Source organism: Anomalospiza imberbis, chromosome 8, assembly GCF_031753505.1.
Source record: "Anomalospiza imberbis isolate Cuckoo-Finch-1a 21T00152 chromosome 8, ASM3175350v1, whole genome shotgun sequence".
Lineage (NCBI taxonomy): Eukaryota > Metazoa > Chordata > Aves > Passeriformes > Viduidae > Anomalospiza > Anomalospiza imberbis.
Window position 1 is genome coordinate 24,676,134 of NC_089688.1, and position 133,645 is coordinate 24,809,778.

At 39.2% G+C, this 133,645-nt stretch overlaps 2 long non-coding RNA genes across 3 annotated transcripts; one reads left to right on the top strand and one right to left on the bottom strand.

The window, feature by feature from the left end:
* The first annotated feature begins 1,347 nt into the window (after positions 1 to 1,347).
* LOC137478274 (uncharacterized) lies at positions 1,348 to 79,086 on the top strand. 2 transcript variants are annotated; one of them, XR_011001483.1, is made up of 3 exons: positions 1,348 to 1,385; positions 37,260 to 37,323; positions 78,462 to 79,086. It is a non-coding gene; the product is annotated as an uncharacterized lncRNA (long non-coding RNA). The 2 variants fall into 2 exon arrangements; XR_011001484.1 differs by lacking the exon at positions 1,348 to 1,385 and adding an exon at positions 26,765 to 26,825.
* A 7,427-nt stretch (positions 79,087 to 86,513) lies between these two features.
* Positions 86,514 to 91,265, bottom strand: LOC137478273 (uncharacterized). The gene is made up of 3 exons (XR_011001482.1): positions 91,228 to 91,265; positions 90,373 to 90,500; positions 86,514 to 86,926 (listed from the first exon to the last, which is right to left on the bottom strand). It is a non-coding gene; the product is annotated as an uncharacterized lncRNA (long non-coding RNA).
* Between the last annotated feature and the right edge of the window lie 42,380 nt (positions 91,266 to 133,645).

Below are 133,645 nucleotides of genomic sequence, written 5' to 3' on the forward strand. Positions count from 1 at the left end.
AATTCTCCAAAGACCACAGAAAATTCCTGTCCCCAAAGAGTGTTTGCTAATGATGTTTAGAGTTATTGCTTAGCAAGATAAAAGTATAGTTTATCCTTCTGTCTGTACAGTCACTTCAGTTACTGTACAGACAGAAGTTGTGTCTGTATAGCTGTGGATCCACAGTTGTGGATTTCTGTTTGTTGGTCTACCCTCCTATTCCTCTAAATATTCCTCCAACCTGGTCATAAGTGATCCATCCCTACTAAGTGGCACATATGTGACAAAAATTATGGTTGCTTGGCTCATTATTTCTGTCCCACATTAAGGTTTTTGCTGTGAAGTAGTCATGAAAATGGAGAATTATGTGGACATCTACCAAACCTAAACACACAAGATGAGCTGCAGAAACTCTTGAGCTCAAACCCAGAGAAAATGGGTATTATCCAGTCTCTCTCTTCCAGCATATGCTCTCATGTCCTTGAAGCTACATAATACAGGAAATACCATGAAGATTCCCAGGGTTCTGTCAGGTTCAGCCAGACACTAGCAAGAGTAAAAGGCAGAGCATTTTGTCTCATGTACCTGCTAGGCTTGAAAACCAGACCTCAACCCCTCCACAGGGAGCAATATTCCTGACAAAGATTGTGGGACTCCTTTTGCAAATAGAAACTGCAAGAAGAGAAAAACCTAATAAGAAGCACCAGTAGAAATAAGCTGTGATGAACATTTTAATTCCCTAAACATAGAGACTCTTTTCTAAATTATAAATACCAGTTCTTGAACAACCACAGGTGCACCTTCACTATGAATATTGACATTCTCCTTATAGGAAACTGTGAGAAGCCCAGCCCACCCTCTCTCTTGTAGCAATATATTAGGACCTTAGAGGAGAGTAGGCAGCAGAGGGAATCTCTAAAGACTCTAGATTACTCTGCTGCTAGGAAAGACCTCCCTGTAGTAACCAGTATATAGGTAGGTTCTAGCCTAAACCACAAGATTCTCAAAATTAATTGAGACTTATTTATAAAACCACTTGTTACCCTAAAATCAAGGTTGAGCTTTTCATCTCTTAACATCTTACAGCTGAGCTAAAAAGCAACTTGTACTGTTGCTTTCCACCATCCCTTAGCTCACTCCCTTCTCACTAGTCTGAAGTATTGAATTTTAAAAGAACCCACAAGACTTGCTGATATCTTAACTCCAAACTAGCATATACCCTTCCCTTACAAAACAACTTTGTCACTAAAAATGATAAAGCACTTAAGAAAGCAGACTTATATAGGTTTCATGCTTGGTGTTCCAGCGTGTTATGGGAATTGAGAGGCTGTAAGTTTCAGTTAGTTAAGGCTTTTTGTGCTTGGTTACAGCTGTGGGAGGAAAGGAAGAAAGGAGAAAGTGAGTAAGTAAGCATGATAGGTACCAAGATAATTGCTTGTAAATTTATATTGCAAGAAAGATTTATGTCTGTTAGAAATCTGAGGTTCTAAAGAAGATAGGTAAGGGTAAGCAAGTGGGTTTGATAGGAAAGAATTATTCCTGAAAAGGAACATTTGTAGTTTTGTGCAGCGTCAAGGGACTGTCTGATCACTTATTGTTGTTTGTAAGCTTGAGTTTCAATTTATTCTGAGATTCATAAACAGTCTTACCAATACTATTGAGTACCACTAAATCTTCAAAAAATGATAAATTATCTCGAGAATTAGGGCTGTGAAAGAAATGCACAGAGATGCCACTTACACATTCACAGTCATAGCTCAAAGAAGCTAGAATAATTTCCCCCTCAAAAGAGATTTTATTGCAATGAATGATGAGGAAGCAATCTTAAGGAGTGTTATTTCTACTTGCCTTACTCTCTGCTATAGGTAGAGATTGAGTTTGGTCCTTCACTTTCTCCTCTGTACATTTTTCATCTTAACCTCCCTGAATATACCCCCTGTGGGAAATGATACATTTCTCTCTGAGGATTGGCTCACCGGTGCCTGGTATTGCTGCACCCAAAACATGTGTTTTGAGGTGCTGTATTTTAAGCAGGAAGAAAAGATCAATGTGCTGTTGCCTGGACTGTTGGTTTCTGTGCAGTAGTGGTTGTGTACAGCTGTTTAAGACATGGACATGCTTTCCACAACTCAGCTTGAAACGGGAGCCTTTCTTTCCTGTGTGGAAGTGGTCACTGCTATTGTAATGAGATGTTTTTCATGTGAGGTGTACCTGGAAAGCTGATTCAATCAGGCTCTCTGTAAATTCACCTTTGATAACCTTTTCATCAGGTAAGCGTACAAAATATTTGGGAAAGATGAGTTAAAAGGAAAAAGGCAAATTCTCCACTTGAAGGCTCAGAGAAACAAAGTTCACTCTATTCCTGGATAGCAATGGATGATGTGGGTGAGTTAAAAGGCAGAAAGAGAAGACTTCTAGAAAATGGTTTTAATATACAATCCTCCATATTTTCTCCAAGAAAATTGCACTTGATATTACATCCATTGCACTTAAAGCAAGATTTCCTGTTCCACAGCTCTTGATCAGTACCTTTTTCCAATGCAAGAATCAACACACCATAAAATCCTCCTTTATGCTGTCATGCAAGTTTCTGTAATTTCCGCCCTGGCTTAATGAGCCATCCTGAACCTAAACATCCCTTGCCCACTCCCTGCTTAGCCTTGTGATAGGAGCTGGGCTTGGAGGGAGCAGCAGGATGGGGGGTGAGACTGGAAGGGGAGCCTGACACGATGGCAAGAACCTGCCAATTTTTAAGTAGAGGTGGGCATTTCTAGCCCTGAAATGTAGTCATTTCTGCCTTCCTGCAGCAGTTTATTACTACCTGTATGTACACAACCGTTCCATTATCACTGGCCCAGGTGGTTATCCTCAGGAAAGGTGAACAATGGTTTTGCAGGAGAGAGCCACCTCCTTGTGTCTTGAGAAGGAGTGATCTAATTTTGTTCCATGCTGCTCAGAAAATGATTAGCAGACATGTTTTCTGTGCCTTAAGGAAGCCTTTCTGTGGTGCACATGTACTTTCCACTGTATTTCCCAGCTGCTGTCTCCTGTCTGACATTTAGTTTGCAGACCCTTGGGGACAAGAACACACTCTGGTTTTGGGTGTTTGCACCAGCTAGTGCAAGGGAGGGGTCTAGTTTTTGATTATTAGTCACAGGTGCTGCAGTAACATAGGTACATAAATACTGAAATACTGACCTGTTTTCTTTTTGTGTATGTGACTGAATTCTGAGTGAGCAGTTCTAAGTGGTTATTTTGATTGGAAAAAATAATTGTGTGTAAATATATCAAATTTCAGAGAGGAAAAGAGGTGAATAAGCTGTAGTGTTAATGAAAGAACTGAGCTGCTCTTCCTGGAAGCACAATGACAGGGAAGGATGGATGTGTCCCAGACTCACTCTCTTAGTAAGCAAAAAATCGGGGACACTAAAGCTCTCTTCAAACAGATTTTTCTCTTTTTTTTTTTTTTTTTTTTTTTTTTTTGGTTTGATTTGGGTTTTTTTTTTATGGTGTGAGGGATCTAGTTCCTCTTTTCTCATCCAATCCTGCTAAAACAAGGACGTATGCTTTGGCTATTGTTTTTAGACTACTTTTAGAATGAAAAAAAATTATTATAGAAGCTCTAAATTTAGGAGCTATTTCTTTAAGAGTTTAACATGCTGTATATTCCCCTTTCTTTGAAAATCAAGTTTCAGTTATTGAGTTAGGATGTGTAGAGTTTATTGTGGGTGGGGAAATGAAATTTTAAGGCATTTAGGCCATAGAAAAGAATCAGTTTGTCTTTGGAAATCTGATTTGGTTTTAGATCAGACAGTGTGGGGGAAAAGTGAAAATAACACCCCCCCCGAAAAAAAAATCTGACTTTATTTTGAGGATAAAAAGGTTATCTAAGAGACTGACTGAAGAGATGCATTTTATGATTCCATCTGCCCTGATCTGAAGCAAAATCATGACTTCCTCTAGAAGCTCTTGCATTTAGACATTTGTCTCTAAGCTCTGTTTCTCTGGACATCAGTTCCAGAATGCAGAGCTTCCTGGGGTCACTTGGTGGAAGAGCAAGATGGGTTTGTAGTGTAGATTTCCATATCTACAGTTAATTTTTTTTTTTTTAAATCTTGGAATGCTAATATTTACTCTTCTAGTTTGAAAGAAAAAGTCAAAAGCTCTTAGCCAGAAACATAAGTTCAACATTAAAAGGCTTAACAGGAATGTTAGTGCAGGAGATCAGAAAAGCAGGACAATACTGGAGGGCTGTGCTGCAGACACAGGTCTGAGAGCAGCCCTCAGGAGTAATTTCTGCAGCATCAAATAATTGTTGTGAAGTATTTTCCTGTAGCATCCCCAGGGTATATCTGCAATAGCAATCCATTTGTACTGCTTTGTTTTAGAGCAAAGCAGTACAGTTCAAGGTCCTGTCATCCCTAGTGATCATTTGTGCTACCTAGAGCTAGGCTGGTAATCTTATTTCAAAGCCTGATTTTGCAAACTGGGATATGGGATATTGCAGTCATGGTCTTTGCCTGACTGTTAGGTTTGCTGGTGTGTAGCTTCCATGGGGGTTTCTCTGAGGAAGATCCAGCTGGGGTCAGGCAAAGCACAAACTAAAGCACTTCAGAAGTAGACAGGAAGGAGATTTGTGTCAGAAAAGTATTGACGCTACAAAAGTAATGGCTAAGGAAGATGTACCCTCACTCTGATAGTTGTTTCAGCTCTTTTCCTGGCATTCTGTAAGAAAAATGTTTTATTTCATGTGGTTTAGGGCTGTGTAGGGGGCTATTCAGTTGATGTGGTAGCTGAAACTGCAGCTATTTCTCAAAATCCTTTTAAATGTTGCTGCATGCAGTATGCTGCCTGCTTTGACTGAGCCTCTGGAGCTGTCTCAGCTTCTTTTATGCTGCTGCTTGTTCTCCCACTCAAGCTTTCCTCAGTTTCAGGAAAAACCTGTCCCTTGCTCCCATGTGTGTGAAAGGGTAAAGCCCTTGCCAGCTCTTGAGAGCCTCGCAGCTCGTGGCACATGGATTGAACAGCCTGTGAAGGCTTACAGGTACAATTCTGCACTGGAGGCTGAGGTGCAATTACAGGATGAGTGGAAGTGATAACCTAAAGACTCTGGTCATAAATTGCTCTGGGAACATGGTCATACCACTATGATGGAAAAAGATTCTTTGGAGAAAGCCTACAATATTTATTAATACTTCTTTCAGGAACTGCACACTCGGTAGTCATGCAGTTGGCTATAACATGTTGCTGAATTTGGACATTATTTAGCATTTTCAGTGGATATTTCATTACTTTGATGTTTAATTCACTCATCAGTGTTGTTTAGAAAATAGCATGGACTGAGCAGAAAAGACTGATTTTTGTTTCCAAACGGTGATCTGTGCAGTGATGAGCTGTGTCTCCTTAGTTATTCAGATGTTTGCTGGGTGAGACTGATATGCCAACCTCCTGCTCTGCTTAGGGGTGCAGATCTGAAGTGTCATGTTATGCTCAAATGAGCAAATGCTGTCATCGTATCACAGGATTAGTCAAAGGAAATATTCACAACTACTTTATACGTTGTAGATTTGCAAGCTGCTTTTAATGCAGGGTTCCCTGTTTCTGCCAGGGTAGGGACATGGCTGCCCTTAGAAACTTTTCCTAATTGCCTGCTTGGTCTGATTCCTGACTGGATTTGTTAACTCTCAAGCAAGACGTTCACTGGTCTGATATTTTGTCATGGTGTTTGCAAAAGCTGTAGCTCTGAACCTTGTACAGCTGACTGCAATACAAGGAGAGCAAAAGACATTGCCCATGCCTCAAACAATTTATTGACTACATGTGAAACAGAATGTCCCTTGAGTCTCCATATATGAAAATGCAATTGCAAGTTTAGAGTTGGAGATTAAAAAGAATAGATTGTCTTGTACAACAATTCCATGTGTAACATTTCCATAAAAAGAACTGATGGAATTTGAAAGTGCGCTTTATTCTATCAATACAAGTTTTTGTCTAGGTGTTGTTCCAAAAGCACCAATTACTTTCATATCCTGTGCTTGGCACTGGAAAATCTTAATCTGTAAAGTTAATAATTGTTCCACAAGGCTTAACTGAATTCTGATTGTAGAAGCTAAAGGAAATAGGAGGGATGAGAAGAGACAAATATACAGCATTTCACAAGGAATTACATCTTAGATTTATTCACTTGTTCTCTCTCTGGTCCTTCTTTCTCTCCCTCTACCCCATATCACCTATGCTCCACTGCGATTGCCTGGAAAATGCATGTGATCAAAAGGCAGGTTTTGCAGAGGAATAGGGAGATGATCAGAGGGAGTTCTTGCTGAATGGGCTTGGAAACATTCAAGAGTGCTATGAAGCTGAAACACAAAACATTTGCTTTGGGCTACCTGTGCTTCACCTTGGCTTGGCTGCTGCAAAATCCCCCAGCTGGACTGAGTGCAGTGACCCTGCTGCTGTGGACTAAAGCCATTGCAGTAATGAAGTCAGAGAGGCTCTGATGGGCTGTCTTCACTCCAGCACTTCCCTCATATCTGCCTGTACAAAAGGATGCAGCAGTTACTTTCTGGTATTTTTGGGGAAGAAGGATCAGTCTGTATTTAGCATTGCTTACTGTGGTACTTTGCATTTGCATTTCACAAGTGGTTTGAAACTTGTTTAAATGAAACTATCCCACAGATTTTTCTTGCATAGCTGCAAGTTTTGTTAAGAAACCAGACTTTGGAGTGTGACAGGGCTGGTTCTTGTCTGATTGGGCAGGGAGTAAAAGAGGGAGATGGTGATCACTCAAAAAAAAAAGGTATATATTGTTTTGAATTCCAAAACAGGATGTTTATAACAGCGTTCCTTGCCAGGACTAAGCAGACTTCAAGATCAAAGTTATCTACCCAGCCATGTCTTTTTAAGAGCAAACTATAACCATTTTAATTCTTGTCTGAGCATCGATTAGATGTGGTATAAAGTGAAGTGACAGCCTCCTGCCTCCTAAACACTGGCAGAATGTGCAGCCACAACATTCACATAGGATTTGTTTTTAGAACCCTTCCAGATGAACTGGAAAGAGTGGCTTTCCACATACTCAACAGTATGCAAATGCTGGCTTTGTAAGCTGACGCAGCTGTTTTTAAGCAGAAATACACAACAAACTTCAAAAACATTTTAATATCCACATCTCAGTATCCCAAGTGACTCCCAATTAGGCCTGGAAATAGGTGACCAGATGTGGCATTTGCAAATGCTGCAAGCTGATGTTTGCTGGGCACTTTGAAAATCTGCTCTGATACAATCTGAGAACTTTTCTTCACTCTCTTCTACCTGCCAAGGATTGTGGGTTTTTTTGCTTTTCACAGGCTCTTTTTATCACTTACCTTAATGATAGTGGAGTCTTAAAAGTAGTGCAGAAAACACAGAAATAAACATTACTGAGAAAATAATGAAAATGAATTACTTACTGTACAAATCAACTCGAGGACTGAGACCAAGCTAAAAAGGTGTAGATTTTAGTATTTGAAATAGATTAGCCATTTAAATTAATGGGGTTTCTGACTAAATTCTTAAGCTTTGGAAATAGTTGTTTGGATTTTTATTTGCTTTTAATATTCTGTGATTATGACATCTGGAAAACTGGTTTCTCAGGTGGGATGCAGAAATGCAAAAGTTAATATATCCTCTTTGGCACTAATGAAATCTGCCAGCAGTGGGGATGCTCTTAGTGAACATGTTTTCAAGGAGTGGAGAGAGAGCTATATTCTTTTTTTGTCATGTTACTAAGACCATTTCCTTGCCCGCATTTGCAGAGTACACATAAGGTCAGGCAGATTACTATTCACTAAGCAGAATAAAATGTGCAGTTAAAGAAATAAAATCTGTAAGTGAATTTTTATACTGACTGGATAAACAGCATGAAGTTGATTTATGCAACAAAGGACTCGTGCTTAGCCAGATCAGCATTTGTCATTTGCAGTTTCCTTCTCAGGTGCCTGCGTCAGGCAAAAGCCATCCATGGTGATTCCTCTTTATCCACAGGTTCAGCAATGTGCCCTGAAAGCTCTTACACCAAAGACCTAAGGAGAGAGAGCACAGGTAGATTTTTTAAATTGCAGTAGAATGCCAATAAAATAGCCAGCTAAGTATTCCTGACATTTGAGATCACAAGCTTCTCCTGGCCTCTGAGATGGGGAGGGGTGGTGAGGAACACAGAGGCAGAGGAGGATGATTCTCCCTGGGGCTGCTCCTCCTTCCAGCACTGACTGTGACTCGGGAGCCCGGGTTATGGGCCTGGCAGGGCTTTGCTGGTGGGAGCTCAGTGTTTGGGCCAGGCTCAGCCTGGGGCTGTGGGGGCTGTGGGGGCTGTGCTGTGCTCTGGGCTCCGAGGTGACTCCTGGACAGGCGCAGTGTCCCTGGGAAAATGGGCACAGAAACAAGGGAGAGCAGGACCGAACCCCAACCTCAGCCTTTATGTGTCTTCTTTAGATTCCTCTTGTGTTTGATAGTTGGCTTGTAATCTTTTAAACACTGTTCTTTAAGTAAAAGTCAATTTTATTGAAGAGGGAAGAAACACAGACTTTTTAAAAAAGTATTCTCTTGTGATCCCAAATCTTCTAGAAGATCAATTTCTGAAGGCAGAAGTTTGCCTGCAATTTTTGTGCTACATGGCAATTTCACATAAAGACATTTATATGGACTTTTCCTTCAAATACAAAGAAATAAATTATGCAAGTAAATTACTTGGATCACTAAAACATACCAGTTAAGATTATTCACAAAGATTAATCTATTGCTCTAAAACACCAAGCAGCCAATTAAAATTTGCATTCAGCTATAAGCTGCTGAGAAATTAAAATTTAGCAATCCCAATTCTGTGGCTTTTTCAACCAGAAAATAATCAAACAATAAAGAGTTTGTCACAACCGTCATTATGTTAAAACAAATAAACAAGAACTTTTCTTTAGCATTTTTTTCACCAGCATCCCTGAAAGTAGGGAAAAAAATACAGGACTTTAAGCTTAAGCAGTAATTAGCTTAACAGATGCCTGAAGGAAATGCACTGGGACAATTTTCAGCAGTTTCCTTCCAGTGGAAAGAATACTCCTTTAATGTTAAAGCAAAATTGACCATGTCTATTTACTGGAAAGACAAAAATGCTCCATATTTTAGCAGAATAGAGATGAGTATTTTGTCTACTGATGTAAATAACTTCTACTTGTCTGGTCTAATAAAGGTGAAAAAAGAAATTATAATGTTATGTTGGATGTAAATGAAATTCAGAACTGGATTAGAAGTAGACTGAAAATACAGACTGCACGGAAAATACAGAGGTTTTGGATATTCCCATTGGACTTGGAATGAAAATGAATGACAGTCTTAGAAAAAATAATTAAAGAGTAAGCTCTGCCTCAGTCTGAAAGGTTGCCAGATAATTAGGTCACTCTTCATACAAATTTTAGAGTCTAGACATGAAGAAGTTCTTTAAAAATCACCAAGGTTGCATGTACCTAAAATCTGAAAGAACAACTCCCTCAGACAGGTTTGGTGACCAGTGAATGGCCTGAAATTTTGTCAGGGGAGGTTTGGCTTGGATGTTAGAAAAAGATTCTTCACCAGAGGGTGGCTGGGCAATGGAACAGGCCTGGGGAAGTGGGTACAGCACCAAGACTGACAGAATTCAAGAAGCATTTGGGCAAAACTCTCACTTTATGGTTCTTGGGGATGGTGCTGAGCAGGGCCCTGAGCTGGACTGGACGATCCTTGCAGCTCAGGATATTCCATGATTCTGTGGTTTGGAAAAGTCTGTATAAATGTGCAACTTGCTGCACTGTTTGTTAAGCATCGACCCCCATCAAGTTGTGGGAACAAAAGCTCTTTTATGGGATCAGTGCTTTTTGCTTTGAACATAAAGGCTTCTGCTCTTTAAGTAACAGCAGGAGTCCATTATTTTGCAGCAGTATTTTTATCCTACTCATCAGTGTATGTTTCTGATCATGCTTGAAATGTCGGTGTAGCTGCCTTTGGTGGTGTGTCCTGTGTGTGATGCGAAGTGACAAGGCTGTGGCCGTGATTCGGTTCCCGTGTCAGACACCTGGGGCATCCACGGGCTCTGCAGGTTGAGGAGGTGTGGGAAGGGAAGCCAGTGCTTGTGTAACCTGCCGAAGGGGCTGCTCCAAAGTGGTCAGGAGCTCCGTGGATTTTGCCAGGACTTCACACTTCATGCCATGGAGGCTTCTGAAGTTTTCCTGTATGGAGCAAGCTGCAGCACTTAACCCATTTCTCCGATACCATCAATATTTTCTGATGCTTAAACACACTCTACAGCAATGGTGCATTCCTGCCCTTGTGCATTAGTGGGGACTGCTCTTGTCACCTCAAGCTCTCAGATTTGAGCAGGTGGTAGTTTACACTCAAGATTACAATTGCAATTTTTTGCAAATTAATGTTGTGCTTTGGGTTGGGGTTTCTTTTTTGCCAGTTCATAGCAACTAAGTGTTCCCATTTTATGAGGGCTGTCTTTATAATAAATGGCCTTTTCTTTCTTTCCTTATATGATAGTCTCTTAAATCTCAGTAGTGCTCCCCTCTGCCCACAAAAAAACTTAATACAGAATTTTCTGTTTAGATCCCCAACAGATTAAGAAATCATGGGAGTTGCCACCATCTACAAGTTTGTGTTCTGCAGTGGTGCAGTGTCAATTGTTATAGACAGATTGGATAGTTTCTACAGCTTAAAGAGAAGGTATCTGAATCTGTTCTATTAGTGGGTGTCTCTGAAGGAGAACATCGTCTCCTTGAACTAAGTTTGCAATGAAATTTTTTTTTCCTAACATTTAATTGTCAAACTAAGCTATGCTGGATTTTCCTACATCAATAATTTCCAGTCACATTTAACTGGCAAAAGAACGTTTTGTTGGATCACTGACTCAGTTGAGTTTCTGTTGTTACTTGTATATTTTGGGAATGTGTGTATAATATTCTTAAATTTGTGTACATCTGGAAGTCTTTACCAAAGGTCATTCCTATGTTTATCAAAATCCACTGTGTATTTTTTATTTCACTGAGATATCAGGGATTTATCTCCTTCATTGAAAAAAAAAATAATTCTGGCTTGGAAAACTCACTGCACAAATCAAAATCAATTCCAGCTTCTGTAACAGTTGGGCAATGTAGGCATAAAATGGCATATGAAGTGGGAGAATACTGACTAAAGAAAACTAATGATGTTACCCCCTTCTAAAATACTCTGATGTGTTTTTCAAAGTGGGGCGATATTGGCTGAGGTGAAAACAAATTTTCAAAATATTTTTTCTCTCACTTTTCTTTATTTCCTGCTTAAAAAGAAAAACACTAAGGAAGCCGAGAAAAAAGGGATGATTTTCAAGGAAAATACTGTCTTTTTATTTCAAAACATTATTTTCTTTCCAAAGCCTGAGAATTACACATGCTTTAGAAGCATATTGCACTTCCCAGAATTTTTGACCAACACTGACAATATGTTTTCATTGCCTTGTTTGGCAGAGGAACTAAAAATGTCTTCCTCAAGTGCTCTGATGCAAAGAGCAGTGTGAGGAACCAAGCCAGGAATCACTTGCTTCTCTTTTCCAAAAAATGGTGGGGTTTGATGTTTTTTTCTTTTTTTTTTTTCCTTCTTTTTCTCCTTCTTTTTCTTCTGAACAGGGGGTTGAAGTGGGCTAACCCCACTTCTGTTGTTAGCAAAGGTTTCTAGATTATTTCTCTGCATTTCCATCCTGCTGAGTATGACCTTACTGATCTTCTATGGATCTGTGAGTAGGGACTCTCTCCTGTCACTGTTTCCCTTGTTTTTAAGGTATTCATATCAATCTGAACCACTGTAAAGGATTCAATGTTGATTATGGAAAAATGCTGTATGAGCAGGGTGAATACATTTTTTATTTTGGCCAAAGCTCCTTGTTTTCCTTCTGTACAGAAGGCACTTTCAAATCCAGTACATCCTTCCATGCAGATACATTTGTATTTGACAGTTCCACCCTCACCTGTTCACAGCAGACTTCACCCTCTGATTCTTATTTATTTGGGTTGCAGAGATGAAGAAAAGGAAGGGGCTGTGTCATCCTATCTATGGCTGAGTGATAGATGAAGAGGGGTTATTCTTTCTGCTTTGACTGTTTTGGATATAAAGGAGACAATTCACTTTGAATTGGCTTCCCCTTGAGACAAGGTAAAGAGCTGTACCATCTTCCTGCAGTCCCAGGAGCCGGTGAGGTCTGCAAGAGTGAGAAGGTCTGTTTCAAGACCAGGTAATAAATTCAGTATTACAAGACTGGATGCATTTAGGGAATCACTTTGACAATTCATTCCTTGCTCTTTTCCTGGGGTGATGCAGAGACTTGTATTCTCCTTAGTCATGGTGGATTTCAGTTCAGTTCATCACCAAGTCAAATAATAAAAAAAGTGACAGCTTGCAGAAATCTTTAGCATCCAAATCACTTTTTTGAGACTAAATCCTGTTGATGTCTCTTCAAGAAAAAAAAAGATTTGAAGCAGATTAAATGTCCTGGGAAATTTTTGCAAAATACTCTTTGATCCTCCAACCAATTCTCCAAAGACTTCTGAGTTAGACTGGGGTGGTTAGAAAACGTGTGTTGTGCCAAGGATTGTTTTCCTTCCTCAGAACTGTGGCTGTCATTTCACAGTGGGTAGGAAACTTGCAACTTGTATGATTTAGATATCACTTATTATCAAGTGAAAGGATTTTGTTTTGACTTTTTGGTGTTTCTTGGATTCATGCTGCTACAGAAGCTCACATATTCTTACCAAAAGTACTGTTGTGATCAAAGCACTTTTTTGGCCTTCAAATGTAGCAGGAAGATGTTATCCAGGCATTTAAAAGAAAAAAACTATTTCAAATTGTATCTATATATGTGTGTATAAATATTATTATTTTTGCTCTGAAAGTACATGGATTGACAGTAAATATTTATTGTTTTGTTCTTCCACTTTGTGTACATACACATAATTCGCATTATTATCAATTGATATATGCCTATATTCAAAAGAGAGGAGATTTCCAAGGAAAGTAATATAATTTCTCTGGTTTTCATTGAACTTCAAGGTGGGTTTTTTAAATAAGATAGGTACATTTGCTTAGCATGTGTTCCCTAAGAGGTCTGAGTAATTGAGTCATTTCTCACTGCTGTAGTCTCAGATCACTCTTTCTGAAATTGCTGAAAATAGGACTTTCTGTCTTGAATGTCTGAGAAGGAATAAGCTGTGAGAGTACTGAAGTCATTATCAGCCCAGAGGAGGTCCACAGCTCTGCTCAGAAAAGGGCAGCAGGTATTAAAAGCAACCTTTTCATATTCAGCAAATAATGAAAGAACACATTCCATAAGAGGAACTATTGTTTCTGCTATACACTTTCCCTCCACTGCCTGGGGTGCCTGGAGGGCCCTAGGCACTCACTGTACCTATACCCTTTATGTGCCTGAAGTGAAAAATCACTTAGAGACAACCCACTGGAGAGGTACAGATCAATCTTTGGTCTTTTTCAACAGCTTTGTTTTGCTTTTACCAGTAAAACTTTCCATGCTGGTGTAATGAAGACCTGAATGCATGGATAGTTTATGAAGCCATACCTAATTCTGACTTGACTGATCAAATGTAGGATAAAGAGTTTTTGAGAATCTGGATCAGCCTTTCTCTGCTTCACTTACAGATCCATGCCATTTACAGCTGGGAAATATTAATATTGTGATATCAATGAGTATGTCTTAAATCAATAGGATTTTGGAAAGTCTTTTTAGGTCTGAAATATGACTGTTGGATATAATTTAGCTGTGCCACATTTTTTTTAATTGCTAGTCAAAGAAACAAAATCATGCTGTATTAGTATTCATGTCTTTGTGTATTTTGAGGGAAGAACTCATAAAATGAGATGATCTGCATGACACATTTGGTAAGTCCTTGTGAATGTCACTCCTGTTTTGGTTCTCTAGCACAGAAAAAAAAATTTTCCCATACTTGCAAAATGTTGACAATTATGTTCTTTGTAGTGGAAAGAGACAACAGGCATGATATTGGAATGTGCTCTGGAGAGTTTGTAGAATTGCCTGAAGATATCTTCTAGCGTATCTGGAAAAGAGGTGGTTATTCCTGCTCTGCCTCACTTGTTACCTCTGTGACAAGGAAGGAGAGAATAGCAGGCACAGGACAAATCCTGTGTCCTCTCTATAGTGTTTGGTGTGTTTATTTGCCTTTGCTCTGCATCCCTCTTTTTTAAGGCAACTACAGAGAGGCAGTGCAACATGGCTCTCAGCATCCTTCTTCAACTCCTGTTTGGCTCAAAGTTGAAAGCAACCCTCCACAAGCTGGAATTGCTCAGAAGGTGATGAGCAGGGCACAGCACCACTGACCACTTTCCAGCTCCCCTGGAAATGCCCGTACCCAGCTTTCCTCAGAAAGTATGTCAATGATCCTCCTTACTCTAATACCTGGTTCCTGTTCAACTTGCTTCTCGTTTTGTTTTCAGTCTAATCTTCTGGAATGAAGTGTTTTCAGGAGGTTAGTATTCAAGCTTAGCAAATTCCAATTTATCAATTAATATAAAAGGAGTCAACTGGGGGAAAATATTGCTTTCTAAAAAATTAGTGTCCCTCTCCACCCAGGATTCTGCCTGTAAAACTAAAATCATATTGCAGCTTTGCTTCTGACTGCTCAGGTGAGGTAAGGCTTAGATATGTCCTTCAGTCCTTGCTTAAACACTTTGCCATTAAAAATGACTTTTGCATGTTGGGAAAGTGCATTATCCATTGGCAGGCCAGCATCCCTGCCTCAGAGAGCAAGAGAGCAACCAAGCATCTTGTTCAAGTGATGCAGCACTTTGCTGTCCTACTGTTCCCTCTGCACCTCCAGAAATTCCTTTTTGGGTAGAAGAAGAGCTGCATACATTACTTTTCTTGTAATGTTTTAGATCTTCCAACATAAATAAGGCTCATGAAAATATCTGAAAGAGTGTTTGAAAGACAAATGTTCCAGTGTGGGACAAGAGCAAACTGACATCCCGAAACTGCCATAATTTGGGCTGGAGCTTTTTATTAACTTCTCCTAAACATTTTGGCTTTTCTGATTATAGTTTCATAGTATTTTTCACAGACCTACACTTGGTAAGTTGATGAAGTCTCAAAGCAGTAATCAAAGGCAATAAAGCTGAGTGAAAAACAGGCTGTCTTAAATGCAGTAGGCTTTGTTTATTAATTAAGGAACACCACAAAAAGAACTACAAAACAACCTGTGAAAGGTAAATGGATTTGTGCTTGAGTCAGAAATATCTGAAAGACAGCTTACCCCAGTAAAAAAAGTCTCCCTTTTAATATATAACTAAACCTTCGAAACAAGCTGGAAGGACTTTTCATGAAAAGAGATGAAAATTGCTGAGATTTGAATTGCAAATATTTGCAGCAGCCACTGTTTTCCCAAAATATGTGTTAAGGTGGTTTCAAATTTTGTCTGTTCCTATTTATTTCCACGTATGATAGATCAGCCTACCCCCTCCCCCTACTAAGTCTAAACCATGCAAAATGTGTTTTTTCACAAAACTTGTATATTTTACTGTCCTAAACCATTGAGATTAGAGCCCCCAAGGGGTGGGGTTGCCAAAACTCAGACAATTAGAAATTAGCTCATGGTAGCCAGGGAGAAAAGACATCTGTAAAACATTTTGCAGACCTAATGATACTTTATTTGTTCTCACATAATCCCCTTTTGTCGCAATTCACATTTATTATACCTATTCCATTTATCTACAAATAAAACTTGACAGGCTGCTGTTCTGCTGCTGGATTTTTTTTTTTTTTTTTTTTGCCAGTGGGCTAGAGATGTTTGATTTTACTTCTATCTGAATCCAGCAATTTCAGTCATGTTATATTCAAGGGATCACATCTTTATTTTTGTGATAAATGAATAAGATTTTCTGCTTGCCTTGATTAAATTATCTACGTGACACGGGAGCTGAAGTGAGCTTGATACATCCAGTTTTATTTTCTCAAAGTCAATGGGCAGTACTGGAACAACAGGGAGATATTAATTTAATTAATAGCTTGTTTGGGGACAGGTAATTGATTATCTGTGTTATTTTGGCTACTGCTATTTACAGCCCAGTGGTATTAAATAACCAGGAATACAGGTTAAAAGGGCTGTAACCCTCAAGAACAAGGCTCAGTGGGGTAGGAACTGGTATTCCAGAGGGGGAACAGGAGTGTGGACAGACAGCCCAGTGCCAAGTGTCTTTATGAGCATTTTGGTTCAGAGCAGAAAGGTGTTTTGGTGAAGTGACTGCTCCACCTTGGAGGCAATATTGAACCAGGAAGCCAGCAGGGAACAACAGCAGCTTCTAGTCCACCTCTAGGCCAGTAGCCACTACATTTTACCAAACTTGAATCCTTAGGGAGAAGGGGAGGTATCTAAGGATAAATGGGTCTTGTGAAGAAAAAGGTTAGAAGAGTGGTCTGCAAGGTGGAGAGCAGCTGTGATCTCAGTGCAGGCTGGTTTTGCTCCACAGGCTGGATTTATGTGGTGAGCAGGCTGCTAATGGCTTCCCATTACCTGGCCATTTATGGCTCTTGTGACATGAAATCTTCATTTTCCATACTGAAGAAAATGTCCACAACCATTCATATAATGACCAAAGGAACAAGCAAAAATTTGTCAGCAATTTAAGTGTTTGCTCAGTGTTAATATCAGGAGCAGTAAAGTCTCTTTTATTTATGTTGCAATGCTAATCCAGCTTCCCAGCCTGTGTAGTAATTATATGTTTCTTACAACTAAGTCTATTACATGATTGCATTTAAATCATAAAGTTAAATCCAAAGCAACTGTATTTAACCTATAACAAGATGCAATTAACAATATAAATAGTCCTGCAATAAATGGGCAATTACTTCTCTGAATGAACAGATTTTTTGGGTACTGAGAAAATGTAATTTCAAATGCATTATCATTTTATTGTTATGCCCTTAATTTTTTGTGAAATTTGAAAAGTCAAGTCTGGCAGAAATGGATGTGAATATTAAATAAAGTCCTGTTCTCATTGACAATGCAGAAGCTGTTGGACTCCTGCTCCAAATTTTCTCTGCTCCTTTCAGCTTACCTACACTATGCTTGAATCAGCTGAGCCCTCATCTAGTGAAAACAGAAAATGTCCTCAGCTCTTTCACAGATCTTCTAGCCCACTGCTAATTTTCCATTAAAGGTAGCAATACAGTTACCCCTCAGCATGAAGTGATTTTCAGACCTACTTGACTTAAATTGGTATTTATTTAAGGAAGATGAAACCTACTGGTAATTCATCTTCTGAGTGTAATTGGTAGTCTGCTGCTGTATCCCAGCTATGGAGTTAAAATAGCTTTAGTTGTTATTTTTTATCTACTACCCTCAGGAACCAAATTAGATGGCTAATAGACTGGTCAAAATAACAGAAAATTTGTTCATAATTGCTTAATCAGATTTAAGTCAGCATGTTTGTACCCAAATAAGCAATTGAGAAGTTATTTAAATGTTATATTATTATCTAATTATATCAAGAAGCATAGCCTCCTTGCTTTTTAGAGAGAGGAGGTATATAATAGATTCATTGTACAAATACTTGTTTATGAAACTATCTGACTGCACAATTGTAATTTCTCTGGTACAAGACCACTGATATTTAGGGACACATTCACTGCCATTAGAAACAGATTAGAGCAATTAAAGTCTGGTGGGGTTTTTTTATTGTTTCTTGGCAAATGCAAGAATGTTGTTAATGTGTGGAGTGGTATAGACTTAATTCTGTTAAATTTGTGTTATAAAAAAAAATTAGTTTCTCTCTAATTGCCTTATTTTCAACTCAATATCTGCTTGCCAGGGTTAATACTTTTCCTTATTCAAATCAGCTACCAAGAATATTTTCTCCCTAAGCTTTTTTAATCCTTTAGTCGTCAAATATAAATGCAGTCACTGATAATGGAAAATTTAGATTTCTACCATGCATAATGGCCAGACTGAAGCTGCTTGCTTGGCAAAGGAACATTGAGTTAAGGGAATTGGTGTTAACAGTCAAATATCAACAGTTAAAAGCATTCTCATTAGGGGCTAAAAATGATTGACAGAGAGGTGGAGCTACTAAGTGTTTACTGGAATGTGTGAAGGTTTATTAATATTGGCACGGGGATGGTCCTATTTGTCTAGACAGCTAGAAAATCTAGTGTGTCTAGACTGTGATTTGTGGGAACTTTTCCCCTTTGTAAACAGTATTTTGTTCTCAGTGATAGACATGGCCCTGGGTTCAGTGCAATATTGGCCTGGAGCTTCAATTGTCTTTGATTGAAACTTGCTAGTGTCAAATAATGGTGTAAAACCATTGCCTTTTTTAAATTCCCTTTGAGCTGGGGATCTGGGGTTTGGTTTCAGAAATCTACAGAAAAAAAAAAAAACACATTACTTTTCTGATAGTATCATTTCAGAGCCTTTAAATTTATTTTTCTTTTTTTACAAAGGATGGCTGGGATTGCAGTGTCTGGAAGAAAGGGACATAATACCTGAAGGAAGAGCATTTCCTAAATTACTGCATAACTCTTTGTGTCCTGGGCACAGTTATTTCTTTTCTACAATGTCATAACGTGGTTAATAAATAGAGAATGCAGAAAAAGGCCAAAGCCCCTGGTTCTTTGCCATTCTTACTTTCTTTCAATTCTGCAGGCATCCTCTTGATAGTCTTTACCAGCTAATTTCTGCTTTCAAAACTTCTTTACACCAAAAGACTACAAACATATACTCTCACTTGCTACGTAGGTATTTAAAGTTTTTCCTCTTTTCTAAGCCACACAAGTGTTTGTTAAATATAGTATCCATGATTGCATTGCCAGTGCCTATTAAAGCCATAATGTCACAGCAATTTTGTCATGAACCGGTATGGCTCATCTGACAGCAAACTTTTGGCTGTGGAAAACTGTAGCGTAGGTTTAAGCCTGGCTTGCAGACAGCTCAAGGGGGATGGTTCAGTTATGAAGCAATGCAGCCATCTTTCTGGGATGTGTGCCCCAAAACAACTCACAGCCTCAAGTAATGGGGCTGTGCCTGTTGCTGTCCCCTTTGTAATCCACGTGGAGATTGGAAGCAACACTGGCATTACTGTATTTAAATATACCTGGAGCATAAAAACAAGAGGTGATTTTTCATGTGATAAATGGGACATTTTCAGAGCTGTGGAATACACCTTGCCTGTCTGCCTTACCTTTGCTGTACTCAGGTGGGACAAAGAATAAGATTTTACCAGGTACTGTATTGTATTGATTTGAAACCAATCAAAAAACCCTGATAACATACACAGAAACAACCCAACCTTCAGATGATTTAACACATGCATTTTTTAAATAGTAAAAGGAGCTAATCTTCAGGGGTTTTTTTTGGTTTGGTGGTTTTTTTTTTTGTGTTTTTTTTTTTTTTTATTTTTTTTTTTTGGTTGGTTGGTTGGTTGGTTGGTTGGCTGGCTTTTAATTCCCAGACCCCAGCTCTGGGGTCTGCACCACAGGATGGACATGGATCTGGTGGAGCGAGTCCAGGGGAAAGCCACAGAGGTGATTAGAGGAATGGAACACCTCTCCTGTGAGGAAAGGCTGAGAGTTGGGGTTGTTCAGCCTGGAAAAGAGAAGGCTCAAAGGAAATCATTGTGGCCTTTCAGTATCTGGAGGAAGCTTACAATAAAGCTGGAGAGGGACTTTTGGCAAGGGTATGTAATTCATAGCACAAGGGGTAATGGCTTTAAGCTGAAGGAGAACAGGCTTAGATTGCATATAAGGGGGAAATTCTTTACTGTGGGGATAGTGAGGAACTGAAAAAAGTGGTCCAGAGAAGCTGTGGATGCCTGATCCCTGGAAGTGTTCAAAGCCAGGTTGGATGGGTCTTTGAGTACCTGGTTTAGTGAGAAGTGTCCCTGCCTATGGCAGGTATTTGAAACTACATAAATTTTATGGTTCCTTCCAACCCAAACTGTTCTATGACTCTATAAAACGCATGTGAAAAACTGAGCATTTGGGCTGGTTTCTTGGTTTCCTTTTGTTTCCAGAATGTTTTTAAGTGCAAATAAATAGAATTGTCTCTTAAACACAAAATCAGGTTTCAGAAAAATGGCTGTTTTCTGGCAGATTCTCTGTCCCCACAGAACTGGACCCCTTTACTCACGGGAAACATTTTCAGTTGCTATATTTCAGTCAGCCCTACTCACCAGTTTTCCCAGCATGCACAGACAGGAGAGGGCTTTCGTGCCCTTGAGAGGCTTCAGCTTTGGAGAGACCTTGCATCACGATGAGTTTCCTTTGCTGTAACAAAAGCTGCAAGTGTTAAGGATCAGGGAGATTTTTCAAATGGCCCCCTCATTACAGCCTCCATTCTTTGAATGACACCTGGTAACACATTGTGCTTTTGCAATTTTGCTGTCAAAATGGATGGTGTTTTATGGCTGGTACATCTCATAGAAATAGATTGCACAGCTCACTGAAGAAGCAGTTAGTCAACAAAATGCACTCTGGCACTTGGTGTAGTGACTGCAATTATTTGACTGGTGGCCAGCCTAGGTAGCTCTTGGGAGCCATAAATAGTATTTAGAGGTTGCTGTAAAAGCTTTTTAATTTGTTACACCAGAGTTCATTTACATTGTACACCATATGTCATGGCAAAAGCACCCTCTCTTTGTAGAACATTATGCACAAAACAATATGTTATAAACACAACTTTTTAATGGCCTCCAGAGTAGCTGTAGATAGCTCCTCCAGGAGGCTGCCTAAAGATGGATCTGTTACGTGGCTGGAAATCTGAGGTCACTTCGTTTTAGCTAATGAAATGAGGCAAGATTCACTCTGCATTTCAGATGAGAACATGGCCCACTAGCAGTTTAATCTCAATAATGTGAAGTCATTCATTACAGATTAATGCAGGAGTTGTTACTATAATTGGAGGATGCCTCCTCTGGAAGCAGAGAAGGACCTTGGTTTTGAAGGGAGGGGGTCTCTGGCTGCACCTGAACCCACTGCTGTGCAGCTGATGTGAAAGGAGACTCAGAGCCCCAGCAGTGCACTGGAGAGAGCTTACAGCACATGCAGGGTAGTCAGCTGCTGTGCAAGGCTACGTCAATGTACTCTGATTTTGTCACTTCGGTTCATGAAACTGAAATGGGGAGAAGGGCAAAAAGAGACTACCAAGGAACAGAGCATGTGTTTGCAGGAGAAGATGAAAAAAGCTTTGCTGGCTTAGTAGTTGAAGGCTGTAAATTGAAGGCTGAGAGAAGATAGGATTAGTCTAAATAAATGCATTGGAGAGGATTAAGCATGAAGGAGGAAGAACTTTATAAACTGAAGGACAATTATGGTAGATAAAAGAAAGGGTTAGGCACTGTACATTAGCAAACTAATTCCAGAAATTGAATGATGATTCACACCCTTTAAAGGAATAATTTCCTCCAAGATGCTGATTACGTGAATGAGATGGCAAATGGAAAATATACACTAACCTGATAAACACAGGTAGCATAGTAATGTTCAATATCTAAAACAACCAGGGATCAGAAATCAGAAACAGACCTTTTCCTTATGGTCTAAACAGAGTTTTTTTTTTTTGTTTTGTTTTTGTTTTGTTTTTTTTTTTTTTTTTTTAGTTCTCTGTCAAAGGAAATATTAGTTCACCAAGAAATTCTGGACTAATTAGGATCTATTTCACCTGTCAGCATCATCTGAAGCCAATGGAGGAAAGAAAGTATTAGAGATTTTACTCTGAAAATTTAATATCGATCAGTTTTCTCTTTTAGGAAGTTACATTGCTTTGAACTTTTTTTTTCTCTCTCTTTTTCTCTTCTAGTAATTTCTAGCTTTTACTGGCTGAAAATAATCTATTTTTATGTATTGGTGAAGGGCCCATGCTTGTTTGGGGTTTACTGTAATATTAAGAAACACCCTTCTTATGTTAATAAGCATCTCTCAGTAAGTTTCTGTATATTTATATTTGGCCCCATCTCTACTAAAAATCTCTTATTCTCAAGTCAACTTGATTTTCAGAAGATTGGTAACTTTCTGAAGCACTTATGATAGAAAGAAATATTTTTCTTTTAAGTAAATCTTTCTTTCTTAGTGTAATTCTGCTCTGGTCTTGGTTGCTGGCAGAATTATCCTGTTTGGTCCTGCCAAATAAGATATCAGAGGGCTAAAAAAGGAAAATTATATTCCGTTTACATGGAACCACATCCCTCCATGAGTTTCAGTGGTTTTTAGGTTTTTGCACACTAATTGCAATCAGACTCATAAAACTTTTAAACACAGTATGTGTCTCAGAGAAACCAAAAAGCTGCTTCTGAAGTCATCTCACTGTGTCAGGGGGGGTATTCTGGTCTCAATGACTTTCTTTGTGGGTTAGCCTTCCTGTTACCTGCATTCTTCTAAGAAATTAAGAGAATATAATTATTTGCCATTTGTGGCACTGGGCAGTATCTCCATAGGAATGGAACTGGACAACATCACTGGAGAAGCTGTTTCCTTGCCACCTTATATGGTTTCATGCTTGTATGTCTTGCCACCAAACCTCTTGCTACCTCCTGAAGTGAGGAGATGCCCCAAGGACTTCTTCCTACCAGGGCAGTGCAACAGGGCTCAGAGAAGTGTGGTACCTACAGGAACAGAGGCACTGCTCCAGGAAACAGAGGAGGAATGTGCAGATTTGAGAGAGTAAACATCCTAAAGGACCCATGTTTGCTACAGTACAGTCTCCTACATTCCCTGAATTTTCCTGTTAGATGGTCAGCCTTTCCAGAGATCAGCAGGAGGCAGCAAAGCAAAGGCTGCTTCTATCAACCTCAGTGTCTTGCATGGCTTGAGGTGGCCCTGCACGTGACCTCTCCTTTATCAAAGACTGCATTTTACATCTATCGTATCTTTAGGTTTGGATATTTCTAAAAAAAAACTTTTACCAGGTAGTAGAATGAGGATTTGTACCATAATGCCTTGCAAGAACTGACTGTACCTTCAAAGGCAGCAGCAGCTCTGATCATCCTGGTACACAAACCAACTTCTGCTTGTAAAACTTCCCTCCCTGGAGGAAAGGCTTTTGTTGAAATGCAAGGACTCCCTCCAGGGATGTGTGGCTCTCTTCTTCCAAGGCAGGGAATTAATTAACTGCCATGATCTCTCAACCGTGCTGTGCTTCTCACAACACTCCGAAGGAGCTTGTTAGAGGCACATAACTTACTGTGCTCGCTCCATGTTAAACCCTTCTGTTGCTAAATCCAACTTTCCAAGCTGGAGACAGAGCCAGAGCTGCGAGTCAGTCACGTGGAGTAAGTGTGGCTTCCTGATTTCATTATTTAGTTAATTGCAGCACTTCTTCAACAGCATCAATCTTTTCTCTGTCTTACCAAGTAAGTCTCTGGTTTATAAATTCGATTGCTGGGGCTGCTTAATGATCAGTTTTGAAAATTCTATTCTTTCCCTCACAAATGTTGACTCTGTCGTAATGCCCACTCAGCTAATCAAGCCCAATTTCTATTATAATGAACTTTTGGAGATGTGATGAAGTTTGAATGCCAAGGGCTGGAAAAGAATTACGGTATTTCCCAACTTTACTCTGTGATTCTCTCCTTCTCCAAAGCCCTCATTACTGCAGCCCTAAATAGATTTTGAATGTATAAGGAGGGAAGATGCAATTAGTAAAAGTAAATAAATTAGTAAGTAAAAAAAAAAAAAAAAGTAAGTACTGAGGGAAATGGATGTTAGGCTGGTTAACAATGGTAAAAAGAGAATGTTGTGGTCTGATTTGGAAGAAGGAGATTTGTTATATCCAAAGACTTCAGATAAAGTTTCTGAGTTATCAATAACTACCTCTGCTTTCATACAGGGCTCAGGAACACATGTACACTGTGGCTCCTTTAACAGCTTCATCAGTCCTCAGAGTTCACTGGCATGCAGAGTATTGACAGATTTTTTTTTCTTTTTTCCCCCAATATTGATGAAGTCCTGAAATACTACACTTAACCAAAGTTTTCAGATGTGTAAATTAGAATTCTGAAAGGTAAATCCCAGAGAATCAACAGTTAAATTATAGCTGTTGAAGTCAAAGGATTTGTGCAAGCATAATCCAAAAGTGCGTGTGCTTGTGTAAGTAACATCAAACAATTTAAAAGGAAAGTATGATCTTATATGAAGTTTCTTTGATTTGTTTGTGCCTTGAAACTCCAGATCTCTGCACAAACATGTTCATTCTAACAAGTTTATAATTTTTCACTGCCAGTATTAATTTTTGAATTATTTTCCTTAGTCTTTTTGTATAGCTTGCAAATCTCTTTTTTGTCTTTTAGCACATTTTCAGAGATATGCCTACATTATCTGTGTGTTATAATCAGGCAGATCTGTTGCATAAATATAATTCCTAAACTTATTCTGAGAGATTTAAAAATAGTATTACTACTGTTACTACTACTACTATTAAAGCCAATAGATGTATGGAGCATTGGAACTTAGTGAACCATATCTTCCAGTCCACATTATTGTTTTACCTTTTTTAGGGTTATTATGCCATGCTATATCAGTGACACAGCCATTTGAGAATTCAGCCTTTATTTTTGTTCTGTTTAAAGGTGAATCTTGCTATATCTCTGAAAACACACAGATGTAATCAGAGGAGCATTACTCTGGTAAACCAAGTAACAGACCTAGGAATAATTGATTGATACGATTAGCTCTTCCCAGAATGAATAAATGAGAAGGATTTAGCTATCAGCTGTCTTTGTTGAATGTCTAATTTCCAAGCAGGTAGTTTGTTGACCTGATTTTTAAAAGTGTTAAGTTTTCTTTTATTGTTCTTTTGAAAGTTTTAAAGTTCTTATAAAACTTCCTTAGCCTTCCAATAATGTTTACGTATATCTACTGGAGTTCTCACACACTGTTCATGTAAATAATGATTGTTTTGCCTTCTTCTTTGTGGGAGGAGAGAATTGATGCACTGTTGGTTTGACCACTGTGGTTGGAGAGGTGGCAATTTCATCCTCCAATCCACTGTCACTTTTGGAATTCTATATATTGCGAGGTCAGAAATAAAATTGGCTCTTTTTCTCTCTGGAACTCACCAAACTTCTGTGTACTCATTTTGTGTCCAGTAGCGACAGCAGTTTTAGAGATAAGCACAATGTTCAGAGCTCTGTAGACCTGCTTCCCAGAACTCCTTCTCCACTGCCACGGGTCCTATTCTACACACCCTGAAACCACCTGCAGCAGTCCCACTGCAGCACGGCGGTTTGTGCCTCCCGAGGCCACGGAGAGCTGCGCTGACCGGGGTGGCTCAGTGTGTGACAGGGCTGGCCCGGCTGCGATGGCACCGCCAGGCCCTGAACCGCAGCGCGCTCGACAGGAGCGACAAACCAACAAATCCCCTCAGGTGCTCCAGCAGCTAATGCTCAGGACAGGGGTGGCTGCACAAAGGGAGGCCAAGGCCCCTTGCAGGCAGTGTGACAGGAAAGCAGGATAATGTAGTGTGGCAGATGCTGCATGGAGGGGAATTGGGGTCATCTTGCGTGCCTGTGTATAATGCAACGTTATGCCATAATTAAGACACTGGATAGAAGCAGTTGAGAAGGATTAGCTACTGATCCATACATTTTATGTTCCTGTTTATTTAAGATAAAGTGTCATGCCAGAGTGATTTTTTTTTTAATATTAAGCCTCTTTAAAGCTTTAATTTCCTTTATTTTCTTTGTAGATGTATATTTTTTAATGTGTTTATCTCTGGTTTAGTAAAAATATGGATTTCTAGAGCATGGCCTGGCTTTAGAAGTTGGCCTATAAAGCAGGACAGAGATGTGTAGAATTAAACCATAAGCCCCATGATTCATGGCAGCACTATAACCAAGGGGAAATATATTTCCCATTTTCAGGGAAGGGTGGAATAGTCTCACTTTTCAAGTATAGGCAGGTGATTTTGTGTGCCTCCTTTTTAAATAATGAAATTCCCCATGAAAACTGGGCAGTCCTCTTTAAGTATTCTCTCCTCAAAAATCACAATTTCCTATCAGTAGATAGCTAAGACGGGAAAATATCACCTGCTCAAAATCTGGAGAATTAAATGGGGAGATGTGAAACTTTTCTCTAGAAGGAAGTTGTATATTGAAGGCCAGAGTGGACATGAACTTTTTGGCCCTCTGTTAGAAGTCAGCTTTGATAGAGGAGAGAGGGGACAGGCAGAACCAGGTTGTGTTCAATTATTCAATTAATTTCTATCACTGGCTATTTCAAATCTTCAAGAGGGTGCTCAGGAATAAAAGGTTGGGGCAACCATCTGTTTGAAAAGTGTGTCAGTGAAAATGAAACAATCAATTAGTATGAAAGGCAGACTTTTTATCTGACATGGTAAGTAGAAAAAAATGCAAAATTACGAAACCCTGTGAGCAGATCTCTTAGAGTTTAAAGTATGTTTGAACCCAGAGTAATTTTTTCTAGCTAAGGAAAAATAATCCTGTTTCTCTCTCTTTGCACTTCTTCTCCTTCTCTCTCTTTGCTTTTCTTTGCTATTTTCTTGCTTTCAGCAATTCTCCCAGTGTATTTCCAAGTTAGATAGCGCAGTTTTATCAATTTTGTACTTATTTGGTCCTTTGCAATTCCCATGGTATTTCAGTGGAGCTGAAGATCTTTGAAGACCATTTCTGTAGAGTTCTGATGAGTTTTTAAAGCACACTTAGCCTGGAGATTATCTTCTTCCCTTTTTTGGAAAAATATAGGAGAAAAAACAAACCCCAGAGACTGTGTTAATTCTTGAGAGCTACATCATATCAGTGCCAAGTTCGCAGAGGATCTGTCAATTTCTACTTCCCTATGGTGGGTAGAACCAGAGGCCATTCTGCTGAGAGCAAAACATAATAACCCCTTGTTCAGGGATGATTTGCCTGTGAGGGAGTTAAAGGTTTGTCTATATTATTGTATCTGTTTCAGAGCTTACATAGCTGTAGTAAGGCAAATTCACCATCTGGGAAAGAGTGCTTCTTGTTACTCAGCTGAAACAAGGCTTAGAAATACAAACACACCACAAGGCTCTTCCACTGGGAAAACCACTCTCAGAACCAAAGATCTGACATGCCATATCAATTTCACCAAGAGCAAGCAACATTCATTTGAGGCACATTTGTAAACACAAAATGCGACACTTCTTAAATTTAAAAAAATAAATTTAAACCCCATGTCTTTTGAATGTCTTTGTATCTTTCAGCGCCTCCAGTTCAGAAAACAGATCATCACTCATAATTATGAGGAGTAATTTGTATCAATTCATAATTATCTTGTGTAAAATTAATTCTCTCTGTGCATAAGTAAAATATTCACAAGGCAAAATGGAAGGGCCATAATAAAATAATTTGTTCCTCATCCCACACTGCAGGACCTTGTTTAACCTGGAGTCTTGAGTTATCAAACCAGTGACTGATATTCCTGGAGGTAAAAGTTCAGGGTTAATTTGTTTCCAATGCAAGCATTTTTCCAGTCGTGGATCCTTTCAAAATTAATTTGGAGTACAGACATCTCTGTGTGCTCTTGAGACTGCCTTTTCTAGGATATGTGGACTGTGAGCTTTGGGGACCTGAGGAAAGGCCAGTTTTAGGAATAGCCAAGCAGCAGGTACACTTCATCTTTGGCAGCTGCTCCTCACTTCCTCCCCTATCCCACCTGCGTGCTGCCATGATATCTGTTTCCAAGCACTACTGCTATTAATAGTGTTTAATACTGCTATTAATAGTGTTTTCCAACAGACTGACTCATTTCCCTACCCTGGTCATTATGGGCAGTCAGTGACCTTTAGCAGATGAAAGCTTGAGGCAGTGCTGAATGAACCTGTTCCCTGCAATCAAAGCAAACTCAGATTATTAATTGCATTAAGCTTTAACCATTGCTTTTAAATGCAAATTTACTTTTCTGTTTGGTTGGTTGGTTGGGTTTGTGTTTTGCTTTTTTCATTATTATACCCAATGGCACCCAGTGAGAGGAATGTGACATCTTGAGCTGTCAGCAGTTCTTTTCTTCTCTTTATCTCCTTACCTGATTCCTAGGGAATGCAGGAGAAGGTTTATTAAATTTGTTGGATTTTTTATTGGTTTTGTCTCACCTTTGGCCCTGAAGAGAGGGGTACTCATATCAGACCCTCTATAGCTTGGTAATTTGGGCATCTGCATGACATGGAGATGGATGTGCCCAGGTGTGGGTGACTGGACAATAAGGTGTGCAAGTATGGGCACTTATTAACACAATCCAGCTGGGAAAAATGGCAATCACAAAGTGTGCCAAGGCATCTTTCTCTGGAGATTGTCTCTGGAGTTGTGGTTTAATCACATTCTTTAGATGCAGAAATGAAATACAATTCTGTTCCAACACTCTTGGCATTCTTTGTTTGAATGACTAATTACCTCCATTTTTAGATATTTTTTTGCATACACCTCAAATCATCTCAGGATGTGAAAGTACACTTTCAGACAACTTGAGGCAGACAGCCCCAGAAGGAAAGTCCTTGAAAATCAATATGGACCAGGGGAAAACTCAGGCCACTTGATTGCTTCTAGTTGAATTAGTGGCTAAGTGAGAATGGAAGAGGATATTCCTAATTTCCAGTAAAACGACACTAAGTGGAAGTCTATCTGGCACTGTGGTTCTACAGCCAGAACAGAAGAAACATTTGCAGAGGCCTCTGTATTTTTTGAAATTCAGTGTAATGCACTGAGGTGGCCATAGCCGAGTCCTTCAAGGTTTTTCCCAATATTTAAAACTTCTTTATTTTAAAACTGTCCCAACTATAGATTTAAGGCACTATATTTCAGGCACTCTCTTCCTAGCTCATTGCATGCCAAGGTAACCTGCTTAGTATTTTTCTTCTGAGATCTGCCTTTCCTCTCAGATGACCAAACAAAGTGTCTGTCCTTTGTCAGAATAGTGAGTGTCCCGAGAGTATGACTGTCTGTCTGGGTATTTGATTCTGGTTTGGAGAGCTTCATGTTTACTTATCCCTCCTTTGATGGAGTAAGGTGTAGCAATATGACATCTGCAAATCATGTTTAGCACCAAGAAATTTAAGGGGAAAAAAAAATTCATCTTAATGCAATGACTATTTAAACAGTTACTAAATTCAGTAGTGCAAAATGAGAGACAAATGTTTTATAAGTACCTAAATAGTAATTTAGCTCCAAAAGGTTCACTGTGTAGTTCAGCCATTCAAAAAATTAACAGGATATTTATATCACTGTCTGTTTTCCTCTGCACTGTCTCCAAAGAACAGGCTCCTGATATGGAGACAAACCAATTTTCCATATATACCTATTTTTTTTCTGAGATTCCATTCAAATCAAAGTTGCCTTTCTCTGCTCAAGGATATGCATAATAGAAAACATGATTTTGTGGATTAAAAATACCAATTGTCTGATTTCCCTAACAGGATAATGGTTACCAGTATGTAGATGCTACTGCTGTCCTTAGTGTGTTGACAGATAGTAAAGAAAAGCTTTTACTCAATGCAAATGAAAGCCTGAGGACTGATGCTGTAGTTAAGTGGACTATAAATGGATAACTATCCTCAGTAAATGAAGTGCTGTATATATACTCCCTTGGTGGAACTTAGAGCTGGGCAGGAAGTTTTCAGAAAATGTTTATTAATTAAATTTATCAGTAAATCTGGGTATGTTTTGACAGCTTTTGTCTGGAAATGTTTGTCTCAGGTCCAGGATGGGAAGAGTATTTTGAAAAGGGATACAGCTCAGTAGAAATACATGAGTTATTTTTCTCACAGCTTTGTAGGAGCATCAGGTTTTACTTCCTGCGATGCCACCATGCCACATTTCTCATACTTTTGGCCATTCCAGGCCTATTCTACTGCAGATGTTCTCACTCACTGAATAAAAAGGTATTCAATGGAGGAGAGAAAAAAGCTGCAGTGGCTGGGCATGCCCTCTATGTCTTCATATGAAAGGCAAAACCAACAACAATAAAATCTCTTTGAAGGAGGAGGCATTTAGAAACCCCAGCTTTAGTCATGTGATGAAAATGGATTTTTGAAAGGTTTGAGATTGAAAGATACCTCCAGAACCATATTCAGAGTAGGAGCCTGAGTTTGCTGAATCCCCTGGCTGCTGTGGTGCCTCTATGCCCAGGGATTAAAGGCAGATTTGATTAACCTGCTCATTTCCATACAGCAAGGCTGTATGGATTCCATCTTCTTTTTACACAGCACCTACTCTGGCAGAGCACCAGGCTCAGAATTACAGACAGAATTCAATACTAACATTCTGTTTTAATGAGATAAACACATTGATGTCAGTGGGAGCAGGGCTCATAGATATTGCTGCATCTTCAAATTTGCTGGGTAGCACTAACAATAAAGCAAATTATAATCTCTTTAGATTTTTATTAATCTATGAACTGTCTTTATCATGTGAATATAAATTCATTGTGGAGATATGTGTTCCTCATTATTCCTTTTTCTCATTTAGGTTGCCCATTTTGTCTGCCAGGTATCTGTTAGGTGCTGCTGTAGTCTGCTAACCCTCATCTGAATCAGCATTCTGATTGTGTTTAGTCTGGTCCTCTTCATGGCTCTTCTCATTGGCTAATGACAGTTTGGGAATCCACAAGCCAGCAGGACTCTTCCTGCCTCACAGAGTCTGGTGCACGTCTGTCTGCTGCCAGTGCACCTGCAACTACCCATTGTTGATGCACAAACAGAGAAAAAATGTTTGGGATTATTAGCTCAGGCATTGCTCCCCCTCCTATATTGATTTAAATGTTGGTGTGTTGAAGGCCCTGAAGCTGTGCTGACAATCACTTAATGAAAAAATTAATTTGAATGCTTGGTGTTGTTTTTCAGGGATGGTGGTGATGTCATTTATCAAGTTATGTAGGCCTTCTCTCCAGAAATACTGAATTCTGAAGTAAATTGGGCCAAGCAGAAAGGGAAGAGTGGAGACTCCAATTATCTTACATTTGTCAGCAGTGAGCATCTCAATGGAGAAAGAGAAGATTTCCCTACCAGATACATCTGTTGCTAATGCAAGGTGAGAAATGGATTTTGTATTTTGTATGGTATGGTAACACAAGAAAAGACTTGTACTTTTAAAATAATATTTTGATCTTGAGTGAATAGAGATTTTAGGAAAAAATTACCCTGTGAAATAAAAATTTCACCCAAGAATTTCCTTTCACCTGAAGTACAGGAGCATGGCCTGAAGCTTGCCAAAATTGATCCTCATTGAAATAGTAGGATTTCTTTCCTTTCCTGAAATCAAATTCTTCCTTTCAGGAAAGGGAATGAAATCTTGAAATCAGAAGACCTAGTTGAAAAAACACTCCAGAAAAGAGATATGGTCAATCAAGAATGAAATTGAAAAATCCTGGGAATTTGAAATGGAGTGACTACAACCAGTTGTACTGAGATTAAATGTGGTGCAGGGAAAAGGACCAAAGCTTGCCCAAATTATTCCCTTTTAAATCCTTAAAATCAGGAAAGAAAGGGAAGCAAAGAGTCAGAAGAGAAACAGAAGAACTGAAACTTCAAAAGAAAAACACCCAAAAACCTGATAGAACATAGACACAAGAAAAGCCAGTGGGATGACCTGAAGTGCAGGAATATGGCCCGAAGCTTGACTAAATTGATCCTCATTGAAATCACAAGATTTCATTCTCTTTCCCAAAAGGGAATAAATCACTGGGACAAAATCAGACTGCATCAGCATCTATCATTAATTTTACTACATTAGAGAATTAGCAAACTCCCCTCCCTCAGGCAGATCACATTATTACCAGGTTCCCATGGTACCATCCTACAGCAACCAGTCTATACCCATTATATCCTGCAAAAAATATCACCAACCCTTCCCTGATCTCCATACTACTGTCCAAATGTTTAGCACACCAAAATCTCTGGAACAATGTCTGCAGAACACAGAGGGACACCACCAGCACCTGGGCTGCTTTGCAATTATCCAGGCCATCATCACTCGCTCCTTTCCCCGAGTGTGAATGAGCTTGGAAAAAGAGGGAGCCTCTCTTCCTCCTGGGCAATCAGCACTGCTACAGGCATCATGGGCAAAGTGCAAGTGAATCTGAGGCTGTCCTAACCATTCCCATTCTCAAAACATTTATGAGATTGTGGCCATATCACAGCTGGCCATTTAGGGAATAGGCAATAAATGAAAACATTTCCCATGTAGATGACAGATGGGATTGGGTGATAGGGACGGATGAATATCACTAAGGCCTTCCCGTGAATATCCATACGTCTTATTGATGTTACAGCTAAAGCTGATGCACCTTGAAACAGAGGAAAGACTGTTTCTGATAACATTAGGGGAGCAATACGGAAGGAGCAAGATATCTTCTCAATAAACAAAAAACCAAAAAAGAATGAATACGTTTTCTAAACTTCAAAAATAGTGAGAGTTGATCAGTCTGTTAACAAAGTTCAAGGATGATAGAAAATGCTCAGATACCTGTGGGGAGCCATCAAGACAGAGACACAGAAGGGAGGATTTAATGGATGGCATATCCATTTGATCAACAAGAAGAGAGGCTTTCCAAAGTCCTGCATCCTCAGCCTGTATGGGGTGTTGATGGGAGGAAGAGAATAATTAAAAGCAATTGCCTTGTGCAGCATCAAGGTGTCAATGCATGTTTACATGGCATGAAAGTACATTTCTATCAGCTGGGGCTTGGACTCTGTGACTGTCACAGCAGCGCCCACAGAGCTTACCCCATGGAGGCAGTGCCTTTGGACCCTCTGTTTTGACATGTCTGCACCATCAAACTGATTCACAGCTTAAGGTGACAAAGCAGTGCAGTTGTCCTTCTGTCTTGTTGGGTTTTGCTCCCCTTTGTCTTCTGTCTGACCATCTGGGATGCAACCTCTCTCCAAGAACTGTCATTGCACAACTGTGCTGCAGCTGCCACCTTTGCAGCCACAAGGACTTCTGCAACCTGATTGAGGCCTTGGGATCAAATTGGCAAAGTAAGATATTAAGTTACTTCTCTATTTTCACTGGAAGCCAAAGTGCAACACTTCACCCCACTGCAAGGTGGAAAATCACTGCAGACTCAGTCAAATAAACATTCATGTCCATGAGCTGAATATCACCTGAGGTTACTCAGGGCTGGTGGTGAGTGGTTGAGTGGTTTGCTTGGCCTTTGCATGAAAGGATGAAAGGCATGAACTCTGCTCCTCCAGAGAAAGAAAATATGATTTTTTCATAGGCCTGGAAGCAATTTTTGTTTTACTTTCACATTGAACCCAGCTGAGTTCTGCAGAAGCAATTCCTGCTTGCCTCCTATCCAAAGGCTGGAGCTCAGGGCTGATGGCTGCTTTACCTGCAACTTGCAGCTTTGCCTTCAGCAAATACAGCTCAAGTTCAAAATGTATTTGCTCCTCTGTAGTCTGCTGGAATGGCAGTACTCCAACTCAGAAAGTTGCCTGTAGCTTTAGAGAAAGTATAATGCTGAATGAAATGAGTTTTAAATGGGAGAAAGGTGGTGTTGGAGTATCTCCTATTGTACACCCACTATGGGATTGGTATCTCCATGACTTGGAGATTAAGATTGTCTGGACATGCTGTGCTGAAGGTATATAAAACTAGATTTGAAATTGAAGAAATTTTGTGCATGTATATATTTTCTCCTAGCAGTTGTATGCTTTTTCCAGAACAAATTGTATGAAGTTCGGAGGAAAGTTTGACATGGAAGGAAGTGGGTACATGTCTTACTTTCATAGTCCAGATGTCTTGTCATTGCTGCAATTAAATTCACAGCAAATGGACCTTGGGTCTTAGAAAATGCAACAGTTCTTGAAGTTTTGGCACTTCAGTTAAATCTGAGAAAATTGAGGCTCAAACCATGGGAATCGTCCCCGGGGTTTTTAAAAAGTACCTTTATTTTAAAAAATTAAAGGTAAACTGCTTCAGATGGCAAACTACATTAGGTGAGCTAAATAAGGAAAAAATATTGTTACAGTGACAGTAATATTAGCTGCCACGAATAAAAATCAGTCAATAAAGCACTTTGGAAAGTTAAAAAGCCAAATGAATTGAAAAGCCTCTTCCCAAATTCAATATTTTGTTGTATAAAATATTAGCACTCTGACTGAAATCAACACCTGAGTATAGTATTTTTTCTGTTTTATCAGCAATCTCTCTCTTCCCCCAGTAAATGTGTTCATTTTCCAAAACTGCAGTGTGTTGCCAGCACTTTCCAACATATGTATGTAAGATAATGCACTTTTCATCTGCCCTGAGCCTCTCATTCCACAGACTATTGATTTAACCATGCTGCTGTAAAGACAAACCGGTGTTCTCTTTCTGTTGTTAAAGTGACCAAAATTTCTCTTGCTGGATGAAATCTACCTCATAAGAGAGTGTTGAGGACTGTGTTTGCACATGGCCAAGCATGGACCTTGTGTGGAGAATCACTTTCCCAACACCCTGCTCACTCACAATAAAGACTGTGCTCTGACACAGACTCAGCCTGATCTCTGGAGTCTGTCTGAAGGAAATGCCAGTCCTTATCTGTAGACCCAAGAAGTTCAACGCTAAGAACAAGGAGACAAGTGGAACCAGCACATCCCAACTGGCTCTTCACCAGCACATCTATCCCAACTTTCATCTCTAAGCAGCTGAAGTAGTGAACAAAAGTGTCTTGGCTGAAAGTCAGCAATTTGGGTAATGAAAACCACCCCAGGAACTGGAATGCTTCCATTTGCTTTGGGTCCTGTGTTTCTCTTAGAAATAGAGAAATCCCCCTCTCCCTGCAATCCATCAGCACTGTGTGGAGTTAATGCTGTCTACATGAAGATGCAGATTTTGTCCTATAACAATGTGGAGTGATGTGTGGGAGCCCTTATGCTGCCAGTGACACTGCCAGCCAGCTCATCTGCTTTCTTGAAGGCTCATATGTTTCATTACCCTTAACTCCTGGTCTGCAGGAGATTCTGAGGTCTGTATTTTCATGCACTTTGGGATGTACTTGGATCAACAAGGCTTAACTTACCCTTTCTGTCTGCAAGAAAAAGTTGAATTTTAAGCTAAGTTTGACCAAAACAACTGGGAAATTTTAACCCTGCCTTCTAGGTAAGAAGCCAGGTCAGTTATCCAGGCTTCCTCCACCTCCATGGAGAGTTTCTGTGACTCTGTCTCAGCAGGTAAATTCAGAAAGTATGCCCAAATCTCAATAACAGGTATTCTGGCATCTTCCTTTTTGTAAGCCCAAACCCCTGCCTGTGTCACCCAGCCAACCTCTGCTCTTATATACAGATTTCTGTGCTAAGCCTGTGATTTACAAGGTGTGATAGTCAACTAAAATTATCACAAGTGAGCAGCAAGAAGTAAGAGCAGAACAGTTCCTAGCTGGCAGCCATGGTTGGAGATTTTCTCTTCCAAACATGTAGCCTAAATATTTAAGAAATACTTGCAAATGTCATGGGATCAGGAGGGAAAGCTGGGAAGAGGCCATGGCACTTTGGACATACCAAATGCCTTGGTGCTCAGGTCCTTCACAGCCAAGGAGACACGACAGAATCACGCAGGAACACAGAATAGGCTGAGTTGGAAGGGACCCACAAGGATCACAGAGTCCCTGGTACTGTTCCTGTATTTATGGCTATGTCTCCACTCCTGTATCCAGTGCCACATTAGCCCATTTCTGCAGCAGCCCAGCAAAGAAGAACAGTTTGCAGTTTACTTCCAGCTACCAGACAGTACCAAATTTGATGGTTTTTAGTTTGTTTATTTTCCCTGACAAGGACATCTGTTTACTAGAACTCATCTCCAGCGTTAGTGAACATCAAAAGGGAAGTCTGTGAGACTGCAGCTGGATTTAGATGGTACAAAGCCCTTCAAGTGACTGTTTAAATCTCTTTTTCTTTTCTGCATCCCCAGTCTCCAAACAGAAATGGGCTAATTTTAAATGCGTCTCCTGCTTTTTCCATTTTATTTAATGTGTCTGTCCTAACTTGTGCTTCAGGATCACCTTTGGGGTGAAGTATTTATGTAGTGTAGTGTAGCATTTATTGATTCAAAAGACGAAATAGAATCAGAAAATAATAGCTATCCTAAAACACATATATGTATCTTTTTCTTCAATAAAAGTAAGTAAGTGGGGAGGTGGGGAGAAGTGAGCAAACTGAAGAGGATCCTTCTTTGTTATTTGTCTCCTGATATTAACCACCATACACTTAATCTCAGGGAGATCTGATTGAGGAGTGTTGTGAATTCATGTTGTATGCCTATATGACTGTTTATTTAGTTGTGAATTGATTGATTAGGAAATAAGTGCTTTTCAAGTTGACAGTATAAATAATGAAACTTTATTAGTGATATATGTGACACATTTAACAATGCTAATTTTCTGTACAGCTCTGTATAATTCACTTGCCTTTTTCAGTAGGCTATAAACAATAGGTTTGAGGAAAATCACTAATTTGTTGGCTTTCTAAAAGGTAATGGAAAGCAATCCAGAATTTAGGAATACTTCTAGAGTGCCATCTAGTGTGAAAAGAAACGAAGCCACAAGAAAATGGAACTCAAAACACAGCTTTGGAAAGCATGTCTTAATACACAGAACTATCTCTTCATTTTCCTCTACTGATAAACACAGTCAGCCTCTAATGGATTTTTATGTAATTTAATAATAACTAGGAAACTTTATTTGTTAAATTTTTATTAAGTAAACATGTATATATAGATATATATATATATATAATATACATATATATATGGTAGAAATAATTAAAATTAATGCCCTCCCTGCTTTTAGTTTTTGAAAAATAACAAACATCTGGCCTAAGCCCAGATTTAAGATTTGGTTTAATCACCTCATGTTCTCATACTTCAAAGGCTTTGTCATTAAGTCTTGATTTCATTTTCACTCTTTTAATTATGTTACAGACCTTTGCATATGAAATGGTGATATATAGAAGTTGATGACCACTGTTATGAAACAAGCTTTAAGACAAAAAAGATTTAAAAAAAATGTGTTATTGCCTCATTGCTTCCAGGTGTGGTTTTAGCAGAGGTGGTGCTTGATCCTCATTGATCCTAGAAAAAGCACACTTCCTGTGGTTATTGCAGACTTATTGCTACCTTTAAAGCAGATTTCTATAACCACTTATTTCAAATTACATAGGTAATTTTAGGGGCGTCCAAAAAAATCCAATTTGTCGGTCTTTGCAGATGTCAATTTTGCAAGTGTGGCCCCAAGATTTAACAAGGAAAATACCAGGTAATTACCAAGTTTTTCTTGTTTGCAGGGCTTGTTATGGGCAGTCTGGCAGAGCCAGAGGGAAAGGAAAGAGGGCAGAGCAGTCTGTGCAGGTGAGTACTTTTGTATTTGTCCACCTGTCCACTGGAGTTAGATTGAATGTAGCATTTTGCAACCCAGATGCCTGTCTGAGGAGGGATCCCATCCAGGCAGGTGTTCTGTTACAGCTGCCTCCTGGAAGGGGACTTTGGTGATTTTAAAATAGCAATTTATGTTCCTACAGTTTTTTTTTTTTTATGTGCAATACCTGTCAAAGAATGCTGGTGCTGTGTTGGCAGTGTCCCCAAGGTTCATAAGTTTGGTAAAGACTTACAGCAATATCAGCTCTGAGAACTGTACCAACCAGGTATCTCTGTGGTAGATGTGTTTGTCTTTTCAATCAAGAACAAGAAAATTAAATCTCTTCACTTTCTTTATACCTGTGTTTTAATTAATGCTCTTTAAATTTTTCTTCAAAATATGGCCTACTGCAGGGAACTGTTTATGTCAGAGAAGAGCCTTGGTTATATTCACAATGACTGGCTTTGGGATTTAGAAATGTTTTCAGCAGGCATGTCATTTGTCTGAGCTGTGGGTCTTTGAAAGGCAGAGATTTTATCTATGGTGAAAGAAATATTTGCATTAGGGAGCCTGAATACAGTGTATTGTTATGTCCATTTGGTATACAACACTGGTAAGTTTATTGATCTCAAGATGAGATAAAAGAGGGGAATGACAAGAAAAATGATGAGAAAAGAAACGTGGAACTGAGGAAGGAAGATTTTTTTTATTCCTTCTGAATATTGCATAAGCTGCAAAGGAGGGGACTTACAACAGTATCAGTGAGCAATTAGCAGGGAAAAGGAGTAGGGAGGATGTGGTGCGCAAAGAACTGCTTCCTGCTGAGTTTAACCCAAGCTCTGCTTTTGCCTTTCTTCAGTGAAAAAAAAATTTAAATTATGTAGAGATCACCCTTGCAAACTGTGTGTTTAAAAAGCCATAGGGTGAAGAATTTGTCAAAGAAAAATGTTCATGGCAGCATGGAGAGTCCTCTTTCCAAATATGCTGCTAAGCTCCTGACAGCAATAGTGAGAAAGAAACAGGAGTGGGAAAGGAAGGGAAGAGAGGAGAGGAGGTACTTTGGTACTAGGGAAGGTGTGTTTCCTAATGAGGTCAAAAAGTAAATGGAGTGTTTGCTGTAGAGCACTTTATCAGCTTTACAGGTTGATGTCTCCCTATATCTAAAGACTTAAATCCTTCTGGAAGAACACAGTATTTCTCCCTTTGGAGGTGCCATGTAGAACACCTCTGGTGATATTCATTTCTGTTCTAGTATAATTACTCTGTATTTTTACTGTGCTGTGTAGAGTGGTTTGAGATGTGTGCATGACTGAAGTCTGGAACAAAAGAAAGGGATTGGAACTGCAGCTGTGGACAGTGCAGACCTGTATCCGCGAGATACAGCAAAGGGGTTCAAATAGGCAATAAGGATCACACTCTCCTGGGAGCCCAAGGTTGGATCCTTCTGTGATGGATGTGCCTGCAAGCAGGCAACTGCAGATGGGCTCCATAAATAACTCCCATGTCACAGGAACAGCTCCTGGAGGCAGCGATAGCGGGAAAGTTGCGCTTTTCCTGCTTTTCTATTTCACTTCTTCTTTCCCTGCTGAGTTTGATTCATTCTGCTGCAGTTTCAAACAGATGCATTAGATCCTTTTAGGTTGAGTTTTGAAAGCTTGTTAGAGAAATGTTTCCAGTTTTCACCCTTATTGCCAAATCACTCCTACTTGGATCTTGGTGTGTTCCTGAAGGAGTTGTGAAGGCTGACAGTCAGCGGTCTTGTAGAATTAGGAACTAAAACTTTATGCCCCTGAAGAAAAAAGAGAAATCTGTAATTTAGCTTAGCAATAAACTCAAACTCTTGAAGTTCCTCTGCTGTTTGACTCAAAGTATTTGATGTTTTTTTCCTATGGAAAGAAAATATCCTAATTCATATTTGGAGACATCTCCAGCTGATTAGTTGTGGGTATTTTTACTCCCTCTGAGCCTAGTTATATTTCACTCATGGGAACCTGTATGCAAGCAGAAGAGCATGTATGCTTTTGAATTATTTTTGTTTAGCTAGTATTTCTAAAATATTTGTGCAACTGCTTAAAATATGTGACTTGCACCAAATACATGTGTGAATACAGCATGAAAAAAGATATTTTTGTGCCATAATCTTAAACCAACTGAGGAGGACCAAAGGCACTTTTTACTGCATTAGGTATCATTTCTGTCTGCCTTCAACTTGTAGGTCACTGTCAGTGCAATGAGTGTTGAGACTGGAAGTTTACTTGCATCTCTCAATAGGTTGCTTGTGGTATTTTCTAACATTCTATTCTCATCAGCCTTTAAGAGTATTTATTTTTCATACTGAGATGGTCAACATTGCATTTAGGAGTCTGCTCCTGATGGCAATTCTTTGTAGCTGTCATTAATGAGTGATGAGTTCAGGCCCAAATACTGTGAAGTTAATGAAAGTCTTTGCATTGATTTTCATACTCTCCGGTATTTGTGCTGCATATTCATTTCAGTGGATGTTGGATCAATCCCCTCAGAATGATCTGGAAGATTAACCAGGAGTGGAAGTTAGGTGCCATGGAAACAAAAGGCTCGAGTGTAATCCATAGATGAGGATCTTGTTGTCACAGATTAATTTGCTTAGTTGGCTTTCATATAAACACGAATATAAGAAAAAGCACGTCAGCCTAGGTGTTAGTGTAAGGACTGTATCTTTTTAATTAGTCTGGTAAATATTTAATTAGCAACTGTAATAAAATATTGATTTCAGTGTCTCCATTAATCCATATTACTTTGATTCTGTACTTTTTCACTTTTAATAATTTAGCAAAATCTTTTTTACTGGACAATTTCTCATCTAACTACCCCAGGATGGAAAACAAAATTACTGTGGAAATATACTTTTTTTTTCCTGTGCTCTCTTAATTCAATTAATTACACATCATGTCATAGTGTCTGGTTTTATTTTATATCTTATATATTAATATAAGCAAAACAGTTAATATTTTCTTGAAGAAAACATTACCCTCCCACTCCTAAGACTCTAAAATGATTGTTCATAACATTAGCACAGGGCAATATTTCTGAATGGATGCTATAGAAAAGAATCCATTGCCCTTTCCATGAGCAAGATCAAAGCATTCTTATTTCAGAGAGTATGGCCCATTTTGGAGAAACTAGAAGCTTAAAGAAAAAGCCAAAGTAATTGCTAGATACAAAGGAGGAAACAGAAGAAGTAAAATATCAAGTCTCGCTGCTTTGCCTGTTTACCTTGCACATATTCAGAAGCATTAAGGTTAATAGTCAGGTCACCTAATTATGCTTATACAAATCCTTCCAATAATAGATGATTATCATTTTCTTTAGAGCAGTTGAAATTAAAGCAGTGCTTTGACTAAATACACTGACCACTTACCACTATTTGTAATTGTAAAGTGTGTGTTTAATCTCCTAATATTTTCAGTAGCACATTAGCACAGAATCCGCTCAAGGTTTCCTATTTCTTTTCTTCTAGGAAGTCAAAATACAGTGTGGCTCTACCAGATCCTCAGTGTCAACTGTATAGTTGCATGTTAACATATAATGGCTAAATGCATGTAAAATACTAAGTAAATGCCTGGAAAATACATATTCAGCTTGATCTTCTAAAATCTGGTGTAAAGGGCAAGTGGTATTTCCTTTACATTTAATTTCCATGGAAGTATTGAGCTTGTTGTTTAATTCCTCTTAGTTAATTTCTTAATTAATAATAATAATAAATAAAAATAATAACTAATTTCTTAGAAGAAATCTACTGGCATTGGAGCTATTTACAGTGACAGCATAATAAATAAGGAAACAAAGACATTAAGTGCACCAAAGCCTTACTGGCAGACTTTTGGCATAGTGTTTATGGTATGCTCTTGGTCATCAAACCAGTGAAAGCAGTGGTTAATGCCCAGTGTAGCACCTAATTTCTGTCACACGGATATTTGTCTGGGAAATTAGCCTGGGTCTGAGCCAGATGGAATTGCACAGTTTCACTAACTTTGCAGCTCTATTAGTTTGAAGTCAGAAGAGCAGACATGGCCTTGACAAGCATATGAGTCTGTGCTGCATTGCCTGTCCTGGGAAGCTGTTCAGCTTTTCTATATTTAACAGATGAAAATGTCTCCAGAGTTCATCAAACACATACTCAAGATATCACAAGCTGCAGCTGGCAGCTGGGAGCTCTGCAGTTCAAGGTTAATGGGACACTAATTAGTAAGTATATAGGGATATCAGCACGTAACACCCACTTTTTGAGCAAGTAGGAAAAGGAATTAATAGTCAAGAGAAGGAGGGCCCTTCTCCAGCTGCCTCCAGCTCCTGCAGCTCTCATTTCATCTTCCCACAAGCTTCCAGAGCAAGTGCTACAGCAAGCTCCTGCAGGCACAGCTGGGAGCACCAGGGAGCCTTGCAGGGTTGGCTGGCATGGGGAGAAAGCCAGGTTACCCCTGGAGAGGGTCAAAGTCAGCCTCTGCACTGCTTTGCCCTTTCCAACCACTTCAGACACTGTGAAAGCCTGGTAATGTGGCAAAAGACTGCACAGCCCCGGGTTATGGGAATCATCCTAATGCCAGAGAAAACCAGCAGAACCAACACCCAGCTGACAAGCAGCCTCTCTTCTGGTGTCAGCAAAAATTGACTGTAGGAGAGAAGATAGGATTGAAAATTGCTGGAACACTGAGTTGAATAATAACTAGGGAATGATCCTTCTTAAAGTGGAAAAGAGCAAGATTAACGTGCATTTTACCAAGAGATAACACTTTCACAATTAATATTAAGTATCTAGAAGTCCCTAATTCAAAATATGGATACTTTACTGTAAATCTTGCCCTGACTGCCATATTTTCTGGCTATAAATTTAATAGCTGCAGGAAAAATTTGGTTCAATGTATGTAGCATCACACCCTTCTCAAATTTTTTCTTCTTTATAACAGCCATTCTTTCAGGACTCAAAAGCACATTCATTGGTTAGAAATCCCATCTGTATAATTTTGAATTATCCAAGATAAGCCTGGGGGATAAAATTAAAAGCCAAATTTGATGAGGTTGGTTCTTAACTTCCTTGTCATTTGGCTATCTGGGACATTGATTCTTTAGATGGCTTTATGTCTGACAGCCCATATTCCTGGTAAATTCAAAATTAGTGACTTTGTGTTCACAGAGATCTCAAGCTAATTTTTGTCAGAGACTTTTGAAAATGTAGGTTACACAAACTCATCGGTGGTTCAATAGTTTTGCTGTCTCCTCCCATAACTCAGCTTTTCATTTTTACCCAGATCATTCTCCATTGCACTCCTCCTATTACAATATATTCTCCTTAGTTTGCAGTCAGGCATTGGCAATGAATGGGAGGGAAGGTGAAAGCTTCATGCATCACAGAAGTAGCATAAGCAGGAATAAGTTGCTCAGATGTCAAAGCAGTATTAAGTCTAACCAAAAGGATATTATAATTACCTGGGAACATTCAGGGACATGCATTGAAAATGACAGGCTGAAGTTCTGTGGATATGAAGAAAAGTGAAGCTGCCTTGCAGTGGGGAAAAAGACAGTAATGAGTGAACAGTGCAGGTATAATACTGCTTTAGGAATTATTTCATATTGTACTGTTAATTAAGGAGACAGCTCTGCACTTGGCTTCTTTCTTAAGTCAGGAGTAGAATTTCTACTTTCCACGGGATTGTTCTAGAGATGAGACCAAAAAGTCTTAGAGGTATCAGCTGAGATTCCTACATGTGATGTTGAATCTTTGGGCCTTGGAGAAAGAGTGCCCTGAAGAGAATTACACTGAGTCCAACTCACAAAAAAGTATCTCTGGAAAGGTCTGCACTGACATTTTCAGGGTGCTACAGAACATACACACACCTGAGTTGTGGAGCAGCTGACACCAGACAGAGCCACACCACTCTCTGGAGGGTCAATGTGGCTTTCAGCTTGAGGGGAAGATGACTTTTAGTCCAGTTGCTGCAGTTCCAGTTTTGTGCTACTGAGATTTAATTAGCTCAAAGAAATGCAAGCAGTGAAACTGTAAGCCTGAGGTGGTTTCTTGATAAACCTTTGGGGTGCTGGGATTTGATAACTGGAATGACCCAGTGACATTAAAGCAATTTTCTTTGTTTAAAAAACACAGCCATGGTATTCTCAACTTATAACTCTGGGTTGTTCCTCAGAATGTCTCTCTAGTTAATAGTAAAGTACAAAAGTGATGTTAATGGAGATAATAAGATAGCAAATACTGATGGAAATTTGATTGCAAATGAGCGATTTACGTAGCAAATAAGAATTAGATACCCTAATGTGTTAACCAAATAAGAATCAGGAAACACTTGGGAAATTAATGTGTAAAGTAGACAAAATAAAGCATTCAAGGCATGGTCCCTGGGTGTTGTTTTTTTCTTTCCCAATTGTCAAGCCATAGGATGAAGGCTTTAAGTAAGGGAAGAGGTAGCCCACTTCTTTTGCATCAACTTTGTTCACAGGAAACTTTAGTTTTAGAAGTAAACGGGGCCTGAATTTCCAGATTGAGTCTGTAGTTCTTGTAACCATCTCAGACAGATGTACGCATTCAGGAATTAGCAAACATCAACCCCACAGATAAAGCTGTTTCTGAAATGTTTCCAGCTGTGTTGCCCAATCTAGTTTAGAATACACAGTCTCATCTGGATGCCTGAGACACTGCACAAACAGAGTGTTCTTGGTTAGAGATTTCATTACCTGAATATTTTCTTTGATAACCATCATTTTCATCAGCTTTGTCCTCTTTGTGCTCTGGCTATTTTGAACCTTCTGAGGTGTCTTTTCTCATGTTGCTATTTGTGTCTTCAAACAGCAGAATCATGTCATCTTAGTAGCTAAGCAAAACCAATGTCCTACTGCTGTAAGCATTGAATGGATGCTCAGAATGAGACTGACCTCCCAAAACAGGCTGCAAATTGAAGGGACCAGGCAGAAGGAAAATTCAGCTTTGTTGAGCTGAATACAGGATAAATTGCATGGACACATAGGCTAACTGCCCTACTGCACATGGGAACCTCTGTCTAGATGGATACTGCATGTAAACCTCCTGAGTCCCTGTCCAACACTTCCTTACTTTTCCATTGTGCACCTCGTGTTATCCTTTGTCAGGGGTCTTTGTTCCTGGACAAAAACTGGGATGACCTTACTTGACAGAGAAAGCAAGTCATAATGTTTATAGTTTTCCATTTTTATTCTTTTTCCTTTTACTTAATTGTATATAAAAATTGTTTTAGAGCCTCTTAATGAATCCAATACTTTATATAATGCTGTAATTACTTTGATGCAAGTGTCTAAAACCACACCAAATCAGTCCTTTACACCATTTAAATGCAAGTGAAGCACTTATTTTCCTAGTAAATCTTCTGCTTTTCTAACAGAAACTGATTTTAAAATAGGGAAGGAAAGGGAAAAAAATAAGGTCATTGATAGTCTTACAAGCTGTCTGCAAAGCATTATTATAAAAATAATTGCATTTTCAGCTAATCAAAGATGTTTTTAGGAGTACTTGTTCTGCAGGAATTATATATTCAGAACTTAGAGGGAGCTTTCAAAAGCTGCATGCCTGAATCTTCCAAAGAGGCCAGGATATGCTATTCAGTACAATAGATTCTTATTTTCCAAGCATGCTGAGGGTTGTTTTTTGAGGTAGCCCAGTCTCTCCCACACATCTCAGTGCTGGTGCTCAGAGTGCCAGGGGAAGTCAGTGATGGAGTAATGTAATTTCATTAATTGGATAAAATTATTTGAATCCCATTCTTGGGATTGATCAGATGCTGATCAGCAGGTAGACAACCCAAATTTCCTATGCAGTGACTCTTTCATTGGCTTTTTTGTTTTTTTCCCAAAATGTTTCTGTGTTTAGCTTCCTCAACACTTGCACACCAATATCAGGGCAGTCCAACAAGAGAAACTCTATGCTGTTTTCTGGGTACACCTAGCCTTCAGAATAATGCTGTTACAGGATTTTGCATGGCAGTACCTCTGCGGTTACTTGTTCATTAATATTAATCAGAGATAAAACAGTAATATATGCTGATCAGAAGTTCATTTCCCTGTTGTTTGCTCTCTGACAGTCTAACAGCAATGATAATCTGAGCTTAACAGGCATTACAATGGAAATCCTCCAAATGAAACACAGAGATTAGTGACTTCTCAACAGTACAGCCATTTCCTGTGCTTGTTAAAGTGACACTTCTATAGCAAGGGGAGTATAAATTGAAGTTCTGTGCTGCTACTTCTTTCCCTCAAGAGTAGGCTTTGCTGACAGTCCACTCAGTCCAAAATTTTAAGCTGTAAATCTGTTTGGACAATAAGATTTAATTTTATCTTTCTCATCATAAACATCGTCTTCAAATTAGCTTCTTCAAACAGGATCCCAAGATTTGAGTTTTGCTTGTCTAAAGGGCCATGGCAGTAGTCTCCTTTGCCATGCTACTTGAGATTTCTTGCTATGCTGAGCAACTCCCAGTGTTTCAAAGGGCCAGAAATATCTAATAACTGAATTGGAAAATCCCTTTCATGTGATGTTGGAGTATGAAGCAGATTATTTTTCAGAGACAAGGTAGTTTAGCAGAACTACTGCTCTCTGAGCTTTTACCTCCTCCTTGTACAAAAGCATAACAGTCACATTTTGTCCTCTTTCATATGAGGCAAACTAGGAGAGCACTGAAAAATGGTGACCATTCCCTAGTGCTCTGCTCACAGAATTGTGAGTACTGTAGAAACCCTCCTGCTGGTTTAAAAAAAAAAAAACATTGAGCCTCTGGAGTAACTCCCGATGAGATTTGTGCCTTATGGAGCCACACTTTTCCATGACCAAACAAGCCTGAAAGAACGATCCTTCCTTCTCTTCAGGAATAAGGCAAAAGTTATCTGTGGAATCAGAGAACTGAAAGCTGAAGACATCAGGAAGGGTTAGAAGACAGCTCCTCTGCAGTGTCTCCAGGGGGCTGGCCTCACAGGCTGTGTGTTGCTGGAGTTGTGTGAGCAGGAAGGGACACACAGGGCTCTGCTCTGGTCCATGTGCAGCCCCCTCAGCACAAGCCCGCGCTGCAGCCCTGCCCTGTGCTGCTCCAGTTCTTTGATGTTTGGTGGATTTGCTGGTCCTCTGGAAAGTGAAGCCATTGACCCCAGGAAAGGAAATAGAAACAAGCAGAAATTCTGGTAGTCATATGAGAAATCAGCTGGAAACCTCTTCTTTTATGTATTAGATCCTCCAGGTCTGGTTCTGGGCTTTTTTGTTCTTGTTAGCTTGGTTGGTTGGGGTTTTGGTTTTGTTTTTTTATCATACAGCTCCTTTTGTTGCAGAGGGACATCAGAACTCAAAGACCTACTTCATGTCACTAAGCTTAGGAAAGCAGCTCCACAAGGGTAGATCTGTCTCCTCACTGGTTTTCAAGACAGTTTTCAAAGTTCAGCTCTCAGACTGGTTTTCAAAGTGGGTGGCAAGAAATCAGAAGATTGCCTGTCCCAGCTTTAATCTTCCAGTTCATCTCCTATGGAATAAAGTATTTTATAATGAATGTTCGTGGCTTGCCTTATTCACATTTTACTTGTACTTCCTTATAAAAATACAGGGCATATTTATTGCTAATTAATTAACAATGACTTTATTATATAGATTTAGCTTAAAATTACTAGCAGCCCAAGAATGTATTTTGCAGATAATTATGTAATTATTTTATTTAGTAAAATGTACCTAGAAATCAATTTCAAGTCCCTTTACTGAGGGCTGTGGGGGGTAGAAATGGAAAGACACAGTGTTCCCTTTGAGTGTTCTGGTCTGAAGATTGCTTTTTCCATGCCAGGGAATAGTAAAAAAAATTAAACCTATTAAAAAGCCATATTCTCTTTTATTGTATGAACTGACCCACAGATGTTTTATAAGGTTAGAGCAGGAATGATGAATGATCTTTCTTTTTATTTCTATATAATTATTTTTCTAAAAAATTGGATTATTTCCCTTTGTTACAAGTTGTCCCATATTTAGGGCTTGTAAGGCTATTTCTCTTAAGTGATTTGAATCAAAGAGCCCTGAGATATTTCTTTTTTTAATTGACATGTGTGCAGTATATGTGGAGAAAAAACAGTGGTAGGAAATTTCTTTGAGAGATCCCCACCTGTGTGACTCATGAGCTCTGTGCCAGATGAAGCATCCTTCCTTCTTCCTGTAAGGTTCTTCTTCACAGCTCTTTCTTCATCATCCAACTGTTGCTGCCTCCAAGAGGTTACCTGAACTGCATATTTTTGTCCCCCACCATAATTAATCATTCATGCCTTGAGCAAAGATCTCTTTGTCTGTAGATTTTTCTACAGATTTTGAGCCTTAAAAGCAGAGCTTACTCATTTGTTTAAGGAGGTAATAGGAATTTTGACTCTCCAAATGCTATTTATTTGCATAGAGGTAAAGGGCTCTTATTACTGGTTAAAAAACAGTTGTTGCATTCAGCAATTTCCACCACAACAAGTTTGTTTTTTTTTAATGTATTGGCTATGCTACCTGTTACGTAAGGCAGGATTATAGATCTGAAAATATGATAAAGTTGGCTTGAAGGGTTCCAGGGTATGACAAATGTTTATGGGACAGTTTTGGGATTTTTAAATATTTGTGCTGACAAATACAACTGAATGAATAAATAAAATAACAGTCCTTTTTGTAATGTTTTTCTAGGATTTGGACCTCTTTGACCAAAGACTAATGGTAAACATTAAGGGATATGACTGTGCTGCATGTAGGACTGGTTTCCTATGGCTAAAGAATGTCTGCTCTGATTTCTCCTTAAAAATCTTTTTGTTGGTGGTGCTGCTGTTTTTGTTTTTTTTTTTTTTTCTTTTTTTTGCTCTTGTATATTGCAGTTACTGCATCTCTAATTTTGCTGATTTTATATATAGTTTTGGAGCAAAGCTGCAAATTTGCAGTTCTCACAGAAAGCAATGCATTTCCTGGTGGAGAAAAAAGATAGCACAGCAGCTCTTATAACAAACACAAAAATTTCAAACCCAAGAAGAGATTTCTTTGACCTGCATGTTCTTAGTGTTCTTAAGAGCCTTGGAAGCAAGATAAGAGGCCTTTTCTAAAAACTAAGTCCCTGATTTAGCTGAAATACCTTGAGTTCTGACATTCTGAAGTACAGGTTCACTGCAATACTTTTCTCAAATCTCAGTCAAAGGAACATCACAGCACACCACTTATTCTTCTCTGTTACCCAGTAAAAAAGAATCTCTATCTCTTTATGTGTGAAAAGGATATTTTTAGATTTAAATTATCTGTCCCTTATATCCCCTTCCTTGTATATGAATCAATAAGTAATTTCAAAACTAAAACACCAGGTCTGGTAGAACGGTTTGTACACAACAGCTGTGACACAAGACAGAGATAATATGGCTTGGAGACAATCAGCTTGGAAAGTTGTAACAGCAGTTGCACCTAATTGATTTGATTTGGTCTCTATTTGATGTAGGTTAGCACTCAGATGATCCCAGGAAATTTTTCGCCTTTCATAGCGTGTATTTAACCTCACACACACGAGTAGGTTGCAAAAAGACAGGTTGGTGTGCAGAGACTGAACAGCAGGACAATGAGGAGTTCCCTTCCACAGGCACAGTTTCATCCATTACCTGCTCCCCAATGCACGTTGCATTTTTTACTGGCAACTGTGGGTCAGGAGCCTCCTAAAAGGGGCAGGGATATGGATTAGTTCTGGGACTGCAGCTGCAACACTCTGGTATTGCAAATCCCACACCCTCCAGATAATGGAGGAGCTCCTACCTTAAAGTGGCTTAAAGATCACGAGTTTTAAATTGTAACAATGGATTCAAAGTCTCTTTTAATTTGTCTCTGCCTGGTACAAAGTGGATCAGCCTTCTGCTGACACTGTTTCTTTTTAAATTTTCCTACAGGTCAGGCAAATTCAGAACAATTCAGTGGATTATTTTTTTAAAAGAGGACAAAGTTAATGTATTTAACCATACAACTTGGAGAACTATTGCTTTGGGGGGGAAAAACACAATTGAAGACAAAAAATACTCTGTTTCACACAGGTGGTAAAAGGAGCTGATTACATTGTGGCCAATTCAGGACAATTTGTCTCAGTCATAAAATGCAAAAATTTTTTGCAAATAACAAAGTAGGAAACTACACTGCAAATATTTCACTAACACAGAGAAGGAAGAGAATAAGCTCAACAGAAGAGATTGCAGTGGTATGTCTGTATTTAACCTGACAAATTTTCAGAATATCACTGAAGTCTCCTGTACCAAAATTGATTTGAATTAGCATAATCCCATTTTATCCATGAATTTACTATTCTTATTACTATCTTTCAGCCTGTCATTCATTAGTTCTGCTTAGGAAGAACTAGGCTTGGGACTCCTGATTCTGGATGGTATTGGACTTTGCCTCTTTTACTTATTTTGGTCTGTCCACATTTTATGAAACAGAGCATGAGGATGACAGAAAATAGCTGTGATCCCTGCATGGCCCCAGAGCTCTCCTAGAGAGGGTTGGTGGTCAGCCTTGCTTCAAAGGCAGGGTGTAGGTGTTCATGTTTATGGATTGCCTTGAGAGGTTTCAGATAAAAAACTGAATAGAGGAAACCACATCTCATTTGTACCCTTTGTACTGGTCCTACAATATCCTATTACAGGAATACACAATCTTGAGTGGAATCTACTGGCAATTTATCTGTAAATGGAGTACTCCAGATGGATAAGATGGATACCCTACATTCAGAGCACACCTGTGCCCTGGAGCAGCGGTGAGCACTTTTTTTTCTAACCTTCTGTGGAATTCTTTGAGAGGCTTGTGGCTGTTTTTGGTTTTGCTTTTTTAAACCAAAATACAGCCTGAGCTGCATTAAAACATTGCCCAGAAGAGAATGGATGTGAAGTGCAGGCTGTGGGCTGCTTTCAGGTCTCTCTGCTCTTTGTGAGGAGTCCACAGGGTAACTTGTAGAATTTAGTACTGGAGCTTTATTCTTGCTTTGACCAAAATGATGACAGTACACATGAGGCTGGAGAGCAAAGGAGTGAATGCACCAGCTTGATGTTGTCTTTGAAGAGGTTATACATAATGAGAAATGCAACCTTGTTGTTTATGAAACTCATGCTGAATTTATGCAACAAGAAAGCACTCTCAGAGTCTGGAGATGGATATGTTGGTCCACAATATCACTTTTCTTAGTTTTTCTATCTTCCTGAGAGCCTCTCCAGTTTTTTTCTTTCACACAGGAACATATTCAGCTCTGAGGCTGACTTGTGGGAAAAAATGTTGGAGGTTACATTACAATGGCAGTAAGCGCACACATAATTTTGATATGCCCATCCCAAGTCAAATGCCATCTGTGGACCACTGCAGCAGCAAGAAGGACTATGTTAGTATAGGAGGAATGGAATTGACAGGTGGGGGAAATTTAGTTAGTGATATTTGTCATCAGTGGCCTGTAGGATGGTGTGGGGAGCATGGCATTGTTATACTCTCTGAAGAAAGCAGTAGATGCATTTTGTCTATGTGATGGATTCAAAGGGCAAGGATAATTCAGAGATACTTCATGTTTCTCTGCTGTAAGAATTTTAAAGACCCTCGATGAAATCTGGTATAATTTTTGGTCTACGTTATTCAAGGGAGAGATGCTTGATCTGGTATTCTTTATCATAGGAAGAATAGTGACTTTAATTTCAAAATGAGCAAAAAGTAGAGTTAGTGATGGTAAAAATAAATAATGTGGATGGGTGGGCTAGTGTTACTACTTTTGTCAGTCTCACTCCCATTTAATTTACAAAAGGCTCACATTGTGTTTTGTTCTGCCTCTTCTGTACACTTTAACACACATTTATCTTGGAGTCCGATTCTGTAAATATCTAGGGAATGATCATGGATGTAGAATTTCCCTTTCTGTGGTTCAAATATTACAATCCACAAGATGCATTTGCAAAAGATAACACATAGCTGGGATGCAACAGAATGCATTTAAAATAAATATGGGGTAAAACTCTTTTGTATTGGGAAGAGAAATAAATCAAGTAATGACAGATTTTAGGTGTTATTAGTGCTTTCACTGCCTGCATTTGCTTTTGTTTTGTTTTTCCCAATCAATATTATTCTGTAAACCCAGGAAGCACTTAGAAGACAGACTTGCTGCAGCTAGTTATCACCTTCTGTTAAGTGTAAAGGTGGCTACTCTTTGCTAATAGGGATGTTAATAAACAGTTTTACTTCTTCATACAGAGTTTAATTCCTCTATTTATTTATTTTGTAAGTAAATTGTATTTTAGTGGCCTCTCTATAAATCCAGGCCTGTTTGAACAATCCATGCTAATTAAATAAAACACTGGGAAAACTATTAGCATAGCTGGCATATATTAGTTTTGAGACTGCTATGGTTTTAGGAACTTGGACAAGTCTTGTTTGAGACTTGTTGTTTACACAAGTTTAGTTTACTAGTTGTCTACAACAACTAGTAGATCTGTTGTTCTACTAGTTTAAATCTTTCCCCCGTAAAGCTGCTGTCAGAAAAGATTAAACCTGTGCACAGAATAATGAGGTGGAAGAATTATGGTGAAGCTTAACACCAGGTCAGAAATTAACCTCTGCCCCCCTTTAAAAATCCTCTTTACAGAGCAGTAGTAGAAGTGTGAAAATGTTCTCTTACCACCTATGTTGGATTTTGCTACCACCTATCACCACTTTTTCTTTTCTAATTATGATTCCCTTACCACAATTATCCTTTACTAAGAAAGCTTAGTGACTGGCATATATTCTCTATTTCCTCCCTTTCCTACTTTGCACATCCACCTGCATTCACCATTCTGTTGAGTTCAGCACAACCATGAGTGAAAAACAGTTGTCTTGGGAAAGGAGTGCTAATGATTCCCTCAAACCATCACATGGATAGCTCTTTTCCACCCATCTTCTTCAAAGCCACCAAAATATGTGATTTTTAGGGCTTTTGAAAGCCAAATTGTCCTCCTGAGTAGGCTCTTTGAGAATGACTTGGCAACCATCAGTTTCTAGAGCTGACTGAATCCAACACTTCAAGGGATTCTGGGATTCCTGCTGGGGTGATGGAGGACAGACTGGGTCTCTGCAGACTCTTGCTTGAAGATGTCAAGCTTGAGGATGAGTGCTAACATTTTGCTTGCTGATGTTAAATCCCATGTTCACAAGAGGATGGGGTTACACTCCAGAAAGCACAACCCTTTGCCTCAGATTTGTTTGCAAGCTTGCAGCCTGGCAAAACAAATTTACTTGGTGAGGAATCCACAGGCATTTCTCCTAGCACATAGCATGATTTATTTTTAAAAGCACTTCTCTCTCCCTAATGTCCGAAACTCTTAACAGATATGGGCAGCTCATCTTCAGTTAGATGAAAATCATTGTCTGAGGCCATTTTTGTCCTCCTTTCTTTTTTCCTTTTTTTTTTTTTTTTTTTTTTTTTTTTCCTTCTTTCTTCCTTTCAGTGAATTACTAGCTGGCAGCCTGCCTCTGCTCCCCTGTGCTCTGGGTTGAAGTTCAAGAGTGTCCTAGAGCTGTTTTGCAGAATTGCTGAATTAATGACATCCAATATGACCTGTTAGTTTGAGAGTGAGAGAGGGAAATTTCCAAGATGATGTATACCAAGCAAGCTCAGTTCTTATGTAAGTGCCCCATTATTATCTAAATTAAATGGTTATAACATCCTGGCTTTAAAAAAAGTACCCCATTACTGTAAGTTAAAGATTATTCCTTCTTTATATCTCTATTACTGGGAAATGCTCAAGAAGTTCCCTATTGCTGACCTCATAGGCTCATAAAGTGCAACTTTTCATGACTCAAGGGAAAAGGTGCAAGGAATGAGCCAAAGGAAAAAATTATTCTCTTCCATTTTAACGTATTCTTTTCCTCTCTGTGATGTGATGGCTTTGTACATTTTCAGTATGATATAGGTTATGCACTGGAGAAGGGGTGCCAGGTGTTAATCCTAGTGTCATTCAGAAAAGACTTACCTTTTAAATTTTAGGGACAAAATCAGTAAAAAGAGAGAGAGAGAGGGATAACTGATAGTTTTATTTTATTGTCATATATTTATATGACATTCAGTGCAATGGCAGTGAATTATTAGGAAGTCAAGATTTCAATAGCAATCAAGGTCCCAGCTTTAGAAGAAATATAAATCTGTCTTGGGGATGCTGATCTGGAGTATTTGCATAGACATTAGTGAAGTATGATGGTCTTGCTGGGTGGCAAGTTAGTCCACCTCTATTGATAGAAGAGAATTGCAACACCTACAACATGTATCTGCTTTTTTAAACAAATTCATGTGTGAATCACCTCATATCAGCATCAAATAAAGGATTTGTAAAGTTGCTGTCTTTGGGTTTTGAAAGATGGGGGTCAGGGAGGTGTTGTTCTCAAATGTTAGGACTTTTTTCAATAATATTTTAAAATTTTATTTTATTTAATTGAGGCACTTACCATCATCTAAATTCTGTCCCAACAAGATTCTCCATCTTATCCCATCTGTGAGTGAGAAATGCCTTTCTCCTCTGAAGTATGGGTATCACTTCTCTGTACTTTGAGATTGACCACAGAGTGTCTTTGCAACATGAAAAATTAATCCTAAAAGGTGTGTTGTCACAGTGTGTTATAAATAGTCTGCATGTATTTAATGAAAACCTTTGTGAAGACTTTTTCTCTGACACTTCCTGTGAGACTTTTTTTTTTTTGGAAAGAAAACTGCAACTTAGTTGATTGTTTTATCCTAAACAAGTGGTGATTTTATCCTGAATCTGTAGAGATTCTGAGATCGACCGGTTCCATTTTTCCATTTGAGAGAATGTTAATCTGCTTTTATCAGGTGTGCATAGAACACAAGAAACATAGAACATTCTCTGGGTTTAGGCAGGCAGATGGCACTTTTACTCAATTCAGCAGAGAGGGACTAGACTTTGCAGCTTGGAAGGGAAGTTCTGTGAATTGCTGGCTTTTTCTGTATGGTCAAGTGACACAAACTCCATTGCTCAAAGGCAGCCCCTGCTGCTCAGAAATACCTGCCCTGCATTTTCATGTCCTGTGGAAGGATGAGCTGGTGGTAAATCAGAGGAGTGGAGGAGGTCCTAGAGTGCAGCATATTAGAATAAGGCCAATTTAATGTCATTGTGACTTTTATTTCTTTTTAAAAATTGTGTTTGTGTGCATATGTGCATGAGTAAATGATAACAAGAGATAGTAAATTAATGAAGGTTTAGTAGGTCATAGTTTTCCACCAGGCCTTGCAGATACTCAGTCTTCTACCATGACTTTCATTAACAAGTCTTTGTTATTTTAAGTGACAAAGCTTTGATTAGTACAGAGCAACTTCACATTATCTGCTCAGTGTGAAAATAACATGGCTAAAGAGCAGCCACATGATTGAACACATTATCTCAGAACAGATGCAAATTTGATTCTTTCCTTGTGTAATATATGTGTTCTGTATTCCTTTGCTTCAGTTATTTCAAAAAGATATTGAAGTAGTTCTAGTGGTCTGTCTTTTCATCTGCCTATCTACATTTTCTGACTCTCATCACAGTAATATTGATAATAGGATCTGACTTAAAACTCCCTGATTTAAAAGACCTCTTTCTCTTGGCTCAGAGGCTTCCTGAGCAGCTCCTTCAGCCAGCTGCAGGGACTGAAAAGGCCCAATTCCTGTTTTTGGAACTGCAAAGCCAGAGCCCGGGAGCTAGATCCACCCAGAGTCCCACCAAAGCTCAGTGTCAATCAGGCTGTCAAATTCCAGCTCAAGAAAAATTGTTAAAAAACATGAAGCTCTACATCTCTCAGGCGAGCTCAATGCTTGTGTGACAATGTTGAGCTGCTTTCCTATCCTTAGTGGATAAAAAAGGATTAAAAAAATATTTTATGAAATAAAATTGAAAAAAAACTTCATCAGAAATGTCACATTTTATATCCAAACAAGCTTCACTGACCTGTCTCTATCCTCCCATCTCCTTTTTAATCACACAGAATAAAATGTTATGATGAAAATTAAATTCAGCAGAATGCATTTTTGATAGAACAATCAAATTATTTAATGTCAAAACTGCTGAAGCAGGATGCCTTGAGATTGTTGGACTTTCCTCCCCAACACACACTCAAACACACACACATACTTATCCAAATACAGTTCCAGAAAAATCTAGCTGATTTTGCAACAGGAGATAATTCCTTTAAGGAAAGTTGTTTGGATTTTGGATATTTATTTTCCTCTTCTAAGTAGCTCTACTCAGACTGTGCAGGAAAAAAAAAAAATCCTAACTTCCCCTTGAGTAATCGAGCTTGTTCCATGTGATCAAGCTCAACATTTATGTAAAGCTAACATTTATCATCAGTTTTAAACTCTTCATGGATCTGTGTGTGCCATTTCCTTAGAGAAACAAAGCAAAGGGAGCTCATGAGAAGTAGGAGCCAAAGGCATTAACATCAGTTGCATGAAAAGCCTGCCCTCAGAGGGGCATCTCCTTGCCACTCAGTCCAGTGACATTCCTGTTTGGCCTCTGGGGCACGAGGGCTCCAAAGTGAGCAGTAACACTTGAACTCCTCCACCTTCTGTCCACCACTGCAGCTAAGGTTCACTCCCTACAAATTTTCCTTGAAAGCCTCCCATGTGTATGCCCTCCTCAGCTCCAGCGGGAGAGACTTATTTCCACCCAGCAGGAGCAATGAGCAGCATTTCCCACCACCATACACACAGATCTAGCTGGGGTCTGTAGCATCTTTTCTGATGCATCCAGGAACGATTTTGTGCCACAGCTTTCTTGCCAGATCCATGGGCTGGGAGTAACAACAATAAAACCGTGACTAATAGGTGTTCCATTTTACAGCTTTTTGGTCTCAGTTGCGTAATTGGGGTGACTATCTTTTTCATCTTCTTGAAAATAAATCTGTAGCTTGACCTGGACTTAAACATTTTTATGTCTGAGGCACTGTGCATTTAATGTACACTGCTAAGTGCTCATTGTGGGGGAGTGGCAGTGTGAGTCACAGGAAGGTTATGGTGCCATCTATGTGCCTGCTCCTTTTGCTCTCTCTTTGTGTCTTGCAATTATTTATAAAGCTTGGGGAGCAATTAAGCTACTCCATTAAAGTAAATAACATAGATTGTGTTTGTGTATCTTATTTAAATCTTTGAAATGTAAAATAGAGAGACAGCTTAATGGCTGCAATGTACTTTGAACACAAAGCTCAACTAATAAGACACCCCCTAATCACTGATTTTAATAAGAATTAAACCTAGCTATTAATAAACTAAAATAGACTTTAACCTGACTTGATCTGGTAGAAATCTCATTTTGCTGGTAATCCAATATACACAGGTAATTTTTTTCTTATTTTCTTTGATTTATTTTGAGGGCAGGCAAATGAATTTTCCTTTCTTCTGATCAGAGCAGTCACATTAAAAAAAGCAACTTCCTAAAGTCCAGAATTTTGAATCTACTTCCAAAAGAATTGATTTTTTCCAAACCAATGCATTCAGTGTGGCTGTGAAATCGAAAGATCATTTTATTCTCACAGATCTAATTTGGGCTGCTGGTTGCTGTTACGAAGGTATCTTATCACTAATCTTTTCTAAACTGCAGCTGATATGGTAAGCAGCTGTTACAAATGTCAAGAGCCTCCACACAAACATACAGAATAAGGGGTCCTGAAAGAATTCTTAGAAGAAAGCTCTGACTTTGCCTCATTCATTTTCATTTCACCTTAGAGCAGTTTCTATGTACATACTTCTCTGAAAATCAAGGGAGTCACAAGCACTTTTTTGATTAAGGATGGATTTATATACATGAAGTTGCTTTCCAATAGCATAATATTTTTGGGGTTCAAAAATTCCATTATCATTTCTGTTCATACAAAGGCCTTTTCATCTGCAAAGAAAAGTACATCTCTGTCTCTCCTAGTAATTCAATAAATATGATGTAATTCACATATGCCTGAAATTTGAAACATATTAAAAGATACCATAAGCCCCCAGATATTATGGGTTAACACTTTTGAAATCTACAAAGGGTCAGAATATAAAAAAACCTACCAGGATTACTAAATTCTTTGCCAACTTTGATTTCTCCTGCCTGCATCAATTAATCCTTAGGACAGGCAGAGTCTTGGCCTTTTAAAGACCTTGGCTGCTCTTTAAGAATAATAAAGGTCAGAAATTAGGAGATTAGCCAATCTTCATTAGCACTGTGCTGAGTCATGCAGATCTCTTACATTAACAACCAGGACTGCTTTTCCATCCGGGTCTATCTGTGGGTCAGCTCCACTCTCTCTTCCATAGCCAGCCTGATGTTAAAGCTTAAACGAAAATCTGTTATAGAGCAAAGCTCAATAAATATCCTTTTTGCATTTGTGGATCTCAGTTTATGTCCAAGTGGAAGGAGAATACGTTTAGCCATTTCTAATATATTACATGTTGGTTTTAAGTGCCTTTGTGATTACTCACATTGCAAATAAAATCTAGGCATTGTTCCAGGCTGGTATAAATCCTGAAGTATGTCCTGTTGAGCTAAGGCTTCTGTCTCAGATTCATCCCTGCCACGTCTCTTCAGAGAGAAAACTCATCTGATAATCCTTCTGCAAGTCTGGTGGGAGCAGGGCTGGGACAGGTCCCTTTGGGGACAGGGATCATGCACCACTGCAGCAGCCACTAGTCTGAGTGTCCTTTCTGCAGAGACGAAAAAAACACGTAATGAGAATATAAGGGAAACTCAGCTTTGCATCTGAGAGGTGCTGTATCACTAGAGAGCTGGAGTCAGTGGTCCCAGAGCACTGGGCAATAGTGGTGGCCAAGAGTTTTCTGTGCCTAAACCCAGAAGGGCTCAACAGGCTGGTTGTGCTGGGGAAGGGGTAAAGCAGAGAGAGCATACAGACAGACATTAAAAAACCCCACCACTGCTTCAGACACTGTCTTTAGAGGAAACTAAAAAAGTTGGAGGCTATGTTTTCCCCCTTCATGTTAAAATTCTCTGCATCCTTTCACACAGCAGCATTTTCTCCACTTGGCTGCATTGCTTCTCCTCTCCTTGGGTGTTGCTGTATTTAAAAGTTAATGGGATATTGGGTTGGAAAGGGAGGAGAGCGGAGAAGAAGGGAAAAAAAATCCAGGGACAGATTTTGAAACCAAATCCTATTCTCAGACTAATTTTTCTCTTTGTTTGCTCAGCTGCTTTTCACAGCCACCTTACTGGCACAGACAAATCTGAACAGCTTGCAGAACAAAATGACAGGAAGATGGAAGGATAATGTGTGTTTAAATATCATTGACCAGCCTCTTTCTTGGCATTCTCAGCATGGGGAAAGCTTGTTATATACTGCTTCCTTTAATCATTTGAGACAGGGCTTTTCCTCCTGCCTATCTATCAAGAGGAGAGAGGATCTTCCTCCAGTTGTGAGAAGCAGTGACGGACAGGTGAATTATTAAAATTGTTTGCCACTGACTTTCCCTGTTATTCTTATTTGTTAAATTCCCAGATGATGTGACCCGTGATATTTTTAGTCTGCTGAAAGCTTGACCCACTCAATCACGTGCAAACTGCATGTGATCACCAAATGGATTTGAATTTGAGAGGTTTTTAAAAAGCACAGTGAAAGGGAACAATTTTGGTACCTGGAGCCCAGAGAAGCAGAGCAGAGAGGAGCTGGTGGAAGGCTGATAATACACAGCCTCCAGTTAATGAACTTGCTGCCAAGAAATTCATCACCTACTGTCTCCCTGGGACAGTGATATGTGTCAAAACAAAAATCATACACCTTTGGTGAAAGCAAACCTTTGTTACAGCTAGCATCTGAAATGATTAAAATTTAAGCAGATCACAGATGGAGATAAAGAGAAAAATGGCTATTCCCCTTAATTGGACATTGTTTTTTCTTGCTTCCTGATGAGGGAGGTTGTTTATTTCCTCAGGCAGATTTTGCTCTGTGTGTTTCTTAAGAGTGTGTGTGTGTGTATAAACCCTACATATAAATCTGGAATGGATTCCTGTAAGTCAGGAATCACTGGTTGAAGGTTGCACAAAGATGTATCATTTCTCCCCTTTCAGACCAACCTTCTTATTTAGTCTTGGAGCCAGTTGAAATTATAAAGTGCTTCTTTCCGTGTCACATTTCTGGAGTAAGAGACATTGTAACCTCGAGTTTATTGAAAAGAAATTGAGGCATGGGGAAATGGTTCTCAATTTCATTTTTTAAAATAAATGAGGCTACCCATTTTGAGTGCAGCCTGCCTACCTGGAATTTGCATCTGAGGCCCTGGACTGATCGTGGAGGCTTTTTATTCAGGAGGAAAGCATTCCAAGAGATGGACTTAAAAAACTCCTCATCCTCCATCTATTGCAAGGCAATCCCCAGATCCTCTGGGCAGGAAATAGGGTAAATGTGCAAAAAATCCAAGTGGCTATTTCAGAAATTAGAGTCACCACAATTTCCTACTTAAATGGTCACCAGAATGACTGTATTTTATTTTTTAAATTGAAAGAGTGAGCAATTGTGTGTAAGTGCATGAGTCTGTGAAGGCGGAGGCATTCTTTCATAATCCTTTTTTCATCAAATATTCCCTCAAAAAAATCAGTTTGAGGTAGATTACCAGCCTCAAATGTCAACCTGAAACGTTAAAGCAGCTGAACAGAGATGGTCTTAACCCTGTCTACACTAAAGCAAACATTTTAGGTAAAAGTATCAGCCTGTTTCAACAGCTATCTGTGCTTAGATAAAGCACTTAGGAAGGCTAATGTTAAACGTATGCTTATGTAACTTGCTGAATGGGGGACCAGATGCTGTAAAAGGCATGTGGTACAGGGATGTAAAGTGGGTAATAACAATAATGAACATTTACTCAGCCTTCTTCACTCTCAAAAGGATGTAGGAGCTGTAAGTACAGAGCATCAGTGACGGCAGGAGATATGAAAATGCAGGGTAGGTTTGCCTGGTTAAATCCTGTCTCCAGTTACAACCTCAGTAAACGCAATCAAGCTGGATTTACTAACTAGGCAGGAAGAATGATTCAGCCCAGGGCATTTTATGTAGGTAAAGGGTTGTTTCAAAAATAAGACCTCCTCTCTCTTATTATTAGTGATTTCCATTTTCCTATTAACTTACTGAAGAAAATATTGCATTATTGTGATCGTGTTCTGAGCTCCAAAATAGATCAATCAAATCAAGCCAGCCAAAGATGGTATTCCTGACCCTGGAGAGTGATTTACACAAATCCACAGAGGAAAAAATCTGGAAATAAAGGAGGAAATAAAAAGAAAACAACAGATATTTTTAAGGATACAGATACATAAATGTGCTTCCTTCTGGACAAGTGACTGTATGCACCTAACCTTAGAATCAGCCTGTAATTAACTGCTTTAAAAAAACGAATGAAGCAAAACAAAACCAACATCAATCCCACTGATGTGTGACAAACAGGCAAAGGAATGAGTGTTTGGCAGGATGCCAAGCAGCATCAGAGAAGCTTTAGGAAAATGAGATTGAAATTAAAGGAGAGGTTTGTATTAGAAAAGTACCTCATTCACAGGTCCAATTTCACAACCATCCTAAAGAGGAGCCTGGGAATGGTTTCAGGGAACCAAGCCCTGGGAGGTTCATAAACAGCTTCCCAGTCGGGCTGGATGATGTGACTCACTCTCCTCATGGAAATTAAATGAGACAGCTGACAACAGCTGCTGCTGGCCATGGCTTCAGCTAGGGTACTAGGGCAGACCACTCTAGTTTTTGTGAAAGCAAGAGCATGTGAAAGCCTGAAACAGAAGGACCAATACATATAGCTCCTGTTAGAAGGAAAGGCTCTTCCTTGAGCCAATATCAAACTTGCCCACTCCCTGATGGTTAAATGTTTAAATTTTAAGTTCCTTGTATGACATTCTGGAGCAGTTTTTGCCCCTCTCTCCCCTTTGACTTGAATCTCATTTCCTAATCCACCTTCCAAGATAGATGTTTGAATCTCATTTCATAATCAACTTTCCAAGATAGATGCTCAAAGTTCAGCAGTACCAAAATGGGGCAATACTTGAGTTTGATGCATTAAAGTCTTAGTTTCACAGAACAACAAAAAAGAGTGAAAACATTGCTGACCGCCCTTTTGTTTGCCCAGCATCTTTAAGGGCAATGAGGCTTTGGGAAGTGTTCCTGCATTCCTGGCTGAAGGACACTATAGAAGACAAAGGACTGCAAAGCTCCATGCTGTGCTGGGAAACTAGTGAAAAAAATATACACTGATTGTTATTAAATACATAGAGATAGTTTCTGGCTCAAAAAGGCTGCAGCCTTCAAGTTGTTTGGAGACTGGAGGTTATTTTGGGAAAGTACTCTGTATACTTGCTCTTTCGTGCTTCTCTAGGTTTCTGGCCAGGGTCAGAGTCTCGAGAGCAGTCTGCATGGAACCTTTCACCCTTCTAGCCTTAGGGTCTTTCCCAAAATACTGCACTGAATTTATCAGACAAAATCTGGTTTGTTTTCTAAATAATAAGCTGTATCTGTTCTAACCATTAGCATGAGGAAATGTTCCGCTCCAAAGTAAAAGTTCTTTTAGTGGAGATAGCAGGTTCAGCAAAAGCTTGAGCTAAACTTACCTATCTGGACGTGCCCTGGGAAAGAGAGAGGGTGACGAGAAAGGAAAAATCTTCTGCAGACCTTTAGGTCCCCAACATGGTTTTCAGAAGCTGTGAAATTCACAGGAGCTCAGCAATGCCAGGGAGCCAGTATCCCCAGAAGGGGCCACTGATGCAGACACCTCCATGGCTTAGATGGAACCACCACCAGCTGCGTCCGACACACTGACAACACACTTGTGCCTGGCAAGCAGAGAACCTTTCTGCTATGATTTGATCTTCTGTCAGCATGGAAGAAAATTTTCCAGACGAGATAAATTAATTAATCAGGTTAACCCCGAGACATCTAATGACAAGCATTATTGTACTTAACCACCAGTAAATCTGGCAAATACTAAATAGAACTTGAGTTCTGTTTCATTAATAACTGTTTTTAAAAAGAAAACAAAAACCAAAAATTAAGAAGTGTTAATTATGTCAGGTTAACAACATTTAATTAAAATGGAGGGAAGAACTAGCTGTAATTTGCTACCACCACAGAGGGGAACCAGACAGGAAACTACTGTACAAACCTGTGACGGGCTGCAGCTTTTAATTAAAATTGCAGTTCTTTAAGATAGCCCTTTGTCAGATGGATTCTGGCTAATTGCTGTCACTCCTGCAATATTGCCAACAGGATTCTTCAGTGGCTTCATGCCTTTAATAGAAATCTGAGTGTTAAGGGACATCTTCATGTCAGGTTACATGCTGGATCTGTCATGTGAGGTCCCCATCCCCCTCTGAGTGTGATGCTGCATGTGAATAATGGTACTGTAGCTGTCTATCTCTTGGGAATGTACAAGCTCTAGAGGGGATGAAAGAGATGATGCTAGACAAGCAAGTTCCATGTCCTTTCATTTAAGGACTAATATTTCAGTTATGAAGGCAAAAGACAGTTTGCACTTTATCGTGAAACTGCTGCTCATAGATCTGTTGGAAAGACTTTGGCAGTGATGGGTTGACCCATTAATTCACTGTCAGTTCTTGGTCATTTCTCTTAATTTATCCACATCCCTGTATCATCTGCTGGGAAATAACAATCCATACAGCCTTGTAATGGTGTTTGAGATCTGCACATAAAACTATTGTGGTAAAAGCAGCACAACTACAATGTCCTACTGGCATATATGCACACAAAATGTGAGGGAATCAGGTAAATTCACTACAGTTCATGAACAATTTACAGTGTCCGAAAAAGTCAGAGATGTCAAAGGTGGTGTTCAGAAATATATTCACAAAGCAGTAATAAAGCACAAGGCAAGAAAGAGATGATATCTGCTTAGTACTGAGAAACAGAGAAATGACACTCATTAAATTCACTGTCTGCACATGTGCATGTACCTACTTGTGTTAATACATTGGTTTTGCTTCCCAAACTACAAACATACACAAGCACACACAAACATATTTGGAAAAAGTTAATTTGGGATTCAGAAAATGCATCCTCGATTTGTTAATATGACTGTCCTAATTCAAAACACATCAGGCAAAATCTGAATTTTGGCTCATGGTATCTTCCATTAGAGGTGGCAGGAGTCCATGCTGAGTTGTCACTAGTAGTTTGGTAGGTTTTGATGTAAGTATCTTAGAAGTTTTAACTTCAATGGCCCTAAAACCTAGTTCTCTGTCACCTGTCTCTGTGTTCTCATACTTTTACCTCCTTGGTGTCCCATTATCCACGCAGAAAATGAGGTGGGATTTTACAGAGTTTCATATTTTTCAAACTGTGACGGAACAAAGGAATTTTCTTGTTGCCAGATGATGCATGAGAAGTATATTCAGTTGTTACTCTACCACACTTAATTACTTTATTTCTCTGTGAATCAGGACACATCTGTGAAACCATGCTATTAGAGTTACCCTCTGTTTTTTCTTTTGTCATTCTAGGAAATAAAGTCTTATTATATACAAGAGAGACACTTACTGTTGGGGCCTTAATTTCAGTTCACTGCTGCAAAGAAAAAAGTGTTTCCTACGGTTAACTAACACTTTTTGTTTAACAAACAAAGCAGCAACAGCAAGTATAATGAATATTACCTCTCAATTAAATTATGAGAGCACAAGGTGTGAAAAACCCTTCAGCTGCAGAAAATTATTTTCAGGTATATTGTTTCACACATGTTAAAAGCTTTTTTTGTTTGGTTATTTTTAGAGCAAATTTCTTTGAGGTAAAACTAGGCCTTTGTTGTTTATCATAAAGAAGCCAAAAAGCAAAAGTAGAGCTACATCTATTCTAAATTTAATTTGCTTGTCCCTTTCTAACCAAATATTTTATATATATTTATTTAGATAATACATTTTCTAAGGAGCTAAAAATTCACACACTGCTCTGGGATAACTTCATTAGACTCAGCTTTGAAATCCCTTGGTGAGATTCTGCTCCCACACACATGGCTGTAAACATGCTGTAAATCCACTGAAGTGCCTGTTCATTTAACTCAATCTCAGAAAGCTGGAACTGGCCACCAGATTATTTATTTATGGATATCACAACCCCATCGTCACTTAAAAGTAGATGTTTGTATTTCATGTTCTTGATTTTCTTGATTTTTAATAATTCATAGGATGACATCAAATATTGATATTCCATCTATTAAAAATGCCATAAATAAATAAGCTACGTACACAGGCCTGACCAGAAACAGCATGGTCAAGATATTCCAGTTCTGTGCACTAGAAACTGTCTTCTGTTTGATGATGTATTCAGCTGAGCCTGGAAGGTTGTGGGTAGATTGCAGAGCTCTACCTTCTTGACTGCTGTACCATAAACATAAGATGACATTTCTCTTGTTTCTTGGTTAAAATAACCCAAGCAATCTCTGAAAAGGAATATGAATACCTATACCTGGGTTTCATTGCACAAAAAAAAAAAAAAAACAAACCAAAAAAAAAAAAAAAAAAGGTACTAGTGACCTTTTCTTACTGCCTTGGGTCTAAATACTGTGTTTTGACTCACATCTTAAGGAAAAAGGAAATCAAAGAGCCATTAGATCACTGAGGATACTTGGAGGTCCAATTCTGATCTGTTATTACTTTTTGAAATTACAAACAGAAAGAAAAAACCAAAAAACTTAGTTAAAAGCAACTTTTTTGCATGCAGACTTTTTACACAAATGATCCTCTTTTAAGAGGAAAGTTTATTCCAGTTTTCAGTTTGAAAGTCACCTTGTAAAAAAAGCAAGGACTAATTATACACTCAGCACAAACATTTAGACTAATAAGTGCTTTATTCCTTGAAGGGGTGTTAAGGAAATGGATCCACTCATAGTCCTGGTGGTTTATTATTTAATTGTTTTATCTCCTGCAAGCTGCCATAATCCAAAGGACCTGCCAGCCTCTACATGATCTTCTCCCTAAAACATGTTTTTAAGCAGAGCTGGTCTCACACTTGTTAGAAGAGCTGCAAGATAAGGGACATGCTGTTGTGTCAAGCATGTAGTCCCTGGGCTAGGAAACCTCTGCCACTGCAGCAGTTGTCACCTAAATGACTGTGAGACAGCTTTCACTGTGCCAGCCTCCAAGAGACAGGGATTTGAGGTGAGAAAAGCCCATCTCTTTGGGTTCCCAGCTAACTCAGACATGGATCCTATCACAGCCCACCACTGAGACGACCTGGGAGCCTAAACTGTTTGCTCTTCTGCTGCTTTGGTTTCGGTAAAACACAGGCTGCTGGGGGAAACTGAGACTGCTGTGTCTCATTTGACCAAAAAAGGTCAAAGGAGTCTCTGCTATTGCAGTGATTCTTTTGACTTTTAGGGTTTTGCTCATGCAGTGGAGTCATGTGCCTTCAGTGGTGTGCCCAGGCTGATTGTGACAGTGCCTGTGGGAGGAAGGCACACGGGGACACGGGATGGGCACAGCTGAGGAGAGAGCAGGCTGGGAGCCCCATTTCCTAAAGGAGGATCAGGCAGTCACTCAGTGCTTGTGGCTATGATTGTTTTGATCTCTCTCTTGACCCTTCCTCTTTTATTAATGGAGCTGCTGGGCACTTACAAACATGCTTGACAAGTCTCAAAAAATCAATTTCTTATAAGCTTAATGCAAATAGGCAGCTGGTCAAAGCAGGGAGCCCAAAACGTGTCTTTCCATCCCTGTCCCCAAGGTGATCACAAACTGGGTCACCCCTGGAAAGGCACATCTGCTAATACAGACACATGAAAAAGCAGTGCCACAGGCTTTGAGGTGCCCTCAGTTTCCCTCTCAATGGGCTGGCTCAACTCAAAGAGTTGTGAGAGACTGCGGACACTGGGATTTTCTCTTCGGCATGTTCTCTGCCTTCATGAGATAAGTTAATAAATCCATGAAAATCTAGGCAGCTGGCTATGTGGACCTTCTTTGTGCCCTTTGATCTATGCACCCATGGCTCTGTAGTGATGCTTACAGCTGCTGACAGCTGATTTGCTGGGGTCTCTGTTCTTTGGTGTGCTTGGTCTTGGCATGAAAATTTCACAGCAGTTAATGAGATCCATTGGCCACAGCAATCCATCCCTGTGCATTGAGTGCTAATTAGTGTCAGGCTGTCACAATAGCAAGATGAGATTCAAAATAAAACCATCAAGTGCACTCTGATTCTGATTTATTACTTATTTTTCTGTTACTGTGACAGAACAATAATTTAAAAAAAAAGTCATTCTGGCCTCTTCTTTGGCTTCATGTGCAGTGGTGATGATTTCCCTGTAATTAATGAGGTGCATTATCTAACTCCCTCACCTTGCAGTAGGAAGAAAAGTCCCTTTTTCACTCTCTCATTGTTTCCAAAGAGAAAGTCTCTGAAAGCCTTGGGAACACACAATCATTCAGAGTGAATGGCCTAAAAGGCAGGCTCCATTCATGGTTCTGCACACTCCAGGGTCCTTTTGTTCCTCAATGTAATTAGATTTACTGTGGACTGCCTACCCACAGCAGTAAACACTGCATCGAAGTTTCAGGTCGATGCAAAGCAGGTTGTTAGAGAGGTCCTTGGGACCTCATCCTTTTCCATCTGAGCCCCTTTCCACAACTCTGTCCCTCCAACATTGAATTAACTGCTGCAGTTTTCCAAGGTGGCACAAACTTTGCCATATTAAAGTTAACTTCTAAATAAACTATGCAGCTGGAAAATCCTAGAGAATGGGTATTTATCACAGTTCTACCTAGAAAAAGCTTGGTGACAGCAGTCTTGCTCTCTCAGATTTGAGATGCTGAGGCTGGGATCAGTCTCACATGGTCTATGCATTACAGTGCCAGACAGTTTTTCTCCCAGAATATTCATCCTTCTCCAGCAGTAAATTTTTGCAAATGGCTTGATTCATATTTATTGTATTTTGTAGACTCTGTCTAGAGTGTAGCAACTGTGATTAGAATAAGTATACTACTATTAATAATGAAGCAGCAAAATAAGGGTTGGCATAAAACTCATATATGTCCATTTGTCTAAGTGTGACTTGAATTATCCAGTAGCAGTGGGAGAAATACTTTCTTTAGTGCTACCTCTTTCTTTTTTCTTTTTTTTTTTTTTTTTCTCTTTTCATAGCAATATTTATGAGGTGCTAAAGTTTTACAAATGCTGTAGGAGGGAAACCAAGAACAATCTAGTTAGGGAGAAAATGGTGAATTAACTTTTAATATCATTCTCTAGTCTCTCAGGTTCTTTCCAGTAGTTTTATGCTTAAGACCAATTAAAGACTGATTCTTATACAGATCTGTCCATTTTACACCACTGGCTTTTGTACTCATACAGGAGGACAAGTCAGCCGGGTACTTTCTCACACAACAGCTTAAAATGATCCTGAGCAACAGTGTTTCAGCTGTTACACATTTAAAATAAGGCAATAATAAATGCTCTATAGGATACTCTCTTTCAAAGCAGATCTATTAGCCTGTTCAGACCTATTTCAACAGAATTTTTGACTTCCCTGTGGCATTCAAAAATCAAAACTAATGCTACTATTTTTAATTTGTTTTTCACTTGTAATGATTTAATTTGATGTGGAGCCTTTTCACATGGGTATAACTGGACATTTTGTTGTAGAGTTTGCCTTTTTCTGTTATCTGCATTGGGTCATTGGCTATGATTTAGACCAGTGACAGAGAGACCATGACAGCTTCCCCAACTGTTGCTTTTTTGCAGTTTGCTGGTCTCTTCTTGCTTTGCAAATAGGTCAGTTCTCAGTCATGCACCATCAAGCTGTCAGCAGTAGCAAAGGGCTCTGTTGAGCTTCTCAACTATGGAGACAGCTGAGAAAATTTCTCTGAAATGAATGAGAACAGCTGAGTGGAAGACCCTCAGACTCATCAAACTGTTTCCACTTGGCTCCCATTCCTCCCTTTGGTCTCTCCCAGCTCCTTTATGATCTCTTTGTGGATTGTTTTTTTCACTTGGATGGACTGTTTGGATTTTTTTTTTTTTTTAATTACTGATTATTTTGGGGCTGCTGTTTGCTTGTTTGTTTGCTATTTATTTTTTCCCTACAGAGGGTAGATTCTGTCCATCTCGCGTAACAAGTCCATAGCTGGAAGTGCCAGTGTGTCCACAAGCTTTTCTTTAATATGTTGTTTTTCTTCTGCTTGCTGCTCTGGTAGCAACCAAAGCAGAGAAAGGTTTGGGAATCTGGTAGCTCTGTTGCTCACCATCTTCAGTCTCTGCTTTAAGAGAGTTTTATATATTTAAGGACCTAAATGCCTTGTTCTGTTCCATGAGTTTTCCTTGGTGTAGACAAAGTTCTTCAGGAAAGTTTCCTGAAACTTATTGTGTCCTTCAGCAATTGACTTGTGATGTGATGTCTTTTATTTTCTTTTATAAAATATTTTGCACATAAATAAATAGAAGAAATGGGTATAAAGCAGGACAGTGAAGAAATAGTAGAGTAATTGTATTAATTGGAGTAGTTGTAGAAGAGTCAGTTTGGAAGTTGAATGTAATCAGTGAGATCAGACAGTTTTTATATAACCTGGTGTAAAAAAACTTTCAACAGGGTTATAATTTTTAATTTTTTTAAAGTTTGTTTCCTATTAACCTTAGAAAACTGACACAAAAAAAAGGTCATTCAGGATCCTGTAGCATGGTCAGGTCATGAAATAGGAGCTTTTGACTACCTTTCTATTATTTGATCTACAGATTAATGTACCTTCAACTGCATTTTGGTTTTGTGCAGCCTCTCATGATCCTGATTCTGAAGATCTCACTGGATAGCTAGCTGTTAATTTGGGTGATTTTGCTCCCCCAGTGTTGCTGTGAATCAGAATTTTTTAGGTTGGAAAAGATTTCCAAGATCATCAAGCCCAACCACCGACCCAGCAGTGCTAAGTTTACCTACACATCATGTCCCTGAGTTGCACATCTGCATGACCTCCAAGGACTTCTGGGTGTGGTGACCCAACCTTGTGCCTAGGCAGCCTCTCCCAACACCTGACAATCCTTTCAGTGAAGAAATCATGATGACAAAATGGGAAGTGAATGACTAAAATCCCATGCTTTTCTTTTTGTCTGACTTGAAATATATTTTAAATGAAGGCCTGGTCACCCTGCAGGCTGCAAGTGCTAGTTATTTTGTAAAATATTTCATATTCAGAGCTTCAGGGTATAACACAGGTGTAGAATAAGCAATCTTATAGAAGACATCTGTGCAAAAGCATGGCTTTGCTGAAATGGTACTAATTTTTTCATAAGTAGGTCATAGGAAAGAGCAATCCAATATGAGAGTCTTTGTTTAAATGTCTAAAAACCAATCTAACTAAAAGAATGAGACCATACAAGAAAAATCTCACATGACAGAATAAACAGCTTTTGAAAGAAGGCAGTTAGTTTTCTAATATGTGCTTTACTTTTTATCAGTTATAGCCCCCAAAATTGTATCCCTTTGAGTTAATTTAGTTTTTTAAGAACATAACTTGCTTTGTTAATTTGGCATGGACTTAGTCTGTTTACATAAAACACCCAAGCAAAAGAGATTGGCAGAGTTTCCCTTGTAAAGACAGAGCTCTTTTCAGTTAATTATATGCAAATCAGCTTTGTTAACAAACACCTAAATAACTCTGCCTTGTCTTCATTAGCCTGGGAGATACAGAACATTTCTCAAGGAACTAGACAAGGAATATTAATCAAAGCAGCTTGTAAGTTTTAATGAGCTTATTAATTGTTGACCTCTGTATTTCCAAGAAGTGGTATTAAAACTGAAAGATAACTGAGATATTTTTGTGCAGAAATATTATGCAGATATGTGTGGGAAAAGCATTCATGGCCAAATTTGGGTCACGCAAAATAAAACCTTAATCTAGCTGTTAGCATATTGATAACTCATGTTTTTTTAAAAAAATATATGCCAGCTGATGAGAGTTTAGGGATAAACATTCTTCTTGCACTAAAAGAGCACTCAGTGTTGCAGAGGAAGGTGAGAAAAAGTGGAATAAAGTTCAGTTTTGCTGTTTCCCAGAACAGGTTTTTTAACTTTCCAAACCAGTAGTGATGAGTTCTGGATTTGCTTCCTGAATGGACCTCCTGAATGTCAGGTGATTCTAGCTCCTACTTTAGGGTTTGAACAATTTATAATGTAAAAATGCAAAATGCAAACACAAAATGAACATGGAGGCAAGGCTGGGAAAGGTCCCTGTCCTCCATGGGCAGCTGACCTGGTCACAGCCTGCACTTCAGCCCCATTAACGATAATTGGAAGGTGAAACCCAGCCTGAGGAGACTGGTGGTGGTGTTCATCCATGCCTGCCCTGAGGGCAGCCTTCAAGTCTGACCCTCAGCAGAGATCAGCCCTCACTGCCATCCCTGCTAAACAGAGCAATGTTGTGTTTCACATGGCTAATCGAGAAATGTGATGAAACCTGAAACCCAGCTCTGGCAATAGCCTTTCATGCTGTGTGCAGGAACAGACTTTGGTGCAATTAATCCTCTAATTAATTTCTAATAGCTGTCTAGCCATGTGTCAATAAGCAAGGAGGATACATGACAATAAAAACATCTGTCAGAGTCAGTAACGTGCAGTGTTGCTTCCGAGAGAGACAGACAAGAAGGGAGGGAAATCAAGTAGAACAAGAAATAAAACAAGGTAAACCATGGACTGGGATTAAGTGGAGTCTAAGCAGGAAAGACAGATTCTGAGTTGCCAGCTGATCTTTCCTAATTTGATTTGGTCATTTCCACTTCTGAAGGATAAATGAATTACCTGGGTGGGAAGATGAATAGCTGATGATTGCTTCTGGTACCTGAGTCGCTCTTGTCTCCAGCTCTGACCCTTCCATGGCAACAACAGACGATGGTGAGCATTTAATTTGTGCCACTGCTGTCCACATGAAGCCATTGCAAAACCCTGTAGATTTACACATCCAAGAGACAATGCCTGTGTGGTGAGGGACAAAGCTGGCAAACAAAAGTACTGGAAACGAGACTGTACCTCATTTGACGCAGCAGAAACAAACTTAAGAGAAACTTGAGAAACCTGAGAAAATATTCTATCATCCTATAATCTGTACCAGAACATTTTCACCAAAATTTTTCAGAGGTTGGGAAGAAATTAAGATTATGCAGTTCTTATGACTACTTTTCATTTTTGATGAGAGATAGCTGAGATCTACTAGGTTCATTACAGATTAAAAAAAGCCAAAAAGCAAACCACTGAAGAGAGTTTTTTCTGAGGTATTTCTAATTCCTGGAACATTAGAGACACAGGAAACATCAAATGGCCATCTGTCCAGAGATCACATGGTTTAGGGAGAACAGAGCTGCAACACAGCCCAATTCTTTAATTAGTCTTTGTCTTCCATATTATAGTTCTCTCAGGTTTTAGATATCTCCTTGAATTTTTGAGCTAAATAGTCATAAAAACTGCAACCCATCCCAGTTTCAAATCTGAAAATGCTTGTGGCAATAATTCGGAGTGACATAAAGCAGAGCATTTGCATGTGGTGGTGGCAGCTTTGGGAGGAGTTTTTTGCTTTCTATTGTTTTGCTTTGCTTTACTTTGTTTTGGGTTTTTCCCCTGTGAAAAAACATTCTGCTCCAAGCCAGTCACAGACTCTCTGGAAACTGCAGAAGGGTAATTCAGTCTCCTCTTTTCCATTTTAAATCTCTTCCATCAGTTCTTTCTTCCTACCATCATTGCCGACACTGATTTATTTCAATTAAGATTCTTGTGTTTGAGTACCCTAATTAGGCCCTGTAGCTACTAATTCTCACCCCCTTGGATTATAGATAGAACTAAAATCCATATGGCCCAGTTCGGAGGCATTTGCTCACCTGCAAACTGGAAAAGGACAAGCTCCACATTGTCTAGTGAGGCATACTTGGGACCAAGAAAATGTTTCAATGCCTGTCTCACTGAATCTATGGATCTGTGTGTTTTGAATGGGTTCATGTACTTTCTTTCTGATGTTATTTTCTACAAAGCTTCCTTTGACCTTCTTTAAAGGCAGGAAATTAACCAGAAAACAGCTCTTCCCATAAGGCCCCAAAGGGCTCTAATATAGATCCATTACTCAGAAGTGGCTGAGTAAGTTTCCAAAAATGTGCTTTTAAATTGAATTGTTAAACATGCTGTTATCCAAGGAAGAAAAGAACATGAATTATACAAGTTACCTTGGGTAGTTGTTTGCTGCTCTAGGTCAGTTTGATCATTCTTCAATCCAGATCTTCAGAGAGGCTGAGATACCCATCACGTGCCAAATTTCCCTGCTTCCACTCCTTGCATTAGGGAATTGCAGTTTAATGTATCCATGCAGCTGCCTGAAGGATCCTGAGAAGGGTGGTCCCTATTCACCCATGCATTTTGCTGTGTTGATATGAACCACATCAGTCAAATCCAAACCAGAATGCACACTGTTATGCTGTGCATAAGAAACACACAAAATTTGATGGAAAAGGATAATAAGGATATATCTGCCTGTCTGCTTTTTTTTCTTCTCTGGGATATTTTTATAGCTCGATGTCCTGGCTCCACCAGTTGCTTTTTATCTTTTTTTTTTTTCTTACAAAAGCCAAGTGATAACACCTAGAATGACATATTCAAATAAAGAGCCTGGAGAGCAATGCCTTGCCTGGTGTGAAAGTCCAGGGTTTGAGATGAGACCTTTTCAAAATAGGTATGAATACAGTGCCTCACCTGCTCTGTGAGAAAAAGCCATTAGAAGGCAGCATAGGGAAATATGTACCTCAAACTCCTCAAACACACACAGAGTTTATCGTGAAATCTGATGTAAATTGCTGTCAGTCTTTGTAAACATGGAATTCAGCACTGTTGCATCCAAGTCTTGCATAAAATGCTTGCAAAAGGCTCCAGTAGCCTTCAGGGAGAAGGCTGTATACATTATAAATGGTTAATGCTTCATGGGATAGAAATTCAGTGAAGCAGGAAAATGCTTGTTCAATTACTTTTTTGTAGGTTTTTTATTTGGCATTCTTTTCCACTGCTTTTTTCCTCTTTCTGTGAGGCTCTGGGTGCCCACTCTTGCTGGGGACTAAGGAAACTGGAGTTTGCTGAACCAGAACCTGTTTCAGACCTTCAACATTTACATTCAGTGCTGCCAGCATTTGGGATGTCTTTCTCTTTAGTTGTGCAGGTAGGATGAGTCTTGCACCTTAAGATCTTTTTCCAGACCAGCGACTCTACTTAAAAAGATAAGAAGCCCTGTAATATTGATTGGGTTAAGAAAGCATCAAATAACCTTTCACTTCTATCTGATCAGCTTTCTGTATCAAAATATGAACATGAAAATAAGAGCATTAAACTCTGAGCCTTTCCCTCCATGCTCAGGAAAGCTTCTATACACTAAAGAACATTCTGTATCACAGAAAGCAGCTGTGTTTGAGGCCTGGGATTAAACATCATTTGGGAATATTTGAATCCAGGGCAGATATTTTTTGCTTCTCTCAGTGTATAGAGATCTGATTTTCTGATTCAGCTGAGGAGAAAGACTCCAGTTTTTCTTTAAACACAGTTATGTTTAAAGAAAAGCAGTAGAGAAAGCTTCTCTGATTTACATGTTACAGTGTAGTTTTTAAAGGTATGTGATAAACTGAAATTAATTGGAAAATTTAATCAGGCAAGACTAAAGTGCATATACTGCTTATATGCCAGCTTCATCCGGAAGCCTCAAGTCTTTTATTAAGTGAGTAAATTCAAAGTATAAATATGACACATATAGATAAAATATCTCACATTTTAAATTGAGAAGCTGTCCATCCCAGTGAGTCAACAGGCATAGAGTAGCCTGGGCTTTAATTGAACTGGAGTCCTTTTGGTGTGAGAGCAGTTCTGTGCTTGGCAGGGAAGAGCAAAGCATGTCCTTAGCCAAGTGGGGAAGAAGGAAGGGATTGAGATTTTTTTTCTATGGAAATGGTCAAGTCTGCAAGGACACATGGGTTTAAAATATATTTGAATAGCCATGGGTGAAAAACCAAGAGGCCTTCTTTTATTGGGAAAGATGGAAATCAGTTCCCTGGGAGGGCTAGAAATCACCATCATTACAAATATCAAACTGCTTGTGTTGATAATTATAAAAAACACATTACATAGAGTTGATTCTTACTTCCTGAAGATGGTTGGGTGAGGTAATAATCCTGAGGTCTTTTTCAACTCTATTTTCGATATTTTTCAAAATTATGATACAGAAAATGACTAATTTTCTCACAGCTAAATGTGAGTCCACATTCACAGGCAAACAGACATGAAGAGTGTGAACACAATGCCTGCAGTGCTAATTTTTAGACGTTTAGAATGGAAGAAAAAGTAAAGCATCCTTCAAGATAATGATCAAGTTAGCCTGTCTCATCCAAAAAGCAGCTTAGTGTCCTACACTAAAAAACTATTGATGGGAGGAAGTACTCATAAAGGAACAGAAACCCTGGGGCTATTCAAAGGAACTAAAAAATCTTGGACACTCCTACTTTCACCCTGTCTATATTGAAAATTAACCCAGTGAAGAAAAGGGTAGAAAAAACTTTATCTGTCACATCTGCGTGCATTTCTTTTCGAGTGAATGCCCAGAGCTGCAATTGTGGCTGGCCTCTGGATCTGGGGTGGTGTATCAGAGGACACAGCACATCTGTATGCTCCTGGTCTCTTCCTTAGCTTTTCTCCATGAAATCTGGTGTAGCAGTGAAGCCACCCATCTCATCACCCCCCATCACATCACCCCCATCATATCACCCCCATCACATCACACCCCATCACATCACCCCCTACCTCATCACCACCCATCTCGTCACCCCCATCTCATCACCTCCAATTGCCCCATCACATCACCCCCATCTCATCACCCCCATCATATCACCCCCATCTCATCACCCCCCCTCTCATCACCCCCATCATATCACCACCCATCTCATCACCCCCATCATATCACCCTCATCTCATTGCCCCATCACCCCCACCACATCACCCCCATCATATCACCACCCATCACCCCCCATCACCCCCCACCTCATCACCACCATCACATCACCCCCCACCTCATCACCCCCATCACATCACCACCCATCTCATCACCCCCATCATATCACCACCCATCATATCACCCACCACCTCATCACCCCCATCTCATCACCCCCATCTCATGCCTCCCATCTCATCACCCCCATCATATCACCCCCCATCTCATCACCCCCATCTCATCACCCCCATATCATCACCCCCATCTCATCACACCCCAGCACTTCATCCCCACTGCATCATCCCCACCTCAGCACCACCCACCCCTCTGCTCGCCTGCTTGTGCACGGTGCAGCCCCTGCTGCCGTAGCTGCGTCTGCAGAGACCCCTCGTGGAGATGCAGCAGATACCAGGAGAGGGAAGTGCCTTTTTTGTTCCTTTATTTCAAGTGTTTATGTTTCCTTCATGATCTTGGTGACATGGAAAAGGCCTTTCTCCCCAGGGAGAGAGCAGTCCCCCAGGAATTATGCAATGGGACCCTCTAGGTGAGGCATTGCTGAATTTTCTAGATGCATAATAAAAAAACACCCTTGCTGAAATGTATTATGAAGGGAATTTAGATTCTGCTTTCTCTCACAAATAATATTTTTGTTGATCTGGGGGGCTTTTGGGGTGGATTTTTGGTTGGTTTTTTTTTTTTTTCCTCTGGTGACAATGAAGCCCCAGGGGGAGCATGACAAGGCACATGGCTCTGCATTCTATAATACAGGCATGATTTCCAGCATTTCCTATCACTGCACCTTCCTCAGTATGGTAGCTTTAATCTTGCTGGTTTGGAAGTAGGACACAAAGAGCAGAGTTCTGCAATTCATGGAAGGTTTGATGCCTTATTTGATCTTTTACCTGTTTGCAATCAGAAGGAGCTGCAGGAAGCTCAGCACTGACTCCACAGAGTAATAGCATCCAAACCAGGACTTTAGGATCTCTTTCCAAACTCTTGCCCAAAGTATCTGAAATTCTCCCTCTTCTTCTCCCTCAATAATATCCTTTCCTGCTGAATTTTCTCTGCAGTGTAAGGTACGAGCAGATTCTAATACTGTCTTCTTTTTTCTGTTTAATCACTCTTGAAAGGAATATTTATCTGAATCTAAGGGAGAGGCAGGAAAGCCATCTCTTTCCCACCTGAAACATGGGGTCTGAGCCTGATATCAACCCACAAGTTGTCAGCTTAATGATGCCTTTTGCCAGCTATGGACTGGTGCTCTGTGTGTGCTTTTTGTTCACTATCAGTTTTTTCTATGCCCTCTTTGCACAAATGTGTAGAATCCTGATTTTTATGAAATCTGTCTTTGCTGTAGTTGTCGAATCCACTGGCTCCCCCCCCCAAAAAAAAAAAAACAACAACAAAAAAAAAAAAAAAAAAAAAAAAAAAAAAACCCAAAAAAAAAACCAGTTCAGTGCATCAGTTCCAAGCCTGATGTATGCAGGGCCAAGGTCAAGGTTCACATGTGGGAACTCCAGAGCATACCAGTACCCTTTTGACAGCCTTTGGTATAGCATCAGCTCCTTCCCAGCTAAAGAAACTAGGCACAGCATGTTTGTGCCCCTGCTTACCTTCCTGCTTGGACCAATTTTGATCAGATGATGAGAGAAAAATGATAATATCTTAAATACATTGATTTTTTTTTACCTGTGAAATAGTACAAGCAGCCTCAAAGGATACAGAAAATTCCTCTCAAGATGTGAATACACCAACAGTCCAACTGCAACAGTTCTATCAAATCATAGGAACTCATCTGTAAAACTTTTGGTGTTTTATTTGCTCTCTGTTTATTTGCATGAGGAAAATAGACTTTACCATAACTATAGACCCTTAATGATGAAAGTCCAAATAAACTCTCATTTTGAACTCTGCAAACATCATAATATTTGCTCCTCTGTTTTGGCACTTGAAATGTGTGCATACAGAGTTTCCAGAGGAAATTTCAGAAAGCTGATGCAGACGGATACCTGTATAGATATTCAGATCTTCATGGAATGGGAGTAACTGTCACCATCACTCAGTGACATCATAAAGCCTGTCAGAATGCTGTGAGAGAAAGCAGAAATAGCTCTTTTAAATTTTTTTTCTCCTTAATCTTATTCTGAATACCCTGTCTGGTTGCAGTGCAGTTAAATACAATGGGAGTTGTGAAAGATGAGCAAATCTGAATTTTGGCCTTTACGCTTCTGAAAATAACAATGAAATAAAAAGTTAGTGGGAATGAGTGTGACATCCACAAATCAAAATAGAAATAAAAATACCTCCTCTGAAAGACTGCTAGGCTGAAATTAATATCAGATTCCCACCGGGGGTCCTCAGTAAAAGGTAACATGAAAATCTGTGCTTCTGTCTCTTGTCTAGAGTTGCAATAGTTGCATATTTTCATTTCCTTCTTTTCTCTTCTACCTCTTGACTTGGAGCTCAAGAAGAATGTTCTGCATGGAATTTATTGGCAATTATAAGAGGTGAAAGTTTTTAATTAGCTATTAAAATGCATACTAATATCAGAGCTTTAGAGAATGTGCTCATGTGATGTGTTAATCCAATTTTAATGTGGAAAATTAAGGGGGGGGGGCTTTATTTTAAAAGAAAGGGTCTATGGCGCATTGCCTAATGAGTTGGCTGGATCTGCTTGGTCATCATGTCATTTCACCTTTCATGTTCCCAGACCCTTTTCAGAGCCCTTTTAGGGTTTAATCTAAGTGAGAGAAGCTGCAGGTGCATCGCCCTCATCATGCCAAGATCTTTATTCCCATACTCCAGCCCTGTATATTGCAGGCCAGGTTACATGAGCTTCTGACCTGGGGTTTGTTCTCACCCAGGCGCCACTAAGTTGTGTGTGATGAGGGAGAAGGGAAAAGATCAACCCAGATTTTGTCAGAGGTGTCAGTAACAGCCAGAGAAAGATGAAGATTGATGCAAACATTATTCCTTGCTTGAATGCTTCAGCCCACAGTGTGTATCTCTTCCCTCTGAGCTTTCTCTAGGATTGTGATAGTGATTTTAGTAACAGCAGAGGATATTTTGCAGTTTCTTGACATCACCTAGCTCCACCACCAAGATTGGTTACTTCAGCTATTTTTCTTTTTACTTTGTTTCTGGGCTTTAGAAATGATCTCTATTGAACAAACAAGAAACTTTTGTTGTCTTCACACTCCAGTGAAGCTGAGACTCCCATATAGACCAGTGAGAGCCATAGGCCACACTCCAGTGAAGTCTGTCCTTAGGTGAACCTACCCTGGTCGATGCTACAAGCAGTTCTTTCCATGTGAAAGTAGCTCTTTGGAAGAAAGAACATTCCTTCAAGAACTGGATCCAGCAAGTCATGAACAAATAATATAACTGTGATTGTTGCCTGATGTTATCCAATGATTGGGTGGATTTACAGCATAGGCTTTGTTTGATTAGGTTGGTAATGATATTTAAAATTCCTTTACCCATCAGTGTTGCAAGAAAAACACTAAAATATTTTGGCAGCATGAAAAACAAAGGAAAATGTGCAGACCTTACAACAGAATGAATCTAAATCCTACAGAATTAATGTTTTGATTATTAGATTTCCTTCATTTTAACTTGCGTCCCACTCCCCCTCCCAGCGATGCATCCACTGTCAATTGTCAATATTTACATTGTTTCAGCTGAAGTGATACAGTTGTGCAAAACCATTATGGCCTTGTCAGTAGACCTACAATTTGCACTCTCATTCCCATGCAGGAAAACCTCAGGGATTTAACTTTCAGGTTCTGTCAATTGAAGTCTACAGGGGTCAAAGGGTAATCTCCAATTTGTGTCTCCCGTGCCTGCATTAAGGGCCTGGGCATTGTAGAGAGTATAGTGGGGAGTAAATAAATACAGCACCTGGTGGAAACTGCATGGGAGTATTCTCAGAGTCCCTTGTTCTGTTGTTCTTTGTGTTGTTTCTTGTAACTGGGAGATACTAATCATGTCCAGAAAGCTTTCTATTTCCTTCAGAACCATAAGTGGTATGGTAATAAACTATATATTTAGATTGGCCTTGTGTGAAGAATAATGTCAAGTGAGAAAATTGTTTTCTTCCTCAGCATAAAGGCTAAGTTACCCTAAGTGCCTCTAAATCTTTGCTATAGGAAAGATGCAGGCCATAAAAGTTTAGGTTCTGCAGCTCTAATTGCTCTTGCTGTGTTCTCACCCCTTCTCACATGTTTGAGTCACAGAGTTTGTTCCTGGTAATGGCAGAACTGAAGGAAAATCCAGTGATTCAGAGGTCATTTCTCTTCTTACAAGCTGATTTCTCAGCTAAGCTATTAGCCTGCAGAACTGGAGGCCTCTGCAGGAAATGGTGTTTATGTGACAGAAGGATGTTACTGCACTCCTGTCTACCTCCAACTATGATAATGTCCCTCCACTGTCTCCTTCCCAAACTAGACTTTGCCATCTGGGGTAATGGCAGAGCCTAATTTCTCTTTCACCTTGAGTTTCAGTGATATATCCTCATTCCTGCTGCTTTTTACATGTACTTTGCTTAGTTCCACCCTAGCAATAGCTGCATTTCTGCTTTGATTAGGGCTTTGCATTATGCTTTTTCCAGTAATAGCTGTGTATCTATCAGTATCCCGGTGAACAGTGTGACTCATTGCTTCTGTGTTGGTTTTTTTCAGCCTCCTACTTGGTTTATGTGTTATTGTCTTATTTTGATAGTGATTTGATGGAAAAGGAAAACTTCTTTTTTTAAGTGAAAAATATCTGTGTGGCTCTTAATTTGTGTTAGAGAATGATAATGTGAGACAGAGACTGTGAAGCTGGAGAAGATGGGATTTTTTCCAGCAGTCCTCAGTTTCTGGTATAGTTCATTAATGCAGTCTTGGTGCAGGACCTAAAATAAATAAGTTCTGTGCAATATCAACCTTTGTGCTTTTAAAAGAATCGTTGCTATAGAGAAATGTTACAGTAACTGTGAATTTGAGACAACTGTTAGCTGTGTCTCTCTCTTGGACTTAAAGCAATGGACTGAATTGTGACTTCAAAGGGTCAAAATAAAGGAATAGCCATATGATTTTCCAGATGCTGATAGAAAGCCAAGTAGGAGAGAGATTTGTCTGGAGTTGTGGTTGCTGTGTCCCTAGTATGAGTTAAACTCTGAGCATCACAGAATAAACTAGGACATAGCAGCAAAGCTTCAGTAAATAAAAAATTTGCCTTTGCAGATTTCTTCTCTGGAAACAGAAGGTTTTAATGATGCAAGTGTATTGCATTGACCTTGCTCTGGGAAAGGAGGAGGAGGAAGGAATACTTGTTTTCTATGGGATGGAGAAGACTAGAGCTGCAGGTCCTGTCAGATATAGACAGGGATAGATGAGAGAGAAGGTTCTGTGGCAGCTTCCTTTCTGCTAAAATAGACCCACAGCCTCATTTCACCTCTGAGGAAAAGCATCTTGTTCTGTTTCTAGATCTTAAAGTTGTGGTGCTCTTGGTGTCAGTGGAGGTCCTGGCCCTTCTCTTCAACTTTGTTATTTCTTCATTGCAGTAAGAAAAAATGGAAAAGAAAGCCTGGGACATCTGTTCCTTCCTTGTGCTGCCCTGCTCTTGGGACAGGGTGGGCTGAGATGGCATTCTTGAAGCTTGGGACTGTTTTGGCTCCCCGATATCAGACAGAGCTGAGGCTAAGAACATTCTTGAGCTCTTCTTTAGAAATAGATTCCCATAGCTCACTGAGGAGATGCAAAGTGAATGCACAGTCCCTGAAGAATATTTAACAAACTATATTCAAAGACTGGACAATTAAAAAGATCTTTACATATCTCTTCCTCCATCCTTAGGCTTAACTTGGAAATAAATAACCCCAGTCCATATTTTTAGAATGAGTTTCAATGTGTTTTTGCTTTTTTATATTCTGAGTCACATCTTCACAAAAAAAAGTACTGTCATGTCATTCTAAGCTACTCTAGTAGCTTATCTTATTTAATGCTGCTCCATCAAGGTTGCCACATGAACATAATCTTGTAAATGAAGGAACCAATGCAAACACGATCAGTGTCAGACTTTGACATACATTACATGCTTTTCTGATCATCCTTACTTCATGGAGATCAAAGGCTGGAAAATACTATCAGATTAGCAAGGACCATTAACTTTTTATTTATTTATTTATTTATTTATTTATTTATTTACAGAGATCAGGAGAAACTGAAAGGTTGCTTAAAAATGGCTGTAAAAGTAATTTGAGTATACTTTTTTTGTTGGTATTTAGAGTTTAGGTACCCCATTATGAAATGTTAATGCAGGAATCCAAGACATGGGAAATGTCCAACACAAAGATTTTTTTCTCTTTAACAAAATATTTTTCCTTATTTGCAAGAGATCGCTATCAGTCCAGCCATCCCCCTGTAACCTGATGTTACAGCTCCTGGCTTGCTGCAGGTTATGGAAGTTTGTTTGGGGCACTCCCCCACATACTGGAAGTGAATATATTTGGAATATTTGGCTATATGCACACTGGTAATTATAATAAATTTCTTGCAATTGTATATGCAAGAAAATTGCATATATTTTGCACAAGAAATGGCAAGAAAATTTTTTTTTAGTATAGCTCAGAGAGATACTGCGAGCTGTTTCTGTAAAGAAACAGAACTGCTGACTTGTGTTGGCTTTCTTTTCTTGCTTTCTTTTCTAGGAGAAATGTCATCCATGCTAAGAGAGTTTGTTAGGATCACTTTCTTTGGATAACTTAAATTCAGATAAATCCTTTGAGATGCATCAAAACTAGATATTGTGAAATGTTCAGCATTTAATGAAATCAAATGAATTCATTATAATACACACAATTTATACAATATCTGAGATGCTCAAAACTCTGTACAGGCATTAACTCATTAAGTGTGACAATAATTGCAAGCTGCCACAGTTTTGATTTGTAGAACTTGAAGCCATACTCAGTTTAATTCTAAATAGACTAGAATTTCAATTTCCTTCCTTTGTGGAAAATATTTTGTGTGTGTGTGTTTGGTGTGTGAATGATACAAACAACACATGATTGTGTGTGAGAAATATGACCAAATGTTAGTGGATTATGAGAGGGAAAGCTCTAAAAATAAAATCCATAACTGTTTATGTCCACATGAGCACACAGCTGTTGGAGGGCCACAACATAAAAAAAGCACAGAAGTCTCTCTTGGCTCATTTTCTGTGACTGTACCAGAGGAATAAGTCAAAGCACCCCGTTCCTGAACCATCCACAGCTGGTTTTCTGGAAGGAGCTGATTTATAGTTTGCTTTTTAAGTTAAAGTGGTTGAAAAACCTAAAAATCAAAAGTCCAAGATATTACCCCAGGACCTGTTCTTAAAAAATGCATAATTTGGGAATAAGCCTTGTATGAGCCGTCTCAGTTAATTGTATGTGTGATCACAGTACAGATATCTCCATCTGAGGTAGTCTCCTCAGACCCACTGGTAGGCAATGAAATTAGATAATGGCTCCTCTGGAACTTTGCAAAGCTTCATCTGCCTCTTGGAAAAATTTGCAGGGTTTGGTTGTTTGTTTGGTTTTTTGTTGTTGGTTGTTTGTTAGGTTTTTTGTTTGCTTTGGGGTTTTTTTTCTCATATGCAATAATCATCACATATGGACCATTCTGTGAAGCACATCCCTAAAAACTTTCACTTACTGTTAAATGAGTGTTAGTTGAATTTTTCAACCTTTAATTCTTTCTTCTCTTTCTTCTCTTGATGTCTGTAGGCCCTCTGTGCATGGGCACACGGCTCCTGTGACAGTCTGATTAATTAAACATGCAATCATCCTAATGTCTGACAGGCTGATGGCTGTTCAAAAACTGAGCTGAGAGAAACTCTAAATAAGCCTCTAATACAAATAAAGGGCAGACTTTGACCCTTAAGGACAATGATGATGCAGTTGGACTCCAAAGGCAGAAAGACATGGCAAACAGTCTTTGTCCTATCAGGGCTTTTTTCCTTGTCCTTCTGCTTTCCAGTCTTATATCTTCAATTGAGAAATCTCATGAATTCCTGATTTTTAAAGAGACTTGAATATTCATGTGGAGAATAGCCCCTGGCTTCAGCCTCATTTAGCAGGTTAGGCAACCTGAAGAGCATAAAAAATAAACCAGTCCTAAGATGACTGTTAGCAGCACACTGTCTCACCAGAAACTCCCCACTGTATTTTGTTTAACAGGCAAAGCATTTATTGGCAAAGACAAGCACTGCTTCCTGCTAGCACCATATGCTTTAGAAACAAAGCTATCTCACCAAGCTAAATATGATAATTTCTCCACTGGAGAGCAGTTTCTCTAGTTTGTTCATTTTGGTCACTGTGGATGCAACCATAAACTGTGGGATCTCTGCTATGTCTGTTGAATAGTCAGTGTGACAGTGCTGTTTGAAGGAGAAAGGAAAAAAAAGTATCTTTGTGTTTGTCCAAGGTTTACCACTAAAAGCATGTTTTTCTCTGTGTTTGCACCCTGAAAACTATCAGGATCCCTGGTGATTATGCCATGAGAAACAGGAAAATTGCAAAAAACCCAAGAAATTACTGTTATTGTTCCTATTGAAGGTGGCAGATGTGTATTTCAGCAATATCTGAGAAAATAGATATGTCTGATAGAAACAAAATGGTTTTTTTCTTCCTGTGCTTAGCTCTGTCAGGAAGGACAGAACACATCTACATGCTCATCTTCTCTGGAAACTGCTTTTGATTTTGCTTCTGCCTCCTTGGAGGATAAATTCTTTTAACTACCTTTGTTTCCTGAGTTGCTTTCAGCAGCTGATAAGTACTTCCCTAATGTTGTATAATAAAAGCAGTCTACACTATCCATGAGCAATCTGATTCCTCTGAAGTTCTGTCTTCTCATGTGTGCCTCATATCTCAGCATCAGTGAAGGGGAAAGAGTTACCTTCACTATTTTCATACAGATGACTTTAAGTGAAATTTCTGGCTATAGGACACATCAGCTCAGATACCACAAGATGCATCCATTTTCTCTGGGCTTGTTTTGTTTTTAAAGAATAGAGATTTGTGGTCATTTAAATTCTCAGAATTATTGGTTCTTCCCAGCTGCAGCAGAACGTGGCAGTGGGGAACACAAAGTGAAGTTCCCCTTTCTGCAGTCAGTTGTTCAAGATCACTGCTGTGGAGGAAGGATTGCTCCTTCACATTTACAGCACATGTGGGAAGGATGGTAAAGGAAGGTAATTTATTGTCTTCCCACGTGTGCTGATGGTCCAGAGTGTTAGTTTGGTCAGGTCCCATGCAGACTCTGTTCTGCAGCTCACTCCTGGCATTGCAGAGCTGCCTTCAGCCCTCCTGACATCCTTTCAGCCTGCCAGAAATGACCCAAACAGAGCAAAAGGGAAGGGATGCTGGTACTTCTGGTCTGGCTCTTGCTAGAAATGGGAAAAAAGTGGTGAAGACGAGGAAAGGAAGTCTCAGATACATGGACAGGACTAGAGTCTCCCCCAAGTACCCAAAATTATCAATCTTTCAATGAAGTGAAGCAAAACTGTAGGGTGTCTTCATGTCTATCCTCATTAATTTTTCTTGCCTGTGGGGTAAAATGCACTGTAAGGTGAATTTGCATCTATTCTTTTTCTGTCTCTTTTGGGTGATGATCACTCTTGAAAACTTACTGTGTAATGAGTTGCTGCAATGAAGTCACATGTGTTTTGAATATCTGGCCTCAACAGTGGGATTTCATAACATGAAAACTGAAAATTGATCCTTGGGTTTCAGCGAGGCCAGCCCTCTGTGCATATGTCCATTAATAGTTCATTTGCTCTCTCTGTGTTCCTTCATTATGTGTTTAACCACTGGCTATTGACCCACTGATCATTCTCAGTTGAAATTGAAATTTTAAAAAAAGCAAAAAGGGAGCAAGTGAGGGAGAAAGAAGAGTGTGCTTATATTGCTTTTGCTTAACATGCTGCAAACTTGTTCTACTGCAGAGCTCCCACACCATTTGACCCAGCAATAGGGAACTGAGTTGACTCTCTGGCCTAAAAATATTCACAAAAGGCTCCCCTCACATTTCAGGCTCCCTTACAATAACATCAAATATTAAAACATCAAAGCCATAATACAGCAAAAGAGTTCTCACTCTCCCTGTTACACATTGTCAGACCCATTTATAGACTCTCCCCTAAGCTCCCCTGACATCATCTGCAGCCACTGTGAGCCTGCAGAATCAAACAAAGCCCATTGCTGCTTCGACGTGGGTTAATATTTGAATATGGATGTGTGGATGTGTATGTGCCTCTCAGGGGTCCAGCAGCAGAACAAAACCGTGAGTGTTTGCCAGTGTTGTGAGAACTGAATGTTCCCCTTGCGTTCATTAAAATCCATGTTCTGGGCTGAGGGCATCATTTCCAGCCCGGTGCTGCCGCGCCCAGAGCGGAGCCTCTGGCGCTACGTGGTGCCAGCGGGAACAGCGCGGATAACGGAACGGCAGGGCAGGCTGGGCACTGCCAGGGACCCCAGCACTCCAGCTGGGCCTCTGGGCAGCGCTTACCTGAAATGGAAACACCACTGCAGCAGCACTCCTCGAGTTTTCATTAAAGTGTGTGTGTGTTCAGGAACCTGTTTTGTTGGTATTTGCTGTCCTTGTGATGCACGATATTGTGATTCCTATCCATGAAATGCATACTTTTCTCAGTGTACCGATTGCGTGAGAGCTTCTTACCTTAAAGTCCAACTTTTTCTCAGCTTTGATGGAAAATGTGTCATGGTGTTCATTTACAGAAGTTTTATATGAACTGGGTTTCTTTGCTTCCAATAGTCATGGGGAAGTGATGGATAAAGCAAGTGCAGATTTCCCTGTGGCTCCTATGAGGAAACACAAAGATCAAAGCTAATATTTCACTATGTCTTCAGATGTGTAGAATTCTAAAGTTGTTTGATATGTTAAAATATACATTACTTTCTGAATGAAAACTTCAAATGCATGCACATGAACACACACATGCACTAACAAACACGTACAAAAATACATATTTCTGGAGTATAGTTTTTAATTTTTTTATCAATCAGTATTTAAGATAAAGTTGATTCTCTTCAGCAAATAGCTGGAAATTTCTGACTAGTTCTGTATAACCAAAAAATTCATCGAATTCATGTCTGTCCATTGAAAAATGGACAGTGAATTGCACATGAGCCAAAGCTTCCCTGCTCTAGCCTTTTGGTCAGGCCAGAAAAAATCAGCTCCAGATTTTTCTCTCCTGTTTTCTCCATAATGTGAAAAGTTGAACAGGGAAATAACATATCAAATGCCAATTTCCCTTAAGCTGTGTCAGCCTGATTTGAAACTGAAGACAAAATTTGTACCAGAGCTAGCTTCTGAGGTAATGCAAATCCAAATCGCTTTAATGACTTCTGTTTACAATCTGGCCTTCAGTTATTATTTAAACTGGAGGAGCCAGCTTGTCTTTACTAATTACACATTACAAATGCCTTGCCATACTTCGTTCATTATAGCAAAGTAAGAAATTCAATACATATGGGTTAATGACTTTGGGTCTGTGCAGAAGCTTTTCTAACAAATGCTTTGAGGTCAATGGGAAGTTTCTCCAGGCAATCAAATTTCTTGAGCTTGGACACTGTGAAGTAATAAACAGAAGAGTAATCAACAGATTATTTAAACTAGCAAAAAGGGGCAGGTTCTGAATCTGTCCTTCTCTATCAGAGCAGGAATGATTTGGCTGAAGTTGAAGTCATCAAAGAATGGCTCCACTTTGTCATCCTCTGCTGATGCTTTGCCACGTTGGACCTGCCGAGCAGCAGGCTTGTAAACAAACATGTTTACACTGACACCATGCTAAACAAAATGCTTCAGTTCAGATGCCATTAAATCTTCAGTGGGAGACTGCTGTGTGACATTTTTGATTTTGCATGCATAACATACTGTAACTCAATGACAATGTTGGCTCCTTCCCATCATTCCTGAGCAAAATAGCTCTCTTAACCAGGAGAATGTAGATGACAGATGTTTCAGATCAATCACTGCAAAGAGATAACAGGACTGTCTTGGATCATTACAGGACATTAATCTTTGAAAGCAATTATAGGTGGTAACAACTGGTGTGACAACTGAGTCCCTCCAGCCTGTGTTTCACCTTAGAAAACAACTGTGTGGGATATTCCCCCACAGGAATGCGCTGCTTCCTGCCAGATCCTGCTGTTTTGATGTGAAGTCACATTGTGCATGCTAAACAGGAGAAATGTTCTTAGCACAAGTTTCTTGTTAGCACAGCAGATCTAATTGGAATCTAAGGAACATTGTAAGGCACATGGTTATCAATTTCCTCCCTTCTGATAATTAAAAAAAAAATGTTCTTCTCTTTGTGTGCTATGCTATCAAACTGTGATACTTAGCACACCATATTCGCATGGTATATTTTATATCATCTTTCTTAGCAGTGATATAATTTATATTTATTCTTTGAAGAGCTAAATTCTTGTTGACTTCAGCTGAAGCTGAATATAGACATACTAAACAATACGGAAAAGATTTAGTATCTGGTCTTTTCATTGAAAATACAGAAAGATAATACTGGATTAAAATAGCTCTTCAGGTTTTAAATTCAAAAATTGTTCTACTTTACTCTGATCATTCAGTTTGATTTGAATACTGTATCATTTCATGTGTTTGTGCACCTTACTAGAAATAATTTCTAAATTCTGGTTTAAAAATGGAGATATCCTAAGTTACTGTCTGATACTGTTAGTTAATAACAGTATATAATTATAATCCTCCTTCTCTTTTCCTCTAGCTAAAGAGTACTTTCGCTTAAGAAAAAACTTTTTGCCCTTTCAAGAAGTCTGCATGTTACTGAAGCCCTCTTCTCTTGCAGCATGCTGGAGCAGCTTTTCTTCCATCTCTGCTTCAGCTCTTCTTGTTTTTCTTCCTTTTTTCTTTTCTTTTTATGGAAAGCTGTTTATTGCTTCTCTCATTACTCTTTGCTTTATTTCTCCCTTTTTTTATGATGGTGCTTTCAAACAGTCTTATTTAACATTAGAAAACACAACTGATTTTTTTTTTTCATGGCAGGTAACAAGATAAAACTGAACTGCCTGGTGAACAGTAAGTGGGGATGTGGTGGTGTCCCTCCCTTCTGCTCATATAAAACTTACACATGGAATATATCAGATTTTTCTGAAGGAGCATCTTAGCTGAATTAGTAAAGCTACCAGTCTTCTCATATGAGGTAAGCAGAATGGGAGAGAGAGAGAGAGAGAGAGAGAGAACAGTCTGCAGAGCCCCATGCCTCAGAAAGAGGCAGAGAACTGGGGGCAACAGGAAAAGGAACATTCCTGGGACAAGAGACAGGCAGGAAAAAACATATTTAAGTTTCAGGGAAAGGTATGCAGAGCATGCTGTGAATCTGGAGAAATCATATACAGCAATAAAATATCCAAGGCCAGGCACAGCTGAACCTGCATCATAAATACTGCTGAGGTAATTTCAATATCTGTAAGACCGGGATAAGCTGGAACTAGTGGTTTGTTTACAATGCAGCATATGCTGGCACAGGCTGTTTGAGGAAGGAAAATCCTGAATAGAATAGAAAGGGAAGGTGTTCACATGATGCAAATTGGCCTTGCTGTTTAAAGAGAGTGGGATCTATGGAGCGAGACCAGTTTCCTGGAAATTTCCCATGTGTACATTTACAGGGGTGGTTTTTCCAATTCCAGTGTTTCATTGCTTCCCTCCAGACTTGGATTCATGTCTCAGAATGAATATATTTTAAGTAATCTGCCTCATTTAGATTAGTTATACTTCAGTTATCAATGCCAAGCTTTTAAAGTAAATTAGAAAAAGGAAAAAGAAATATTTAGAAGTTCTGCAGCAGGCTGCATACAGGCAAATTTGCTAAAAGACAGCTAGAAATCTTTAAGAAAGAAATGTCTTTGGGCATAAATTACTCAATTCTGCTCATTCACAGCACATTCACACCATCAGGAGTGTGATAAGGGGCAGTTTTTTAAGTAGCTTAATAATGAAGTGTTTCAGCAAGTGGCTAATAAGGAAATCAGAGTGTGCTGCCTGAGCTTGCACCAGGTGACATTTGGTGATGACATCTGCAGGAAGGTGCACTGGTTTCAGGTCAGGGGAGAAGAGTCTCAGTGTTTCTGGAATTATCTCTTTGCATTGACCTTTTCCTGGCTAAATGCTATTGTTTAACATTAACATGCAGGAGGAGTAGAAATATCCGTGGTGCTCTCAGCACGCTGAGGAAGACAAAGGCCCTTCTCTTCATAAATAAGGGAATACAGTAAAATATTTTTCTGTGTACTGGACAAACTCACTGTGGGGCTGGATTTAGTACCAAACTTCCTTGTCACAAAAGGCACTGTGTGTCAAGATAGTACCAAGTCTCTGGTTACTGTAGAGATGAATAAAAATCTTTAATGAATAATGTGTATTAACCCCCCTCACCCTTCTTTCTGGTTTACTAGACAATTTCATGGTCTGAAAAATATCTCAATCAGGTACTATTAATTTAATTTTCTATTCAGCCAACAACATCATCCAATACTTTTGTTCTTAATCTAACACCTCTCCTGGTAAAATGGTCCTATTTTTTCTCTCTGGCTAGACTAAGGGTGTTTTCAAAGTCCATATGAATACTTGTGGTTTTCAGACTAATTTTTTTTTCCATGAGATATTACTGCAACTTCAGCAAATACTGTTTTTGCTGTAAACCCTTTACAAAACAACAAAAAAATTCAGCCAGACAACAGAAAAAGCCCACAACCTTTTAATAAAAATAAAATATATTTGAGAAAAATCAATATAAATCATGTAAATATGGCCTATAGAACATAGGATTCCTTCAGTGTTGCACATAGATATTTTAATGAAGTGTGAATCAAACAGGTTTAGCAAGTCATGTATATATTCTACAGGATGGATTTTCTTTATTTCTGCCAATTATAGAGATTATAGAGATTTGGAAAGAGCAGAAAAGACTGGTTTTGGAAAGAAGCTTCCAAACACATCATAGTGTTTGTACTCTTGTTTAAGTCCATTTTTTTTTTTTACCAGGTAGACTGTCCTTGGAAATCAGGAAAGGTGAAGGTGGACATGTCCTTAGACACAATTGTGTTGGTGGTTATCCAGTGGCCGGCCAAATTGAAATAGATCTCTCAAAGATGGCCATTCTCCTCTGGCTGAAAAAATTAAATAAAAAGAATGTTCTAAACCCAATCTGATTCTGCACCTGAAATGCAAGCAACTCATCCCAAAACTCAATTTCGGATGCTTTACCAAAACTCTGTACCAAATCCCTTCAGTGACAATATCCTTTCCTCATTGCTACCCAAATAGACATGTGTCACCCCAGGGCATATTGTAAAATAATGAGCCAGCCTAAAGAAAAGTTTCCAAGAAAATACAGCAAGCTGATGATGGACAGCAAATCAAGCCTCTATTGGCAGCAGCCCCCTGAGGTGCACTGAGATGTAATTGTCCTAAGGGCTGAGCTCTAAAGAAAACTTTTTAACCTACCTGAGAAGTTTCCCTCTTAGATGATGTCTTTGAAAACACTTCTTGAGGTGTTATGACAAAGCTTGTAGGGCCACAGTGACCACAGATCCTCAACTTCTAGCCTGTTTATGGCTGTCCTTGTGAGAGAGGTTTCCTGCACTTTACTAAGTTAGGGATTTCCTTTCTTTCTTTGCTGATTTCCCATGAGACACCAGGTACAGAATACATTAAAATAATTAGTTCCTTGCAGCTGGGCTCTAAAGCTCAGTGGATATTTTATTTTATTTTACCATTCAACCAAAATCAACTGAAGATCATTAATGAGCTTATGCAAAATGCAGGAGGCAGTAGGCAATGGAAGAGCAGTTCTCATCAACTTTCCCAGACTTTGGCTCAGCCCACAGTGCTCACCCTTTAATTTGCTTCCTTGCTATCAGAGTCAATCTTCCGATTGCCATGCTCCTGGGTGAGCTTCTGTAGAATCATGTTGCTTAAAAGTCTCCCTCCCTCTTCTGAACCCCCCCAAAAATATCACTCAAGAGAGCAAGGGCAGCTGGCAGCACAGCTGGATTGATGTCAGAGAAGAGCTCACTGTTCATTTCATTTCCCAGGAATTTGCAAACATTGGACCAGGAATGGAAGCAGTAGAGAAAGCTTGTCTCTGGAGATGAAATGAGTCAGAAGCTCTAAAAAAATGAAAAAAAGTTTTACTTGGAGTTGAGAGAATGTTTCTGGTTAAGTTGTTGAGGGAACCAAGCTTCCTTTAATTTGATCAACAATTTTCAAAGATTCCTATTATGGTGTCTTTGGAAAGGAAAGAAGGATGGGTGGAAAAATAGTGATTTTGGAAAACTAAATTAATCCTAATGCAGTCAGTTACTAACATAACTGACTTCATAAACATTGGCACTATTTCTTGCCTGTCCAATGCCCTGAGAATGGTTGAGTTTATTATTTTGGGATTAGCATCAGGTAAGAGTAGGTTTGTTTAAGACTTGCAAAACAGGCAGGTCAAACGCAGGATTAGAAATACCTGGTCACAGTAAGGAAAAGGAGCTCCACAAAACAATTTTCAGTGTATTCTTGAACAATTCTGTAAAATTAATCTGAAAGCCCCAGGAGACTGACAGTGAAAGGCAGTCACAGCTTAAGTCTTTAGAATTGTTTGAATATATTTAGTTTCTTTTGTTGTCTTTATTTGAAAGCCTATTTTCTGACAATAGAGTTAGAAATAAGTCATTACAAGACAAAAAAAAAATCCTTTTTGTTCCAAACTTTTTCGTAAATAGAATTTCACCTACATAGTCACATGTAAGGAAAATTTTGATGTTGATGGTCAGTTTTTAAAATACAAGCAAACAAAAGACCAAACAAAGACCACATTGAATTTAAACATAGGCAATTTTGACTATCTTAAAATTTAAATTCATGTTGTAAATGCCATGCTCAATAGCTGTTTGGATGGAATTTGTGTCTCTTGGGCATAACTTCTTTATCTTTTTGCTCAGCAGTTGCAATTTCCGCCTAGTTTTATTAACATCTAGAGTAATCTTCAAATGTGAAGACCAGTGCCAATAGGGATGTCAATTGGCTTCAGTTTAAGAAGTTCTACTGGATTTTAAAAGAACTGCTATGCGTCTGTTTAGTATTTATAATTAATTGTGCTCCTGTTTGTGCAGTTCTTTATAGCATTGTTTTAGAATATCCTCATGCTGTGTTTGGTTTCAGAGCTCTGTAGCTCATTGTGACATCATGTGTTTCTGACAGCTCCCTGTTTTGTTCTACTTAATTGAGAGATGGGTAATTTACAGCCTCTGGGTCATCTGTGGCCTGCAATGTTGTCTCACAGAGCCTGTGGCAGACCATAATTTTATTCTGGATAACGTTGCATATTAATAGAAGGCCTATCAAAGACATTTGAGAGACCTGTCTTGCTGAGGAAAAATGTCCTCATCTTAATCCAAAGTAGTGTTCAAAGGGGTAATAATGACAGGAAAATAAAAATCTTGTTTTGTGCATCACTGTGTTAAGATGTAGACCAGAAATATCCAAGTATTATCTCCATGGTAATTTAAATTCACTTTCTTTCTGCTATGGCACTAGAAATCTGCCATTAAAGGGACTTTTGAGATGTTCTTGAAGCTACTTGTTGGTGCCATAATGATAACTGATAATGCCTCTGATGGCTGTCAGGTTGTGTTGCCATTGCTGTGTCTCAGAATGTTCCTCTCATGGACTAAATCTGCTGTCACTGCTACCTAGTTTAGCATAAATGCCACCCTGCCTTACCACTTACATGGCACATGAACTTCCTGCAGATAGAGAAGGTGTCCAAAAAGTCTCTGGTAAGATTTGTCCCTGATGGGGTTGAAGGATAAAGAAAAGCCAGGTAGCTCCTGAAGTCAACGCTGGCAGAGCAGAGCCACAAATATTGGTGTTTATCCCCATGAAAAGCATGGACAGTCAAATCCCAGCAGCACCACGAGGAACAGCAAAATGCTGTGACATTTCACCCATTTCACACACCCCCAGAGCAGGCTATGGCTGGAGCTGCATCAGCTGCTCACTAAATTATCTGTCCTCTCATTTGTTGTCTCCTTTCCCTTGTCCTCCCACTCCTCCCTCCCAGCAAACCCACACAGGGAGAGCTGCTTCTTCTGCAAAAGCTCCTGTGTAGGTTTCAGGTCACAGCAGTAGGAAAAAACTCTCAGGTGGGACACATGACATTTCCCTTACAATGACTGCACGAGGGGGTATTTTTGAAGCAAATCTTGTGATAAGGACTGGAAGCTTTTGGTTTAATCCTTGCTGCTCTGAGAAGGAAAGGCTATTATTTTTCCCCCCAACAATTTCTAGTAGCAGTAGCAGATACAACTTCAACAGATGGTTTGGCTCATTGGAAACCTCTGAAGAAAATAAAACAAACATCACAGATTGTTGAAGGAGGTAACTGCCACTACCAAAAGAACATTAGGGTAGATTTAATAATTTCTTTTTCCAGCACCCATCAAAGCACTTGTTTTGGCTATTGCAGCAGTTCTACAAGTTTCTTAATTTCCTGCTTTAGCCATTTTCCATTTCTGAAACTCTTGGAAAGACAGTCACTTCCCTGCCCTCCGCTGATCTTTTTCCTTCCACAGTGGTGCTGCATTCTCCATTTGTGAGTTGCAAAGCAGAGTGCTGTAACTATCTGTGCTCAGGGCCTGAAAACAGACAATTTGGTGCATTGCAAATCAGCTTCAAACCCCATTTCACTAGCTGCACCTTTGGACTGCAAGTTATAAATAATTCCAACAAGTCTAAACATTGAGAATGCTATGAATTATGAGCTTTTCATCAGAATAACATGTAGGATCAATAGCAACAGAAGGTGTCTAGATAAGCACATTTCATAATTACTGCTTAGAACTGCATAAATCAATTTACCAGCACACTTCAGGAAAAAAAGTTCATTTTTTTAAAGATGTATTAAAATAATGGTAGCTTGATGGAAGGTTACATTCCATCTCCCTTTTAATAATACCTCTTAAGAAATTTAATTTCAACTTCAAAGGGAGCTAAATTAAATATCAATGCTGTGTAAATGGATCTGACACATTTATGTTTCATTATTTCACTTTATACCCTCCCCTCCCCCAAAGGAAATGAATCAATCATTTTGTTCCTCTTCAGTTCATCTTACTCTTTCTTGTGCAGAATTATATCCTGGAAATAATCAGGTTTCTTTGACAATCAGTTAATAAACAGACACTTAAATATTCTTTTCTTGCAGCCTAATAGCAATGAGGTTGAAAGACATTGCATAGTGCACATCATACTTGTTCCTTTTCTCAGATTAATTTAATAAATCCTAAAGCTCTCTAGTACTTTTAAGAAGATTTATTTCAGCTGTCTAATCCATCAGTTAAAAACAAAATATGAAAATTTGGTCATTTTGATGCAAAATTTCTTGTGTTAGTAGGTTTGATCATTCTTTCTTGGGATAAGTGCCATATAATTGGCCTCAAAATGAGGAAAAATCACTGTATAATTTCTTATGGAAGTGGACATGAATGAGAATAATTTTTGCAAAAAAAAATTAATTTATAGAAAATTATTTTCCTTAGAGTATTTTGTTAGGAAATGTTAGTGCAAGACTGAAGAAGAACAAACAGCACATTGTTATTTAAGAAGTGGAAAATTATGATGCAGGCCCATTTTTTGTTCTTTGAAACCTTCAAATGTTTAAAACAGCTTGAGAGAGAGAAATTCATGTCAAAGTAGCTGAAAAATGGGATCAAGTAAAAAATGGCCTTCAGAAAATAGATCACACAATAACTGCATTTGATAAGGGAATTTCCCTTACAGCAAAGGTAAGTTTTCTTGCCTTTAAAAAAGCATTTTGTAAGTTAAAAACTGGGGAAAAAATAGAGAAGGAAAAGAAAATTGGAGGATCAAAAAATTAGTAAAATGGAAGAATAATAACTTAAGAAATAAAAAACCAAGATGATAGCAAGCAGTGTTGAAAGGAGGTGTATGAAGCTTGAAAAACATAACTAATACAGTTCATAAAAGCCACATTTTGGAATTGATTGTACCCAGTATTTTCAATAATAAGCTTGTATTAGCACACTCCTGCTTCTTAGGCCAATAAGATGATGAAATGAAGACGAAAATCATTGTTAACACAGATGGTCAGGTTGTCCTACCAACAGATTCATTGGCTAGAATCATGATGGGATGGAAATCAAGAATTCAAAATACATTAAATATGTATCTGTATATATATATTTATATATGTGTGTGTGTGTGTGTGTGTGTTTAGAGACTAAGAATGATAAAAATAATTGAGTTTGTCAGCTGGAAACAGCACAAGAAGAATATGGATGCACTCAAAAATCAAGTACAACTGTTCACCAAAGTGCTGGCACACATTAAAAAGTCAAACACAATCCTAGGAAGTATCAAGCTAAGTTTCAGTGCTGTTATCCAGAGGCTGCTCTCTCCTCCAGGCAATAAGAGCAGTGGACAAAGTTTTCCTTTCTTTGCCTGTGTAATACAAAGGTAGACTAAAAAATAAAGTGGGGCTTTTTTTCTTTCTCTCCTTCTGTGACTCAACAAGTGAAATGGGCTGTCTCCATGAGGTTCCTTCACAGCTAAATTCACAACTGCTGATCCTGTGAGGGAAAAGGATTGTTTAAAGTTTTTGGTGTTAAACTAAACTTTATCACCTTGTATGATATAATTTACTCCTACAAGTGAGAAATCCTCAGAGGAGCAGAAAATAGAAAGTCCTGGCTGCCATTTTTTTTCCTCTGGCCAGAATGCCCTGTTATTAAATCTCCCCACAGGTATCTGGCTATGGTTTACCACTAATATTTACAGGTACCTATAAAATGGGATTAAGAGTAATATTTCAGACTATTCTTCTTCAACAACATATTGTCCTGAGTCACCCTGACATCGCCTATGGCATTAAGAAACAATCAAGTTAAAATTGAGATTGGCAGGAAAAGCAATGTCCTGCTGCCTGTGGGGTTATTTCTTCAGTATTATTATTCCATTGAAGGTCGGAATGCAATTGGATTAGACCCATTTCCAGTCAACCAAAGTTAAAGTACAGTTTATGAATTGCAGGGCCCCAGTTTAGCTATGTGCTGTATGCTTTTTTTTTGTAAAGGCGTCTAAGGGAAACTGCAAGATAGAGATAGGAATAATTAAAACTTGTACCTCAGTCACTTAGAAGTGTGCATAATGAGGTTGCTCCAAATCTTAAAAGATTATCTTTAAATTATCACTCAGAAACTTCCTTATCATGCAGCAACAGCCTCTTCTCCCTTACTGCTTAGAAAGGGCTTTTGAAAAAATGCATCACTCAGGAGAATTACACTCTCCTTTCAAACAAGGAAACAAACTCTATGTATGTGTGTGTATGTAAATATATATATGTCTTCTGGGAGTGTACCTTGGCACCCTTAAAATGCATCTGTTTTCAGACAGACAGACAGACCGAAGTAACACATCCAAGACATTGCTTCTGAGGCCTTGCGAAGTCATGGGGCTACTGTGTTCCAAGACCTGCCCCAGTCTGACAGTCTGACATCTTTCTGCCTTTCTTTCTCACTTTCTTTATCACTCTGCACAGCCAGGCTGACATTTCCTGATGAAAACTACCTCAGTGGAATCAAGAGCACCATGCTCTTCCCATGGGCATCACCAGCTCCTCCCTCTCATATGTCCTGAGAGCATTTCCTTTCTCCTGCCTGACCAAAACACATTTGCTGCCTTTCCTTTCCCAGCAGCAGGTAGACTGAGAACCACAGGGTGCTTTGGGTACTGTCTTTGAAAGAGATGATCAAACCCCAGTGCCTGGTGAGCATTTCAGGGAAGAGCACCTGGGGCTAAATCAAGGATACAATAATTTGGCAATGTGAACGTCCCTGAAACATCATGGACAGGACACTCCCAATGTCTTAAGACCATGGATCAATTAGGAGAGCTAGTACTTGTCTTGAAAAAAACAGGCTTCTGCTCGAACTATGGGACAGTTCTTCCTCTTATGAGTCTGCTTTTATATAAAAATCATGGTTTGTGGACTGAGTTTTATTTTTCTGTCTTTTTACTTTGCAGTGGGCAGAAGTGGACCCCTGTTTTTCTCAGACTTGAGTGTAAAAAGGCCATTAATTTCCCTAAAGACTGTAGCTCAGTGGTACAAGCAGGGAACCTGATTTTCAAAGGCTTCATCACTAGTTTTGACTGCCTGCAAGCACCACTCAAAATCAGTGTTCTTTCTTGTCATCTATATCATAAAAAAGGCACTACAGAGAAAACTGTAACTATTCTCTTCAGGTGTGGAAATAATGAAACTGGGCACTGCCCTTCCTAAAAGGGACATTTTCCCCCTATGGATTCAGCTCCGATGATGTTTGTAAAAGGGCAGTGTGTGATAATGACATTTCCTGTGGAAAATCTAAAGTCAGAACAGCTACAGAACAAAGAATTTAAGCTCACTTCATGTCAGACTTTGCTGGTGAATTTGTTTTGTTTTGTTGGGGATTTTTTCCCATTTGAGCTCAGCTGAATAGATGATGTTTTATTTGACTGTCATTCAGATCAGATCAACAAACATTATGTGATACCTTCACAAGAGGAGGAAAACCATGGAGTTTCTAGTACATATGTTTGTGGCTGGTGGTGTTATTTTCAGAGAGAAGGGGAAGTTTGCATTCATGAACACTACTTTGCCTCTCTCCAGTCACCTAATTTTTGCCTCATTCCAGGTGGAAAATGACCTTTTCAAATAGCTCTTGCTGATGACTTTCATGAAAATCACAAAAAACAGGGGACAGGGGAAGTTACTTGCAGCACAGTCAGGGAGGAATGCATTTGGTTACGATTTGTTGCCACTGGTGTATTTTGAAAATATTCTCGATGAACAGGTCTCAGTCTCCTGAAGACTTGATAGACAGAAGGAAAAACTGAATTTTAGCTCTCAGCCATTCTGCACCCAGAAACTGGAGATGGCCAGAAGGCAAAGAAGAAAGGAGAGAGTGGGAAAAATGAATAAAGTTGCATAGGAAAACCAGTAGGGTGATGAGTGGAGAACTCAGCACTAATACACTGAACCAGAGACTCCTCAACCAAGAGAGAATTCTGCAAGCCAGTCAGTAACATCCTTCTCCAAAAGCCTCTCAAGCAAGCCCATCCATTTTTCATCAGCTACTGCAGGCATCTATTTGTCAGGAATGATTTAGCTATTCTGAAAGACATGCTGATGCATGGAGCTCAGATTGCAACTATTGGCACACCAGGATGTGCCAGAATATGCAACTCTACATCTGATGCTGATTTAATGTTGTATTTTCCATGGTGATCAGAAAAAAAAAATAAAATAAATGCCAGGATGCACAAAACTGACAGCCAGGGGAGATTGTTCAGCCATTGTGTGGGGTGGTTATTCCCAAAGGAGTAGGGAGGCAGGATGGACAAATGTATGGTGAGGTCTCACTTGAACTGCAGCCCATCTGACATCAGCTCCCTAGAGAGAGAGACTGCCTGGGGAGTGACCTCTCTGAATCATTTCATGGCTCACAAACTCAGGGCCTGGGAAAAAGGTGTAGTTCCTTGCCTATCTCTGCAGATTTGGATTAGTTGTGGCTCCCCAGCTCACCAATTTCTCAATTATCAAGCAAATGTCCTGTGTGTACATCTGTGCATGTTGGCTGTGTATCCATTTATGTGTATATAGATCCATATGTGTGTGTCTATATGGACATGCATATATATTCCCATCTTTATTTACACTTGTAGGATAGAGACTGCTGCCTACTATGAATAGTAGTATTTTTAACATAGTATTTTTAATACTGTGTTTTCCACAAGGATCTTTGAAAGCCTGTGTGGCTTTTAAACCTCTTCCAGAAAACAAATGAATGTTTAGATAAGGTTTCAGTTAAACTTGTTCTTGAATACATTGTGTCAAGTAGAAGCTAGTAGCAGTGGTGTTGGACATGGCTCGGTAGGTAGAAAGAGGATTTGAGGCTCCAGCACTGCTTAGTTGGTAACTTTGATTGCAATTGTGAGAGGATCCAGGGAATTTGAAACTCTTGATTGTCTGAATCTTAGCTTAGTCCAAGATTGCCTTCATCCACAGTTTTATGAGGATGAACCAGGCAGCCACTCCGCCCTGGGACCAAGGCTGGAGGCTGCCTGAATAGCTTTATGGAAAAAGTACATCTCTCCTTCCTGCCCACCACAGGTCTGGGTTGGGATTTGTGCTGGCTGATCCCATTTTATACAGCTGCTCCTCCCCAGGAAGGGTTGTGGCACTGCCGTGACCTCTGTAGTGAGGGAAGCACAAATCTGCCAAGTTCAGTCCTGGGGCTTCCCAGGAATGAGCAGCTTACAGAGAGCAGAGCCTGACGGCAGGCTAAACTTCTTTTAATCTTAACACTACTTTTAGCAGGTCACTCATTTCTTTGAGAGAAAACTTCAACCCTTGCCACTTCCCAGGATAAAAGTTCATTCCTGTGTCCTTACTCAGTGGGATCACAAAGGTTTTCTGGCTCCTGAGGACCAAGGCCAGAGATCTGATGCTTGCCACAGCTGAGGAATGCACATCCCCGTAGACATCTCTGCCTGACGAGCATTCACCAGCATTCACAGGCATTTGAAAATAATTGGGCTTTCAGAGAGACACCAAGTCTGACGAGACAGAATTTATCCTTTTCACTTCTGCATAAGAAAAGTTCTTCCTGGTGTTGAAAAAAGCTGCTGTCTGTGGGCAGCTAAATCACAGTTGGCTTGATTGTGCTGTGGGGGCTGTGATTTCATGGATCACAGAGATCCTTTCAATCTAAGGGCATTGGTGTGCCTAGTTCTGGGAAACACCCTGAACAGGAGGCCAGATTCAGAACATATATGTAGTACTTACCAGCTGAGGGAATGAGTCCTTTGGAAATCACAGGGATGCTCCTGCAAATAAAGGTAAAATGACTTATCATTTTGGTGAATCCAGTGGAGAAACCAACAATTTCTTTATGGTCAGACAATTTTTTTTTAAAGAAATTCAGATGGATAGACAGATTCCTGACTGCTACAGTTCTACAGCTTTTTCAAGGCAACATGTATAATGTATTTTATCTAAGCACATGTGCAAAATCCTAAAATTTAGAGTACATATCCAGTCTAATTTACCTTAAAAATGATAACCTTCTAAATTTACATTAAGACAGCACTGCTGCTGAGGGATAGGTTTGCAAGGAAAATGTGTTCAAATTCAGCACAAGTCTTTTTTCATCAGCAATCTTCATTTCAGACATGAATTCTGCCTGCCCCTTAATTTTTATTTTATTTATTTATTTTATCCTACAGATATTGAAGAATGTTGCCAAAAGCTTTGTTTATCACTGAAATGTGAGGGGCTAACCTTATCAATCTATTGCTGTGTTCAAAAGAGATATCGTGTGCCTGAAGTAATGATGTGTTATGGAGTCCATTTCCCTGGATGTAACCCATGGTATGTAACCATGGAAGCAAATCAATAAAAGCATAATGATTCTGAAGAAAATGTCTTTTAAACAAAACAGATTATTGCTTTTCTAATAAATCAAATCTCAGCTAAAACTTTTCTAGTTTCAATCAAAACCCTCACAAAAAGTCCTGTCCTTCCCTGCATCCCAAACTCAATCTTTATGTGAAAGAAAATGTCTTCAGAGATTGTTGATAATAAAAACTTCTCTGGAGATAATTTTAATAATGGAAAAAATCACAGCAATTACATAATCAGTTCTAAGGAATTTCCTTTCTGCATCAATACCCAGAGTTGTGATGTAGGTAGTAAAGAGAAAGCAATCAGCTTGAATTTAAACAGTTATTGACCTGAATTTGAAAACTAGGCACCATACTTTTCAGCTACAAATTTATGATTTACATACAAATACAATGTCATTTTTGGTAATTTAAATGCCAAAGTTAAAAGTCTTATCAATAGTTTACAAGACAATACTTAACTGTAAATGATGGGATTTTTTTCCTATTTAAATGAATATGAAATATAAAAGGGTTGATAAAGTCCAACTGAACTATTTGATCTGAGCTTCAAGATCAGATTAAGATATTATTTTTCATTTGCATATCCAAAACAGTTTGGAAATAAAGGTGAATGTTAGGTTAAAGGAGTATGCTTGATAAGATACATTGCACCTGTAAAACACCCAGGTAGCGTCCTGCATCACTTATTCTGCCTTTTAATGTTGGCTGGAGCTGTGTTACACTGTGTCCTTAGGAGTTTACAAATATGTAAATTGCCTATGTTGCCTTTTGCAACAAACTGTGGCTCATCAAAATTCTGATTTTATAACTTGATTAGCAGAGGAAGAGGCAGGAGTTTGAAAGTCATCTCACCCCTTCTAGTGAGCTATCACTAGCAAGAGTGAGCCAGAGGCCTCCTTTATCTGCTCTGTAGTCTATCAGGAATACCTGGGCCTGACCTCAGGCAGGCTGATCCTCTGTGAAGATGAGCATATTTCTGTTGACTCTATTTTCTTCTGTCCCTCACTGTAATGGAAATGATCAGGTTAACATGGAAGTTAAGAAACAAAATCAAAACCAAAAAAATGTGGGTGGTTTTTAGACTGACAGAAATGAGGATATTTATTGATACAGATGATGATGGCTGTTTTGAAAATATTTGTGTTATATGCCTCTATTTTCTGAAAACACTGAGGTTACATCCCCATTGAAGAGTTTAACAGCTACCAGGAAGTCTATATCATATTTAACTTCTATTTTAATCCATCAATACTTTTAAGCATCTATAAAATACTATGTCAACAAGGTCAACAATTTAGTTATGTCTTACTGAGAATTGTTTTTGTCTTCTGAGTTTTATATGTTCTGACACCCAATAATAATACTCTGTGTCCTCTGCTCCTAGACTGTGGAAAGCAGCAGCTCATCATCTCTTTTTCACTCTCTCTACATAATATGTGATTTTTGAGAACTGACTGTATGCTCACAGTCCCTGTCATCTGTCTTGGAAGCCAAGAATTTTCAGTCTCTTTCCTGTCTCCTTGCACAGCTGTCATTCCAGCTCTCCTGATTAAGCTGTCATTCTGCTCCGTGCCCTTCTCAACGGGCCCCTTTCAGGCATGGAATGAGAACAGCTCCTCTCAGGAGTCAGGAGGATGATGCACCATAGCTGCACACAGTGGCTTAATAGGAGTTTCTGTTTAGTTTAGGGAAATGTCCACACAGACTCCACAATTTTTTTTTGCTGAATTATGAACAATTTTCACTTTGGCAAATCTGTCTTTTTTCTCCTGCCATGACCCCCTTAAGCTCTTTGATTCCTTCCCACTAGGAATTACCTCCTGCTGGTTTTGCCACCTTAATTATTCTTTCTGTACTCTGACCCAGGTCTATGGAATACTGGGAAGGTAAAAAAGGTCACAAACCATCTATCATCAAACAAGAAAAGAGAGGCTTTTTTAGACTGACAGAAATGAGGAGGTGGATGTGTTGAGCTGGGGACAGGCTTAAGGCACTCAGGTTTGCAATAGCCAAGATAATTTGTTAGAAGCTTCCTCCTGGGCCAATCACCAAATAATACAGCTAGAATTATTGTGCCCAGCTGCATTGTTTCTGTTGGCTTTCACTGGATGTTTTATCATTGTCTTACTCAGTATCATGAGATACTCAATATTTCCTCATGCTCTGCTTCAGTTTTAGGTGCCTTAATTTTGTCAGTCCTAATTTTGCATTGTAATTTGCCCCTACATTATTCACTCACTTTTCCAGATCACTTGTTAAACAATAAAAGTCCCAGTATAGATTCTGATGACAATTCCATGGTAACTTCTGTGCTCTCCTTCAAAAATTAGCATAATATTTATTCACTCAAATCTTCTCTTAATTAATACAAGAGAATTTAATAATTTGTAGAGGACTGAAGAGCTTAATTTAAGCCACCAGGGATATGACCTTCAGGGTGTTTCCTGTAGTCATAATGAAGAAAGAATACATACTAGAGAGGCTCAATGCATCGTGGACTTGATAATCTTTGTGGATCCTTTCTAACTTGAGTTATTCTATAATTCCAGTTGTAACTCAGATAAAGAATTAATGTCCAAACAAGAATTTCTTTGTTATTAAGAGTCTATCACCTAAATAGGAGTTCAAAATGAATGAAAGAGGCATCACCATTTCTCTCTTGTAGAAATGGAAATAAAGGGAGTTATTTAAACTAATTAATCTAAGTCACAACTGATAGCTCAAGTCTAATTTCTCTGTTTACTTGTTTCTATCCTTACAGCATGTCCTAAAAGTATATTCTCAGCTAGTTCAGGTGTAGATGTTTCCATTACCCATATCTGGATGTAGTACATTATCCATCTGTGTGGTAGGTCCCTCTGCACTTGAGACTCATGCTTAGCCAGTAGTAAAAATTAGTGCATTTCAGAGTGGGGAGTTTTACAGACTCTTCCTGCAAATTTTCCAGGTGAGATTCAGATTTCTGGACACTTTCTTCTAGGCTGCCTTCTGGAGAAATTATAAGGATTTTTTTTTAAGATCACCTTTCAAGAATTGCCTAGAAGTAATGCAACATGGGCTTAAAGTGTTTCTAGAGAAGACTTATAGGAAATGTCAAAGAGAATGGAGCATTGCTCCTCCTTGCTGATACCTTGGGACATCAAACTTGGCTATATTGCAGGACAAAATTCTATAATCTATGCATAGAATCTGAATAAGAGTCAATGGTGAAATACAGCAAGAGGTGTAAAACTCCCATCAAAGCTCCAGATCTTCAATACTGACAATTGCCAGTATCCCAATTTTTAATTAATTTTTATATTTTAATAAACACTGGAAATACAGAGAGAAGACTAACCATAATGTCTGCACACTGTTTTAAGCAGTGACATTTATTTATCTGTTTCTCCAGATTTCGACTTTTTTCCCTTTCAGTATTATTTCAGAAATACAACAGAAACATAACTTCCAAAAAGAGGAAATGTAATTAATGTACACAGTATAACTACATTCTACTCCCATATGTAGATTTAAAATACTTAGATAGAGATAGATTATGAGATTAGACATACATAGACATGCATTAGACTAGTAATTGTAATAATGACTGCAGTGTAGCAATGAACACTATAGCCCCCACTGTGCAGCAATTGTGCAGATTAAGTCCTGAATTTGCTTTAGAAAAGGACTTTTCTTGTTCTGTCTCCCCTCTTCCACCATTGCCCTGCAGCTTAGAACCAATGGGCATGAAATGATGTTCCTGTCTGAAATTAGAACAGAGCAGCTTCATCCTTGAAGCGACTCAGAAGTAAACATTTAAGATTTAGACTATGTTTACTTTGAGAACTAGAAGTAGTTCACACTATTTAAAGACTTGAAATAGAAACCAAAATTAAATGTACTGCTTAAAGGATTAGACAATCATCTTCCTGTACAAACAGCATAAACAAGGAAATCGTATTAGCTCTTAATGCAATTAGTTGAACCCAACAGTCCATGGATAAAACCTTTCAAAAATTAATATAAACAATAAAAACTTCTCAAAAATAAATAAATAAATAAACAAACCAGGGCAATCTTGGGAGGGCTTAGAACTTGACAATTTGCTTGAATGCCTAATGAGGCAAAATTCATTGAACTGATTAAACGAAATTCTTCCTGTTACCTAATCCTCATAACTGCTGCCCAGAAGAGATGAGAGCTTTACCTACTTCCACACTGAGAAAAAGCAGCAAAAAAAGAACAAAAAATTCATAACCCCACTATGACCTCAATTTTTTTCCTCTTCTGCTAAGCTAATATCTAGAATTGAATTACTTTATTTCTCATTCCCAGCCCTGGGAACATTTCAAGCTAGATAAACACACCAGGGATCCGATCCAAAGGCCATTGAAGTCAAAGAGAATTTCCAAATATTTCAATGAGTTTGCATGAGAAACACATTTCTTGATATTTCCTCACTTGCAAGATAGCATCACTCATTAATTGTTATCAATAGACGCATTTGAAGAGGACGATGTAGATTATGAAATTATAGATAGGCAGATACAAAGATGTGATTTTTATGTAACTATAGAATTACAGCTAGTCTAATTCATAAACTGAATTTCTTTTTCCATATAAAATTCCAATATTTTGATTCATGCTTGATCCTAATGGGGTAGAAATGACAAAGCACAGAATTTCTTTCCTGGAACAAAATTTTTTGAGCATAATTCCATTTAAAAATGTGTAATTTTTATTTGAAGTGGGTCCAAAATCAAGTTTTCTCAGTTATAAAACTGAGTGTGTGGGGAAATCTCAGCAGCAGTGATTGTTCATGGGACAGGTAACACAGCCATAAAATCAGTTGCATGAAGGAGAATGTGAGAAGCATTTATGTGTAATACAGTTTCCATTAGTTTGGGCATATTTACCCCAAACAAAAAACGTTTTGCTCCCATTTAGCTTTCCTGCCCAATGGGAAAATTAAAAATAGTTATAACTATAATAAGATTGCCCAAAATTAAACAGTAATTTTGCAGAATCCAGCACTCATAATGAACTAGTTGTTCCTATAAGTTGTAGGCCTAACAAGGTCTGTTTTTCTAGGAGTTTATATTTGATTGTATTACATTGGATTCACTCCTACCTCCTCTACAACCCCATATCCTCCCTAAGCCAGTGCCTTTATCTCCTTTAAGATTACTTGAATGCCCTTGCTTTCCCTACCTGATATGAAAAAACCTCCCTGTACAAAACAGATCTGTAGGGAAGTTCAGGCCCCATGCAATTTTTTCTGGAGGATATTTCTGACCTGCACCCTGCAGGTGGGCTGAGTGTAGGAGTCCTATGTTGAACAAAACTTAGGTAGGAACAGCAGAAACAGGTGCTCTGTTATATAATCTTTTTAATTCCATAACCCTTATCAGGTTTGGGCAAGTGAAATAGAAACAGATTTTGGGTGAAAAATTCCCAATCCAACAAGACAGGATTATCCACTGTTATCCACTGTCTTGCAGAATGTACACATTACTCACCATGAAATACCAAAGTGAAGAGCAGACTGTAAATCAAAATAAGGCTGAAACAAATGTCATTGTCTGAGACAGGGTTCCTTCCTCAGCAAAACAGGCTGGAAACTGCAGAGGGACTGGTGGTCATTTTGTTTAACTAGACAGTTGCTGAGCTGCCACTGCCTAATGCATTGCAGTCCTGAGGTGCTTGGAATAGGGTGAGACAGGGATCTCTCTTGTTTTATAGGGTTGTAGTTGTTTATTGTGTACTGACTCAAACATCATATTTCAGGGAACCAACAGTAGTCCAGTGGTGTGTGAACATTTGTGTGAGGAAAGAATAAAAGCGACGGAAGCACATTTTGCTTTTACAGCTCAGTCTTGTATATTTGACTGGAGACAGTCAACTTGGCATGAAAAAATCTTCCAGGGTCTTATTTCCTTCATGACTATGGTGGACTTGAATAAGCTAAGGAGCCTTCTGCATCTCTGCAAAAACAGAAAAAGAGAAAAAAATAAAGAGTAAGTTATTCTCACAGTGGTGAAGCAGTGCCAGGGGCTGCTGTTAGGCGTTGGGATGAGAGGGGACACAGATGGTGGTGACTTAATGCCAACAGCCCCAGCCTGTCCACCTGAGCTGCCTGCCCCAGCCCAGACTGGGAGAACGCCCACGGTAGCAGTGGAGGAAGGTGGGTTTGCCTCAGCAGGAAGGGGGGTGTGACCAGGGGATTCAGGATCCAGAAAGCAAGCCAGGAACACCCAGCCAACCACGGTGCCTGAGAATGGACAGGGAGTGTGTGGCCATTGCCACAGGCAAAGCTGTGACCGGGGGATTGCTTGGCATGGCAACAGCTACACAGCAATCCCTTCACTCTGGAGACTGATGTCACTGCCCCCCTCCATCACCCCTACCTGGGATTTGTAAAACCCATTGACATGAGCCCAAAAACAAGAACTGAAGGCACAGGAGAGCACCTGCCATTCCCAGGTGTGCTGTCTGGCACGCATTTGGCCCGAGCCAGTCAAATAACAGCCAGCAACTTGCTCAGTTCATGTGCAAAGCTCAGATCCTCAGTCGAGGGTGACAATGTTACACTTCACCCCTTCCTAAAAATTCAATTCAGCCCATAAGGTGGAAGTCTAAAGAGACTCGACACTATTATTGCATGGAGGTGAGTGTCTCTTATTTTTTAACCCTGTTGAATTTCCTAAACTTGATCTTAAAGCTGCCATGCTAAGGAGCCTCTCGTTATGAGTCACTGCAGATTGTGAGGTACTCCCCAGGCAGATCACAGAGCACTCCATACAGCGCAGTCTGGAGCACTGGCTCTTGCCCAGTAGAGTGAGGTAAAGCATTCTGTGTGTCCTGGATACAACCCCATGGCTCATCATAATCTCAATTTTAGCATGGTTAGAGACAGCTGCTTTTTCTTCCAATGAAAATCAGCCTCATCAAGTGAAAGAACTATTAAACAAGTTTCCATTCCAATGAGTAATGACTAATTAAAAGCATTACAACAAGGATGTAACTCTAAATGCTAAACTTGGCATTGAATTAATTTTATGCTCTGTGGCAACTATTGTGTTAGAAAACGAATTGTACATCTGAAGGAAATAAACACATATTTTAGAAGGGCAGGAATCTTGCCCAGTTGAAATGGCAGTGGCTTTCAATTACCATCACAAATTGGATTCCAACAGAGAGAACACAGAGGGGAAAAACATAATAAAGACATCAAATGGAGTCCTTTGGTATAGAATTGTGTTAAATCACAAAAGATGCAGCAGCTGTCAGTTGTGACGGACACATATAACTATTTGCAAAGATGTAGCTCTGAGAAAAAACAGAAAACAGCATGCACATTTTATGTGTGGTTCACAAAATGTTCACCTGAGCAATCACATCAAATTTTCCATATTTAGTTCTTTGGGGTGCTTTCCTACCTTTCTGCAAAAACACGTAATGGGTTAATTCAGACTTTAACAATGAAATTCTGTCACTGCATGCCACTAAAGAAAGATGTTTTGTCTGATAGGTAGCAGAATCTCCTGTGTGACCTCCCTTCATGGTGCAAAGTAACAAATTCCATCTGGCATTTTCTCCGCTCTCCCACCCAGCTGAAGCACAGTGCTGCCAACTTAATAAATATATGTCATTGAAAAAACACTAAATTTAATTTAAAATTTGAGTATCTGCTTTGTTCCATGATAATTGTGCAAATGATTAGTTATCATGTCTGTTAAAAAAATCAAGGTCTTTTATGAGAGTGAATTAGTCAGGCTTCCACTGCCAGTTTCCAACTTTTGTTCTGCCTCTTCCAGGGTATCTTAGAATTTTCTCAGATATAAGAAATATTATCTCTCTATGAGGCCCAGTTTCTTGGGTACTTACTGTGTGATCTAGCACTCAGATGCACCAAAACCAGACAAACATTTAAGGAGGTTTAAGGGAGATCTAGCAGTTCAGATCAGTCTGAAGAGCAGACCCCTTTGGAACTAAATTTGGGATTTAATCAAGGGAAAAAAAATTCCTATTACATTATTCGTGAACTAACAACTGTTTGTTTCCCAACTGAACTTGTTCTTGTGTTCGTTTCTTTGCTATGGGATTTCTCTACTATTCCAGCTGAGAATATCAATTGTTACAGCTAAGAATATCAATTGTACCAGCCAAGAACATCAATTCTTTTCTTAATTCTTTTCAAATTCTTGAAAGGAGACTGAAGCAAGCGTGAAGCATTGGGGTTTAGCTCTTCTCTTACTGGGTCTCCCACAGATATAATCTCTAACCTCAGATTGATCATACCTGTAAGTACCCTTTGTCTCCTCTGCTGTGTAAAGACCATAATTTTCCACTACATCCTAAAGTTGAAATGAAAACATTTCTGTAATTAATCCAAAGCTATATATTAATGAGAGTCATAAGAGCATCTAATCAGAGATGAATGAATATTTCAGATTCAAATGAAGAAGTAGCTATTATTGTATACACAACATCATGTAGAAGCTCTTTAAACTGCAGTCTGTTCATAGTCGTGCTAAATCTGATGAAATTGGTGTAACTATTGGCTACACATGTAGTTTTATTGACAAGTCTTGGAAAGGATAATTTTCTCTTTGCAATGGATTATCTGTGGAAAGCAACTGGAGAGTTACTAATTAAAGCAGCTCAGATGCAGTTGGACAGGATGTCTGAGGGCATCCTTCAGCCCAATGTCCTGACTGCACTAGCCTGAACTAGGCCATGAATTCGGATTTCCCCTATTCTGACCTAAAATTCTCTCACAAATCCGAGAAACCTGCATGTTTAAGCCAGTAATAACCTTGCACAAAGTTTTCACTTCTATGACTTTGCACACTGCAGTAGCTAAAAAAATATTTCTGATGGAGTTTTCCAACTAGCTGTATGCATGGACACTGAACTCACTTTCTGTTCAGAGCTTCTATCTGAGGGGACTTAAAAATTATATAAACCCAGGTTTTAACTCCTTTAAAGATAACTAAAGGAGGAAGGAGAAAAATATACTTCTGAATGTTTTTTAGCATTATTCACATTTTGTCAAGCTCATACTGTATTGTAAGAGGATTCTCACGTTATCAGAATCAAATAATTCACATCCTTGTTCAGCACAAGTAGTGAAGAGTACTGTCTATAAATCCCTTTGGATTACCACATGGCTTTGAGCTTGCAATAAATCTTTTCCCCTATCCCATCACCTCCTAATCTGCTAAAAGTCTTCCAAAAGATCAGAACCATTAAGATGTCATTTTATAATGGAGGAATTATAGCCTAATTTAGCAAACCTTGTCCTGAGGTGTATAAACTAGGACTCAAAAGTGAGAAAGAAATCCTGTGCTGAATTCAGTCACTGCTTGGGATTCGTTGCCATGAGAGCCCATTCATTGGCTGAGTATCTGCCAGCCTTGCAAACTGGCTGATTTCCCCTACCAGGTTTGAGCTGTTCTGTTCCAACAACTGCTGTTCCTCATCTCATCACCTTTTTTATTTTTGTTCCAGCAATGATCCAAAATGTGGAATACCCTCACAAATTTATTACTATATTAAAAAAAATTAATAATGATGATATTTATGATAATGATGATGAGAATAATAACACTAACAACAATAATATCAATAAAAGAAAGAACAGTAACAATAATTAATCCCCATACAGATTAGACTTGCGCTTTCTCTACCTGTTTCAATCCCCAACACTTTTACACAAAGGTTTTTCATTCTAAAATGACAGCTAAACCATCAGCAAGCAGCCTCCCAGTATGGAAATTCATAAATCTGACCTTTTGTCCAGCGCTCTGTCACTTGAGGAAAAGGAGGCACCTGAATGTGTATGCATGGCACACAGTGCTGGCTCAGCCCCAGATGCACTTTGTGTGTGCAGCTCTCAGATAATGAACTGGTCTCATGTATAGTTCCATAGCCCATGATTTTTGTGCAGACTTTGCCTTGGCTCACCGCTCCTTGTCACTAGAGTTTGCTGCCTGGATGGCAGTGTAGCTAGGATGCAGGTATGAATGTCTGGTAAGGGGCCTGGCAAGCCCCTGCAGAGCTTAGGAAAACAGATTGCTGCATTGTTCCTTTCTCATTCTACTTTCATGTACTCTGGCATGTACAGTCTGACAGGTTTCCATGGAAATTATGGAAATTGGACCAGCAGTAGGTACTTTTCAAGTCTGCTTTCTTGCCATTTACAAGTGCCTTTGCCTAAGGTGGCAAAACAGTAAAGATTGGCCTTTTCTTCTCTGTCACTCTGTCCTCCTGTTTGGCATCACCCTCATCCTTTGAGCACCTGAAGGAAATATGTGCATGTGTGAGAGGACTTTCTGCTTGAGGAAAATTAAACAGAAGCTTTGGGTGGCTTCATGAAGGGTTGAGTCATGCCTGGGGTACTGCTCAACAGGTGGAAGGGTGACTCCACCCAGCTCTAATATCAGTAGCACAGAGGAGGTAGTTTCAAATGCTGTCTCTTTATGATGGTAGGTTTTTCTCCAAAGTATGAAAAATTGATTGCTCATGCTGAAAGCCTGCATGGCTGTAAACTAGGGTTAGGGTCATAGATTATTAGTCCCCTCCCAGCTTTGAGCTGCTGTGTTTGACTAGCTGACCTCCTGTGAGACAGTAAATTATTACATGGCAGGGCAAGGCTCTCCTGTTAGTTTCTTCTAAATTTCCTATCCACTAATTCCACTGAATAACCTCTTATTACAGTATAATCTCTCCTTAAATTTATAATAAAAAGTTCTAAGAGCAAAGGCAGAAAATGAAATCAGAGCTTCAGCCTAAAATTGGAGGTGTTAGCATTCCTGCCATCTCCTTCTTGATCAGGTTTCTCTGGCCTGTTTATGGCCTGAAGAAAAACTTGCAATAGCTGACACCATCTTTAAGGAGGAAACTAAGGGACAATACTTAAAGAAATAGCTCAGATGCTGAGGACCCTTGAAGTAATTCCTCTCTGTCCAGTTGGGGTTTTTTTTTTTGAGGTCTTGTGAAATGCCAAAACCTTTCATAAGACCATGGGCTAGATGCTTTTAGCCCCATGCATTCCTTTCAGGGATGCTTTCTCTCCATGTCAGCAACGCCAGAGCACTTTTGTCATGGTGACCTGGGTTTCCTACAGTGCTTTTTGCCCTGAATCCTTCTGTCCTGGAGCACAGGTGACTGATATGTCCAGTACAGGCCATACAAAGGATGAACAGATCATCATAGGATTTACTGTACACTCTCAAAGCAAGGAATGCAAACCAGAACCAGTTCTGAGCTTGGGAGCAATGGCATGGTTAGGTGTATGTGAGTGGGCAGTGAGGGCTGTAAAGAGAGGTATGATGTGTAATTCTGTCCTCACACAGGACAGAGCTGGAGCTCTGCTGCTTCTCTGGTACATGGTAAAATAAACTGACTTTCCACAATATCTAAAAGAGGTTCAGCTTTGGTCTGACCCTGAACTAGAGGAGTTGGGTTAGTTATTACCGAGAGTGATCTGACTTATCCTGTGACAAGTGATCAGCTCACTGTTTCACTGGAAAATCTTTGAAATTCTGTGCAAAATATTTTGTTTTCCTCTTGCTCAACAGAGGACAGAAGCAGTGCAGCATGTGATGTCAAATGAACTCCAGGGTCCTGTAGCAAAACCAGCACCGTAAGAGATGATGTTAATGCTGAACTCTCCTTTCAGATATGCAGAAGGGGATGGCAAAGAAAATATTCCTCTCTCATTACACCTCACCAGATCACAGTTCTTGGCTTGCAGGCTCTTCCTCATAGCAGCAAACCAGTGCCACCTCAGAAACCTGAATTTTGATTGTGAGGAAATCTGACATACTGTGACAGAGATAGGTAACCCAAGAGTGCTGGTCTTCCAGCTCAGCCATGCTGCTGGGACATTTCTCTCCATATTTCTTGCTCTTTTTCTGACTTTCGAATGATTGGTGGAAATTTGGTTTGCTTCTCTGTCTTTGAGTCAAAAACATTTGAGACATAAAAAAATTTACATTCTGACAGCTTTTTCCTCCCCTTTTAGTAGCAGTGACTATAAGCAGAAATTAAAGCAAAGCTAGTCATGCCTGTCAAGAGGTTTCAAATGAGAATATTACATGGCAGGAACACCAGCAGGCTGTGCATGAAGAAATATTCAACAGCCAGATCTGGAACAAAAGAGGTCCTCCGGGGATGGAACTCCTCTTGTGCTTTCTCACAGAACTGAGGGTGGGAGAGTCTGAGTCTGGCAAAGAGGGGAGCTCAGGGGTTCATGGTGTTCGTGACTCAGGGTTCCCTCTAATCAACACTTCTTTCTAACATAAACTTTCCGTGTCCTGGACCACTGGAGCTCGATCCAGGGAAACAAAGATGAAGTGTTTTTGCAGAGTACAGCAGCCATTGACTAAGCCCCCATGACCTGTCTGCCAGCTTTCCTCTGCCTCACCTAAGATCCAAAGAGAGCTGAAAAGACAAGAGCAATTTTTACCAGCAAAAAGAGAAAGTAGAAGGATTGAGCCACTCCTAAAACTATCAGTTCTCCATGTGCAAAGTAATACTTTATAATTAGGACAGCCACCATTTTTCTCAGCATGCAGTGACAATTCAAGGGAGGCAATATTCACATCACAGCTTACTGACAACCTTTAAATAAATGCATCTAAAAAACAAAGACAAGAGATTGTAATACTCTTCTTAGCAGTGTGAAGAGTAGAGTCTGATCCTGTTTTCACAGCAGGAATTTTTTCAGGGTTCTGTTTAATTATTGTCAGGAGCTGCAGGGTTGTTCTCCCATAGAATTAGCAAAAGAAATGTCACAGCTGAGGAGTCACATTGGGAGTTCGATTAGGCTTCCTTCACCACTCTAGTCTCAAAAAAGTATATTTGCCATAATGAACAAAGAATGTCTGAGAATAAGTTAGGTGTCTAGAGGTAAGAAAACCAGATTTCCTTTTCCTAGTGAAACATCTGTTGTCTATAAGCTTCCATTTTATTGGTATTTGAGAAATAAAGGGTTTTAGCCCGTCAGTGTTCCCTAAGTATAATGAGGAACTCAGTGCTGTATTGGGTTTGTATGACAAAGTTTTGGTGGTGGGGAGAGCTGCAACCATGTGAATACCACACTGCAAAGCAGTCAGAAGAGAAGCTGAATTCTGTGGTAGATATAGTTCAGGTGGTAAAATCTCCCTCTTGGAAAGAATTTGATTTGATACAGGACCATGACTCTTATGGGGCCTTAGGGTATTCTAGATTGCCTTTTCTTGATTGGAAACTGTACTTAATGTGTCAGTACAGTTCAGCTAATCAAAATATTACCCTCTGAGTAGTCTGAAAATACATCAATTTTGTTTAGTAGATTAAGTTTAAAAAATAAGTAAACCATTTTCTGTAGGAAATTGCTTACTCATACAACTTCTTCCATCGAAATTTATTGTGTCCTAAATTTTCCAGCAAGTTCCATTGCTCAAGCTCATGATTTAAACTTTTACCTAAGCCTTGCTCAGCAGCTGTAAGGTTGCAAATCAGCTGCAGGTTCTTCTTGGAGAAGGTTGCATTACTACTTTTGCTCTGACACTACTTATTTAGGGAACTTATTTTTAACCAATCCTGAATAAATCAGTGTAACTCCATCTGGGATTCTGCTAATGAATTCCAGTGTACCACATGAGCTTGGTCCTGCTGACATACATGATACTTCTTGCTTTAAATTCTTTGCAGAAATTTGTTTTCACTTGTTTCTCATTTGCAGAACCAATAGCATCAAGTAAGCGCATTGACCAGAATAATTCAGTGCATTTGTCCTAAATCCTTGGTCCCCTGCTAGTGCTGCAGATGAAAGCAATGTGTCCACAGAGCATGAAGGCATTTGCTGGGATCCTCCCTCTTATCTCTTGTTACTTGTGTTTGAAGTCTGGAGTACTCTTGTCCCAGATGCCAAGGATCTAAGCAGCTGAGATAATAGCATTGCAATGCTTGTACTGAGTAAAAACACATTCCTCATGCCTACAGGACTGCTTCTTGTGCATCAAGGTTTGATCATGAGGATGGACTGAATTCCTCTCAGAGTCCTGTGAATTGAGATTTTTTTGGGGTAGTTCTACTCCACTTTTGGTTTCCTTTTAACTTCACATTTCTTTTTTTTTTTTTTCTTTCCTACCTTGCTTCTTTTATTTCTTGATATTATTCCATATATAAATGATATTGATTATAACAGAAATGTAAGATCCCTGTGTGGTAAACACACAAAAATAATTGTAATGAAATGCATTTCTGAACTTCCTCAAAGGTTAACAGACAGAAACAAGGGCTTCCCTGTGTGCCTTGTTCCTCCATAAGGCCCTTGTTTAAGAAAGAAAAAAATACCCTGTAGGGATATCCACAACTGACTATCTGGGGAGTACTGGTGTTTAACTTCTAGACACAAATGTTTAGATGAAACTAATCCCCACTGATCCTAAACTGATCCTAAACTCTCTTTGTAGTTAATGGTGGGGACAGAGGAAGGGAAAAAATGTCAAATACAGAGTTTGTTTTGAGTCCTAGAAGAGGAAGAATTGCCTTCTGCCTTCTGCTTCCCTCTTTTCATTGCTTGTAGAAGCCCAGGTCTCTAGTTCAAACTAGGTATTCCCTGTTTTTATGGCTGAAGAGAAATACAAAATCACACAACAAGCCAGTTACATTGCTTGTGACTGAATCAAAAAATGTAACTTTTAAATGGTTTTAGCTGCCAGACCATGACTTACATCGTCTTACACCTTTTTTTAGCAATGCTGCCTAAGGACAGGGGACACTTTATGATTGAGGTTAAAAAGTAGCCACTGTGGGCTTTGAGAAAAGAAATAAACCCTCTGGCTAAAAAACTGATACTGACAACTGCATTTAAAGGCCTCTCATCCCTTCCTGGAGCTCGATGTCTGGCTCTCCAGCCAGGCAGTGCAGCAGAGAGAGAAGTGCTGATAATATCCCTGCTCCCCATGGTAAATGGGAACACACTGAGCAGCTTCTCCCCAGAGCCCTGCAGGTCTTGGTGGTGTGGAGCTGAAAATACTTTTTCTTCAGGGATTAATGGTTCCCTTACTTTTTATTGCTGGTGAACCCAGTTATTTCAGCTCTGTTTCTGCTACTTAACTTATTGTTCTCCAAAGTATTATTCATTCATTGCTTTCTACAGACCTATAATGCAGTCTCAGAAAACATTTCAGAGGATAGGGATTTGATTAGGGTGATGCATTTGAAATGTCAGAGGTCTCTCCACCTCATCTAGAAGAAATGGATAGAGGTGACAGATGTGCTCTGTGATATAATGGGAACAGCATTATTCTTACAACATTTTTATAAACTACTTCTGTTTATTCTATCTCTCCCCCTCTCCCTTTTTTTTCTCTCTCCTGGAATAAACACTAGCACAATACAGCGAAATAAATAAGGAAATAGACTTGACCTGGGTCACCTAGCTTGTGTTCTTTATTATTATTTTTTGTTATTTACATAATCTTTTCTCCAACCATTCCTCTGGTAGTACCGCAGAAATGTCTAGACACATTTTCTGAAGTATTTGTTGATCTCCATAGGTGAAATTCTAAATTCTTCATAAGACACTAATAATTTTTCTTACTGTTCCTCTGAATAGCCAAAATCTGGATAGAAAGTGAAGTATCAGGTCAGAAAAATTGGTACCATTCTAGAAAAGGACAAAGCCTGGAATTTCTGGTTTTTGGGATGACTGGAATCTCAGAGCTGAAAGATAATTGTGAAAGTTTTATTGCCAAGGCAAAGGGATATTTCTGCAGCAAGAAAAACTCCAAAGATTTTCAGGTTTTATTTTCCCATTTGATTTTCCAAGGGAAATCCAGAACCCATCTGATGGTTCTGAAACTTCCAGTATAACAATCTAATCTGAAGGAGCAAAGCTGCACATATATTTCGACTCCTAATTCCCTCTGATTTTTAAATACCTCGATACCACCAGGGACCTGGGCTTAACAGCCTAGCACTAATTCTCTTAGTATTTTATTAGGCTCATTTGTCTTTCATGCACCTGCCAGTGGCTCTAGGCTTCCTGCAATGCTTTAGCAAGGTTACATCTGGGCTTGGGAACCATGTTACTGTCTGCAGCCCTGCAGAAAGGACAGAGGATTCCAGTGACCTTGTGAAGGCTGAGACTTTCACCTTCTCTGTGTTGATCAATATCATAATGTGACATTGCTAACTTTTTACAAGAGAATAGGGGAGCAGCTGGTTTGTCTTTATACCTCTTTTTCCTTCCCACACAAGGGAGCCCTGCCCAGCAACAGAACCTTTTCATGTCATCTTATGTCCTTTGCACAGCTCAGAGTAAGGAAACTTCACACAGGTCCCAATAAAAGTGGAAGGAGTTAAGTAAATGTTGATTCATTTCCAATTTTTCATTGCTGCTGGAGCTGCCAGCCAATATTTAATGCTCAGAATTCCCCATAACCCTGTGGCCTGCTTTTCTGAGCAATTTCTCTGGTACCATGGGAAATAAACTTTAATTATGGCCTGTTTCAGTAAATTTAACACACCAACTCTTCACTTGGAATGCTGACCATGGTAAACCAACATTGTAAGGAGTGGGTAAAATCCTACCCAGACATTAAGGATTTTGCAGCTACATTAAACAGTTCCACAGGTGTGTGTTAGGAAAAAGCATCTCTAAGGCAATGGATTTGTGTGCCAGACTGATAACAGGGAGCTTCAGCCCCTAGCAAGAGGCTTGATAAGGATAGACACTAAAAATTAAACATAGCAAGTGTTTTAGAAAAGGACATTTTTGACTACCAGGTAAGCAATAAGCTGTTATGCAGTCCTCATTCTGGATGAAGGTTTCTCATCTGTTACCATGGACTAGCTTGGATAAAAGCCTAATGTGCTGCAGCTGCAGACTTGTTTGATAATCAAACAGATATAGTCCTTCTTTCATTTTGCTCATGAGGAGCTCCTAATAAACATTTGCAAAAATTGTGTTGTTAACCTTCCCCGGGCTCTTTCCTAATCCTTTCTTCTTGGTTTTTTAAACAACAAAAATATAAAATATTTAGTTCTCAGTTTTTCATAAGAAGCCTGTTTTAGTATATCACAGTGGCTCTTGATTTACAGATAGTGTTTTTTACCAGAGCTGCACTAAAACACTTGAGCATAATTTATTCCTCTGTACCTGTCTCTCTCTCCTTTTCTTAGCTTGCCTACAAGCACCTGTTGTGGAAGGTTTCTATAAAAACTAGGAAAAGGGGCATTGTTTTTCCTGATTTGTTTTGGTGCTCTCTTACTGAGCTTCTCTTGTACTCTTGGTCCCTGTGAGGCTGAGCCTTCCTCTAGGTACTCTGCTGCATTTAATTTTGGGAGTTTGGTGGACTTGGTTTGTTGGTTGGTTGGGGTTTTTTCAGATGAGGACTTCAATTGCTTTACCCCCACATGACATTAGGGTGTGACAAGAAAGGTATGTTCTCTTTTTCTGTTTCTTGTATTTCTTTAAGGCTTCCCTTCTGGAAAAGAGTCCTCTTTATTTGTGTCACTATTATAACTCTGTGAACTGGATTCTTCTAAGGTTTAATGCTTTAAATATAGTGCTTTTATTAAAACAATAAATGATTATATTTCAAAGGTACCAGTCAGGCAAAGTAAATGCATTACCACTCTGGAAAGCAAGGTGATGATGGTTGCCTTTTATTCAACTAATACAATACCAATACTCAGAAAAACCTATGCAAATTTTCAATGTAACCTTTAAAAGAACTTTACCTCTTCTTTATCCTTGCTTTGACCATTTTTTCAGGCTATACTGTACTGGTACCTGAAACTTTCTGTTTTGTGATGAGACAATATTTTCTTCTCAAGAGTATTTTCCTTCTCGAGATTTGCTTAACTTAGAATAAATTTGAGGTAAATATAAGTATTCTAGGAGCCTAAATAGTAGTGTTATTGTAGCCCAGATCATGTGATGGTACAGGAAACAAAGTCTGTTGGCAGAGGGAAGCAGCTAGATAACTAGCTGGTATATTTGAAAAAAAAAAGAGACAAACTTTTGGGTGCACAAGCAGTTCTTTAGGCCTTATATAAATTCAGGTATTGATTATGATGAAGTGTTTCTAAATTCTTGTCCCGTATTCCTAGCACTGGTTGTTTCTGTTGGTTTGCCTTTGGGGCAGGTGCTCCATCTCAGAGACTGCTCAGCACAGTGGTGTCAATTGTAGAAAGGCAGGGGACATAATAGCAGAAGCTTGGACTTTGTGTTCCACTGTATTTTTAAAGCTTATGCTTTCCCCGGATTTTCATCCATTAGTGGTTGTTATGCAGATTGCTTTAATTTGTAGGGGTTTCTATAGTTTGTTTAGCGGGGGGTGTTACCTGATATTTTAAAAATTGAAGGAGGCTTTTAAACCTGAAGTCAAGCTGCCAGGCTGGTCCAGAGAAATTTGCAAGGCTGGTCAAAGAGAACATTTGCATTCCTCCATTCCACCAGAACATACAATGCTCCATTAGGCAACTGCAGCCCTGGGGCTTTCACTCTGCCCCCTCTGCACATTAAGTGCATTTCAAGTGTGTGTGTTCCCCCTACCAGAGCACATAAAATTGAGCAACAGTGTGTAACATGCAATAAATGTCTAGCAGCCACTTCTGAAGTAGCTGCTGGCCAATTTAATAGATCTTTAACAGGCAGGGAATGGGAGAATAGTACTAGTTTCATATTTTAAAGGCAAATTTTGCTTTTATTATTGGTCTCTCATGTGAGAGCATTGCAATTATTTCTGTAGTGTGATCTTTTGGGAGGTTTGCTTTACACAGTGCTTGTTTATGGAAAACAAACATAAAGTGCAGCAGAGAGAGGTGACATAGTGACAAATGAAGGATATTTCCCTTGAGAAGCTTCTACTTCCTCTTTTGTCAAGCAATTCCTGATCAGGTTCCCCTGCAGCTGACTTTGGAAAAAGGGAGCATCTTCTTTTCACAGCATCCAGACCTTCATAAAGAGGGGCTTAGGAACAGAGATCCCTCAGGGTTTAATGACCATATGTTTGTAGCTGTTTATCAGTGGTGTTTAAATCTGATTTCATCTCCAGAGCTGAGATAAAAAGACAGCTAGATTGATTACTGTGGTCAGGAGTAAAAAAAAACCTTAAAACCTCTGTTTTATTTTTTTTTTTTGCCTGTTAGTGACTTAGCAAACATACTGGAGTAAGCCTTGTACAACACACACAAAGAAAAGGATGGAATAGTTTAGAACAGAAAAAAAAAAGCTTATGGTGGAATCCACTGTTGAAATGAGCCTTTTTCTTGATTTTGCTCTAATATTTATTAGACAGCCTGCACTCATACAAGTCACCAGACAATAAAGTTAGGTGTGAGAAAAAGGTGCAATGAATGGAAAGATGGAAATCATAAACGGAAACCTAATTAACATTGTTTCTGTCACTGATTTCCCTAAAAGTGGTGGTCTTTGATCAATGTCCCCCTGCACTTTAAAACTGAGCCAGCTTGTGGTTTAGGCCCCCACACAGTCACCGCACACCAGGGCAGGCAACCCATCCCCCTCAACTGACTGCAAAGAGTGGGTCACTTATTTGTTGTTCTTTTTTTTTTTATCAGCTACAAAAAGGAAACAAAACTTACTCCACTTGAAATCCTCCTTCTTCCCCCCCCCCACCTTACAAAAAGAGTCAGATTGTTTTAAAAAAAATGTATTATTCATCCAGCTATAGTAGAAACACAAATGGAAACCAAGCAACTGTTGGTTTTCCAGCAGAGCAAAAAGCAAAATGTCACAGAACCCACATCAAAATGCATAAATGTATTAGTTTGATTACATATTTTCCACTGGGATAATAGGAAATAGTACTAGCATATCAGGAATGAAAATAATTTCGTTCTGGTTCAAATTAAGATACAGCTGAGAATGCTAGAAAATAATTCCAATGGGTGTGTTTTAAGAAAAAAAAAAAAGGACTTTTATCATACATATTTTTATTAAATGTGTCTGTTTTCTATGATTTTTCATTTAAAATCAGTGTGTCCAAAAGCTGCAGCATTTATTTATATGTGCTTGCCTGGATACCATTGCCAGCCTCTTAATTAGGAGCAATTCAGTGGCCCAGCTGCTGCTGCAGCCCTGGGAGGGGTGGTGGGACAGTAAATGCTGGAGTGTCACTCCCCTGGCCAGAGTGATAGGGGTCCAAAATCCCAGGCTGTGAGAGCTGAAAGCTGACTGGAGCTGTTTGCAGTTTCCAGGAGCAGTTTGCAGCAAGCTCCTGGACTGCAGGAGACTGTGACTACATAAGGGTCCAGAATACCATGTTCCTGTGTCTTGAAAAGACCAGCAACACAGATGTGAGGAGGCAATAGGTTATTGTTTGCCAGAAATACAATGCTCACACCTCTTGGTGTGCTTTGTGATAAATATGTCTCTTTAGAGCTTGTAGACCTCTGTTCAGAGCTGCCAAGTGAGAATTTGCTGTTGGAGACCTCTGCCAAACAACATTTGGAAGCAGGAATATAAAATCTCCTGGACTTGAAGAATACTGGTGTTTGGATTTCTTCAGGCACTCTGGGGCCAGCAAACTTAATGTACCATCTCTTACAGCCATAAAGCTGGATAGATTTATTCAGCTTCCTAAATGGCCCTATAGGTAGGAGGAAGATCCTAATGATGTATGACAAGGCTTTCATTACAAAATAATTTCATTTGCTTCATGTGTGTTAAAGCACCTTATGGCTGCTTTGGAAACTTGAAAATGGGTTTTAAATTAAAAGAGATGGGGGATGGGGTATCTAATTAGTGGAGTTTCTTTAAAGCCCTACTCCCAAATGTCCTAATTTTTTCTTTAATTGATGGAATCCCTTATGCTAGGAGAGGAGAAAGCATTTGCATTAAATACAAATATGAGTTGTAGTTACATGTAGTGTATGGAAGGCAAGTTGGAGCAGAAATAGTGTGGGAAAACATCATACTTGGCTGTAATACAGAATCTTTCAAAACAGCCCATAAAGGAGTCAACTGCAGTTGCTACAGCTACTTAACTGAAGGAAAAGGGGAGATGCAGGGGTCTGCCAAGTTTGTGTTGGAGGTTAGCAGCAGCATCAGACCCAGTGCTTGGCTCTTGCTGCTATAAAATGCCAGCTCCACTGTCTGTAGCACACTCTGCTTTGTGACATTGCTACGTGCCAGAGGGGGGAGAATTGTACTGGAGCAGCACAGCAGGAACAAGCAAGCCTCAACTGAGGAATGCCACAGTGAGGCACTCTATTATGGTCTATAAGTGATTGCAAAAGTCTGTGGTGACAGTCCAGAAAACACTGGTCCTGACTATGCCGCAAGTTCTTGCACAAGCGCTTCTGTGGGTCGAAAGAGAATTGAACCTCAGTCTCCTTGGAAATGAGGGGGACTGATGCTGTTACACAGGTGCTGGAAGAGCAATCCATGACAGACCTAGGAATATGTTTTCAGTTATAATGAAGCTGCATCATCAGTCCCATGATTGCTGGAGTGCTATCTTTGCTTAATTAAAAATAGCACTCGACAAGCAGCACTTATCTTCCAGTGAGCTGACACCGAGCTGCTCCAGCAATCCTAAATAGGTTTCTTTAAAGGGCAGCTCTGATGGCTTTGCTCCCTCTGGTGGCTTCCTTGCAGGAGGAGCTGTCTCATGGAGAAGGTAGTCCCCATGCCCAGAGGCCCTTCTTTAGGAGAGACTGAACAAATTGCTCTGAGCCTGGGAACACCACTTTGAATCCTCGCCAGAAATGCAGCAAAGGATGGTCTAGTTGGGAAGCTCCGGGAGGAAGACAGGGAAGGGGTGACACATGGAATTTGGTTTTGGTGCCATATCAGGCCTGGGTCGTCATCCTCATGAGGAGGAGCTGTTGAAAATCATCAGCTGGAGATGATACACTTTGGGCAAGAGAGGGATTTACAATGTGCTGTGAACATGCAAAGTGAAAGGCGTCACAACAGCCCTTAATATCTTTGGAATGGGCCATTCCTTTTTTGACCATAAACCTATGTTTGTTTTAATGGGCAAGAATATCACAACACCTTCTAGAGGAGTTGCAAGGGATGCTACTTAGATGTTCAATTTTATTCATTTACTTTCAGCATCAGTTTTAAACCTTTATGCTTAAGTGCACTTTTGTATGCTGCCATTTCTTTTGATCCATCGTGTATTCACTTATGTTGCTATCACTCAATAATAACATAATTATGAAAGTTGTACTGTTAATATAGTCAGGCTTTCCTGGTATCTTATCAAAATGCTCACAGCTCTAACAATTTGGGAATGAGCCTATTTACACAGCAGTCTAACATAAAATTACATCTTTATAATCCTATTCCTCAAATAGTGTCAGGTTATGCTCTGTTTCTTAATTAACAAAAAACTACATTACACTGTATGAGCAAAGCCAAACTGAAATCAGCTTAACCACAAGTCATTTATTTATGTCACAGAGATCTCTAGGAGGCCTAGTAAATGAAGAGGTTGTCTGTTGCTCTTCTGTCTGTTTTACATGATTTGGATTAATTTAAAAATTTCTAATGCTACCTTAGTTATGATACATGTAGTTTCAATACTTTTTTTCATGTATGGACACATATTCAATGGTAAAATGGCAACAACATTGTCTAGGCAGTAGAGTCAAGTTGAGAGCTGATTTGATCTTCCCTCTGATACCTCAGAGCAAGTCTGGTCATCAGCATGTGGTAGAAAGTCTTCTGATCTCAGGTGAAAAACTCCAAGGGAAGTGACATTCAGTGTAACTCTGAAGATAAAGTTTGGAAATTGCAGAATTTCTTCTGAAGTGCAAAAAAAAAAAAAAACAAACAAAAAAAAAAAAAAAAAAAAAAAAAAAAACCACCAGAATTTGCCCTGATTTGCACAGGGAGTATGTGATGTGTCAGATCAGAGGGTTCAGTTTGGAGGTCTTGAGAGAAAAGTTGTGAGAGGTTGGTGTTACAAGAAAATTCAAAATGGTACAGCTGTGTCTTGCATTGAGGCTCAGAGAAAATTTCACAGATGAGCTTTAATTTTGCCTGAGACCATTTCTCTGTTGGGTAGTGTAATTCCCAGCATGTCCCTCTTCTCTCTGTAAACAAAAATATTTTTCTTGTCAAATAAATTGAGTACATTTTTGAATTAAAAGACTTTTTTTTTGAAACATGCTCCATTCTAAAGAAAAAATATAAATAAGTGTTCCATATTTGAATGATTAAATTCAAAAGGAAATATTTACTTGGGATAAAATAAAAAGCCCTATTTTTAAATTTCTGATTTAAAAAAAATTCAATATTGTCCTAACATTAAAGCAGTTTTTTTGTTCCATTGAGACAGTGAACCGGTCACACCTTTTGCTTCATTACTTATAAAGTTAGAACAATTTCATTTTCAGTTATTTTTCAGTTTGCTTTGTATCTTGCAGTGGAGTGAGTTGGCCAGTCATGACAGGAATTTGTAGTGTATTTTCATTAAACTGAAAATAGTTCCCTTTTTTTTTTACCTAAAACTAAAATTATTTCAGTTATTAAGAGAAGGAATTCAACAAATATGTAGGGAGAACTTCAAAGTTTCTTATATCTGAGCCATCAATATCTAAAAAGTGGAGCGTTTCTACCAGAGCTCATGCAGAGGCTGAAGTCCCCCAATGTCATTGAAGTAAATCAAATAAAGCTTGAAAAGCTGGCAGGGAAAGCTGGGCATCTTTTCAGGCCAAATGAAAGTCTGGCTCAAAAGAGACTCATGGAAATGAATAGTTCATATTCTGAAGGCAACATATATTTACAGAAAATGAAATCTTGGTTAAAACACTTTTTGAATCATGTTAAAGTGTTCATTGTAAACTCAAAAGGTCTTTCTTGATTTACTTGGCTCAATTTCTGAACTTTTTTTTCTTCTACTAATGGCAACCCATCAATCATTGGAGTTGAAATCAGATTTTCAGAAGGCCATGGGCATCATTTAAAGTCATTTAAACTTTGCCAGCTTGTCCCCATTTCTTAGGAATCATGAGAATTAATGCCAAAGAATTTTTCCACCTTAAAAAAAATTTGCAAGTGTTGATTGCATCTTTCTTATTACACCTGACCCATTTATCACCAATTAACCATTTCTCTGCTCAGCAGGGAAATGACTGCCTGTGATAGAGTGTCACATTCAATTCTAGCTTCATGTCCTACAAAATCATTTATAGGTCAGAACCTCCAGAATTTTTTCAATGTCTTATTATGCCTTTGAAATTAATTGTCTAAAGTATGAATTTGATAGCAGACTTGGGTGTGGGTGAACAGTCTGAGTTCATAGCCAGAAGCAGTATGATGTCATGTGCAAAATCCACTCCCCACAATATTGTTGGCAGTAGTTGTAGCAGTGGTAATTTGCTGCCAGGTACCTTGGGTTTTACTTAAGTGCTTTGCTCTCACCTTTGTGTCATTATAAACAAATCCCTAGAAAATTACAATTAGAGCCTTTGTTCTCAGGACACTATAACTTCATGCCTCTCTTCATGCTATTCTTCCTTCTAGATGTGCTGCAGAGCCACAGTTAAAGGCATCACTGTCTGTTTTAATGTAATGCTTATGTTTTGCTCACAATAATGATGTTACCATCCCTTGTTAAAAATCAGAAACAACATAATTAAAATAACAGTCAGATGAGACTCTGTCTGAAATGCCTTTTAGCAAAGTAGTTTGTACAAAAGATGGTGAGTGTGGAGTAGTATCTTTTGAGTGTGATGGATAGTTTATTCAGGTAGTAGTGCTTCAGAAAATAGAACAAAAATGTACAAAGAAGTACTTCATGTGGTGGCTGACTTTGATATTTCTCTAAGAAATGAGTATATGGACCCAACATTGCTCAGATTTGGTCACTGGTCCCTTCTAGGCAGTTTTGGTGGATACATTTTTCCCAGTTTTATCTCTGGTTTGGGAAAGTGATGGCATGGAACTGTGTAATGATATTCCTCAGAAAAGAAAACCAAAATGATATCTCAGTTTAATGAATAGAAAGTAGGAGGCAAAGATATTATCCTGTACTGTCTAGCCATTGCCATTTTCATCTGTTTAAAGACCTCCCTCTTCCAACCCTGGGTCAGCCTCTGGGGGAGTTATCCAATATCCTTTCTCTCAGGCGTCTAAAAGTACAAGCAATTTCCAGTGGGTTTTCTTCCATTCTCCAGAGGATACAGAAAAGTTATTATGAAACAACTTTGATATCTCCCTGCAAAATGGAAACTTGCTAACATTCCTTATTTGTGGGCTCTTTCTGTTATAAAACAGTCTTCTACTGTTCAGGACAGCACAGGCAGGGACAGTATAAGGTTTATATGCAGTATATTATACCAAATAATTTCCATTCACTTCCTGATATATGGCTGTGTTTAAGCACTCTGAATAAAGATTTAATTCCCCTAGTCCTACAGGGACAATAGGTTTCTGCCCTCAAAGGTAGATCTTGTTTATATCTGCTTACTCAAGGTAAATTTCAAGCTTTTTTAAACTTCATTAATTAGCAAGAACATCCAAAAATCAATTATGTAATCCCACACAATTTTGTCAGGTTTTACTTTTCCAATGAATGGTCTCTCCAGCCAAAATCCACATATGTTGTCCTTTTAAACCATACTGAAAATACAATCATAAAATGATAACCTGAAATGCTTCTTTCCAACTGATGTGTCTTTGAAGAATTTTAATCAGATGGCCTTTGCACTAGTGGAATGAGGAAGTAAGGCAGTCAGCTAAAACACATCTCTTTTTTTCTGCTTCTTTTGTTGGTACGTGTAGAATTATGATTGCACAGGTAGAATATCAGCCGTATGTGTCAGGGTGATCAGTCACGCAATCAAATGCAGGATCATTCTTTACCATAAATGCATTAAAAGAAAATCAGTCACATAGATTTGGCTTTCAAGAAAGCAGCAGGCTGTGTTCTATTCATAACAAATCAACTCACGCTTTGGGGAAAGCTACAAATCACTCCCACAGCATTATTCATTGGATTGTCCTTTGCATCCCTCAAAGGAATTCTTATGTATGCTCTCTGCTCTTAGGCTATTAGTGACAGTGGGGGAGGCAGAAAGAAGGAGCAACCTCTTTAGGACAGCTTGGGTTCTTTTTTTGGCGGGTGGGTGGGTGTTTTTAATAAGCAGGTTTTCATATTTCTGCTTTTCATGGCAGGAAAGCATTCTAATTGAATGCATGGTAGATTATTCAGGTTTAGGTTTAATGAATGTCTTATGATTTAGCTAGAAATATCCATTTTCTATCAGTGTGAAACCATCATTAGTATTGTTAAGACATAGGTTGCATTAGTGGTTGTATGTAAAGCTCCTTGCTGAACTCAGAACCAGTTGTACCGAGCTCTAGACCTCAGCGTGTAGAAAATAGTGATAAATATTCAGTAGAAAACTGAAATGGTCAGGTGTCAGTCTATGCCTTAGGAGAAATAATCAAGAGAATTTCAAAATTCCCCCAAAAGCTGTGGTTGCCTAGGAACATTTATACCTCCAACTTGAACAAGCTAAAGGATTATATTAATTTACATCTTGTAACCAAAGGGGCTTAATTCCCATCTCTTCCTCTGCCTGCAGTCTCAGCAGGGAGTACTGATGCACCCAGGCCAAATGCAGCTCCACACAGCTTAGAGGAACTGAGGAGAAAGATGAGGATTTTGGTAGCTGCTCTCTGCTGGGCTCCTACTGCCTCAGTTATCACTCTAGCAGTATCACTTCAAAGCTGGCTCCAGTGTGGCAAATCCCTAAAAACATAGCATGAGGGACCAGGTGGTGGCTCAGCAGGCAGATGCTCCAGAGGCACAGGCAGGATGGGATGTTGGGGAGGCTGTGGATGCAGCGCTGCAGAACATAAACATAGAGAAAAGCGATCCATCGAACAATATAGACCTGACTGTGACGGTAACTTTTAGACTTGGGATTTTGGAAGGAGGTTCACAGCAGCCCTTCTTCTGCCTCAAGCTGCTTCAGGGGCAGCCTCGAAGCAATTGAATCAACAAGTTTGTTGGCCAAGTAAGCAATCTCGTGCTATTTTTCTTGCACTGAGCAATTTGTTAACTGATATTCAAAGTGTGAGACATGCAAAACAGAGCAGTGATTGATTTTCTCTTGTTAGTACATGAACATGGGTGTAAAGACTTTGATGGAATGTGTTCAATGAATCTTTGCAACCATTTGATATCTATACATAACAGCATACAACAATTATGAGGTGCTCCTGGGAGCTGGGCAGGACTGGGGCATGCAGACCCCTGTGTGTGCTGAGCCTGGCTTCTCACCACAGCAGGGCATCAGTTTTTAGCTTAGAAGGGTGACATTTGCTTTTGCTTCCACTGCTGAGAAAACTTGAGCTAGCTTTGTGAACCCTGCACTGTCCATTGGAGGGATGGACAGCAGATTTGGGCACCTCTCCAGGTGGACCCCCAAAGAACATCAAGCTTTGAATTGCAGTGGCTCAGAGCTGAACACACAGTTCATTCTCCTGCCTCAGCGAAGAGGGTGATGAAATTGGGTGCAAAGGCAGAGTGGGCAGCAGTTAGCTGCACTTCTCTGGTGCATTGTTTCTGTACCAACTGCCAGAAGTTACAAGTCTGAGTTAAAATCTTCATCAGATACTTTACAAAAGATTTTTGGTCAAGTCATTGCATGGAATTTCCCTCACTGCTTTCTTAAGCCATACGTCTCCTCCTCTCTGGGGCTTGACCTCAGGTTTATGAAGTGGTCCTTGGGAGACAGCCTGAAAACTGCTGGCTGAGAAACCTTCTCTGAGCCCACAATCTACAACACAAATTCTTGAGGACACCCACTGTTGGGAGGAGAGAGTTAAAAGCTGAAGATTGGTGAGAAGGGGGAGATTCCCTCATGTGACTTTGCAGTTGGGAATACTGAAGAATATCAGTGTGGGGAACCCTGTATTATACCTGCTGCTGTTTATCCTCTGTCTGTTTTGAGAAGTAGAATTTCTGACAGTGCATATGTTCCCACTTGTGTGTCTCTGCTGCCTGAGTGTTGTTTCAGGATCATCCTCTTTGCAAGAGTAAATAAATTTACTCTTTGCATTTCAGCCATAGTTTTGTGGTTGTTCTGGTCACCTGTCTGTGTCTATTCACACGCCCACCAAACAGGGTATTTGAATTCATTGCTGTTCTCTCAATAATCTCTGAAGTAGTAGGAGGGAAATAAATATCTGCTTTATTGAGTGCATTTATCATGAGCCCATCCTTTTCCAAGCAGTTCAAATAACTCCTAAAGTGAAGATCTTGCACTTTAGAATAATGATGTGACTCAGACAGTAGATGAAATGAGTAAAGCAATAAGCATCTCATGCAAGAGAATCTGTCCCATCAAATGCGTGCCATCTGCACAGACGATGAGGCTTCAACTTTATTTTCTCATTAACTGTCCTTACAGCAGCAATGAATATGAAGCTAGAGCAAAAACATTGTTGACTGACACAAGGAGGCCATGGGGTCAATTATTCAGCCATGCCCCTTATGAACTTCTGGAATCTGAACCTTATGGAAAACAACTGAAGGATCTGGTAACATTAACATAAATACATGCTATAAATCCAAGCTCAAGAAATTATCTTCAAGCATCAAAATATGGATTTTCTTCCAGATGGTTCCTGACTCATCAGGAAAAATGGTGGTATCAGAAAATCAGGCTACCACTCCAAGATGATATAGTTTTTCAAAATAGGCTGTCAGTTAAATATCAAACTGCCTCAAAGGTTAATTTGTTAGAATGGCAAATTTAAATGACGCATGTAGATTTGGGAATATCAGAAAGCTTGAGTTTCTTTGGTAGAACTGGTTTGTCATTTCCAAACGTATCTTTTCTAAATATGCATTTATCAGCTTTGTACAGATTCTTTAGTTTTTATACCCACACACATATGCATGCACACAGAGAAGAAAGGAAAGCTTATTCCTACATGTTTCAAATATTAGAGAAAAAAATATGGTGACAGTTCAGAATGTTTCCAGGAAGAAAAAAATCAGTTTCTGCTTTAACATAGCATTAGATGAGCATCAGGCCCTCCTCTATGGAATGAATTAATAATTTCCAACAGAAGATCACCTCATTTTCCTCCTAGAATTCACTGACACAGAGACCAGAGGCATCAAACTTTTTTATGTTAAGGTCTTTCCTTCAGACATTTAGAACTAAAAGCTACATGGGATATACCAAACACTAATTTGTTATAGCCCTTCATTTACACAGACAGGTGAAACCCTGCCTGCTTGAGCCTATCCACATTTCCTAGCGAACACTTAAAAAATGCCTCATGATACAAAAATACCCAGATAGTAGTGCAATAGAAATACTTGGGTAGATAATCAGTTAGTGTCAGAATTGCTTCTCAATTTAATCTTTTTTGATGATTTCCATGAAACCTCTGGGAATCTTTAAATGTCTTTCCTCAGGTATTGAAATTCAACTGATCACCTGCTGTTTTAAAAGAACTAATCTAATGTTGTGATTAGTTAAAAATCTTTTAGAGGAAAGAACTGAAACAGAAATAGATCGAAAGCATTCTGGCATCCATAGGAATTAATACAAACTTGCTTCCACTGTCTGTGATTCCTAATTGAATTCTGTATGAAGCAGGTTGTAACCTTTCTTCCAGCACCTGATGGAAATATTTTGTATCTTTGTCCTACCTTCAAGATCAAGACACCCACCTTCTGCCTCATGACTCAATAGTGAATAACAAGGAGAATGAGTTATGAAGCCAGAGTAGCTGGCTTGACTAATTAATTCTGTTTTAAAGTGCTCCCAATGTGGAAGGGAGCAGAGAGTGAGAGGGACATTGGAGAAAGAGGGAGAAAGTAAATGCAAGCAAATGAGGAATCAAAATGTTTATGTTCCGTAAGATGTACACATTTAAGCTACCTTGTGGGGACTAATATATTACTGCTTTGGAAATAAGGTAAGAGAAACCTTAAGAGGTCCTGACGAGTCTGATGGAGGGAAAAAGCAAAGAGATGATCATACTCGCTTCTGATATGAGTGGTAAAAAATAATGTTCATTCCAGCTGCTTAACCAGATTAATGTTTTAGGCCTGTGCATGGCTAATAATACTTGTCATTAGGATGTCTTCTCTTATATATGAAGGTTTTCTGAGCACAATTATCTTTTTAACACTAAAAGTGAAGATCACAATTCCCTCTTCACTGTTAGCCATGATTCATGTGTTTAAATCCTGTTCCAGTAGCACAAACTGAGCTCCCAGGACACCCTCTCTAACATGCTCAAATGCTTCTCAAAATGGTTTCAGACACTTCAGGCCAATGTTTTTTAAGCTACAAATAGAACAAAGTGGACCTGTGTGAAATACCTTTCTAGCTCTATCCACAGGACAGGCTTCTTTGGCCTCCATCGTAACACAGATCGACATACAGCAGTTCTAAAGTTGAACTGGACTTGCCCAATTCCTTTGTACTTTTTGCCCCATAACTCAGAGCACTAGGGATGCATGGCCATCTTTTTCCTACCCCTTTCTCTGAAGTTTGTGTGGGTGAGGCTGCTGGAGTGCAGAACACTTCACTGTTGGTGAAAAACCTGGGTCCAAGTTTTGCATGAATGCTACCCAAGCAGCACTGGTCCTTTTTTTTTTTTTTTTTTTTTTTGGAGAAGGGCCTAAAAGAGGAACTGGAAAGAAATGGAAATCAAAGCAATTCAGGGGGGATTTTCCCAACTGCTTCTCAGAAACACATCAAAAATGTTTCTGATAGCAAGATGTGCAGCAGGCTGAGATGCTTATGTTTCTCCTAAGCCTCATACATGATAGGTGTTTGTATAAATTATGAAAAAAAAAAACCCAAACAAAAAAAAAAACCAAAACCACTGCAAATATCTTGCCACTGAAGTTCATATCTTTCTAAGTACATTCATTATCCTACAAAAAGTGCTGAAGACACTTGTGTGCTGAAATGACTAATCGATTTTTCATCCTATACACACACCAACAAATCAAAAGGAAAATCAGCTCTGATAACATTTAATTGGGGACACTTATGACTGAGGCAAACAGAAAAGCATTTCTGTTTCAGATTGAACAGAACATTTTGTAAGACACATCACTTTCTTATCCTATGCTTGTAAAGAAAGCTAAAGTCATTTTTTTGTGTATTAATAATCCATTGGCATTCTCTGACCAGTGGTTACAGTCACATTGTAAGATCTATTCCCAGGCTTAATCCTTCCCCATCACTATCTGGGAATATTACAGACAGGAATTATCAAATCTGATAACATTTTATTTATCAGACAAGCTGTTTCTGAGCCCTATTTGAACATCCATGGCCAGGAAAAGGCCTCTCTCAAAATAAAAGAGGAAGAGCTCACTGATAAGAGGAAACTCCTTTAGGTGGATTGAAAATCATGTCATTAAATTGCTACGTCTTCTATGTCCCTTTTGTCTTTGCAACTTTACATTTCAAATTATTATCAATAACCATCTTGTATAACTTAGCTTTTGAGGGCTAGACCTTTACTTTTTGAGACCTTTTGTGGAACTAGAAAAGATCCCAGACATCTTTTTTGTCCAGGTAGGCATTGTACATCTCTTTCCCCCTTCCTTGTGGCTACATGTGGTATGGTGCTAAGCAATCCTCCTCGTCATTTCCAGTGAATGTTTTTGATTCTCAAGTCTATTCCACTTTAAGAACAGTGAGTTTTTCAAAGCTGAACCCCATGACCAGGTACTCAGCTTATCATAACTAATTCTACATATTATCTGTAATATTTATCCATTGACAAATGCACACTCAGAATTAATATTGTAACTGTGATTTGAAGCTGATTGAGAAAGATGTTGTGTACTGAATATGAAAGGAGTTACTATGAAAGGCTTGTTGCTTCATAATGTTGCTATTCTGTTGTTGGTAAACTTTTCAGTGTCAAGTTTTTGACTTTTCCATTCTGTTGAATCAGACCATCCAGGTCTTCAAAATTACTGACAAAAGTTGCTGTCTGCAGTGCATTTCCTATTAAATCCCCACTAATCCTCAAAATCTCTTGTGACTTTGTCCTTTTTACCTTCTCTCTCAAAAAATATTGCTGAAGCCAGTAGTTTGATAATTGAGGATTTTCTTTCTCTTCAGAAGAGTATTTTATTTTTGCCATCATAATGAACTTTTCTGATAAGTGATGGAAACAAACTTCAGGCACGTATTGACCAGGAAATTCTTTCAAATGTGCTTCACTCTGAGCTGGATTTGGCTAGTACAATGGAAAGGATTCCTGCAAAGCTTGCAGAGGTGTAAAAGCTGCAAATCTGGAGCAGAACTAGCTCCTAGTGAATGAAGAATTGTTCTCCACAGTGTGTTCTGCAATGTTTTACCTGCAACTATTCTTCAATGTCCATTTTGTGCTAAGACTAGTTTGTTGGATATTGTTTTCCTCCAACTCCCCCACTGACCAGACAGAGTGTTGCTTGTAATTAAGTTTGGTATCTATTAGAGATATGTAGCAAGAGGAGCATTGTTTTTATTTCTCCTGATGAGGTGCAAATGTGTGGAGGCAGTCATAAGGAAAGCACAGAACAGAGATATACTGACATGCCTCAGAAAAAAAAAGAGAAGATCAAGACAGGAATTCCTTATCAGAGTTTATTGGCAAAACCATTTTCTTTTTGTGTTTACCTTTTTGTGAAAGCTGATGTTTATGTTCTTTCCATGCAACAGCATTTTCAGCTCTTAGGGCTCCTGGATTTTAGCAGTAGCTTTTTCCCCCTTGCTCTGTTTTTAGGATGCTTTGGGCATGTTTGTGGACTTTTTTTATTTCTATGGTGTTTTGAAAAAAACACTC